Here is a 131,157-nt window from a genome sequence, read left to right on the forward strand (position 1 = left end):
AAGGAAGGGTGATGTGGGCTACCACCTGAAAACCTTTCTTCAAAAACGCATGTTCAGCGCCGGAGAGATGGAACAGCATGTGGGGCACTTGCCTTGCACACAGTCGACCCCCACTCAATCCCCAGCATCCCAGAGGGTCCCCTCAAGCATCACCAGGAGCAATTGCTGAGTGCAGAGTCAGGAGTAACCCCTGAGCATGGCTGGGTGTGGCCCCCAAAACACAAACAAAACCCAACACCCCTCATGTTCAGAAAGGCCAGGCTGGACACTGCAGCCCAGGTCTCTCTGCAGGTGGAATGTCCGGAGTGGAAGTCAGAGAGCAGACAGCTGGTGGCAGGGCCAGGGCAGGGGACTGAGTGATCGTGGGTACAGGGTTTCCTTCGGGGAAAGGAAACAGGAAAATGCTTTGGAACTTGATGGTGACAAATGCATGTCCTAAGTGCCACTGAGTGATTCACTTTACTATAGTTTTTATGTGAACTTCACATCAATTTGAAAAACATGCACAGGGGGCAGAGCAATAATACAGCTGATAGGATGCTTGTCCTATACTCAGTCGACCCGTGTTCGATCCCCGACATCCCCTATGGTCCCCTGAGCACTGCCGGGAGTAATTCCTGAGTGCAGAGCCAGGAGTAACCCCTAAGCATCACCAGGTGTGGCCCAAGAGCCAAAAACAAAGTACTTAGTTTTTTTTTAACTTTAATGACCATGATTTACAATACTGTAACCGGTAGGATTTATTTTTAATTTTTTTTCTTTTTTGGGTCACACCTGGCGATGCACAGGGGTTACTCCTGGCTCTGCACTCAGGAATTAGTCCTGGAGGTGCTTCGGGGACCCTATGGGATGCTGGGAATCGAACCCGGGTCAGCCACGTGCAAGGCAAACGCCCTACCCGTTGTGCTATCGCTCCAGCCCCAATTTTTAATTTTTAATAACTGAACTCTTTTATTTGTATTGGTGGGGAGAGCACTGGGCCACACCCAAGGGTGCTCAGGGGCTATTCCTGGCTCTGTGCTCAGAAGTGACCCCTGGCAGTGCTCAGGGGACCATATGCAGTGCCTGGGATTGAACCTGCTGCATCCAATCCCTCCTGTATCATCTCTCTGATCCAATTTCAAAATTTTTAATTATGCTTTAAAAACACAACCATTGCAGAGTCAGGGAGATCCCCCGGAGGCACACAGGAGCCCCCGGCCTGGCCCTTCCCCCGCCAGTGAGAACAGCCCAAGGGCCAAGACCAACGAAACAAACCTTAACCCTGGCACCGGGACACGCGTGCACAGGCCCCAGGTTCCGTCTCTGGCACCACCCGAGTCCCCACGCTCGGCTAGGGAGGTCTGGGGTGGGGGTCCAGCACTGATGGGCCTGATCAGTGTGGCTAAGTATCACCAGCACTGGACTCCCAGTCCCCGGAGCACTACTTGGGGGGAAACTTGCTTACCCACCTCCACCCCGCAAAAAAGGAAAAAATCACAACAGCAACCCTGGGAGACCAAGGGGCAGGACAGCGGTGGGTCTGCGGCAGAGAGCAGCGACGGGCCCCTTGCAGGCCGCTCCGGGGGCTTAGCTGCGTCCCAGTGCTCCTTCCAGACCTGGATGGTCGCTGGGTGTGCCCGCGGAGGGCAGAGCCTGCCGCTGCCCAGAGAGGAAGCAGGGTGAGGCCCAAGGAGGGTGGCCAGGAGAGCCCTGCGGCCCCAAGCTGGGGTGCCAAAGGTCTGTGAGGGCACGGAGAGGAGGAGCGAGGGTTTCATTGGGGAGAGCGCGCAGCCACACGGGCCTCCTCTGGGGACTCGGGAGGCCAGGGGTACTGGCTGGTGGGGAGGGGGCGCTGAGAGGCTGCTGCACAGCTGGGAGAGGAAGAGGGACAGAGGTGAGTACAGCAGGGAGGGTTTGATCCCCGGCATCCCATATGGTCCCCTGATCCTGCCAGGAATCCCCTGACCCATTGAGTGCAAAGCCAGGAATAAGCCCAGCACATCGGCAAGTGCAAAGAAAGAAGGAAGGAAGGAAGGAAGGAAGGAAGGAAGGAAGGAAGGAAGGAAGGAAGGAAGGAAGGAAGGAAGGAAGGAAGGAAGGAAGGAAGGAAGGAAGGAAGGAAGGAGAGAGACAGACAGAGAGAGACAGAGAGACAGATAGAGAGCGAGAGCAAGAGAGAGAGGTAGGGAGAGAAAAAGGGAAAGAGAGGGAGAGAGAGGGAGAGAGAGAAAGAGAGAGGGAGAGAGAAGGGGAGAGGGAGAGAGAGAGGAGAGAGAGGGAGAGAGAGGGGGAGAGAGGAGGGAGGGAGAGAGAGAAGGAGGGAGGGATAGAGAGAAGGAGGGACAGCAGAGTGGGTAGAAGGGAAGAGACTTCAGGGGGCCAGGAGGAGGCATAGGTGGGGTTGAGAGGGGGCACCCTAGCCTTGCAGGGAGCAGCCTGAGAGGTCTGGCCGAGTCAGGAGGCTGAAGGTCCCTGGATCTCCGGAGACAGGCTACACCAGTGCGTCCCGAGGTGGGTGACACGGGCCACCTGGGGTTGGGGATGACAGGACAATGGCAAGGGCAGACAGTGGCCTTCAGTGTGACTGGGGGATACTGTTTGCTCCTAAAGACATGGGACCTTGGGGCTGGAGAGATAGCACAGCGGGTAGGGCGTTTGCCTTGCACGCAGCCGACCCGGGTTCAAATCCCAGCATCCCATATGGTCCCCTGAGCACAGCCAGGGGTAATTCCTGAGTGCAAAGCCAGGAGTAACCCCTGTGCATCGCCAGGAGTGACCCCCCTAAAAAATAAATAAATAAAAGACATGGGACCTAAAACGAGCTAGAGAGATGATACAACAGATGAGGCTCTTACCTCGCATGCACCTGACCCAGGTTCTATTCCCAGCTCCCAACATGGTACCCTGAACCTCACCAGGTGTACGAGCCAGGAGTAAGCCCTGAGCATCGCTGAGGGAGGCCCCCAAATAAACATGATAGATGATAGACGGCGCGGTGGAGGGGGGGGGTGGGGGGAGGAGGGGCACAGAGAGACATTACAGAGGTCAAGGTTTTGGCCGCTGACCATTCAGAATCGCCAGTACCGCATATGGCCCTAGGCCCAGGGAGCTCAGGGGGCTGAGGCATGTTTTGCATGTAGGGGGGCTTAGATTCAATCCCCTGCCTGGGCGTGGCCCCTGAGCACTAAGCTGGGAAGAGCCCCCAGAGCTTGCCAGGTGTGGCTCCAAAACAAAAAAAGAAGATAAATGTCCTGGTTCTGGGGGGATTCGGTGCCTTTTTTTTTTTTCTGACAAGGGATCATAGGCCAAGTAAGCTTGAGACACTGGGAACACGGAAACGGAAGGGGGTGCGCACGCGGACCTTACCCGACACAGCCCCGCAGCCAGGCCCAGCCCAAGGACACACAGACAGGAGCCGGCCAGGTTCCCTCCGGAATCAGGCATCGATGGACACCGGACAGACCCAGCACACAGACCCCCGCCCGGCGGACACACACGCTCGCGCGCGCGCACACACACACACATCCCGGGGGCACCCACGTGTGGACAGGCCCTGAGCCTGATCGCCGGGGAAGGAAGCAGCCCCGGGCAGGTCCCGGCCGAGGAGGCCACTGGACGCTGGAACCCCAGCGGTGGCCCCTGCCTGGGAAAGTGAGACAGAAACCGCGGCCGTTGCCCAATCTGCCCATCCGGCCCGGCCCAGGGTCAGGGAGGAGCCAGCCCGGGCTCGCGTGCCTGCCCCCGCACTCGCTGTCACCGGCAGACACCCAGTCACCCACGCAGACAGCTGGGCGGCCAGCCGGGGAGCTTGCAAAACCCTCCCTCCCGCAGGGGTCAGCGAAAGTGTCCGTCCCTCGGGAAGATTTCCTGTCCCCAGGGCTCGGGGGCCTCTTCACCTTTCTGAATTCGGCTGCTGCCACACCCGGCTCGGGAGCCAGGGGCGAGACCCTTCTCTGCACCCCATTTCCCCTCAGATCCTCTGTGAACGCGTGAAAGAATGCCTGCACCCCCCCTCCCAGCCCCCCAACCCTCAGAAGAGGAAGCGGCTTGCTGGTGCTGAGAACCTGAGCTGCCCTCTGGCCTCGCACTGGCTTCCTCCTCACCAGGTGGATCCTGTCCCCGGGGCCCCCACCCCCGGCTCCCCCAGGGGCCCCCCTGGATGGCCCCACAGTTTACCCCCCTGTCAGGAGACCAAGGAGATGGGAGCAACTGAACGAGCACGGGGAGCACGCACGCAGCTCTGCCTGGGCCGGGCGGGGCTGAGGATTCAGACCTCCGAGTCCCCACTGGGATACCATAGGGACCCCCAAGTCCCCGCTCAGATACTGTAGGGACCCCCAAGTCCCCGCTCAGATACCGTAGGGACCCCCCCAAGTCCCTGCTTGGATACCGTAGGGACCCCAAGTCCCCGCTCGGATACTGTAGGGACCCCCAAGACCCTGCTCAGATACCGTAGGGACCCCCCCAAGTCCCTGCTTGGATACCGTAGGGACCCCCAAGTCCCCGCTCGGATACCATAGGGACCCCCAAGTTCCTGCTCAGATACTGTAGGGACCCCCCTAAGTTCCCATTAGGGTACTGGAAGGACTTCAAGCTGTCACCTCCTCCCTGGACTCGCCCTGCCTGCGTTTTCTTGTCCTGGACCTGGTGCTGGACTTGGCTTCCAGGCCCAGGGGGTACACGGCAGGGCCCTCTTCAACCACAGCCTGTCTTGGAGCACTTAGGAGCAGCTCAGAGATGTGGGTTGGGGAGATGGAGACGTCCCTAGGCTGGGCGGTCAGGGGTGGGGCAGCACATCAGTGAGTGTCCCTGAGCGCCACCCCGGCCTGAGGGGCCCCCATGAGCTTCCTTCGCTGTAAGACCCTCCGGGGTCTGGGGAGAATGGGAAGATGACTCCCACCTAAGCCGGGAGCAGCTCGAGGCCCACCTGTCTGATGCCCCCTCAAACATCCACCCTCACTATAGCCAAAACCCCGTCACAGCTGAGTGTCCCCAAGATGCCTCCCGCACCCTCTGCCCTCAATCCTGGGTTGGGTTCATGACCCGGTGAGGTGGTTTCTAACCAGCTTAAGGACCCCTGCACCCAGACACGCCAGCATGGGCGAGGGGACGGGCAGAGGCGCCAGCCCTCTGGGGCTGGAGATCAGTCCCTTGAGGCACACTGGGGGTCCCTACCCAGGCCAGGTCCAAGGGCAGCCCCCGGAACCAGACTACGCCAGATTACAAGGTGGTCTGAGGACCTGACAGGCCCTTGGGGTCTGGATGATCAGAGCAGCCCGGCAGGGCGGGGGCGGCCAGGAGCACCCCAACTGCAGCCAAGCGACAATGAGCACTGGGGGCTGCAGACCCACCTCAAGCCCAGGGCAGGGTCCCGAGAGTGTCCCCCATGCAAGAAAGCAGAACTCTCACCACCAACCTCCCCCCCGAACTACCTAGCATCGGGCCCTCTGCAGGGCCGCGGTACTGGGCCTGAGAGGAACCGCCTCCCACGGTGCAGGGGAGGGGGCGTCCCAGGACCCCGAGTGCTCACTCACCAGGCTGCGGTGCTGCTCCCCTCAGAGCCGCCCTCGGGAGCCGCGGGCAGGGCGGGCGCACTGCCAGGTGCTGGGCCCCGTTCTGGCTTTTCTGGGGAGCCCGGGAGACCCGAGTACGCCGAAGTCACACCCTTCTGCCCTCCGGAGCGCGGGCGGGGCTGGGCTGAGGGCACCTGATAACCTCTTGGCGCAAGTGTGGGGCCCCATCGGGACCCCAGCGTTCAGGAGCGGGGAGGTGGCCCCCTTGCCCCAGGAAAAGTCCTTCTGACTGGAGTCTGCGCTCCTCTGAGAGCTGGTGGCCAGACCTGGCCCATGGCTTGGCCAGCAGGGCCCTGTGTGAGGGACAGGCACGCACAGGCAAGACCCACAGGAAAGCCAGCAACAGGGCTGGGGAAACGGTGCAGCAGGCTGGGCACTTGCCTTGCATGCCGCAGACCTGAGTTTGATCCCCAGCACCACAGAGGGTCCCCAGAGCACTGCCAAGCGAGCCCTGAGCACGTCTGGGTGTGGCCCTCCCCAGCAAAAACAAAGAAACCAGGAAACAGCTTGGAAGGATGATGCCTGGGGCTCCCTCTGAGAGGGTTTCTACGGAGCCGGCCTTGGCCCAGGTGGCAGGGGAGGCCCGCCCAGCCAGGAGGGTCTGGACTCTGCACCTCCAGTCCCTTCTGGGATATTCTAGAAATCTGGAGAAGGTAGGAGCCTCGACTCTAGAGCTCAGCAGCCTGGGATGGCTTCCTGGGCCAGCTCATCACTTTTATTTATTTATTTATTTATTTTGCTTTTTGGGTCACACCCAGCGATGCTCAGGGGTTACTCCTGGTTCTGCACTCAGGAATTACTCCTGGCAGTGCTTGGGGGACCATATGGGATGCCGGGGATCGAACCCAGGTCGGCCGCGTGCAAGGCAAACGCCCTACCCGCTGTGCTATCGCTCCGGCCCCATCACTTTTATTCTTTTTTTTTTTTTTTTTCAGTTTTAGGGTCTCATCCGGCAGTGCTCAGTTACTCCTAGCTCTGCACTCAGGAATCACTCCTGACGGTGCTTGGGGGATCCTATGGGGTGACCCAGGGATCAAGCCTGGGTCAGCCACGTGCAAGACAAACACCCTTCCTGCTGTACTAGTGCTCTGGCCCCACCATCATTTTATTTTTTTGCTTTTTGGGTCACACCTGGCAATGCACAGGGGTTACTCCTGGCTCTGCACTCACGCATTACTCCTGGCAGTGCTCGAGGGACCATATGGGATGCTGGGAATCGAACCCGGGTCGGCCGTGTGCAAGACAAACACCCTACCTGCTGTGTGCTATCGCTCCAGACCCCCATCCCCGCACCATCACTTTAACTCTCCGAGCTTTGCTTTCCCATCTGCAAACTGGAGCCCTTACGAGCACCCCCCGGCAGCACCCCAAGAACCACAGGCGAATCATAATAAGCCCTTTATTACCAGTTGATAAAAAAGACAGATGTACAAACACTTCTGCTGGGTGCCCCGCAAGGGGGCAGGCACTGTCAGAACTCACTGGCCAGGGAAGGTCCCCCAGCCAGGGGCAGAAGGGAGGTCAGGGCCCTGTCCTGAGCAGCTGGCCCGGGGCTGAGACAGGAGGGGAGGGCAGTGGCTCAGGCCTCAGGCAGGGAATGTGCAAATGCCGAGGCCTCGGGGAGTGATGGGTGGGGGCCTTCACGCAGGCGCCCTGGAGCACCAAGTTCCCCTGTGTGGGCAGACACACGTGTCCCCACGTGAGAACTGGTGCCTGCACGCAGCTTACATACGAGAGAGCAGATCAAAAGGGGCCCCTGGTGGGAACCGGGGGGCCAAGTGGAGGCTTTCGTCCCAGAGCTTGAGGAAATAGCTTAGAGAAGTCTCTGGAAGCCAGGGGGCGAGGGGCGGGCACGGCACGGCCTCGGCCTCAGGAGCCCAGGCCCTCCTGTCGCCTCTGCAGCACCTCGATGACGCTGCCAATGCCGTCCTCGGGCACCTGCGGACGCGTGGGCAGAGAGGGCAGGGCTGAAGCCACTCCCCCATTCCCTGATCCTGATCCCCCCCCAACACACACCCCATCAGTGTCCCTCCGGGAGCCCCCACCCCCCGCCTCCCGCCCAGTCCACGGCCCTCACCAGGGCATGGTCGAAGTTGAAGGTGCTAATGTAGTAGGCAGAGATGTCAGCGGCGGCCAGGGGCCCCGCAATCTGGGCCACGATCCCACATTCATCTGAGGAATGAGGGACACGGGTTATTTTTAGGAGGGGTGTTATTTTGGGGCCACAACTGGCAGTGCAGAGGGGTTACTCCTGGAGGGGCTCGGGGGACCACATGGGGTGCCCGGGATCGAACCTGGGCAGGCTGCATGCAAAGGCAAGCTCCCTCCCCCCTGTATTATCGTTCTGGCCCTGAGAAGGGAGCCCATGAAGTTTGCCCTGCACCCCACAACACGCGCACCCCCAGCCCCCTGACGCACAAGGCGCCGTCCTCACCGAAGCCCAGGGGCTGGCCGCCGATGCGTACCATCCGCCACAGCTCACCCGAGGAGCTGGTCAGCAGGAGGTCACTGGGGAACCTGCGGAGAGAGGCCGGGGTAGGGCTCTCCCGGACCCTCCCTGCCCCACCACGCACCCGGGAACCGGTCCAGCCTGGCAGCCCCAAGGCCTGGCACGCGTCCCTCCCTCCTGGGAATGGCTGCGGGTCACCGCCTGCCCCAGGCTCCCAAGGGTGCCCGTACTTCTTCTGCGTCTCGGCATCCATGACGATGGAGATGTAACCCTCGATGAGGGAGAAGGCGAAGAAGGTGATGGAGCTGGGCCCGGGCCCACCCGCAGCTGCCTCTTTGGGGGTACTAGGAAGAGATGAGAGGGTGCTGCCAGGACCAGCCCAGCCTCCTCCCGCCAGCCCCCACCCATTCTTGGTCAGCCCCGGGAGCATCTCTGAGCTACTTCTCTTAGCTGTCCAAGACCCGGGATCTCTCACGGGGACGGGTGGGTACAGCAGGCAAGCCCAGACTGTGCCAAAGATGTAGAGCCCCAAAACCAAGGGCACGGGGGGGGGGGGCGGAGTGGGCGTGGCTTAGGGGTGGCTTTGATCACAGGAGGGGATCTGGACCGCCAGTCCAGAACCTCAGTAGAGCTCAGAACCCCAAGAGACAGAAGAGGTAAGAGCTGCAGAAGCAGGGGACAGGCTGAGGGGAGGGGAGGAGGGCTCACCTGTGCGAGTAGAAGAGGACATCGATGAGGGTGGTGGCAATGGCTGGCAGCGTCTCGGGGTCCAGTGTGAGGACACAAAAGCGGTTCTGTGGGCTCTGGATGGGGTGCACCGTGGGGCTGGGGCCTGCTGGGGAGGGAAGGGGCAGTGAAGACCGGGCGTGGCTGGGGCTTGGGTGCCCTCTGGTGGCCGGCCTGGGAGAAGCCTGGACTTGGTTTAGGACTCGGTCCTGCTTCCTGCAACCAACCAACCTCCCAGACGTGTCCCTTCTTTCTCCCTGGAAAGGGTCATTGGTCTTCCCAGGAAACAGGACCCACACACACCAGGCAAGGGCCCTGGTGGGACAAGGCGGCCCTGCTCAGGTTTGGACGTCGAGGTGAAGGGGGCCCTCACCGTGCTGTGCCCGGGGAAAGCCATTGCTGGAATCGTCTCTGGTGATGGCCACGGGCTCTCCACCCACTTCTCGGTAAATGTCGAACTCCCCGGCCAGGGTGTGGATGACCACAGACAGGTCCTGCTCGCGCACCTGCACCACAGCGAGAGGGTCGGGGACACGCACCCACGCCCGGCCCCGGCCCTTCTGCCAGTGCCCCCGGGAAACGCACCAGGATGAAGTCCGTCTGGTACGTGGACAGCATCAGCACGGACACGTGGTGCTCGGCCAGCGGCGCGATGACGGAGCGGGCAATCTTGGTGACCCCAGCAGCCTGCACGGCCGCGCCACTGTGGGACGACACGTTCAGCACCAGCCACGTGGCCTCGGCCACTTGCAGGAACTCAGACGCGGGCAGCTCTGCAGGCAGGGCAGGGGCGCAGCGCCCATCAGGCACTGCAGGGCTGGTCCCCGCCTGGCTGCTGTGCAGGGCTCGGCCCAGGGCAGGTCTGGAAATGGGGGCTTGTCTCCCCCCAAGCACTGATGGCTTACCAGGGACTCCAACTCCCCTGTTAAGACAGGACCTTGAGAGTCGGAGTTATAGCCCTGGGCCCAAACCCCAGCCTCGCCTATTTCCTCGTGGAGCACCTGGCTGGAGCCCAGCACGGGGCACTTAAGTGCCCGCTTATCATTCACAGGAGGGGATGCGGGTTCAGACATCGCCCGCCAGGGGGCGCCGGCACACCGGCTTGGCAGGGGACCCTTAGCAGACCTAGACTCGCCTGCTGTACAAACAGGGAAACTAAGGCTTCACTCAAGCCGCCTCAAGGGGGTAGGCCCAGCTCGTATTGCAGGGTGGGGAGGATATGTCAGTTCCAGCATCTAGTCCAGAACAGGGGGCTGGGCCAGGGTGGCTGCTGCTGGCCCCCCAGAACCCGCCCCAGGCTGGCCGCCGGCGTCTGCATTCCTTCTGCAACCCTCAGCCTCCTGGAGTTTGCAGACCGGTCGCCAGGGTGTGACCCACGCTGGGCGGGGAAAGAATGGCCCGCGGGTTATAATGGCCACAGGAACTCGGGTCCTGACACCGCTGCTGGGCCCTTCACACACACACAGCCCTGTTTATAAGGCCGTGGGGGAGGGCGGGATCCGGGGAGATCAGAACCAGAACTGGATCCACTTTACATAAGAGGAAACAAACAGTTCAAAGGGGGGAAGTGAGTTGGTTAAGGGCACAGCCAGAGGGTGCAGCTGAATTGGAACCCAGGTCCATCTGCTTTCGAGGCGGGAGCTCTTGGGACCCAGGGTCCCAGCGCCTGCTGAGAACCCCAAAGAAGGGCGTACGGGGCTCCTCCCTTACGCCCCCTCCCCAGCCCAGCCCCCACCTTTGAAGCCCTCCTCGTCCACCATGAGCGTGTAATCCTCGGGGGTCTCCGTCAGGCTGAAGAACTTGCACCTGGTTAGGGGTGGGGGCGCACTTCAGCCTGGGATGGGCGGGGGGGGAGGGGGCGGTGGACGTTGCTCCTTTCCCCTCCCCTCGGGAAGCCCTGCCCGGCAGGGACTTCTGTCCCCCTCTACCCTCGGTTTTCTCCCCGGGCAGCTGGGTGTGGGCTCCACCTCTGCTTTCCGCCTTCTGACCCCCGCGGGCGCCCCCCGCCCCTCCGTCCCAGGAGGGAGGAGCGGCTGGCACACGGGGACAACCCAAGGGGCGTCGGACCCCGCGCCCCCCGACACCAGACGTCGGAGCCCGAGCGCAGCGCGCAGAAAGCCCCCCGCGGTGTCCGGGAGGAAGGCCCGCAGCTGCGGGCACCGCTCGGGGTTAAGCACGGGCCACGCCGAGCTGTCTGCGCCCTCGCCAGCCCCGGGAAGGGGCCTGCCGGGGCCGGATAGGCGGCGGTCCCGGGGAGGGTAGGCCGAGGCCGGATGGCGGCCGGAGACGCAGGGCCCTCCCCACCCGCTCCCGCTCGGCCCGCGGCGGACTCGATCCCCCCCGAACCTGTCCCGGAGCCCCCGCCGAGCCCACCCCCAGCTGCGCACCCCCGAACCCGAGCGCGCACCGGCTGCGGCGGGGCAGGAAGAGCAGCTTGATGAGCGGGTGGGTGTAGAGCCAGAGACCCGGGCGGGCGAGACTCAGAACCCGCACCCGGTGCTCTAGGATGTGCAGCTCCATCGCGGCGCGCGCCTCCCGGACCCCGCGGCCAGCCGGACCCAGGCCGCGCCGGGGGCGGGACGGTGGGGGCGGCGCCGGGGGGGCGCGAGGGAGACGCGGCGCGCGCGGCTGCAAACCCACGCCGCCCGCTACGCCGCCGACCCGCTCCCCGGGCACGCCCTGCGGGCCGCGGCCTATCCGGGCCGGCCACGCCCCCTTCTGGCGCCCCGGGCCGCCCTCGGGTCCTTTCGGTCCGCCGAGCCCCGCCCGGCCGGCTCCGCCCCTTTTTGGGGGCTCCGGAATCGCAGGCTCGCGGCGCTCCCCAAGCCTCCGAACCCCGCCTCTGCCGCGCCCCCTCACCAGACCCCGCCCTTTCCGTCTGCCGCGGCGCTGGGGTGTGGGGCTCGCGGGGATTTGGGGTGGCTTCAGCGCTTGCAGCTCTCCGGTGGGCTTTTTTTTTTTTTTTAAAGATTTCTCATCACTAAAGCATGGAAGGGCCGGTGGGGTGAGGGTGCAGCGTGCAGAACGCGCGAGCCGGTGGTGGTCCCAGCCAAGTGCCCTGGCATCTTCCTCCCTCCTTCCTCTCAGCCTAGAGCACGGCCGGCCGTGAGGACGGGCAATCGCGATGGTGACAAAATTCCTAGTCCTGGGGCCGGAGCAATAGCACAGCGGGTAGGGCACTAGCCTCGCATGAGGCCGACCTGGGTTCGTTCCCCAGCACCTCATCCCACATGGTCCCCCTCCCTCCCCAGAGCGCAGAGCCAGGAGTAAGCCCTGAGCAGGGCCATAGCCAGATTTTAGGCCTGACCCTTCAAGAATAACCAAGCCCCAAAGTGCTTGTGCCCGGAGTGCCCAGAGCGCAGACTTTTGGGGATAGGCCCGTGCATCTGGTGCTCACTGGATACTCTGACCGGAGACTTGAGCCCTACTCAGGTCCCCCTAAACGTGCAGCCATTAGCAGAACCCAGTTTTTCTGAGCACATCCAAATTTGCGTCAGGCCTGGGGGTTGGAAAAATTGTACAACGGGGTAGGGTACTTGCCTTGCACATGGCTGGCCTGGGTTTGATCCCTGGCACTGTATATGGTCCCCTGAGCTCACCAGGAGTGAACCCTTAGCACAGCGTTCACCCTGAGCACTGGTGGGTGTGGCCTCAAAAAAACCCCAATAATTTTGAAGAACAATAATTTTTTTTTTCTTCTTGGGTCACACCCAGCGATGCTCAGGGGTTATTCCTGGCTCTGCACTCAGGAATTACTCCTGGCAGTGCTTGGACCATATGGGATGCAGGGGATCGAACCCGGGTCGGCCACGTGCAAGGCAAATGCCTTACCCGCTGTGCTATCGCTCCAGCCCCAAGAATAATAAAATTTTAAAAGACAAATTTGCTTCAGGCCAAAGAAGGCCCCTCGTACTGGCAGGCACCCCAGATAGGAGGTTTATTAGGATTACTAGAACCCTCGGACATTTCCGTGTCAGGACTGGATTCAGATCAGGCCTCCTCTGGCCTAGACCTCATGGTGGAGCAGGCATCAGTACACAAGGCTGGTCCACTAACAGGACTGAGCATGCTTGGGGGCGGGGCGGGGGCTTATTTGTCCCCTGCATCCTCGGGCCTCAACCTCTGCAGCTCTGAACCCTGCAGGTTAAAGCATGGGAGCCAGCAGGCCCACACAGGGCTCCAGCCGCCTGGGGAGCCTCACTGTAAACAGATGGAAGCCAGACCAAGTTTGTTCCTGGTCTCATGGGCTCCCAGGGGACACCACACATCTCGGCCTGTCCCCTGCAGGGCCACAAGGGGAATGTCCTCCAAGACGGTTACTCAGATGGCACTGAGGGCGAGCACAGACAGGATGGAAAACCACAGGGATGAGGGATAGGAGGCAGGAAGTGGGTGGCCTGCCCTGAAAGGCTTAGGTGACCCCTGACCCTCCCAGGTCTCAGCATCCCTGGCTGAACCAGGACAAGATGTTCTAGGCTGAGGCCCTGGGATGCCTGAAAGCTCCCTGGGAGGCGCTCAGCCTCCCCCTCCCGCTCCCCCCATGGCCCAGCCCCAGCTTGGTGGCCTGCCAGGAACAGCCGCTATTGTTTGACTGGAAAAGCTGCTTCCTCAGCAGAGGGGGGCCTCCCTCAGGGACACCCTGTCCTCGCCCCTGCCAGTCGTCAGGTTATGACCACAGCACTGGCCTGGGTCCTGGTCCCCCATAGTAGAGTTGGGTCACCTGGCACCCTGCTCAGGAGAGAGAGATAAAGTGCTCTGGGTATAAATCTGGACCAGTTTCTGCTTTTTTTCACTTACCACTCTGTTTGCTCATCTGTAAAATGGGAATAACAGATTCTATCTGACCAGGCACCAGCCAGCCTGGCACAGTGTTCAGTCAGTAGCAAGAGGCCGTTTGTCAGAGATCAGAGTTCTGGGTCTCAGAGATAGTGCAATGCAGGGAGCACAAGCTTTGCACACAGGAGGCCTGCATTGGATCCCCAGCACCACATGGTCCTCCAAGCAGCACTGGGAGTGGGCTCCCGAGCACAGAGCTAGGAGTGGAACACTTTTGGGTGTGGCCCTAAAATAAAAGGAGAGGGGCACAAACTATACCCCTGACCCCTCTTTGCCTCCAATGGAGATCTGGCCGAGCATGCGAGGTCATTCGTGTCTCCCCACCCTTGGCACCAGGACCTTATCCAGAATGTGCCCTCAGAACCTTACTGAGTAACTAATGATGACAAACCCTTGACCTTGGATTACAAAACTGAGATTACCAAGCATTGGGGGAGGAGGTAGGGAGAAGTAGCCTAAGGACAGTGGTGCCCTGGGCACATCGGTGGTAGTGAGGTGCAGTAACTACATCAAGACTATAATCGGGCTGCAATGATAGTACAGAGGGGAGAGTGTTTGCCTTTCAATCCCCGGCATCCCATATGGTACCCCAAGCACCGCCTGGAGTAAGTTCTGAGTGTAGAGCCAGGAGTAACCCCTGAGCATGCTGGGTGTGACCCAAAAAGCCAACAACAAAAACCCATAAACATTAACACTATTGGGGATGGAGCGATGGTACAGCGGGTAGGGCATTTGTCTTGCACACTGCCAATCCGGGTCCAATCCCTATCATCCCATATGGTCCCCTAAGCACCACCAGGAGTAATTCCTGAGTACAGAGCCAGGAGTAACCCCTGAGCATCGCTGGGTGTGACCCAAAAAGGAAGAAAAAGAATCAAATTATAGAACATGTCATCTTAACTACAATAATGATAGTAAAATTAATTTTACAGCAGATAAGGTACTTGCTTTGCACACAGCTGACCAAGATTCAATCCTCAGCATCCCATATGGTCTCCTGAGCACTCCAGGAATAACCCCTGAGCATCGCTGAGTGTGGCCCCAAACCAAACCAAACCAAACCAAACCAAATAAAAACTGAAACTTACTGAAACCCTAAATGACATCTAGGCCAGGCCTTAGAGAAGAAAAACCTCATGAGACATTGAAACATTGTTAAGGGACCAGTTGCTCTTAGTGATCAGTGGGTAGTGATCAAGGCACGGGGCATACATCCACGCAGCCCCTCCCTGGGCTCCAGCCTCCGGACCCTCAATCCACAGAGGGCAGAGATGAGGCAGAGGGAGGTGAGGTAAGGAACAATGGGGCCATAAACAGGAGCTGGCCCTGGGCTTGGATTCCTATCTGACTAGGTCCTCTTCAGAAGGTCCTGGAACTGAGCTGGGGGCAGGAGGTGTGTGTGTGTGGGGGGGGGTCTATCAGGCATGGAGATGAGATGCTGAGCCCCCAGGTGGCAACCCTTTCCAGTTCCCAGCTGCACACCAGTTCTCTACACAAGCCTGTTTATTTCTGTACAAAACCATGTTTCTATTTTACACAAAGACAACCCCACCCTTCTCCCCGCCCTCCCCTCACATTAGTGCCCTGGCTCTAGGGAGCGTCTCCCTAGAAGACGGGGCTGAGTGAGGCCCCACCCATTGGCCTGCACTTCTGCCATTCCTAACTGGGCCCGGCCTGAGCTCCACTCTGGAGAAAATAAATAAGGAGTCTCAGGCAGCATCTGTGCTGGGCCAGCCAGACCCTCTGGTCCCGCAGGCGCTGGAGTGTCAGTTCATGAATGGTGTTGGTGTGAGGGACCCTGCGCAGAGGCCGGACCTGCCGAGGTTACAAGTAGGTGTCCTCACTCTCCTGGGAGGTCAGGCTTTCTTGGGAGCGGTGATGGGCTGGGTCCTGGGGCGCTGAGTCCTGGGGGACTGGGTCCTGAGAGGCTGGGTCCCGGCAGACAGGGTGGTCCGAGGACATGTTCTGTGGGGGATGTGCATCTCCTGCAGCAGCTGCCACTTTGACCTGACTTGGGGTGAGGGTCTTGTCTGCCCCCTCACTTGCTTTCGCCGGCGTCCGCTGCTCCTTCAGTACCTGCTCGCGCTGCTTGGACTTGCTTTTGGAGCCAGGCGGGGAGGCATCAGGGGACAGGCGGATGGACGGCGAAGGCTGCAGGGAGGGCCGGGGGCCTGGCTCTGCCTCCAGGATGGCCTTGGCCCCGTGCAGCCTGGGCGGCGAGTGGCACTGCAGCTCCCCCCGGGTCTCCTGCCAGCGGCGCAGCTGGATGAGGTGCTCACGCTCGATCTGGCGCTCGGTCACTGGCAACTCTACCACCTGTGGGGATGGGGAGAGGCAGGTGGGCACCAGGAACAAGCTTCCCTTTTGCCGGGCAGCCCCGGTTCCTGCTGTCACTCAGCACCCCAGCCCTGGTACTCAAGGCTGACCCTAGGAAGGATTGGGAGGGAGCCCCAGTCCCACCTCCCCAGATTCTCCACAGCTCTCACAGCCCACGCGCCTCACCCCTCTCCCCGAGACCCCGACATTCCACCAAGAAAAAGGGAAAATAAAGCCGCAATCATGGGCACGGTGGCAGGACAGAGTCGGGGTGAGGGGCTCAAGCTCCAAAACGGATCAAACAATCCCGGGCTTCTCTGTGACCTCCTTTTCTCATTCTGACAGAGGATGGGTCTTCCCCTCACCAGTGCGGGTAGCTGAGTGCTGAGACCGGTGTGCGTGACCCACCCTCCTCCAGCGGACCCCCATAACTGTGCCCTCCCCCTGGCCTGACCTCCTGGACCAGGAAGGCTTCCTGCATGATCTTTGGGCTGAGGCTCCGCAGCCGCTCGATGGTCTCGTACTGGCCCTGGCAGGCTTTGAGCTTCTCGGGAGAGCCGAGCGCGTGCTTGAGCAGCACCAGCCCCACGCGGAAGATGATCTTGACTCCTGCGTGGCGGGGGCAGGCGCTGAGTGCAAGGGGACCGCTGGGAAGGCTCCCTGGAAACCAAGCCCCGCCCCCCCACTGTGGGATGGGCCGGGGGCAGGGGTGCTCCCCTGAGCCCACCCCAGTACCTTCACAGAAGAACATGTCCCAGACGCGCAGCACAGAGCTCCAGGGCAGGGTGCGGGCAAAGGCACACATGAACCACTCCGTCATGTAGAGCAGCGGGTCGATCTTCTGCCGGCTCAGGTGCTTGTGGGCCACGGGCGACACCTTCTGCAGCAGCGAGAAGAGGATCTCCCCGTCCAGCTGGATCGCCTCCTGCGGGGCAGCGAGACCCGGGGCCATGATGACGCGGCTGCGGCCAGGGCGGTGACTCTGCCCGAGCCCCGGCCACTCCTCACCCAGCACACGGCTACTGTGGACAGTGCTGGGAGGCCACACAAGCAAACCAGAGCCAGCGGGAGCCCCTCTGGAGTGGACAGCACAAAGGGGCTGAGTGGGAGAGGGGAGGACCCAGGGCTGAGAGCCCAGAGCAGGGGCTGGGGCGGGGCAGGGATGCTGGGCAGGTGTGTGCCAGAGGCCCTGCTTGTCAGGGTGAAGAAATGCTCCCCGGGGGCTCAAAGCGGGTGGAAAAGGAGGAATCACGAGGGGAAGGAGGGGCAGGAGGAGGCAGGCAGAAGCAGGGGAAACTTGGTGAAATTATTTCCAGGAACTGAATCCCACCCAGCAGATGAGCCGGCTGGAAGCATGGGCTGAACCTCTCATGTGGGAGGCCCGGGAGCCCTTCCCCCGCCTCCTCTCCCCTGCCCACCCCACCCCCAGCCCCAAGGACTTCGTCTGAAAGTAACAAAAGGCTGAGACAGTTCTGGAGGGTAGAGGGTGGGGCAGGAGAGTCTCAGCCAGCGAGAAAGGCCTGCAGGGCCACGGAGGGCGGGCAGACAGCTGGCGCAGGGCCCAGGCCAGGCGAGCACTCACCAGTTTCTCACTGTAGTAGCCGGGCAGGTACTTCTCACAGATCTGCACCAGGCACCAGAAGGCTTGCTACGGGCAAGAGAGATGTGAGGCCTTGCTGCGGGGGGTGCCCAGCCGGCTCCCCCCTACCCTGCCCGCCGCCGGGGCCTCGGGCTACCTCCGCAGGCATGTGCATGAGCAGGACGGCAGCTATGGGGGCCTGGGCCTGGCAGTAGCCCTCCTCGGGCCGGTACAGCGTGTAGGCCTTCAGCACACGGAACAGGTCCTGCTGCCTGTGGAGAGGCGGGGAAGGGCAAGGACGGCAGGTCACAGGGCCAGCAGGGACAGAGAGGCCGTGACCACCTCCTGCCCTCAAGGGTGCCCCCGGCTCCGCATCCGCATGTTCTCAGACAGGGGCTCTGACTGTGGCCATCAAGGCCAGTCAGTCTCGCTCTGGAGCACTCGGACTTTCACATGGCTAAGGGAGGTGGGAGGGGCGTTCCCGATGGCACTAGAGAGCAAGAGTTCAGCGAGAAAGCACAGGGCAGGCCTGAGAGGTGGTGTAAAGAGCGAGAGTGCATGCTTTACACGCAGAAACATGAGGTTCAAGCTCTAGCATTGTGTGAATGTGGTCCCTCAACAACTTGAGGAACAATCTGCAGTGCTGGGTGTGGGAGAGAGAGAAAGGGGGGAGAGAGAGAGAAGAAAAAGAAAGGGAGGGAGGGAGGAGGAAGGAAGGAAGGAAAGAAGGAAGAAAGGAAGGAAGGAAGGAAGGAAGGAAGGAAGGAAGGAAGGAAGGAAGGAAGGAAGGAAGGGAGGGAGGGAGGGAGGGAGGGAGGGAGGGAGGAAGGAAGGAAGGAAGGAAGGAAGGAAGGAAGGAAGGAAGGAAGGAAGGAAGGAAGGAAGGAAGGAAGGAAGGAAGGAAGGGAAGGAGGGAGGGAGGGAGGGAGGGAGGGAGGGAGGGAGGGAGGGAGGGAGGGAGGAAAGAGGGAAGGAAGGAGAGAAGGAGGGAGGGAAGGAAGAAGGGAGGGAAGGAAGAAGGAGGGAAGGAAGGAGTTGAAGAGACAGCATAGCGGAAAGGGTGCTTGCCTTGCACCAGCCAGCCCAAGTTTGTCCCTGACACCCCAATCACCCCAAGAAAGAAACCAGGTCAAGAGCAAGCCAAGATGTGCTCCTGATACAGAGAAGAATGTATCTAGGGGCCGGTGTGATGACACAGCAGGAAAGCGCCTGCCTTGCATGCGGCCAACTGGGTTCAATTCCCAGCACCACATACGGTGCTCCAAGCTCTCAGAAATGGTCTGGGCAGAAGTGGTCTATTCTAGACAATTCAATGCACAGAGCCAGGATTAAACCCTGAGCACTGCCAGATGCAGCCCCAAAACAAAACAAAAGAATATATCAGGGACTGGTCCAGAGAGATCGTTAAAAGGGCTGAGCGTGTGCAGTTTGATCCTTGGCATTGTATGGTCCCCTGAGCACCTCCAGGTATGGCCCAAAATTGGAAAAAAAAAAAAAGTATCAGAGACTAGACATGAGGGTCTCCTCCTCCACAGCTACTGCCCCTCAGCCACACCAATCTGCCTCGGTGTCTCTTCTGGTCCTCAGGCCCACCGCATTGCTCCCCCCAACGTCCTCTCCGCCTACACAACGCTCTCTAACCCTCTCTTTCACCACACCGAAACCTGTTCCTGAAAAAGGGCCAGTCCAGGCAGGCTCTGACTCTATGGAGTAAGTGATGGATGTACTGGGAAGGTAAGAAGACACGAGGGGAGCTATCAGGCTCGAGCCAAAGGAGGGAAACTCAAACTCTCAAGTTTACCACCCCACCCCAGTAGTCGTGAGGCCCCTAAGACACCCACAAACTAATCTGACTTCCTCTGCTCCTCAAGTCCCCATCAGTCCCTTAAAGCCTAGCCTGCTCACCCGTGACCTCCCCGGGACACAAACATCTCGTGGAAAGGAAACTGCCGGTGCAGGTCACGCTCAATCACGTCCAGCCACTTGGGATCGCCTGGTGACATGTCCAGCTCCTGGAAGCAAAGTCAAGGACACATGTAAGAAGGTAGGGACTGCTAGGAAGACGTAATGGCACTGGGAAGCCCCACCCCCCATCACAGACAGGGGTTCTTTAGGAAGGATCAAAAGCCCAAAGGGCGGGGGAAGTAGGAGCAATAGTACCGTGATGGGCATTTGCCTTGCACACAGCTGACCAGGGTTTGACCCCTGGCATTGCATATGGACCCCAAGTTGCCAGGAGTAATAATTTTTGAGTGCAGAGAGCCAGGTGTAACCCTGAGCACCACCGGATGTGGCTCAAAAACAAACAAAACCCCAGAAAGCCCAAGCCAGGAAGCCCTGTCAGGAACAAAGAACCAAGTGGGAAGGACCCTGGAGCCTGAGGGGTGATCCTGGCTCCAGGAAGACCTGTGTGGGCAGGAATATTCATTACAGCTATGGCTGGAACTAATGTCTAGACGGTTCCCCAAGTGGGCAATACTGCCCCCTGGGGAGCACAGGACCACACTGGGGGGTGGGTAGCAAGTAATCTTGGGGGCAACTGGGCAGGAGGGGGGCTCTTTCTCTTTGCTATCTAGAAGGTAGACTGAAGAGGTGGGTGTGGGGGGAGTGGGGGAGGTGGGGAGGTGGGGAGGTGGGGAGGTGGGGGTAGGATTTCCTGATTGATCACACACACACCCCCCAAAAAAAGAGGATGGCAGATTAAATAAATTTGGTAAGTTTGGAAACCTCTGTTCTAGACAATTCACTGGGGCTCAAACACCTGATGTCACATCCTTCAGAAGAAAGGCTACTCTCAAAGCAGTAGTGACAAACAGTTAGCCGTCCCTGGAACTAGGTGTGAAGATGACATCTGTGGGCCGCACTAAGTCTTCTCAAGCCCCAGGGATAGGTTCTGTCATTAATTATTACTGTTCACAGATGAGGAAACCAAGGGTCAAAAAAAAAAAAATCACTTGCTAAAGATCATTAGCTAGAAAAAAAAAAAGAGCCAGGCCTGGAAATCAAGTTCACTCAGAGCCATCAATCCCACCTCCTCTGCCACCTGTCCCCCCTTACACACAGGGTGCTTGCTGCCTTTTAAGTTCGGGGTATGTGTGTGAGAGAGCGAGAAAGACAGAGAGAGATCTACACAACCCTGACTGGAAGGATATGACGTCTTTGAAACCATTAACCTCAAACCATTAATTGTCAAACCACTGAGCTATTTCTCAGTGCTGGGGTTTCAAACCAAATTTTACTCTTGAAACATCTGTGAGCATTTTAGCATGAGTACTATTTATAAAAAAACAAGGCTATTATAGAGGCTGGAGCAATAGTACAGCGTGTAGGGGCTTGCCTTGCACGCAGCTGACCTGGGTTTGATCCCAGCATCCCATATGGTCCTCTAAGCATCACCAGGAGTAACTCCTGACAGCATTGCTGGGTGTGACCAAAACAACAAAACAAACAAACAAAGGCTATTACGAAAAGAAAAATCATCTCTTAATGCTCTGAAATGTTCTTTATCTTGATTTACCTGTTGGTTACATCAGTGTGTATCATTTGTCAAAACTCACCTCAATATATATTATTTGTCAAAACTGCACACTTAAAATCTATGCATTTAACCTATATAAATTCCTACCTCAACTTTAAAAAGAAGAAAGAAATTGACAGCAAGGAAATGCAGAGAGCTGAGCAGGTGATGAGATGAAGGTTGTGGAAGGAATGAGGGAAGTGCCAGGGCAGGCACTGAGAGAAGGCTGCATCCTCGGCCAGCTCACAAGTATGCAGGCCCAGTCCTGACTGACAGATGACTTCACCCTCTCTGTCTTGTGCCCCCTTAATGGGAGTGTCCCCGAATTAAACAGAAGACTGGGGGGTGCCAGGTATCTTGACCCAAGTACTCAGAGAAAAAGGTGACCCAATATTCAAGACAACAATATTCATTCAGGGTGTAAGAAAGGTCAGGCCTCTGCAGCAGTCCTTGAGTAGGGGCATGGCCCACAGTTAAGTGCACCTCTCTAAGTCCCATGCATTCCTCAAGCTGGGGGTCTGTGTGTCCCATGTACCCCTTTAGGTTAGCAGAGGGCTGCATACTCTCTGAATGCAATACAGATTTGTACATACTGAGGAGGGGAGAATCCTGTGAATTCTCCCATGGATTTCCGTATGGTAGAGATGCTAGACCCCCAAGTTCACTGTATCACTGTCACTATCATCCCGCTGCTCATCGATTTGCTCAATCGGGCACCAGTAACGTCTCCATTATGAGACTTGGTACTGTTTTTTGGCATATCCAATACACCACAGGTAGCTTGCCAGGCTCTGCCGTGCGGGTGAGATACTCTCGGTAGCTTGCCAGGCTCTCCGAGAGGGGTGGAGGAATCGAACCCGGGTCAGCTGCATGCAAGGCAAACGCCCTACCCGCTGTGCTATCGCTCCAGCCCAGACCCCCAAGTTAATTCCTAGAATGTGCTTGCTTAGAACCTCAGCTGCCAAAGGCACTGGGCTATGGTGAGTTACGATCAGCGAGAAAGGAAGAGGTAGCTAAAGGGTCTGCGGGGATCAGATCCCTGAGAAAAAAAGGCAGGTATGGGCTCCTTGGAGATGAAGCAGCTGCCACAGCCCCCACAAGGGCCTAAAGGTGCCGTGCCATCATGAAATGGAGATAGAAGAGAAAACCAGGTAAGGAAAGGACAATAAGTCCTGTCTTGCCTGAGGAACAAATAAGAAACTGTAAGTACAGGGACAGAGCAAAAGTTTAGTGGGTAGGGTGCTTGCTTGCCCTGCACAAGGTCAGCTGGGGTTCAATCCCTGGTATCCCATAGGGTCCCTGGAGCACAGTCAGGAGTAATTCCTGAGTGCAGAGCCAGGAGTAACAGCTGAGCATCACTGGATGTGACAAGAAAGACAGCAACACAGGGGATCCAGACGGAGGAGGTACAGCCAGCACACCTTCTCCAGATGGAGCCCCGGCGACACTGAGCAGCAACTAACATGGCTCCGGGATTCGGGACTGGGACAGCTCCAAACTGTGCGGCTGCTAATGCGGCCGTGCGACCTTTTCTAAAAACTGAAAACATACAATCTTTTAATGGAAAACTAATTATCAAATGCTTCCGTGGTAGTAGGGCTGTCTTTCTTTGGGGAAAACTCCAACAACAATAGTGAGTTTTGTGTTGAATTATGGAACATAATCAAGGTAAAGAGAAAATGAAGTGAAATTCATCAGTTATACAGTTGGGGGTAGGGGGGCAGGGGCGGGGGGTATACTGGGGGTTTTGGTGGTGGAATATGGGCACTGGTGAAGGGATGGGTGTTTGAATATTGTATAACTGAGACATAAACCTGAGAACTTTGTAACTTTCCACATGGTGATTCGATAAAATTTTTTTAAAAAAATTAAAAAAAAGAAAGGAAAGAAAGAAAGAGAGAGAGAGAAAGAGAGGAAGAAAGAAAGAAAGAAAGAAAGAAAGAAAGAAAGAAAGAAAGAAAGAAAGAAAGAAAGAAAGAAAGAAAGAAAGAAAGAAAGAAAGAAAGAAAGAAGGAAAGAAGGAAAGAAAGAAAGAAAGAGAGAAAGAGAGAGAGAAAGAGAGAAAGAGAGAAAGAGAGAGGAAGAGAAAGAGAGAGGAAGGGAGGGGAGGGGAGGGGAGGGGAGGGGAGAGGAGGGGAGCGGAGGGGAGGGGAGGGGAGGGGAGGGGAGGGGAGGGGAGGGGAGAGGAGAGGAGAGGAGAGGAGAGGAGAGGAGAGGAGAGGAGAGGAGAGGAGAGGAGGGGAGGGGAGGGGAGGGGAGGGGAGGGGAGAGGAGAGGAGATGCCACCCCTGTCCCCATGCCTCTCGGCTCATACACAGCCAAGCAGCCAGAGGGAGATCTCATCCCTGCTGCTGCTTCTGTGTCACCCCCAAGCAGAGATTTTTTTCCTGGGGTATTCACTGACTACTGTCTGGTCCCAGAACTGCCCCGGAGCCACCACTGCAGAGCATCCTTACTAGAAAATCTACCTCCACCCAAAAGCCACCGACAAGACTCCACAGGGGTGGCCAATTCCTCTCCAGATGTACCGCTCGGTACCCGCACCAAAGCTCTGCACTCTGTTCACATAGCATGCACACCCCCCTGACTATAGGATCAGGAGGTGGGCAGGGCCGCTCAAGCTCCTGAAGCTGGAGGTTAACTCTGGACTTGGGATGGGGCTTCCACCCCTTTACACCCTCCACTGCACAAACTGCTGCCCCTGAAACAGAAGCGAGGTTGTCACTGCAAGACTCTGGAATCTAGAAGCCACTTGAGTGGCGTCCTGACACTGGTGCTCTGGGGGACAGATTGCTCTCATTCAGAGCTCCCCCCAAGTCAGACACTCCACCAATCCCTGCCCTGCCCCGGTACCCCGCCTCCACACCCCATTGTCAAGTACTGCCAGCAAACAGTTCTCATCCTCTTCAGGTCAACATCAGACACTCGGCTCCCCTGCCCCACCCACCCTTCTCGGAGAAGGGATTTGGCAGGACAGGAGTGTTTGCTGAAGTGTGAAGTATGTCAACAAAAAGGTGCTGGCAGGCAGCAGCATCTCACTGTCTGTCACCAGACCTGAGAGTCTGGGTGAAACCCTGATGCCCAGAGCCAGGTAAGATCTGGCAGATAAGCTGGGGCAACCCCAGGGAAGCCAATTACCTCCCAGAATTCCCTAAGGGAACAGGCTAGAGAAGCTGCCAAGCCCAGGAAGCCCCCAAATAGAGGGTGAAGTATTCAAACCCTGACAGCCATGGGACAGGAGACTCTGGAGGGGTGCTGGGTGGGGACCTAGCTCCAGAGGATACCCTCTCTGGCTACTGACTTACTTCTGTCTTCTAAGAATACCACTTGGCTCTGCCACCCCCAGAACTGACAGCCTCACGTCATACAGGCTAAATGATTAGGCAGGGGGAAAAAATAGTTGAGGGTGGGAGGCCAGAAAGGATTAAGGGCCCCGTGGTCCTGCTGTGAAGTCCCCAAAGGTCCAGAGCAAAAAAAAAAAAAAGGTCCTAGTGTGCCCCTCTTATGATAAAAAGCTGGGCTGTAGTCTGCTGAGTCCAGGAAAGAAAACCTGAGTGGCTGTGAAGAGAAAGAGCTGGAATTGGCATTCAGGCATTTGATGAATGGTTCGAGCTTCTCCAGGTGAGGATATGAAGGATCGCTGCCATGGCCAAGATGCTAAGAGACCCGGAAGGAAGGACAGGAGGAGGAAGTCAACTCACATCAAACTTTCCAGGGTTCTGCTGAAGCTTCACTTTGCCTCCTGACAGGTACTGCCAAGCACGGCCCCGCAGGGAAGGTGGAATGCCCTTCTGGCACCGCAAACGGATCTGAAAGTCAAAAGAAAAGGCTGTGAGTAAGGAAAGCAGCTCAATGATAAAACATGAGCCTCATATGCCCGAGGCTCCGGGTTTGATGCTCACTGCCACCAGAGGTGGAGGCTGGGGGGTGGGAAAGGAAGTTTATGCCCACTAGGCAGTTTCCCCAGAAAATGTATGCCAACTCTGCCAGTTCTTAGAGGCCTTTGGTGAATGTATCAGTGAGAGAACAGAGAGGGAGAAAAGAGAGTCTCCTGCTGTTGCTACAAAGCAGACCCTAGGATTGGGGGGCAGGCGGAGACATTGCAATTAGACCAGCTGCCACCAGGTGATGGCAGAGTCCACAGGTCTTTGGGTTCTGTGACAGGACAGATATCCCTAAGGCCTACCACATAAATCTGAATGCTCTTCAACCTTCTCTCAATCAAAATGGAGCCAATCTACTGAAGGAGCCCCACAGGATATAATCTGGGCATTTGGGGGCATTTTTAGGGAAGAATTTAAGAAATCATGTGGCAGAACACAGTTAACCTTGAGAAGAACTCTGAAGAAAGATGGGAACTGATCAGAATTAGCTAGGGGTCAAGGATCCCTATTAGGAGGCCAGAGGGATAGTACAGTGGGTAGGGCACTTGCCTTGCACACAGTCAACCCAGTTTATATATCCGGTATCCCATATGGCCCCCCAAGCACAAACAGGAGTGATTCCTGAGTGCAAAGCCACGAAGCAAGCCCTGAGCATTGCTGGGTGTGGCCCCCAAGTAAAAACAAACAAAAAAAGAATCCCTACTAAGTCTGGGGAATAGCTTAAAGGACTACAGTGCATGCCCAAATTTTCAATCTCCAGCACTGCATGGCCCTCCTGAGCTCTGCTAGCTATGGCCCTGGTGGTTCCGGAGCACCACTGGGGTGGCCCTGATGGTCCCCAGCATGACGGGCTCAGCAGTGTTACACTGCCAGCCTAAGCATTGAACCATCTAAGCTGGTCCCACAGAGCACTGCCAAAATAAAAGAGGACTCGTGGAGATGACTGAGTGGGAGCACATGCTTTGCATGCAAAAATAGGGATTTGATTCCTGGCACTGCAGGCTCCCCCAAACATTCCCAGAAGCACTCCTGGTCCTGTTCAGGGGCTACTCCCAGATCAATGCTCAGGGTCACTCTTGACATGTAAATTGGATTCATTAGAAAAAGTCTCCCACTACCCAAATGGAAAACCATCACATGTTTTACACACAGAAAAACCAAAGCCCGGAGTAGAAAACCTTAAGGTCTTCCCACTGAGGACCCAACTATCTACCAGCTACCCTACACAGATGAGAAGTTCAGCCTTGAGCAGACCCCTGGTCAGATAGAGGGGAGGAATGAGAGTCTCATCTCACCATCCAAGCAGCTAACCTATGTTGTCCTCCTTCCCCTCAAGACCAAAGGTTAAGAAAGGTGAGGGCAAATGCAGAGAATGATATAGAAGAGGGGTGGAGGTGAGCAACAGACAGTACAGTGGGCAAAGTGCTCACCTTGCATGCCACAGCCCCTAGTTCAATCATTAGCACCACATGTGGTTCCTGGAGCACCACTGGAAGCAACATCCGAGCACAGTGCTGGGAGTAGGCCCTGATCACCTTCAGGTGTGGCCCCAAACCCCGCTTCCTCCAAAAAAAGGAATAGAGGAGGGGAACTTGAATAAAGACATCCCTCTCTGGCATGAAGGAGCTAGGAGTTCAAGGCTGTGGGAAGAGCACCTGGATATGAGTTTGAACCCAGCACTGACCTTGAGCCAATCACTTCTCAGCAGAATACCTGAGATTTTGTTGGGGGTAGCGGGGGCATGTGCCCAGCATGGGACCTAAGATCACATGCTTGCAGTAACCAGTGGCTTCCTCTCCACCTTGAGAGAAGGCCTTCTCTCAAGGCCCCCTTGGCCTCACACCTAACTTCCCCTCACCTGGAAATCCCCTCAAACAGTATAGATGGAAGCTCTCAGAGGAGGGAGCAGAGGGCCAGGCCTTCCTGATGACTAGCACAAACAAGAGAAAATTTTCCAAGGGTCAGAGAAAGTCAAGAACCAGGAAAGAGACCGGCAGAGAGCTAAGGGCATGGGGGAAGAGCAGAGTGGCCATTCACAGGAACCATGCTCCAGTTTCTGGGACTGCCAGCAAAGCAGGGAGAGGAAGGGAACGGAAGGGAACTGCCCCAGATTCTGGGAACAATTTCCTGCTTCTTTGGAACAAGGGTCTCCTTAAGGGAACCACTTAATCTGGGCAGGTTTTGGCAAAAGAACAAGTAGGGCCCAGATCCATTCAACCTTTAGACACCCCCCCACCCCGCCCCTACAACCCATGCCAGGCCAAGCTCAGGTTGAGCCAACCCCCACATCATCACTGTCTCCTTTCATACGAGGGAACGCCTTGGATCCTGCCCTCACTTGGTGCAGGCTGACGTGTGAGGTGGAGATGGACAGCGAGGAGCAGGGTTTGTTTTGATTTACAGTCCTAAAGCTTGAAGCCCTGTCTCACACATGTAAAGCGGGCATGCTCCACCGCTGAGCTATCTCCCTGGTCCTGGAGAAGCAGGAATAGGTTTTGCTTTTCCCCCTCTGGCCTCTAGAATCCTCTTTGGCACAGGGGTGCTAGAAACCGCAATCTAAAGCCTGTTTTAGGGAGGAGACAATGGCGAGGATCTGTAAGGATAAAGGGAGAGAAAGTGCTCCTGCCCACAGAAAGCAGGAGGAGCTGGCACTCTGGGCTGCAAGGCCTTGGGAAAGGAGGTCTCAAAACGGTTGAGTGGCCACACCTGGCTGAACTTGGAAGTGCAAGACCACAAGTTGGAGCCCTGCAGGGGAAGGCAGCCTATCAGTGAGCCTCTCTGCAGGGACTGGCTCTCTTGGGTGACAGTCGTCCCCGAGAAGTGCTGGGTTGAGGCTCACTTCCTGAAACAGGTATTTTCCTTCCTGTGCCAGGACTTCCTGACCACAGGGAGAGCCCAAGCCTACATGACCAGGCAGGAAGAGCTCTCAGGGAGTGTGTGGCCCCAGCTGAGAAGCAAAGTAGAGAGCCAGGGACTCAGGGTCAAGTGGGGTGAAGAACTCCTGGGGTGGCCCCTGCTAGGCAGGATTAAACCTTGGCCTTTAACCACAGTACAGAGAAGCAAAGAGGAAGAGGAAGTGGGGTCAGCTGTCTTGCTGACAGGACCTCCCCAAGGTTCTCTTCTGGAATCCCCACTTGTGAAGGGAGGCAGGGGCAAAAAAAAAAAACCATCTCTGTTGTCACTGCAAGTTACCAGTTGCCACAACACACAGTAGAGAGGAAATGGAAGCTCAGTGTGAGCTGAAGAGCGAGGAGGCAGGAAGACAGATCGCAGAGTTGGGCAGGAAATCACTGAGGAATGGGTACCTTTAAAAAAAAAGGGGGTTTAAGAGATTTTCTGATAAACAAAATATTAGTACTATAAAGTCCACATAGAATAGCAAGAAAGTACCCAACTGGGTGGCAAAGGACTTGGACTTGACAGTCAGACCTCATGGGAACTTCACAACAGGTCTGTCAGGCCCACACACCCAGGGACTTTGAAATCTAGAGGGTAAAGTGAATCATCCAGAGTTTGGAGAGACACATGGAGAATGCAAAACAGTGAGGTCAGGTACAAGTCCTTACCTGCCCTTTGGGCCCGAGCTTTCTGCTAGTGTCAGCCTGGACCAGTGTGTCAACTGACCGCAGAAGGCTAGGGGTTCACGGGGCTGGAGCCATAGTACAATGGATAGGGTGTTTGCCTTGCATGAGGCCAACCTGGGTTAGATCCCCAGCATCCCATATGGTCCTCCGAGCACCACCAGGAGTAATTCCTGAGTGCAGAGTCAGGAATAACACCTGTGCATTGCCGGGTGTGACCCAAAAAGAAAAAAAAAAAAGAAGACTAGGAGTTAGTGCTCAAAAACAGTCCAACTTGGAAAGGGCTATTGGCATCTTCTTTTTCATGAGACCATTAAACTTAGGTCACTCTGGGCAGGAGGCAAAAGAGAAATCATTAAGTTAATCTAGATGGTGGTGAAGGTTCTTAGTGAGGTAAAGAGTATAGGCAGTATGCACAATGGAATACTATGCAGCTGTTAGAAAAGATGAAGTCATGAAATTTGCATATAAGTGGATCAACATGGAGAGTATCATGCTAAGTGAAATGAATCAGAAAGAGAGAGACAGACTCCTTACGGTGACTCACTTATTGAAAAATAAATTTTAAAAAAAAGAGAGAGACAGACAGACATAGAAGGACTGCACTCATTTGTGGAATATAAAGCAACAGAATGGGAGACTAGCACCTAAGGATAGTAGAAATAAGGACCAGGAGGATTGCTCCACGGCTTGGAAGCTGGCCTCACATGCTGGGGAAAAAGCAGTTCAGATAGAGAAACGGTCACCAAGTAAAGGATGCTTGGAGGGCCCGCTATGGAGGGAGATGTATGCTGAAAGTAGACTATCAGCCGAGCATGGTGGCCACTTAATACCTGTATTGCAAACCACAACACCTAAAAGGAGAGAGAGAGTAAAAGGGAATACACCTGCCACAGAGGTGGGGGAGGGGATAGGGTGGTGGTGGAAGTGATACTGGGAACATTGGTGGTGGAGAATGGGCATTGGTGGAGGGATGGGTACTCGATTATTGTATGACTGAAATGTAAGCACAGAAGTTTGTAAGTCTGTAACTGTATCTCAAGGTGATTCACTAAAAAAAAAAATTAAAAAAAGTATAGGCAGTAAAATGAGACAATTGGTATTCCCTTTATTTTGTATTTTATTGCGGGAGGGTGGATATCCAGCAATGCTCAGAGCTTTACTCCTAGTTATGTGCTCAGGAATCATTTCTAGCAGTCCTCAGAGGACCACCGGCAGTGCCAGGGATGGAACTGAGGTCAGTGAACATAAGGCAAGCACCTTACCCCCTACACCTCCTCCCTCATTTTATATTTTATAGGTCAATTATAACAATAAACCTCCTCCTCCCAACCTCACTGGGGTTTTCCAGTATCATCTGAGTCAAGTGTCCAGCACACTGCAAATATCCAACACCCATTTACTTCAAGCTGTTATATAGTCCTTCCTCAGAGACAGTGAGCAGCAAGAACTTTCCTCCTAGCAGGGCTGGAGGAAAGCCATCCAGACAGGCTTTGGCCAAAGAATACTTTTGAAGCTGGTCAAAGTTCATAGGCATCTGAAATCATTTGAGAAGCCTAAGTGAAGGCTGCGCTCTAAACCCCAGCTCTCTAGCTGCTGGTAAATGGTGAAGCTCCCACTCCTTCAAACTGATGCACTTCCTCCTTCTTTCTCATCCTTCCTCAGCTGCCATATCTCAGCCCAAGTTGCAAGGCAGTCCCTTACCTTTTTGTGTTTCTTGGCCATCCATTTGTCCCAGTTGTTGAGCATGTCCAGCCACTTAGATTCCCTCTGACGCAGCACCTCCAGGGGGACTTCCTCCAGCCTGTGGAGCAGAGAGCAGAGTCCGTCAGAGGAGCCAAAGGAAGCAAAGGTCCTGGCTTGGGCTCCAGCTCCGAGCCTGGTCAGGTCTCCTCCTTTCCTCTCCTTGCCCTCCATCTTTGTGGCTCCCTTCAGGACCACTAATACAGCAAACACAGATAGGATAGAAGACATAGACCAGACACCAGGGTCAAGTGTGTCCAGGGGCTAGGGTTCAGCTGTGTCTCTCTGGGGCAGAGGCCTGTCTGTATGCATGATTATTATGTGTTGACTAGAAAATAAGCCTCTTCAGAGAGCCTACATGCAAGGGACAGTACTGGAAAAAGAAACTTGCAGAACAAGTACAGAAAGAACATGCTCACCTCTTTACTCCAGCAAAACTAGTTACTCATAGTTTCCCCATTCAAGTCCTGGCTTCTCAACTTTTACTCATGCTACCCTTAGCTGGAATGCTCTCCACGTTGTCTCTACCTATCACAATCCTATACACTTTCAAAGTGCCATCAAACAACACCCCTTGTATTTGGACATCTATGAACTGAGCAGCCGTCACAGCTGTGCCGGCTCTATTCAAGGGTCAGGACCCCTGGCAGGCTGTGGGAAAACATTCCAGTGATTAGAAATAAGCCTGGTGGGGCTGGAGTGATAGCACAGCGGGTAGGGCATTTGCCTTGCATGCGGCCGACCCAGGTTTGAATCCCAGCATCCCATATGGTCCCCTGAGCACCGCCAGGGGTGGTTCCTGAGTGCATAGCCAGGAGTAATCCCTGTGCATCGCCAGGTGCGACCCAAAAAAAGCAAAAAAAAAGCCCTGGTCCTAGTGCCATGGATATTCTATGAATGCCCACTAGAGACTAGAGCTGTTGAAGAAAACGCCTCAGCTTGGAGACCCACACAGGCAGTAAATCTCTGGGAACCCGTAAGCTCATGGAACTCTGAGATGTCAAGAGCAGCAGATTAATATCTATAGGCTGGGTGTCCTATACCCTACATAAGCTTTATTTTTTTTTTGAGGGGTGGGGTGTTGGGCCATACGAGGTGGTCCTCAGGCTTATTTCTGGTTCTACACTCTAGGGTTGCCCTTTGTGGTGCTCAGGGAACCAAATGTGGTACATGGGATAGAACCATGGTTGGCCACATGCCAGGCAATAGCCTTAAATATCTGTACTGCTCTGTACTATCTCTCCAGTCCCAACATATGCTTTATTTCTTGTGCAGTCAAAAAAGCAATATTACTTTGAGAAAAAAAATAATGTACAGATTCAAGTGGTAAAACACATTCCCTGAATGTGTGAGGTTCTGGGTACTGCCAGCCCCCATCCCCAAATGCTGCTGGGTGTGGTCTCCCCGCAAAATAAATAATTAATATGTGAGCATCTCTCTATACACATATACACTCTTCTTCTTTTTTTTTTGCGGGGGGATGGAGGGTGAGCTGGCAGTTCTCAGGGCTTCCTTCTGACTCTGCTCAGAGACCCCTCCTAGTGGTGTTTAGGAGACCATATGAAGTGCCAGGGATTGAAGCTGAGTAAGGTACATGCAAGATAAGGGTCTTAACCCCTTTGCTTCTCTCTGGCCCTATATAAACTCTGAAAATATTGGTTTTTTGTTTTTGGGCCACACCCAGTGATGCTCAGGGGTTATTTCTGGATCTACATTCTGCTTTGGGGACCATATGGGATGTCAGGTATTGAACCCGGGTCAGCTACCTGTAAGGCATATGCCCTACCCATTGTAGTATCTCTCCAACCCCATTTTAAAATAATTTTTTAGGAGTCAGAGAGACAGTAAGATGGATAAAGTGCTTGTCCTGCATGAGGCTAACCTGGGCTTGATCCCCAGCACCCCATATAGTTCCTCTCCTTCTGCTTCCCAGCTCTCCAGGAAGACTGAGCACAGAGCCAGAAGTAAACCCTGAGCACAGCTGGATATGGCCACCCCTTTCAAAAAAAAAAAAATCAGTTTTTAAATGGTGGGTTATAGATTTTCAAAAACTCCTTTTTCTGCCTTCTATGGTTTCTTTCTTTCTTTTTTTCTTTCAATTAAAAAAATAATTGACAGCATTGAAAGGTAAGATATCCAGGAAGGAATTCTTCCTCAGAGGCAAACAGCAAATCAGTGGAAAAACCCAGACTCGGATCCAAGTCAGACTGTAGCCAAGAGGCTGCATTCAGTCCTGCATGACCTCCCAAAAGGAGCTTCGAGTTGGAGGCGCTTGGCGGCGGGGAGAAGGCTCTCAGAAACAGGACATGGGAGGGCTGAGGCTTGGCGCAGGACTCTCTGATTTTCTCTCTGCCGGAAGGAAATGAGCTGCTGTGACTTTTACTGGTTGGAAAATCAGAGGGAGGGGCCCTGGCAGTGTGGAGGCCTCCAGATGCAGAAAGGCAGATAGATCCTCTTCTGCAGTGCATTTGAACTTCGAAGGCCTGAATGCAGCCTTGAAACTGAACTTCTGAGGAGGGACAGTGACCTGGGGCAAACTAGGTCCCCTCCAGACAGTGACACACGTCACCCCCTCTTAAACTGCTCACCCACTCACCACGGAGAGGCAGAACCAGGGCACTCAGACACACCCTTCCTTTCCCTCCTCTTGAGGAGAGAAGCAGAGACCACACCTCTATATCAGGTAATTTACAGGCTTGGGTCTCCAGGCAACCCCCAAACACCTAGGGAACGGAAACCAAAAGCCCACGCATGATAGGCCACGCTGTTTCCGACCACCTACAAAGCACTTGCTTCTACAAGTCTGTGGATGAGCTTCTATGTGAACTAAACGAAAGGCAAAGGCAGTGCCCACACAGAGACAACAGGAAATTCTGGCAGTTGAAGATGTGTATATCTGATCCAATCCCCCCACTGAGCAGATGTGAAAACTAAGGCTCAAAGAAAGCAAAGTTGACAAGGCAGAGTATCAATTTCCAAGAACTTCCATGTGATTAAATACAAATCCACCTGACATCTTAACCCTCTATCTCTCTGTTGATAAGATCTGACTTCAGGATCTCAAAGGCACCTATACGGGCCAGAGCAATAATGCAATGGCTAGGGCATTAAGGCAATGCAGCTTACCCAAGTTCAATCCCTAGCATCCCATATGGTTTCCCGAGCACTTCCAGGAGTAATTCCTGAGTGTAGAGCCAGGAGTAACTCCTGAGCATCGCCGGGCATGACTCCCCCCAAAAAAGAAATCAAAGGCATTCATTCCTCCTGCTGCAGAGACACGAGTGAACAAGTTCAAGATGGAGTACTATTTGATTGTACTATATTGAATTTAGTTTTAGGGCCAGACCTGGTTGTTGCTCAGGGGTCACTCTGCTGGTATTCAGGGAGTAGATGGTACCACGGATCAAATCCGGGAATCTCTGATGCACTATCTCTCCAGCCCTTAAAAAACTGGCTATACTCAGGGCTTACTCCTGGCTCTGCTCCTGATGGGCTCGGGGGACCATATGGGTGCTGGGGATCAAACCCAGGTCACCCAGCCCTGTGTAAGGCAAGTACCTTACCCACTGTACTATCTCTCCAGCCCCAACTGGCACATTTATTGTAGTCTGAGTCCCTTGCTCAGAGTATTGTTGGCTTTGTGGTTTAAATATATACACAGGGGCTGGCGTGATAGCACATCGGGTAGGACATTTGCCTTGCACATGGCCAACCTGAGTTCGATCCCCAGCATCCCATATAATGCCCGAAGCTCCACCAGGAGTAATTCCTGAGTGCAAAGCCAGGAGTATCCCCTGTGCATCGCCGGGTGTGACCCAAAATAAATAAAAATAAATAAATAAATATATACATATATCATAGCATACCTCTACATCACTGATGTGTCCACAGCTTTTGATCCTTGAGACTGTTACCTCCTATTCACTTTTTCTTACTTCCCCCCACCTCCACTTCTCTCCTTTCCTGGCCTTTCCATTTCTAAACTCTAGGGTCAAGGGCTTGTCCACCTTTGATACCTTCCATTCCCTTTTCATATTATTCTATAAAGAACAGATAAATGAGAACATCCCTGGAGGACTTTTAAGTGGAAATCCCCAATATCAAATCTTAAATCAACTGTGAATTGTGCTTCAAAGGATATCTAGAGGGGCTGGAGATGTGGTTCAGTGGTAGAGAACATGCCTTATATGGGTGAGGTCATGGACTGTATTTTCACCACTAAAGGGAGGTGGGGAGGTTAGATTTAGATTCTCATCACTAAAAAATGTGGGAAGGGCCCAGAGAGATAGTACGTGGGTAGGGCACTTGTCTTGCATGCAACCAACCTGGTTCTATCCCTATAATCCCATAAGGTCCCCTGAACACCTCCAGGAGTGATTCCTGAGTGCAGAACCAGTAGTAACCCCTGAACATTGCAGGTGGGGTGCAAAAACCAAAATAAAGAAAAAGAAAAAATTTTAAAAGGGGGAAGCAGGGTTGGAACTCAGTGGCAGAGTCCCCTATCTTCCAGGCAATGACACCCTGCTGGGTATGCCTCGTGTGATCCTGGAGGCACTGACACTGTGTGATCCCTGGAGCCACAGTAAAGGATACAATCTCTGGCACATTTGGCAAAGTGTGTGAGAGCACCACGACTAGGTATGCACTCCCCACAAGGCAACAAAACTAAAGCATGTTAGTGTGCACCACAACCAAGGGTAAACAATGAAGAGAAGGGAAGGGGAGAGGATGCTGAGAGAGGAGCCACGAGATAAGGCTGCGGTCTGGTCCATTCCTGCAAATACAGTGGGGGAAAGGCTCTGCTGTGATTGTCATCAGACAAGAAAAAGAGCAGAGAGCAGAAGGACCAAATGGTCCAGGGGATGCTTTACACTGAGAGGACAATTCCTATCCGTCCCCAACCCCCCCTTTCCCTGAGGTAGCTCATGAGAACAGACTAGTGAGAGAGCTAGTATAAATCTCCTGGGCTGGATTATAAGAAGCAACAGGAATATATTTTATGTAATAATTCACTTACAATGCACTGATGCATTCCTACGTGCATTCTGATATTTCAGGTACAAAATATCCATACTAGGTTTTGTTTTATTTTCTGCAGTATCATAAATTGAGCCTAGGACCTCATATATAAGGCAAGTTTTCTAACATCGAATCATATTTCTGGCACTCTATTTTAGAAAAAAAAAAACATTAAAAAAATTACACTAGAACTGCTCAGGGTCTACTGCTCAGGTGCTTGGGGACCATGTGGTGCTGAGGATCAAGCCTGAGCCTCCTACATATAAGTATGTATTCCAGTCCTACCTTTGAGCCATGCTCCCAGTTCTTCTTTTTTTTTTTTTCATGTTAGGGAGGGAGTGTTTTGGGGTTTTTTCCTTTTCTTTTAGTGCTGAATATAATTCTTTTGGGAAGGAGGAGGGCAGGGGGCACACCCAGCAGTGTTCAGAATTACTCTTGGCTCTATGCTCAGGAATCACTCCTGGCAGTGCTTGGAACCATATGGGGTGCAAGGGATCAAACTCAGGTTGATCACATGCAAGGCAAGTACCTCACCTGCTGTGCTATCGCTTTGGCCCCTGGATACAATTCTCCAGCCGCTGAAAGTGACTTTGCTTGTTTTTGTTTGGGTACACCTAGCAGCCCTTGGAGGCCACTCCCAGTGTCTTGCTCATGGGACCATGAGGTGCAAGGTATGAAACCCAGGCCTCTCACATGTAAAGTTCTATCCCTGTGAGCCATCTCCCCATCTCCCAAATTTTATTTTAGCACAAATTCATCAATGAGTGAAGACATGATGTGTGATATGAGCACTTCATTGTAACTAGCTCAGTACTGTCCTTATTTAACTGAACTTCTGTAACTCCCAACTATGCACTGCAGAGAAAATCAAGTGCCTACTTGGTTTTCTCCATAATGTCTTTCATTCCATTACATTGCATTCAGGGCTATCACCACTAATGCCTAAAGCAATTTTACCTGTGCCCCTAATAGCCTAGTGTCACCTCGGATCATCCTTCATAGATTTTCATTTGGCCCAGGAGAAACTTGACACATTCAGAGAGGTTGTGTGACCTGGGCAAAGTCACAAAGTTAATAAGGAAATGGAAGAAGCGGGTCTTTATTGCTGTCACAGTGATATGCGCTGCTTCTAACTCCTCTGAGAAGGCTGTAAGAAAATCAGACCCTGCTCCAGATGTCACCATGCTTTTCTGTCTCTGTCTGACTCTCTCTCTCTTTCTCCCTCCGTCCCTCCATCCATCCCTCTCTCTCTCTTGCTCTCTGTTTGTCTGTCTCTCTCTCTTCAGTTTGTGTGACAATCCAAAGAGGCAATGATACTCCACTGACCCCATGAACTGTAGGCTCTCAGTTCCCTTAGCCTTCTCCCAAAATCAGAAGCTGAAGGCTACTAAGATCTGAGAGGGACAAACTTGGTTGCCTAGGCTACTAAGACCACAGGCTGAGGCCTTATATAGAGTTATTCCTTGTTGCTCTATAAAATATGATGTATATGATTATAGTCCCATATAAAAATGAATATTTTTTTCATTTTTATGCGGCAAGGCTCTCTCTCCCCTTGTCCTTCTAGTCATCTGATTCCTGGATAAGAACACCCTGGCCTCTCTGCAAGAGTCAGTCAGGTGTGGTGTCCATGCCTGTGAACTTTTTATCAGATAGATAGTGATTCTATCTGAGTTCCCAGCAACCAGTCCAACTAGGCCTCTCCTCTGAATCTCACTTTCCAAACCGGTCCAAACAAAGAGAAACTCCAAGAGAAAATCCAGGGTCACAAAACACAAGATTGATCCACTGTATCTCAACCATTAAGAAGGCAAATGGGAAAGTAGATGAAAGAGAGTGAGAACCAACCTCCACCTGGGAGACCACGTGACAATACTTTGGTAAGTCTCAAAAATTTCATTTTTATTGGGATCATAACCATATACATTATATTTTGTAGGGCAATAAGGAGTAAGTGTATATAAAGGTCCAGACTAAGGCTAGAGAGATAGTATAGCAGGCAGGGTTTTTGCCTTGTACATGACTGACCCAGATTCAATCCTTGGAACCCTATATAGTCCCAGATCCTGCCAGAAGTGCAGAGCCAGGAGTAAGCCCTGTGGAGCCAGAGTGATAGTACAACAGGTAAGGTGCTTGCCTTGCACGCAGCCAACCTGGGTTCAATGTCTGGCATCCCATATGCTCTCCCAGGCACTGCCAGGAATGACTCCTGAGTGCAGAGCCAGAGTAACCCCTGAGCATTTCCAGGTGTGACCCAAAAAGAAACAAGCAAACAAAAACAGAAGTAAGCCCAGAACACCAAGTGTGCCTCTCTGAATCCCCCCCACCACCCCACACACACACCAAAAAAAAAAAAAAAAAAAAAAAGGCCCAAACTAATGGGTTGCCAGCAAATGGTAGCTACTGGTAACTGGTATTTGCACCCTCCCTAATACTTTCACATCCCTTTTTTCAATTTGACTGATCTTTACACAGACAGGCAACAAAGAAGGAATATCTCCATTTTACCCATAAAGCAACTGAGTCCCCTAGAGATTAAGAAAGTTACCGAATGACACAGTCTAACTTTTGGCTTCTGATCCTATTTTGATCACTTTATGACTATATGGAATGGGACAGGCTGTTCCATTCTTCATTCTTCTTTTTTTTTTTTTTTCTTTTTGGGTCCCACCCGGCGATGCACAGGGGTTACTCCTGGCTCTGCACTCAGGAATTACTCCTGGCGGTGCTCAGGGGACCATATGGGATGCTGGGATTTGAACCCGGGTGGGCCGAGTGCAAGGCAAACGCCCTACCCGCTGTGCTATCCTCCAGCCCCCAGGCTGTTCCATTCTTTGAGCATCTGGTTTTCCAGAATAGGGGGCAATATAATATGCAATGCAGCATGTAACATGTGGGCAATGCCACCTTTTCAGAGGGTAGCGGTGAAGATCATATGAGGCTGTAAAGCTAAAATATTTCTTTCACTAGCTGTGTACTAGCTATGCCAAACATGGGCATACAATACCCCAAAGAAGTGGCTTTTAGAGAAAGTACAGTGGGGGATAGGGTGCCTTGCCTTGCATGTACTTAGCCCAGGTTTGATGCCCAGCACCCCACATGGTCCCAAGAACACCACTAGGAGTGATCCCTGAATGAAGAGTTAGGGGAAAGCCCCAGGCAGCTGAGTGTACCTAAGACAAACAAACAAACAAAGGTAAGTAGCATGATCTCCATTTAACAGACAAGAAAACTAAAGGCCAATAAACAATCTTTCTGAGGTTAAAAAGCCTGGGAGAAAAAGCTGCCACTTGAGCAGTAAGTCATAATAAATATAAAGTGCCTTGCATGTTAATAGTACTGCAATACATGCCACCTTCCCTTTCCTCTTCTTTCCCACCCAGTAGTGAATCACCACTCTTTATGCTGAGCAGAGCAGAAATAAGCAATACACAAGTAGATACGCAAAGATCACAGATCCATGGACAGGGATGCAGGGGAGCTCTCTCCCCAACCCAGAGCTGGAAAAAGGGGGGATAAACAAAATGATGATCTACTTTGCACTCTGGTAACAACCTCTAGAGTTCATTAACCTAAAAGATGACAGTGGCTAAAAGTAAAAATAGCTTTTATGCTAGCTCCATAATAGCTAATGAAAGGAAATTGGAATGTGAGAGAGGGTGGCTGGTGGTGTGCTAATGGTCAGAATGGCCAGGGTCAGGGCTGGGAGGCTGTGAGATCACCCAGTGAATTTATTTCCAGCCCAGACAGCCAAAATAAAAATGATCTTGGGGCTGGAGCAATAGTAAAATGGTAGGGCACTTGCCTAGCACACGTTCAACCTGGATTCAATGCCCGGCATCCCATATGGTCCCCTGAGCTTGCCAGGAGTGACTGCCGAGTGCAGAGTCAGGAGTAACCCCTGAGCACCACTGGGTGTGGCCCCAAAACCAAAAGGAAAAAAGAAAACAGATCTTCCCCAAGCCACACTGTATGTCAGCAGCTTGGGGTTACCTCCTTCTCGCCTGAAAGCTCCCCAGTTGGAAGGTAAGGTAGAGTCCTGGCTCCCTATTAGGGGGAGACAGTCTGGCTTGTTTCACTCTCAGCCCTCCCCATGCGAGCTAGTTCAGGGCTTGCCTCCTGGTCCCATAAGGAATTCCCCAGCTCTGCCTGCTCCTTCCAGCCCTTGTCAGCACACAATGGTAAACAGGTTCTCTCCACCCTTCACCAACCTCAGTGTCCTGGGCCTCTGCCCAGCTCTCCATTCTACGCAACTCCACCCCATCCACGTCAGAAGGAGGAAATGTTTCTTGGAGGACCAGTCTTGCTAGCTTCAAAAAGCAAAAAAATGCCCCCTTCTCTCAGCTAAAAGGGGGTACAGACCACAGCAGAAACTCCCAGGGCAGCTCTCATGACCACTGCAAGAAGTGGGGAGACTATTCCCAGTGGGAGATAAGCCTTCCCCAAGCTCCACTCCAACTAGGCAAAGCAGTGCTGGAAATACTGGGTTCTCAGATCCTAATCTCACTGTGGGTACCGTGATTCATGTATGGTCCCTTCACGTGTCCATACCAAACTGCTATATCTTATTGCTGGATCTTATCAAATTAGTCTTGACTCACTGCTAAGTAAAGCCCCTCCTCTTCCCTGGAAGGAGGGGCTTTACTAAGATTCCCTACTGCCCTACTTGTCTAACAATCTCAGGTCCTGGGCCAAAGGGAGAATGGGAGGTAAGGTGTTTGCCTTGCATGCAGCCAACCCTGTCAGGGTTCCTCACATCACATGTGCTTCCCCCATGCGCCACCAGAGGTCATTTCTGAACACAGAGCCAGGAATAGTCCCTGAGCACTGCTGGGTGCTGCCCCACCAACCCTCCAGCTCAGGTTGTGACTCTTACATCTTCTTCTTCTTCCTCCTCCTCCTCCTTCCCCTCCTTCCCCCCTTCCCCCCTCTCTTCCCTTCCCTTTTTTCCCTCCCCCTGCTTTTGTGGCCACACCTGGTGGTAATCAGGTCCTGCTCCTGGCTCTATGTTCAGGTATTACTCTGGCAGGGCTCAGGGAACCATAAGGGTCTGACTTGGGGATTAAACCCAAGTTAGCTGCATGTGCTCTACCCACTGTACTATCTCTGCAGCCCCTTAGGGCCTCTTATTCCCTGTAAATATGCTTCCTTTGTCTTCTTCTCTAGGTGTCCCATCCCTTGACTCACCCTCCCTTCCCTTTATTCTTATTCTAATGCGGTTCCACTCATTCCTGCCACATTTGGAATTCCTCCTCACCTCTACAAAGCCTTTCCTAACTACTCCAGGACCAGAACAAAATCGATCACTCACTACATTTTAAACACATTTCTCTAGAACTCACATTCCAGGCCATGAATCTACAAAGATGATCAGAGGCTGGAGAGAAAATACAGCAGGCAGGACACTTGCCTTGCACACTACTGACCTGGGTTCAGATCCCCAGCACCCCATGTGGTTCCCTGAATTCTCCAGGAATGACCCCTGAGAGCGGAGAGAGCAATAAGCCCTGAGCACTGCTGGGTGTGGCCCCAAAACAAAACAACCTCCACACCCCATGAATAAAATACGTTTCCTAGCCTTCAGCAAGTCAATCTGACAGAAGAGACAGATGAACTAGCACACAACAGCCAGGGGGAGAGTGCCTGTCCTGCATATATGGGGCTGCCACTTAACATTCCAAGGACCTCCCATAAACTAAGAGTGGCACAGCTTTTTAGAGTCCCTGACACTGCCACCAAGCAGGTACTCTGGCTCACTGCAACGAAGCATGTATGCGAGCAATACAACTAACCTGGTACGGTGCCCATGAGCACCATAACCAAATGTGTGACCCCTGGTTACTACACCAATAAGTACAACAAAAGGAAACGAAGGACAAAAAAAACATTTTTAATAATAATTAGCACATATCGAAGTGCTACCACAGAGCATATAGAAGGTGCTAGGTACAAGAAGCCTCCCATGTTGGGGAGGTGGAGGGAAGCAGGTGTTCAGGGAAAGTTTTAATGGGGAGCTGACTTTTTTATTGTTGTTACTGGGCCATACCTGGTGGACCCTGGCAGTGCTCAGGGGTTCATGAAGTGTTGGGGATGAAACTTGGGGCTCCTATTAAAAAATGCATGTATTCTAGCCCCTTAAGCCATATCCCCTAGCCCAGCCAGCTGACTTTGGAGATGGTCTTCAAAGGGATAAAGGAAGTGGCCAGACTGTCCAGGAGTAATTACTGAATGGCGAGCCAGGAGTAATCCCTGAGCATCACTGGGTGTGACCCAAAAAGGAAGAAAAAAGAAAAGGAAGTGACCAGGGAAAGAAAGGCACCAGATGAGTTATGAGCATGAACGAGTTAAAAGCAATAGGCCTGGCTTCCTTGGGGAATGTGATCCATCCAGTGGAGCCGGTACAGCTTCCCCACCCAACTCTCCACTCTGCTGAGGCGGCATTCCACTAGCAGCTTTCTTCTGGAGGGCAGGGGCTCTGCAGGTGTCTTTTTCTGAAGTGTGTCCTGGCCCTAGGACAAAACCCCTGTCTAGTGGGTGCTCAATAAACATGTGTTCACAGATTAGTTTTGTGACCTCAGCCACTTTGAGCTTTAGTTTTCTTTGCAGTGAAATGGGAATACTATCCTTTATCTTGAGATCGGTTGGATAAGGCAAAGAGAAAGCTTGACAAAGGGACATTCCTTCTCCATCCTGATACTAGTTGTTATTTAAATTTTTGTTGTTGTTGGTAGAGCTGGGAATCAACCCAGGGCTACAACACTTATGCAAGCTACTGCAGAGTTGTGTCCCTAGCCTCCTGATGCAAACTCTATCCTCCTCAAAATCCATGGGGCTGAGCACAGATGTACTCGATGATGGGCTTTTAACAACATTATAATTCAAGTATTCAATTAACATAACCGAATGCCAATTACAACACTTACCGGGCACTTGCCATGTTCCAGGCGTAGTGCTCGGTACTTAACTGGCATGATTTCATTTAGTGCTGACAACTAGCTCATGAGAAACATCCTTTAATTATTTACCCCCTTCTGCAGATGAAGAAACTCAGATTTTCAGCAAGTTAATCACTCTCTAAGGAGAGCAGAGGACCAACCTGGGAGTTGAATCCCAGCTGTGTCTTACTCTTGTGCTGTCACTCAACTCTAGTATGTCATGCTGTCTACTAGGCTGGACACACACATGCCTGATTCCCGGGGAAGCTTGCAGCTTAGTGGCCTCAGAGACACCAAATGCATTTCACCTCACTGGGAGCTGGTATCTACTTCTACAAAATGGAGTTTATGCCGATAACTATATTTTATAGGATTAAGTGAGGTAGTATAGGTGCCCTGTGACTATGCTGGAAGACTGAGGAGCTCACTCAGAGGAGAAGAGGGAGCCCAAATGAAAGTACATAAGAAACACAGAACAATGGTGAGATTTTTTTTTTTTTTTGGCTTTTTGGGTCACACCCAGTGATGCTCAGGGCTGACTCCTGGCTCTGCACTCAGGAAGCACTCCTGGCGGTGCTCAGGATATAGGATGCTGGGAATCAAACCTGGGTCAGCCGTATGCAAGGCAAAAGGCCTACCAGCTGTACTATCGCTCCAGCCCCAAGAATGGTGAGAATTTAAAGCAAATTCTCACTCCTTCCCCAAATGACTACCACTACCCAGGAAGAAAGCGGTCTCAGGAGACCTATGGTTGCACGCTGTATGCTTTAAGTCGAATATTTCAGAAGATCTAACACTGCTCTCACTTCTGCTTTATCCCCACAGACTAAAGCAAAATATCAGGTTTTTAAATATGTATCCTCAGAGTCAGGGTCACCTAATGGCTCTGCTCCCAAATGACTCAATGAGAAACAGGGGTGGGGGGAATTTCTAATCTGCCCTGGCAGACTTGAAAACTCCAGACCACACAAGTTGAGTGAGACTGGCTCCTGCCTTACCCTTAAAGACCAAAGGTGGTAGACATGAGAACTGGGTGAAACTGAAGCTTCAAAACCAGACTGCCTTATTCTCTCATCATTATGTCAAACATCTGAAGTGAGGATAGTTAATATAAAACCTATCAGATGCCATGGAGCCCTTACTTTGTGGCAGACCCTGTACTGGCTGCTTTATCAACATCACTGCCCTTAACTTCATAATATCCCCCCCTTCCCAAAGAGCACCATCTGACCCACATAGACATAAGGCTACAAAGTAAGTCAGGGACCAGAGAGAAAGTAGAGTTACCTTGCACACAGCAGATTTGAATTCAGTCCCTGGAACCACATCTGGCCCCCGAGCCCTGCCAGGATCCTGAGCACAGAGCCAGGAGTAAGACCTAAGCACTGCCAGGTATGGCCCAAAACAATCCAAAAAAAGTGAGTCAGACTTGCAGCCAGGACTGCTAGTGTCCTGAACCCAATCTCACCCAGGCCCAAGTTTAGAGTCTTCCTATTTTTTTTTTTTTCCTGTGAAACCAAAACAAGGGAAAGGAAAGAAGCAGCAGCACCCTTAAAAGTGGCTGGCTGCAAAGAACCACACTGGACATACAGTCGGGGCCAGAAGGAGAAGGAAAACTCCACATTATGTTCCTTGGCAACCTCACAACTCTGCTGCTCCTTGTCTCATCTTGGGGGTACCTATTAGAGATACGTGTGTGGAGACCCAGGACAGGAAGTATGCATCCATCATAACAATTCTACATCAAAAGCAACTCAAGAAGCCTACTATGAATGTAAATATTTGGAGCTTGGCTGAAGTTCTATGGCTGAGAAAGGGAGGGAAGACAGGCCTCACAGTGGCTAACAGTTTTGGTAAAATGTAAAATTGGGAAGGAGGAATCCTGTGTTCCAGATCCAATATGATCATTTGCTTGGCTTTAATTTTCTTGTCTGTAAACAGGGTTAAATAAAGCACATCCTATTGTTTCTATAAGGATTACTACAGGGCAAGGAGGAGAAAAGCATTTTGCAGACTAAAGAGCAGACAGATCAGAGGGTCCTTTGATTTGATTACACTCCCAAGTCAGGCAGGCCACAAAGCAAAGGCCTACATCCAGAGAAAGGTCCTCTCACAAGAAGGAGCAGAGCATGCTGGAGGCAGTGGCTTCTTTCCGCTCTGACCTGAACAATCCCTTGCAATTGTGTAGTTTCTCAAGAAAAACTTCTCAAAGCACTTTGCATATATACCAAGTCAGAGAATTTAAAAGTAGAAAAGATCTTCAACATCACCCTATTAAAACTGCCTTAGTTGTTTGTGAGGGGAAACTGAGGTAGAAAGATTCAGCAATGTTTTGAGGTCACAGAGTCAGTTTGTGGCTTAGAACTCAGATTTCCGGCCTGGTACAGCAGTCTTGTTTACATAATGCTTCTAATCTAGTTATTTGGACTATCCTCATGATCTGTTTGTACACACACCACACCTTTAGCTTCTAGCTTAGTAGTTAACCACTTAAGGACTGACTTCAGTGGCAAGTCCTACAAGGAGTGTGTGTGTGTGTGTGTGTGCCCCTTGGGCTAACACACAGAGTAAAGGCCTGGGAGAAACCGGACTATCAACTCTAAGGTCAGGTGAGACAATGAGCCAAGCCCCAACCACAAGGGTAAGGAATAGAGCTGGCAGCAGCACCTGACTCCTGTGCCCTTTCCACATACTTGATAAAATCCCTATCTGCACCCAGGATCTCTTCTGAGAAATGAGTGGGTTCCCCTAAATTCTAAGGGTTTGGCTTCTCATCAGCATCAAATCTGCTTCTAACTGTCCCATCTACAGCTGAATCAGGGATGGGATGAACAGAAATCTCGAACAGAAATCTCCAGATAAGGTTAACCCAGCCCTCTGCCTGCCTCAGCTTCCTCTGAGCCCAAAGGCTTAAACCTTCCCCTTCCCACCATCACATTCTAAGAGAGGGGTTTTATGGCCTTACACTCACTCCTCTTCTGGCTCTCCCTGAGGCCTTCCTTGCCAATAGTATTTACCAGGCAGACCACAGCGCTCAGTACCTCTCTCCCTGACACCCTCCCAACCAGGTCAGCTAGCCCTCTCTCCTACTGGAGAGACAAAGAACCCCTTGATGTACTCTGGGTGTGCCAGTCTATGCCAGGCAGCTTGGGGAGTCCAGAACTGTGGGAAAGCACAGTCAGCAGCAGCCTATGTCCATAGCAGACAAAAGGTCACAGCTGGCCTCCCCTCCCTGTGGCCAGAATGCTCTTGGACAGGTTCTGCGAGAAGTCAGGGCCCCTTTAACCTGTTCTAAACTTTCCTTCCTCCCCACTAGTCCACATAGCCAGGCAGTTAAAGAACAAAATCGTAACTATTTATTGTTGAGTTTTGGTTTTTTGGGGTTTTTTTGTGTTTTTTTTAGGGATGGGGGCACACCTGGTGGTGCTCAGGGCTTACTCCTGGCCCTGTGCTCAAGGATCACTTCTGATGGGGCTCAAGGGACCATATTCTACCCACTATACTATCTCACCGGCCCCTATTGGCCATTTCATCTTCACAGTTCACAGCTCCAGACCTCTCCCAGGTCCCACCACAATCTTCTGGAGCTGTCCTAGGATCTCCCAACTGGTCTCACCATAAAGAGGGCCTGCTCCTCTTGAGGCCATCTTCCACGCCAGCACAAGCCTGACTTTGATGAAAAACACATTCAAGATTAGGCCAACAATGCCCAACATTTTTTCCTTTCCTCTCCTTCACTCACATTTTCCTCATGCCCCCCGCTCTTCCTGTAATTTCTGCTCTTGCCATACCACATTTCTCAGAGAGCTGACTTTTGAGTGGACTTTGCACATGGAAGGGGCTCTTCAATAGAATGAAACCTCAATCAACTGCCACTGCTTGCTAGGCTTCTATAGGTGAAGCTGGCTACTGCTTCCTTCATATATATTCCTAAAGTAACAACACACCTCAATTATAGCCTTTACTGGCTATAATTACTGTTCAACACTGTGATGATTTACTTGTGATTCTATTTTTCAACCAGTCTTTCAACACCCCTTGAGAGCAACAAGACACAGATGTCTTGTTCAATTCTGAATCTCCTATTCTAGTCTCAGGGCTGGCAGAGTAGGTGCTCCATAAACGTTGGGTAGAGAAACTCACTGCTAAGACAGATAAGCTAGCAAAAGTAAATCAAGGCTTTCTCTTAGAGGTTTCTGAGACCACTGCCTAATTCTCTACCTAACGACCTGAATAACAATAAAGAGGAAACAATGAGGGTCTTGGGCTGAAGAGGCCTGGAATGTTGGAGGAAGGAAGAAGAGAAAGTGAAAGGTGAGAAAATAAAAGTCAAAGCTGGCAGCTGCCCTGAAATCCTGCATAAGCAGTTTCTAAGCAGGTGAAACAACAGGAGTCAATCCTTTGCCAGTGGCTCAGCCAGGAAAGTTTTCTCCTTGATAGGGAGGGTAACTAGGTCCAAGAGAAGAGCAGAATTACCAGGGACCGATAAATAAGATAAATAAGGTGTCCTCCTCCTTCTGGTGTGCTGCTGCAGGAAAAAAAGTGATCAGTAAGAGTTGCTAGAGAGACAGTAGCAACAGTAACAGGTAGGGTACATGCCTTGCACAAGGTGGACCCTGGTTTGGTTCCCAGCAGTGGTTCCCTGCCACCCTCTGCCCCCCTCCCCCCACACACACTCACACACAAGAAACCACTAGGAATAATCCCTGAGCACAGAGCCAGAAGTAAGCCCTGTGTATAGCTGGATGTGGATCAACAAAAGGTCATTAGTTGGATACTGACAATGGGTGGGAGACTGTGCTAGTGGGTAATGAATGCATCCCAGCCTGGAGGCTCAATTAGCTCAAAGAGAGAAGAGAATGAGCAAGGCCATATAGCTGCAGTGGCTATATAGCTGCAGTGTCATATAGACTGAGTGTCAAAAATTCTGGAACTCTTTCCTAATATGACTGCACTGTTATTTAACTGTGAGGCTTCTCCAAACCTTCAATTCTTGCACAGGGAACATAATCTCCATCTTACATAAAGAAACAGTTCTTGTAAGCTGGTGATAATACAGTAGGTAAGGCACTTGACTTGTATGCAGCTGACCCACACTCAATCTTGGGCATATGGTGCCCAACCTTATGGTGCCCCGAGTCCACGAGGAGTGATCCCTGAATAGGAAGGAAGGAAGGAAGGAAGGAAGGAAGGAAGGAAGGAAAGAAGGAAGGAAGGAAGGAAGGAAGGAAGGAAGGAAGGAAGGAAGGAAGGAAGGAAGGACCAAAAGGCAGAAATTGGATATCAAAGTCAAATGAGCATTACATAGTATTTTGAGTCAAGAGCAATAAAGTATGAACTCTGCTATGGGCAGGCTAGACCTGGTCATGCTACCAGGGCTTCCCCAGGATCCTTCTCACTGGGTCCGCCTTTTTCTGACTTGGCTAGTCATGGACTAGACTTAGTACTGGGACTTGCCTTGTCTTACATGCTGAAATAGGAAGGTGACAGTTTCTGCTAACTCCTGTGCTGGGTGTGGGAGTCTCAGGGACTGGTAAGCATCTGATATTCTGCCAGCTGCCACCTTAGCAAGGTTTAGTGACTGGATTTATCATCAAAACACAAGTTCTAGTCCAATTCTTCCATTTACCAGCATTGAACCTGGGACGTTTTCTTCTCAGATCTTCAGTCTACTAGTCTACAGAATGAAGATAGCCACTTCTCTGAGAGGAAAGTGAAGGTTCATCATTGGTAATAGTTCAACCCTGCCCATGGGGTTGGACCACCCTGGCACTCATTATCAGAGATAGAGATGGAAAACAGAAAATGAAGAGGCCCCAAAGCACCACCAGGAGCTTCCACTGAATGAAAAGGCAGGAATGGCCCCTGAGCAACGCTGGGAGTGGTGGGGTGGGGTGGGACAGGGGAGTGGCAGGGGAGGGGAGAAGGCCTAGAGAGATAATAGAGGAATTTAAGCACTTGCTTTCCATGCAATAGACTCAGTCTCAGCCCAACTTATGAACCCTCTAAGTACCACCAGGAGTGATTCCTGAGTAGAGGGCCAGAAATAAGTCCTGAGGGGCTGGAGTGATAGCACAGCAGGTAGGGCATTTGCCTTGCACGTGGCTGACCTAGGTTCGATTACCCAGCATCTCATATGGTCCCCCGAGCACCGCCAGGAGTAATTCGTGAGTGCAGAGCCAGGAGTAACCCCTGAGCATCGCCGGGTGTGACCCAAAAAGCAAAAAAAAAAAAGAAAGAAAGAAGTCCTGAGCATTTTAGAGTGGCCCAACAACCATCTGCCACTCGCTCCTCCCCACACACACACACCTCACACACACAAAAGAGAGGTGAAAAATAAAAGAAAAAAATATCAGCTACTACTACATGCTTTAAGGGGTGGGGTACATTCAATGAATGCCTACTATACCATGCTCTATTAAAATATCAGTTCAGGGGCAGGAGGCATAGTATAGAGGGTAGGGTACTGCCTTGCACACAGCAATCTAGGACCAATCCCTGGCATCCCTTATGGCCCTCAAAACACTGACAGTAGCAATTTCTGAGTACAAAACCAGGAATAATCCACTGCTGGGTGTGGCCCCAAACACTACCCCCACCCCCACCCCCATCCCCGTCCCCCCCAAAAAAAATATTTTTAAATAAAACATCAGTCTAGGAGCCTTAAAAGATAGCACAAGAGATAAAGCACTCGCCTTGCATGCTGCTGACCCAGTTCAATCCTTCACATGACATATGTCCCCAAGCATTAACAAAGGTCACTCTAGTATGGAATCTGGGATAGCTCCCAATCAATATAGGGTGTGGTCCCTACCCTCCTACCTCACAAAGACAAAAGATTGGTTCATTTAAACTTCACAACCACCTGCGAAGTCACTATAATTATAACCAGTTCACAATGGGAAACTGAGACTCAGAAAAGTGAAGCAGTAGGTCCAAGGTCACACAGTCAACCAGACTCCAGAATTTGTGTAAGGAGGGAGCCTACAGCACTGCCTTTCTTCCACCTCCATGTAAACAGACTGGTTGGCTGGACCATTGCCAGGCCTCACTGGCCTTCTGGAGGTTCTGTTTCAGACCCAGAGACTGGCAGGACAAAACATCCAGCAGGCCCCATGGCCTTATCTCTTTCCCACAGCTTAGGATTTCCTAGCAGACGGACACACAGGCACCTTCCCAGGGCAGCAGCTGGTATGCTGCCCACCTGCCCCCCTCACCAAGTTGAGTCTTGTCTGAAGCCCTAGAACACCAAAAGGCCACTAAGCCTGATTTCCCTTTGAGACTAGAGGACGTAGAGGAGACAAAATGGAAGGACTATGATCTAAAGTTAAAAACCTATGTGTAACTGCCTCCTTCCAGATGGGCCACCCAGGGAATACTCCACAACCAGCAACAGGTTCTCTGTGGCACTATAACAGCAAAAGAACAGAGGATGTTCTGAATTCACGAAGAGGAGAAGGTAATGAGAAGGCAGGGAGGCAGGCTCTGGCCTGTCAGAGTGCCCTGGCTCTACCCCAACAAAAACTGGCAAACTATAGGGATGCCAATTAAGCCAGTTCTACAATTTCCAAAATCACAGGGGCTACATTGTTGGCCAGAAGTAGTGGAGGACTTAGGAGACAGGGAAACTGAATCAGCAGAAGACACAACTATTATTCCAGATGTTTCTCCACGGGCCCAGCTCAGATCCTTCACTCCCTTAACAGGAAGTCAACACCCACGGGATCTCAGAGAGCATAGCTCCTCACCTCATCTGGCCTACAGCACCAAACAGACTGACGCTGGGTGGAGAGTTGCAGGAGGCCAGTTCTGACAATCACATGGGAAAAGTGGAGGGAGGTCAGGGTCACGGCTCTCTCAAGCATCTCCCTTAGACCAGGAGACCTCTATCCAGCTGGTACCCTTCATTCCCTTCCTGACTTCCTCCTCTTGCTGCAGAAGGAACTCAAACACATCTACTCAGGAACATTAGCCATCACTTCTTCCTAAGGACACTTCTTTCTTTTCCTCTGGTCTTTCTTAGCCTTCAACAACCAGCTCAGTCCCCAGCCAAGCCAAAATAATAGTGTCGCCAGTATCACTGTCTGTGCCCATGCCTTTCACAGGGCCCTTCCCTGACTGGCTCTCTTGTCTCCCTTACTGGCAGGCAGGCCCACCCAAGATTCCCTGCAGAATAGACTCAAAAGACAAATAAGAACTGAGAGATAGAGGGTAAGGCATTTGCACTGCCTGCAGCCACTATAGGGTAGATTCTGGTAATATATATACCCACCCCCAAACACCAGCACCACCAAGAGTGACTCCAAAGCATAAAGCTAGGAGTAGCCCCTGAGCACTGCTGGGTATAATCCAAAACCGAAAAATAGAAGACAAATAAAGTGAAGAAATGGAAAAGAGCCTAGGGCTGGGAATCAGGAATTCTGGAGTTTAATTCCTGGCTTTGCTCCTAGTAGACTAAAGAGATATGGCTAATCACTCCTCTCTGAGCTCAATTTATATACAGATATAAATATATAGATAAAATGAAGGGCTTCTCTAAGTGAAGCATGTCACTTTCATCAGCTTTCTCACTTGAAATGTCTATCAGTAAATGGTATTTATTAAATAAATAATGAGCATTTACTTCTCTAAGGTCCTAAGGAGAAACGATGATTAAAGCTGGCCTCAACCCTAAAGCTTGTCAATCTAATAAACTGGTATAACAACACACACTTCCCCTTGCTAACTGGGCCATCCCAGTTAGCCTCCTACACAACTCATGAATGAAGAATGCTGAGCCAGGAAAAGTAAGAGCAGGCAGGTTCCAGCTAGGCACTTTGTTTTACCTGTCCAACACCTGATTTCCTACTAGAACCATAGGTCATATGAATGAATCAGTGAAAACTACCCAACTGGGTTCAAGTCCTGATTCTGCCAGTAATATGCCATGTGATTTACTTTTGGGTGGGAGAGAGGGTCTTGGGCCACATCCAGCTGAACTTCTGGCTCTGAGCTCAGGGATCGCTTTTGGTGAGCCTAGGGGACCATACGCGGTGCCAGGAATCAAGCCCAAGGGTCTTACCACTGTATTATCTTTCAGGCCTGTGCTATGTGATCTTTACATGAGCTATCTTATCTGGGCCTCAGTTCCTTATCTTTATAATAAATAAAGGTTAAATGGATCAATTTCTTAAAATCCCCTCCAGTCACAATCTATTTTTCGGAGACACCTAAAAGTCAGTCATCTATGCAAGGTAACCTCTGATCTGCTTTCTTTTCCACCCCCAAGTCCCTGGCAACTGCCAAAATTGACCTTCCTGAGACAACCTTTGGCCCACGGTGGCTGAAAGAGACCTTTAGTCTGAAGTCAGAGTCCCCCACCATCTCCACTGCTGCCATCTGTGGTAATGTTTCACTTCTCTGGGATAGCACATGGACTCTTAGCCCTCAACCACGAGACTGGGTTAAGGGCGGTCACCCTGAAACTTCCCATAACTTCCCCTCTTAGGGCCTTGGGCAGGGACTTAACTTTTGATGTTTTTTAGAACCACAATATAAACAGGGGGCATCTAAGCTTTCAGACACCAGAGATTTTGGGTTGGCTGACAGTGAAGAAAATGAGGCAGGAACAGGCTGGGACCTGGGATCTGACCCTGGTCTGACAGACACCAGTTCTGCAGAGGGTGTCTACAGAAACCGGGTTTGTGGTTGGAGGGCGGGGAAGACAGATGTCTGCCTGGTTAGGAACTACAGCCAAAGGGAGGTGCTCCCACTCGGGCCTCTTTCTGTCCACAAGTGCCAGAGGTACGCCCTAGTTTTTCTCAATTCTCAGACTCTTAGAAAGTAAAGAAAGGGAAGCCGCAGTTTTCTTGGCACTGCTGTGTCAGGCAGTGTGCTAGGCTAACCTTCACATACCTGATCTCAGTTAATGTCCATAGTAATCTTCGGAGTAGGTATTACTGTTGTCCTTTACAGTGAGTAAACAGACCCAGAGATTCAGGATCTTGCCCAAGGTCACACAGCTAGTGAGTATGATTTCCTGAGTCAGGCCTTCTCCCACTTTATCACACTGCTCAGATTTAGTAGCTGCCCAACAAGCATGCAGTAACAGTTCCTATGTCCCAAAATGCACCATCCCATCTGAGCTCTTCTGAGATCCAAATGCAACTTGGAATTCCTTCCTCACTTAAGACCTCTCTCCTTCCAGGGCTGATTCTTTGCATCTGTTCCTCAATTCAAAAAACACCCTAAGTCCCCATTTATTCCTCCAAGCTAGTCCCTGGAGTTCTGCGACAAGGTATTACGGTGAGGGACCTGAATGAGGGGTGCTCTCTGAGTCCTGAAAAAGAGCAAGTCAGTGGAGGCTGAGGAAAGATCTCCTGGGTAGGTAGGAAGGGGCTCTCTCCCTGAGGGAGGAGCCTACATTTCTCCCCAGGAGGAGATGTGGTGAATGTGAGATCTGGGGTGAGGGCAATCCTGGAAGTGACTTTTCTGAAGCTGCTTATGTCCGGTGGGTTTTGAAACACAGTCAAAGCCTTTCCATAAGTCCTGCGAAGCTGGGGGGGCGAAGACAGGTAGGCATGACGGCAGAGAAGGGGAGCACAAATTGACTTGTGGCTCTTAGTAAGGACCCGGCCAGGGGCGGGGGGAGGGGTGAAGGGGTGTTGGGAGGGAGTGTCTCAGTGGACAGTGGGACTGCCCAAATCTGCCCATTCCGGAGACAAGGCGCTGCCCAGCTGCCTCCCAGTTCTCGGCCTGTGCTCGGTGTCTGGGGAGCCCTGGGAAGAAGATCTGGATTGCTCCGAGCACAGACCCCCAGATCTCCCTGCCAGCCCACTGCCCATCCCTGGTTCCTCAGCTTCCACAAGGGACAGCTGACAGTCCTCTCAGTGAGGGGCTGTCCCCCCAGCCCCCCGCCCCCCGCGCTGGGAACTGGGAAGGGGGAGTGTCCACCCACCTGTTGCCCGTGTCAGCGAGCAATCTGCTACCCAGGGGGCAAGGGAGAGGCAGGATTGGGGCGGGGTGGGGGCGGGGGGGGGGCTGCTGAATCCCAGCTGGGACTGGCTGCCCCAATTTCTGTCCATCCCTAGGAAAGGGTCCACGGGCCCCTGCGTGGGATGGGGCAGAGAGGCGTGTTCTGACGTCCAGGTGGGGAGGGATGTGGGGGGTACTGCGGCAGATCTGTCTGTCCGGAGAGGGGCAGCCACCTAGGAGCCGCCTGGGGGGCCTTTCGCTCCCACAGCAAGAGGACACTCCCTCTGGGGGGGGACGGGTCAGCGGAGGGGGGCCAGGGAGGAGGGGCTGGCCCGTCGGGGCCCAGGTCGGAAGCGGACTCGCGGGTGAGGGGGCGGGTCCGGCGGCCCGAGGGGGAGGCGGGGAGGCGGAGGGGAGAGAAGGGCGGGTGGTCCCCGGCCGGGAGCGGGGCTCGTCAGTCGGTCTGTCCGGCAGGCGGCGGCGACCCTCCCGAGGGCCCCCGCACGTCCCGCGCCCGGCCCCGGCCCCCGGCCCCCGCCCCGCCGCCCCCAGCGCCGGCCCCCCCGCGAACCCCGGAGCCACTCACGAGCCTTCGGCGCCCTGCGAGCCCACGATGAAGCCGAACTTGTCGATGCGGCGCTCGGCGAAGCCGTTGGCCTCCGAGTCGGAGCCCAGGGAGCTGAGCTCGTCGGCAGTGGCGGCGTCGGGGCCCGGGGCCAGGCTCTCCCGGGTTCCCGACAGGCTCTCGCCGGCCGCGGGCACGCGCGGCCCGTTCTCCCCGCGGCTCTTCGCCATCCCGGCCGCACCCGCCGCCTCAGCCTCCGCGGCCACCTCAGCCACCTCAGCCGCCCCGCCGCCGCCGACGCCGCCGACGCCCCGCCCCCGCCCCGGATCCATTGGCCGCCGCAAAGACGGGGGCGGACCCTAAACCCAGAAGGGAGCTTCCCCCCACACCCAATGGGAGCCGCGGACCCCGGGGCCCGCCCACCTTCCCCAGGCTGGCGCCAAGAGGCCCGACGTGAGGGGGCGGGGCAGCCGTCACCGGAGCCCCGCCCACCGTGCTGCCAATCAAGACGGAGCACCTGAACCGGCTCCTCTGGCCTTTCCCGGCAGCCGCCCGATCACCTGCAAACCTGCACGGGCAGAGGCGGAGCGCATTGGTGGGAGTTGCACAGCTGCCTCTTGAGCCCCGATTCCTCGTGAGACCTCAGGGACCTCTGGATTGTTCCAGCTATTTGTGTTTACGAACTTTGAGGAGCCTCAAATGGCTCGCGGTCGGGAGTTTCACAGCTTCTTCAGCTGTTCCCTGTTTCTGGAATTTTAGCTCTTGGGAAACCCGATTAATATGAATAACGACCAACGCTTATTGATCATAGCCCTACCGATTTTCTCTTTATAAAAAACAGCCTCGGGGCCGGAGTGATAGTACAGCGGATGAAAGGTTTGTCTTGCATGCGGTGTATCTGAGTTCAATCACCGGCATCCCATCTGGTCCCCCAAGCACCGTCAGCAGTAATTCCTGAGTGCAGAGCCAGGACTAACCCCTGAGCATTGCTGGATGTGACACAAAGAGAAAAAAAATAAACAGCCTCAAAGAGGGGCCAGAGAGATAAGTACCGCTAGTAGGATAGTAGGATGCTTGCCTTGAATGCAGCTGATTCGGGTTCCACCCCCTGCCCCCATGTGGTCTCCCCCACCAACCAGCCCGTCAGAAGTGAACCCTGAGCACAAAACCCTGAGCACAGAGCCCTGAGCACCACCTGGTGTGGCTTAAAAAAAATTCCCAAAATGGCTTTATTGAGATGAAATGAACATGCCATAAAAACCAAACATTTAAAGTGTACAGTTCATTGTTTTTGAAGCATATTTATAGAGTTGTGCAACCATCACCATAATCTAATTTAGAACACTTTCATCACCCGGAAAGGAAACTCCTACCCATTAGCTGTCACTCCTCTTCCTCCCTCCCCCAGCCCCTAGCAACCTCCAGGGTTCTCCTGTCTTTATAGGTCTTTTTTTCCGGACATTCCATATAAATGGAATGAATCATATACTACATGACCTTTTGTGTCTGACTTTGTTTACTTGGTATAATGCTCTCAAGATTAATCCATAGTGTGGCATGCATCAGTACTTTATTCAATTTATTTGTCAAGGTTTGGCGGGGGGACATACCCAGAAATACTCAGATGCTACTCTTTTACAATTTGCAATGGCAATTGATTAGGAGTAGCAAATGGCTAGGAATAGTTGTTGTGTGATAAGTCAGTTGTTCCCCATGGTGCTGAAAGACTGTGAGTTGCTGGGAGTTGAATCTGGGCCTCCCACAGGCAACGTGTGCATGTTCCAGACCGTTCAACCATCACTCTGGCACTCTTATGGTTTATAAGTCACATTCATCTTGTCACAAAACATTTTTCTGCAGACCTGTGTGGGAGACAGGCACAGAGTGGGGAATGGACTGGAAGAACCAGGACTAAGCTGAGTGGCTGGCTATAAAATGGGCCATGGAGGGGCCCAGTGCAAGCCCAGATAGTAGGGAAGCTTTGAGCCTTGAATGATTTCCCTCACCAAGGCCTTGATGCCATGTGGCTCAGACATTCTTGAGTTCACTGTGTAATCTTCACATTCCATAGGCTTCCAGTTTTCCATAAACAGAGCAACAGCAGACATGGGAGTGGGCACGGGCTATTTTGGTCTTAAATCCTCCATCTGGAAGAACATTCCTTCCAGACAGAGTGGTGGGCTTAGTCACAGCTTCCAGGACGGACTGGGGTTCTCATGGGGGGTGGGGGGATGGGTCTAGCCCAGGGAAGTGGGAGGAGAGTCCGAGCTGGAGCAGACATGAAGCTCTAAGTCTGATAAAGTCTTCACAGCCCTTTGACTCAATCATTTGTTTAGTTTGTTTTTGGTTTTGGTCGTACCCAGAGATGCTCAGGGGTTACTCCTGGCTGTGCACTCAGGAATCACTCCTGGCAGTGCTAGGGGGCCCATAGGGAATTCTGGGGATTGAAGCCTGGTCAGCCATGTGCAAGGCAAGTGGCTTACCTGCTGTACTATCGCTCAGATCCCTGACTCGACCATTTATGTGTGATGGTCTTACCAGACATGATCAGAGGAAACTCGTACCCATTAGCTGTCACTCCCCTTTCTCCCTCCCCCAGTCCCTAGCAATCTCCAAAATCTGGAAGGACATACTTTCAGTGATGTTCACCTCTTGGGTATTTGTGGTTGGAGGGTAGGGGAGAAAGCAGACACCCGTTTCCACCTTTGATAGATTAAACAGATGCTTCTCAAATTAAGGCTTCAAACAGGAGAGAGCTCAACGGGCTGAACATACACTTTGCACACAAGAGGCCCAGGTTCAATCCCCTGTAGCACATCCTCCAGCAACACTGGGAGTAACCTCCTGAGCACTGCTAGGTGTGGTACCAAAACAAAAACACACTCATGTTAAGGTCCTGATGTCTGAGTTTCCAATTTTCCTACCTAATATTATCTAGGCTCCATATCTATGTGAGTAAATCACTTGAATAAATAACTTCTCTGAGTTCATCTGCAAAATGGAAATACTGAAAAAGGTTATAGAGACTTTATTGTGCTTAAGACATGCTAAGCATCTGGCACATGGAGATAGCCAGTACATGGCAGTCAGTAGTGATGGCATTTGTAGTTTGCAGAGCACATGCAAGATCTTTATTGTCTTAAATATTTTCCACCACAGTCTGTAACAGGAGGGTTAGCTTGATTGAATCCATGACATATGGCTTGGGATTCTTCATGGTTGTGTCCTTTATCCAGAATAACTGGACATTTCTGTGCAAATTTGCTGAATTTCTCAGACATGTTTCTTTTCAGGAAATTAAAAACAATAATTAGTGAGAAGTCAGTGAGCACTCTCTCAAATCTCCTGTACATTGTAGGTAGACAGTAAATGTTACATTTCTTTTATTTTTTCATTGATTTTTATTTTTATTTATTTATTTTTTTCCTTTCTGGGTCACACCTGGAGATACACAGGGGTTACTCCTGGTTCTGCACTCAGGAATCACTCCTGGCGGTGCTCAGACGACCATATGGGATGCTGGGAATCGAACCCGGGTCGGCTGTGTGCTAGGCAAATACCCTACCCACTGTGCTATTGCTCCAGCCCCAAATGTTACCTTTCTTTAGTTTCTCAAATTCCAAAGCTCCTTATTTGCTACATTACAATGGGGCCAAATATTATTCTTGATCAAGAGATTGATCAAGAGATAAATTCCCAGCCCATTAGTTAATATTCCAATGGAGGCCGGTGAACAGGAACAGACTATTTGTTACGTATATTTAGAATAAAATGGGGGCTTGGAAAGAGCACAGAGGTTAAGGTGCTTGCCCTGCACACAGATGACTCTGGTTCAATCCCTGGCACTGCACTGTATGGTCCCCAGCACCACCAAGAATGACCCCCAAGTTCAGAGGCAGGAGTAGCTCCAAAGTACCACCGGGTATGCCCCCCAAGTCCCCGAATCCATAAAGGAGGCATCGAGAAAACTGGAGGCAAAGTAAAATGGGGTGGAGGGTAGATGGAAATGAGGAAGCTTCTTCGTGGGGATCTGAGAAAACAGTGCAGAGGAAGCAGGGCAGCAGGTACAAAGTCCTTGAAAGAGAAGCAGGCCCAGAAGATAGTGTGGTTGGAATGGAGAAATAAAGGGAAGGAGAAGTGAGTAAATGGCCCATTGGAATGTCCTGCAGAGTCAGATGGTTCACTGGAGTGCAAACTAAAGAAGGCCACTGGAGCAGAGATATAGTACAAGGGTTAAGGTGTTTGCCTTTGCATGCAAATTCCCAGACCACATATGGTTCCCTGAGCACAGAGCCAGTAATAATAGCCCCCAAGCATCACTGGGTGTGCCCTCAATAAACAAGAAAAAAAAGCAAAGTAGGAGGCCTTCAGTAACAGTGTGAAACATCCGGGTTGTCAGGATGCTGTCGTTTAAGATGAGATGCTTGGCCAGACCAATAGGAATGCAAGTACTATGACATGTGCTTTGCACACGTTTTCTTTTTCTTTCTTTTTTTTTCCGGGGGTGGGGGGCGGGGTCAGGGCATGGAGGGAGGAAGAGGCCATACCTAGCAGTGCTGGGGGGCTATATCAGTGCCAGAGTCCACACCAGGAACACAGCTACACCTTAGCCTTTGTACTATCTCTCTGACCACCACATTGTTTCATCTTTGTACCATGTGGCAGGGACACATAATTCAGCCTTTCTGAACCTGTTTGCTTGAGTGTAAAATAGGAACATGCCCTGACTGTGAATTGAAATGGGCAAAGTGCTTAAAACATTAGAAAATGAGGGGGCCGGAGCAATGTACAGCAGATAGGGTGTTTGTTTTGGATGCAGCTGAGCCAGGTTCAATCCTCCGTATCCCATATGGTCCCCCTGAGCACCTCCAGGAGTGATTCCTGAATGTAGAACCAGGAGAAAGCCCTGAGCATCGCCAGGTGTGGTTCCAACCCCACCCCTTCAAAAAAAAAAAAAAAAAAAGAAAGAAAAGAAAACCAAAACCATTAGGGGGATGAGGTTTCTCATCTTACTACTGGGGTCATTCGTGGATGCTAGGTTAAGATGTTCCTTTAGGCCCCAGCGTAGTCCCCCCTCCTAAGTCCCCAGAGTGCAGCTTCTGTGTGCTCAGCAGTCTGGCCATGAAAGGACGTCTAATGTCAGCGTCTTTATTTGTAATGGGATAGGGCTGAAGTTGGGAAAGTAGAAAACGGGTGTGCAGCAGAATAAAGAACGGATGGAGTCTTTCAAGCTTCTTCTGTCCAAGCACTAAGGACAACAGTTTAGAAGCTATTCAGAAGCTCCAGTTTAGAAGCTCCAGAGGGCTGGAGCAATAGTACATTTGGTAGGACACTTGTCTTGCATGCAGTCAACCTGGGTTCAATCTCCCTTGAACCCCACCAGGAGTAATCCCTGAGCTCAGAGTCAGAAGTAAGTCCTGAAAAACAGTGCGTATGACCCCAAAACCAAAACAAGCAAACTAACAAAAGTATAGAAACTGTTAGTCCAGAGGTTAGAGAGCTAGTACAGGGGTTAAATACTTGCCTTGTACATGGCCAACAAAAGTTTGATCCCCAGCACCACATGTGATCTCGAATAACGCCAGGAATATCCCTTGGAACAGTTGGGAAAGACCCAAAGCCCCACTCCAACAAAAAATTAATTTGTTGATCCCAATGGTAAGAACCAAAACCCAAATGAACAAAAATCCATACAATATTTTGTGAATCCTGTAGTTTAAACTCAAAGATTTTAGTTTAAACTTAAAGCTTCAGGATGTTTGGCCCAAAAGCTATCATCAGATTCAGAGCTATCATCAGAGTTACTGGTTTCATTTTCCTTTCCTTTGTCTTCCTTTTATGGCTGCTTCATCCTAAAGATAGAGCCCCTATGGCAACAGCTTCAAGCTGACATCCTTCTCCCATCCATATGTGGGCTTTCTGGTGGCTTCTATTCAATGGTGTGGCAGCTGATTCCCTTGTGTATCATCCCTTTATAACAGAACACATGCCCATTCTGATCTTATCACAACTCAGGGATAGGGAACATTGATTGGCCTAATTGAATGCCACTTAGTGTAATAGTATCTTCTCAGTAATGGGTAATGATATGATAAGGAACTGGAGTGTATTTTGTCCAGCTTCAGGGATTATATGGCTCAAAGCGACCTGAATTTGCTTACACTTTTCTGGGTAAATAACCAAGGAGAATAGATAAGAAAAAAATTCCCAACTAGGGAAACAATCTTAATTTTAAGATCTTACATTTGACTTTTTTTTCTTTGTTGGGTCACACTCAGTGATGCTCATGGGTTACTCCTGGCAGTGCTTGTTGGAATGAAATGCCAGGGATTGAACTCAGGTTGGCTGTGTGCAAGGCAAATGCCCTACCCGCTGTATACTATTGCTCTGGCTCCACATTTGATTTTTGTATTTTTCTTTAATGCAAAACTAGGACCTGAGAGACAGTTCAGAGCTGGAGTACATGCTTTGCAAGCAAAGAGGCTCAGGTTGGATCCCTAGAACCATAGGTATTCCAGCACCTCTGGGTGTAGTCCCAAAATATAAAGGCTAGTGAGATAGTACAGGAAATAAGGCACCTGCTTCACATGTGGCTAACCTCTGGCATCACATATGGTCCCCTGAGCACTGCCAAGAGTGAGCCCTGAGTACACAGGGTGTGGTTCTTCAAAAACATAAAAATTGTAAACTAGTTTGTTTTGGAGTAACACCTGGCATTGTTACTCCCAGTAGTGCTTTTGTATATGTAACATCATATTACTGTTATGCATTCCCTTGATAAGTCATCTTTCTGCTTTACTACAGAAATAAGTAAAAATTACTTAAGAATTGTTCTAATTACTATATACATAGATTTCCATTGAAGCTTATAACCTAAAAGAACCTAATATAACCTTTAGATAAATTCTATAACAGTGGCATATTCGATATGCCAAAAACAGCAACAAATCTCACAATGGAGACGTTACTGGTGCCCACTCGAGCAAATTGATGAACAAGATGACAGTGCTACAGTGCTACAAAGGATCTGTTGCTTAGTGAGAGTGCCTGCCTTGGGTGTGTGAGACACAGAGCTTGATCCTCAGCACCACAGGAATCTAACAATAAAGGAAAAAAAAAGTCAAATGGTTCTAATAATTAGTGGCTTTCTCTGAGTTACAGGGCCAAGTGCTCATTTCAAGCCACTGGTGGAACTGAAACTAAAATTCCTTACTGTCTAGACTCCCAGAATCCTTTGTTCAGGTAATTTGCATTTAGCAACTCTGAGCATCCAGCTGTTGTGTTTTCCCAACAATACCACAACCAACGGGATCATTTTATCCTGTTTGTTCTGGTGAAGAGGCGAGGACAGAGTGGTCTGCAAGCATGGAAGACGATGAGCTGCGTGGGCCTTCCAGAGCGCTGGCTGCCTGGGTCTTTCTCCTCGTTTGAAATAAGGGCCCTGTTAAATCCCAACAGATCAAAGCGAGTCGGAAGAGCTATGTCACTGGCAAGCTGCTGCCTACATGCTGCTGCTGGCTCCAACAAGGAGGCTGAGCGCCGGGCTACAGACTGGGTTTGTGACCAGAGTGGTCACAAGGTCGCCCGGTCAATGGGCCTTGGAGAGTGGCATGAGCCAACACAGATGTTCATTCAGGGGCTCCGGGAAACTGGGCTTGTGCCCTAGAGCATGGCTCAAAGGCCCCATTCACTCCCTTTCCGCCCAGCTGCATTCCTGGTGTCAGATCACTGGCTTCTTCAGGGAGAGCCTGAGAGAGAGTGACCTGACACCAGGCCCTGGGTCCCGAAGTCCCAAAGCTAATCCCAGGGGGGAAGGAGAGCTTGCAGCGGGGGACTCCCTCATGTCTCTTCATTCTCTTCCCTCTCGGAGTGCTACCCAGCACGGGGGGAGGCGGGAGAGGAGAGGGTGTGACTGGCTCTGAAGGAACAGCCAGGAGCAGGCAGACTCTAGGCCCCCAGAACATGAAGCCCACCCACTTCCTAAAGCCCAGTTTCAGCCCCAGCAAGCCGACAAGAAACAAATGTCAAACTTGTATCAGGCAAACATAAAACAAATGTTAAACAAGGAGGAATAAAATCACAAATACATAGTTTTGTGCTAGAGACATACAATTGTGTAAGAGCTTATTGGGCTTCTGGAATTGGGGGGAAAAAATCAAGGGTTTCTTTTTTTTTTTTTTTCTTTTTGGGTCACACCTGGCGATGCACAGGGGTTACTCCTGGCTCTGCACTCAGGAATTATTCCTGGCAATGCTCAGGGGACCATATGGGATGCTGGGAATCGAACCTGGGTCGGCCGCGTGCAAGGCAAACGCCCTAACCACTGTGCTATCACTCCAGCCCCCAAAATCAAGTTTTTTGGTGCTCCCAGCCAGGACTTCCTCATGGCTCCAAGTTCAGGGATCACTCCTGGTGTGGCTCGGGGGACCATCTGGGGCACCAGAGACTGAACTCGAGTTAGCCTCATGCAAGGCAAACACCCTACCTGCTATACTATGGCTCAGGCAGCAGTGATTGAAAATTGAGTTTGGCTGAGGACAGGAGGCAGAGGGTAGTGTAACGGCTAGAATAATGGTTCTATGACTTTGGCAACGACCCTCTGAATCCTGCAGGTCCCCATGGGATAGTTTCAAAAATTAAATGGAAGGAACAGGAAACTCTCAGGAGCTAATTACATGTAAGATATTGAGAACGTAACCAGCTTTAGATTTGAAACAGGAAAAGCTATCAACAGGCTCTCACATTCCCACTCCAAACACCCATAGTACGCCTATTTCCCTGTGAAGGCACAGGGCCGGAGAGACAGAGCTCAAAGGACACGCTTGGCATGCGGGATTGATTCTGGGAACCACATGGTCCCTTGAGTACTGTTAGGAGCTGAGCATAGGGCCAGGAGTAGTCCCTGTGCGTTGCTGGTAACAAAACAAGCCTGATTCTTTCTGTGGGTAGGGCTTGGAACACACCATTGATGCCCAGAAACTATTCCTGGTCTTGTGCTCAGGAGTGATCCCTGGTAGTCATCTTTGGGTGAATAAGCAAGATAAGAGCCTTACCTCCTAGACTGTCTTTTCAGAACCCAGTCTGCGTTTTGCCCACCAGGATTGCTTCTGGCTTTCATTTATAGGACAGCACTTAGGTTGGGGAAATCAAATGATGCTGGGGATTGAACCCAGACCTCTCTGAGCCATCTCCCTAGCTCCACTCTTAAGAAAGCCACATGCCCAATTTCAGCAATGACTGGGGGATGGATGGTTCCAGACCTACAGGGAACTTCTGAGTCTCATGTGTACGTGTCTCTCGACTGCCCAGTACTCCAGCAAGCACTCTCCATCCTTCCTTGGTCTTCCCTAGTTTAGGCAGTGAAAGCATTCTTTTAAAAGAGGTCATGCCTTTGAAGGATCTAAATGCTTTAAAAGATCAGCAAAAAACACATTTCACTGCATAATTGCCACAGATTTTATGACAAATGTTTCTGCAAAAGTGAGATGTGCAAAGCTTTAAAAAAAAGTGCTGATATTACTTTATTTAAAATAGAGTCTAATGATTGTGCGGTGATGAGATTACAAGGTAAAACACAGCAATCCTTTCAAGCCCAGCACTGCTCAGTCAGGACTATGTGCAAGCACTGGAGGCTGAACCAGGGCTGGCTGTGTGAGCAAGTGCCTTACCCCTGCACTGTCTCATCAGTCTTTCAACTTTGTTTTGTTTTGGGTTACACCTAACAATCCTCAGGGGTTACTCCTGGCTCTGTGCTCAGAAATTACCCATGGCGATCAGATGAAATGCCAGGGATCAAACCCAGGTTGGCCACATGCAAGTAAGTACCCTACCTGCTATACTATAGCTCTGGTCCCTCTTTAAATTTATTATTATTTTGGTTTCGGGCTACATCCAGTGGTACTCAGAGCTTACTCCTGGCTCTGTGCTCAGAGACGACTCCTTGACAGACTTATGGGACCATACGTGGAGCTGAGGACCAAATTCAAGTGGGCCACGTACAACACCCTACCCACTCTTACTCCAGCCCCTCAACGTGTTTTTTTTTTTTTTCTTCTGGGTCACAGTGGCAGTGCACAGGGGTTACTCCTGGCGTTGAATTCAGGAATTACTCCTGGCAGTGCTGGGGGGACCATATGGGATGCTGGGAATTGAACCCAGTTTGGCCATATGTAAGGCAAATACCCTATCCACTGTATTCCAGCCCCTTAACGTTAAATCCTTTTAAAGAAAAAGATTCTAAGAAAAATTCCAGATCTGACAGCAAGAACTTCGCTAGAGCCACAGTAGTCTTCATAAGATCCTGGGGTCCAACAGGCTGCTGCGGTCTGGTCAAGGGGCGGCGGGAGGGCAATGGTCAAGTCTTAGCATACCAATGAATTTCAAGAGAAAGGTCCAAGAAGTTTATTAGACAGCACAGGGTAAGATACAAAATGATTAACGACAAAGGTCTACGACATACTATCACCCAAGCACCACCTGGCACTACGGTGCTATCCTGCGTGTCTTTCTACCTTCTAAAAGGCTGCCTGAAGAAATGGCGCCCCTCCAGATTGAGGCTTACACAGCGGGATTGCAGAGCTCAATGGGAAGGCTCGGAAAGCTCTGCTGCTCATCACGGGAGGGACGGTGAGCTCAGGCAAGGAATCACTGTAGGTCAGTGTCAACTTCCAAACTTGGTAGAAGGGAGAAAAAATGTGCAAGCAGAGTTTCCGGGGTGCAGAACAGGAGATGGGAGGAGAGGAGGGACCCAGTGGCAGCAGCTGGGACCTGACAGGTCTCGCTTCTACTTCTTCCTCCCGCCTCTCTCCTTGAGGGCCAGGTGGATGACAGCGCCATTAGCCATGTTGTAGTAGGCTAGTGAGTTGGAATCCTTGATGAATATGCCCTGGAAAACAGAGTGCCTGGGTGAGGGGCGACCTGGCCCTCACACGGGGCGCCAGCCCCCCAAGCCCCGATGTTTGGCAAATAGAGGGGTTTACGGAGAAGTGGCGGAGTGGGGCCTGGGAGGATTAGATTGAAGGGCTCCAACTTCTCCCCAAATGCTTTACTCCAAGTTACACTCTTCTCCAGAAGCTGGCCAGGCCCAACCCCATGGAACTAAGACTTCCAAATCATAGGCCTGTAACAGGCATCTCATCTGACAGCAGGAACCTACAGCCGGAGCGGGGAACCATCAGTGTTCAGGAGAGAAAGCACATGGCAGCTGGTCAACAGGCTAAGCTGGATTAGCACTTGTGTCCCTCCTGGAGCCGGGCTCCCCAAGAGGCTAACGACTCTTCAGAACATTCCCAACCCTTCTCTCCAGATCTCCACCCCTACTGTGGACACAGGGCCGGACATGTGGCTGAACAGGGCACCTGCCCCAGCCCCTCCAGTCAGCTGCCTCGCCTCTCAGAGAAGGGCCACATCCCGGAGTCGCCCCTTTTGTTCCCATGAGGGAGTTGAGCTCCTTGGACAAGAGGGTGGGAACCCCAAGTCCAGGACACAGCTGCTCTGACTTACCTCATACTGCAGCTTCTGTTTCCCGGCAGGCATGCCAGTGGCTTCGTGAATCTTGACCTTGATGACAGAAACCTGTGAGATCAGAGAGAAATCAATCACTCATCCTCTCAATTAACTGTCCCCCTGGCCCCAAGGGGCCCCTGCACCTGAGACCCGCTGGCAAATGCCATGCATACCTGGTCCGTGAGAGGGAGAGTGAAGACCAGCACCTGCCCATTCAGTTTCCATTCCGTCTTATCCTGCATGTTGGGCACCTGGACTTTGATGGACACTGGACCCTGAAAAACAGGTGTTGGCCAGTAGAATAGGGAACTTGGAAGTCAAGCAAGCACTATGCTCCCCTATCGCTGGGCCAGTCTAGCCAAGGTCATGCTCCTGGCCTCTGGACCCCTGCTCACAATCTCTGTCTCCTTGAAAATGGTTACTTGCCTGGCCGTGGGATGCAGTAACTTTGCCTATCAAAGCCGTGGACATAAACACTACTGTAACAGGGATTAAAAAGGCAGATAAAACAGAGAGAGCCCTCCCTGGGGGCGGGGGGCTGAAGTGCCGGCACAGAAATATTGGGCCAAACCCAAGATAGACCACAGAGGGATGCACATGAGCTGGGAGGTCAGCCTGGGTGTCCACTTTGGCCCCAGGGACTAGCCTGACACAGTGCTGGCATGAGCACTCTGCGGACAAAACATAAAGCCATGTTTGGGCAGCTCTGCCTTGGCACCTGAGCAAAGGAAGCCAATCATTCAAGAGGATGGAAATGGAGATTTGATGGAATGCACCAGAGGTATGGACCCGGAACTGTACCTACCCTATTTCCTGAGGTACTAAGTAAGCAGCACCAAGATTCCTGCCCCCTTATTCCTAGTACCCTAACAGAAACCTCACAACAGAAAGGCCTCCTAAAGACAGCAGATGGGGGGCAGAAAAAATGAAGAGTAGGCCCAGAACTTGGCCTAGGTGAGGACCTCCACCCCCGCCCCTGGTCTCAATGTCTGCAGCTGACAGTTCACAGCTGTTTACCCATGTGGTTCACCCCCCGCCCAACTGCTGACCCCACATCTAGTGGGTGCTTAGAACCTATCACAGACTTCCCACACCAACCTTAGGCTCCAACAGCCAAAACCATGGGGAAAGAACAGTGGGTCAGGGATGCATGACTTGGACAAGAGAGGATCCCCGACACTCCCATCTCCCCAACCAGATAACCCAGGCCCCACCTTATTTCTGCGCAGGAACTCTTCCTCGGGCATGAGGCTGTCCTCTGTCTTCAGCTTCTTGGAGGTTGGTTCATCTTCCATGGGCGGTGGAGGGTGGACGGGAGGCATTGGGGCTGGGGCAGGGACAGGAGCCACGGGTGGAGCAGGCACAAAGGCTGCAAGGACAGGAACAAGCAGAGGTTTGTGGGCTGAAGAAGGGGCCAGTACCCAGGACTGGCGAGGAGTGTGAGGGAAAGCGCCAAGGTTTCCTGTTTCTTGGCCAGAGGTGTGAAGTGTTGCTCTAGGCTGAGCCTGGCAGCCAGCAGGTTCCCTGAGCCTGGCAGCCAGTAGGTTCCCTGGCAAGGACACCTGGGAGGCTGCCCACACTGCTGACTGGAGGAGGGATAGGATTGGACTAAAAGTCATTTGTAAGGGTACAGAGACCCTGGCTCTGCCATAAAGGCCTCCCATCTCATCCCAGAACTGTGCCCCCCAGCCCCCTAGCCCCTTCTGTTCTCAATTCTCACATGGGGACACTAAGGCTCTCCTGAGTTGACCCCTTCCCTGCTGCAACAGGCAGCACTGCCATCAGCCACTGCTCAGCCTAGACCACCTGAACCAAGCAGCATGGACTGACCTGTTGGTACGATCATGGGAGGTGGGCGAGGTGCCATGATGGGAGGTGCCGAGGGCGGCATGGGTACCACATTGATCCTGGGTGCATGGATGATGGGCGGCATGGGGGCAATCACCGAGCCTGGGGGCAATCGGACCACAGAGGCCATCGGGGGCCGAGGCATGACAGGCACTGCAGACACGACTGTGGTACGAACGGGGGGCGGCATCTGCAAGGGAGAGACCTGCAGAGTAGAGAAAACCAAAGTCAGATCCCAAAAGCACATGCTGCTGCCAGCTGCTCCCATTCACCAGAGTAGGGTGCCCCAACTCACACCCTGGGGCAGCAAGTCTGTCCCACAGATAGCTGCCCTAAGCAACGCTCCTAGGACTCAGCCGGTGGCTAGTGGCAGACGCCAAGAACCACTGAGGAGCTTGGCCAGCGGTTCTCACAAACTCTGAGTTCTATCCCCCTTTCTGTCCCAAGCCTGCTTCTCACAGCTGTCAACTGCCCCTGACCAGTTCTAATCCTCCCAGGCAGCCAGAGGATGTGGCGAGGTCCCCACTTTCAGTGGAGGGCTCTTTCTCACTCAACTTCTAAAGAATGGGCAAGGGGCTCTGGCTTACTGCAGGCGGCCGGGGCACCGAGGTGATGGGTGGGGCCGAGCTGGGGATGTTGGTAGCAGAAGACGGCGGGGGAGGCTGCTGGGGGATTTCGTTGGGCTTGCTGGGGCCGATCTTCTCTTTGGTGTCATCTTCTGGCACCAGGCCTTTGGCCTTATGGATGGCCTCGATCTGCTCCTGGAGGGTAATATTGGCCTGGGCAGCCTGCTGGGTACGGGCCATGCTGCCTGAGTGGCCATCCCAGGTCACCTGCAAAATGGAAAGCCAAGCTGACATTTGTCACAGGTCCTGGAACTGAGGTATCAGGGCGGGGAGGCAATAGGCTCCAATCAGCACTTCACCTTTTCTTCGGGCTTCTGGATCTCCTCCTCGCCAATCTTCTTACCGATGGCAGTTTCTTCCACACCGAAGATGTCGGTACGACGCTCAGCCAACTGCTTCAAGCTACTCTCAATATCCAGACCTGGAGAGGGTCAGAGGACAGAGGCAGGGTGCAGATGGGGAAACTAAGCAAGTGCCAGAGTCTTTTCTGATGCACAGGAGGCCATGTCCATGGCACCAGGCTGACCGCAGGTCCCAGGAGGTCACCCAATTAGCACCTAGCCTGGGTATGGGAGCATGTCCCACCTCTCCACTTAGAACTGTGAGTCAGAAAGGCAACAGGAAGCCAAGGCCACACAACCCAAGTGGCAGTGCTGGGACCATCTCTTGTCCAGCATTTTCCTCTCCTGCTACTTCTCACCTGGCCAGCACAGGCACAGGCAGCCAGTGTCTGAAACAAGCACCCCTTGGGCCAGAACCAGATTTGTGAGAGGCCCGCGGGCTTGTGACCAGCCTATGAGACTGCTCAGAGCTTACCTCGGCTCTATGCTCACAGCACCACAGGTGGTGTCAGAGATGAAATTAAATCCAGGTCAGCCTCGTGCAAGACTCTGTACCATCTCTCTGCCTTAATTGTCTTTTTAGGGAGTCCTTGTGAGAAGTGGGGAGCTCTCTTGCAGGATCACGGGCTATACCTATTTTCAGCAGCTTCTGTGAAGCTCAACTCTTGCTTCCTACATTTGCTTCAACACAGTGCCTGTTTCTAGGCAAGTCCCAGAGTTGGGGTGGGGGGATGCAGGGGTGAGGGAGTCCTGCCTCACCTGGTGCATACACCTCATCATCACTCTGCTTTTCTCGGATGGAACGATCTCGCTGCTCCAGCCAGCGGGGGTCAAGAAGCCCAATGCGCATGTGTTCCTGCATTTTGCTGGCAGGGATCTTCTCCCCCGTGATAGGGGACACCAGATACTCATCTGGAGCTGGGGCTGGAGGCAGGGGCTTGGAGGCTAAAATGAAACAGATGTTTGAGTGAGAACACCAGGTGGCAGTCTGGTTAAAAGAAGGCTATTTCACACATCATTTGTCCAACAAATCTTTTTTGCGGGATGGTCGTGCTGGTGAAGTGAGATGCACACCCGGCAGTGCTCAGGACCTATTCCTGGCTCGGGTGTGACCCCTAGTGGTGCTCAGGGGACCATAAGCAATGGTGGGAACTGGAATTGGGGTAGGCCGCGGGCAAGGCAAGCACCTTTTCCCCGTATTATCCTTTGGCCCTCACCACCCATCTTTCAGGGCCATGTAGTCCCTGACAAAATACAAGGCACCAAGGTAACAGAGAAAGCTGAGTCCCATTCCTCACCGAGGGCTGTGACATAGGGGCCACAGGTGCCCTCCTAGGCACCTGTTAGAAGCCACTGGAGAAGCAAACCGGAGAGAAGGGAGGAAGGCATGCCTTACCTTTGGGGTCATAGTCCTTCCTGACAATGACCTGGTCTGGAGTTGGGGGCAGAGGCGGAGGCATGGGTGTGTCTGGGGGTGGGGGCACTTTCTGCCCTTCGTCTTCATCATCTGAACCCTGAAAAGCAACAGCAGTGGCAGGACTCAGAGAACTCAGAGAGGCAAGGAGTCCAGGCCTCTGCCAGCCAGAGTCCATGTGCTAAGCCTCCCAGGGCGGCCGAGGCCAGCCGGCAGCTGGCCAAGCCGTTTCCTCACAGCATGAATGGGAGCTCCGGGGGCCGTGGCGCGAACACTCTGCCCAGGCATTTCCAGCAGCTGGCACCAGGCAGTCCCAGGAGGCCAAGGGCGCTGACCACACTGGGGAATGGGGTATGGGGCAAGGCGGCACTCAATGGAAGCTGCTCACCAGTGCTGCTGGGAGGAAGAGAAAAAGTCAATTCCCACAGACACAGGGGCCCTTTCTTCTTGGGCGGTACACAAATTCTTTCCAAGGGGAGGAAAGCAACTTGGCTCTGGAGACGCTGGGCCGGCGTGGAGGGCATGGAAGGAAGTGGGTAAGAGGTGGCCCAAGGGAAGCACAGGCTGCCCTCAGGAAAGCTCTGGGAAGTGCCAAAGGATCCTTCGAGGTGAAGATGAAACGCACCCAAGCCTGTCTGTGGTGCAGGGGATCCCGCGCTGAGAGCTGGTGCGGAGGCGGTGGGGGCAGGGCCTCTGGGCAAAGGGGAAGGCCAGAGGACGGGGAGTGCCCAGCCCTTAGGGCCTCATCTATGAATGCATCTTTGTTGCCAGAGCTGGACAGAGGCTCTGTGCCCCAGGGGCTTGGGCAGCGGCTCGGCCAGAAAAGCCTTGTCTGGGGCCCATACCACCTCGCCAGGCTCCATCTCCGGAGGCCTGCTCCTGCGGAAATGGTCCTCCCAGCTCGTCTCCCAACAGCATACCTCATCCATGTCTTGGACTTGGGTGTCCTGGTCCAGCTGAGAAGGCGGCTCCTCAGTCTTCTCCTGTTTCTCATCTTCCTCATCAGATTCAACCTCCATCTCGACCTCCTCACTCTCCCCAAACTTCTCGTAACGCTCCTGAATGAGGATTCGTGCTCCAAGCTCCTCTGGGGTGGTGGGGGGAGGGAAGTTCCCTGGCAGAAGGGGAGCCAGAGTCAGAGGGATGCTTCTGGCCAGGATCCTTATCCAAGGTCCAGACACCTGGCCCTGGGCCACCTGCCCTCCGCAATGATGAGTCCCCAAGGCCGCAGCTGGCTGACTGCATGCCTTGTCCTGGGTTCTGCACAACACATACTGGTCGAATTGGGTTTAAGCGAGCAGTATGGTAAGAGCTGGCAGCAGAGAGGGCCAAGACCCTGACAGAGTCCTCTGGGGGGTGCTGCTGCTCCCTCCAACATCTGTATGAAGGCTCCCGAGATGGCCCCAAGATCCTCTTCCCCATCCAGAGTCACTTCTCCTCGCTGACCTACCTTGCTCGTTGGGTTGGAAATCCACCGTTTCAACCACCACAAAATCGTGCCAGTCAATCTGTGCATAGGCCACCCGTTCCTTCTCCTTTTCCTCCTCTTCCTTCTTCCGCTCACGCTCCTGGAACTTGGCCCACTCCACTCGGTAGCACACCTGCAGTGATGGAGAGCAGCAGGGTACCACACCCAGTTGCACTCAGCTCCCAGGGAGGCGTGTCCCTCCAGGGCCAGCTCTGACACTAGCGCCGCTGGCAGACCAGGAGGTGGCTCTGCACACATGAACCGTGATGGGTGCATCCAGTTCCAGCCAGGCCCAGAGTTTGGACAGTAAGAAAACTGTAGACCAGACACCTCCATCTGGGCCCCAAGGGCAGCCATCTGTTCTAACCACAGCGCTCTCTGCTAGAGCTGGAAGGAGCCATGTTCCCTCCAGGAAGCCGGCTGAAGAGCCAAGTGCCGCAGACTGAGAGGAGCCTCAAAGAGCCACCCCGGCAAACTGAAAACGTGGCGCTTCAAAGGGCAGCGCTCTGCAGGGACTGGCTTGCAGTGAGGGTGGGGGAGAGCTCACAAAGCCAAAAGCAAAATCAAAGGATGATGTGTTGGGGAGCAGAGACAGCAGATTCCTTTGGTCTAGCCACAAGGCTCTGTTCCCATCATTTCTCCTCTGCCTGTGACTTAGCCAGGCAAGGCTATCTCCAAACTTGAAACAAAACTCACGGAATGGGGGCTGGAGCAAAAGTACAGTGGGTAGGGCATTTGCTGTGCACATGGGATCCCCAGCATCCCATGTGGTCCTGAGTTTGCCAGGACTGATTTCTGAGTGCAGAGTCAGGAGCGACCCAGAGCACCGCTGGCTGTGGCCCCAAAGCAAAAGCAAAACAGAACAAACAAAAAACCCCACCAAAAACCAGCTCACATAATTTGTACCATCAAGAACTGGTTGGAGAAATTTAGCTTACCTGATCCAGAACTTCTCGGGGGTTCTCTGCCTCTTTCTTGAGCTTTGTAAATAAACCCTTGGGTGGGATCAAGATCTGAAACACAGGTGAGTCAAAGATGTGGTCAGTGCAGTTCAAGAGCTATCAGGGACTGTGAGAAGTCACGAGCTCTAGGTGTCAATCCTAGTCCAGCTGGCTGGGACATGGGGGAGTTCCTTAACCTCTCTAACCTGGCTTCTTTATATCAACGGTGACACACGACTTAAAGTTGGTATCACACAACTTTAAGGCTTCTGCAAGGATCAGGAGAAAAGTGCACAAAACCAAGGACAGAGAATGAGAGAAAGAGCGCTGGCCACACTCAGTAGTACACAGGGCTGATCCTGGCTCTGTGCCTTGGGGTCACCTGGAGCTGCTCACAGGGATTGTAAGTGGTGCTGGGGATTAAACTCGGTTTGGCCGTGTGCAAGGTAAGCGCCCTACCTGCTGTATTCTCTCTCCAGCCCTGATGGGTCTGTTTAGAGGGCACAGCAGCCGTGCGTGTGTCTGGGAAGCATATGGTTCTGGGGATCAAACCTGGGGCTTCTTCCATTGAGCTATCTCCCATGCCCTGTGCCGGGTGTTCAACGCTATCAGGAATCATGTGGGTTCAATCCTTAGAATACCAAAAAATCAACCACCAGTTTATTACCAAAACCAGTGATAGACTGTCCCTACATGACACTGTCTCAGGGGACGGATGTGCCCTATCCTTTGGTATGCATTACTAGGCATTCCCTGATCATCTATTAAGGCCACAGTTCACTGATCCCACCTCCCTAGATTACTGATCTCTGCTTTTAACGCAGTCTGCATTTTCTGCTATGCTGGAGATCAAATACCGGGCATTACAGACACAAGTCACACAAGCAAACGTCACACCAGCTGTACTATCGCTCTGGCCCTGTCTCATTCTCTTTGTACCCCTTCCCAGGAATCTACCCATTCTAAGATTTTCTTTATGACCAGAGACAGTCACCAGAATCTTTAAGTTAAGAGTACGACCTGTTACTCAAGGGGGGAAAAGGAACATAACAAGAAAAAGAGGTTGGGGTAGTTTTAGCCTCAAAGCAGTTCCTCGAGGAGCATGCACTCAAAAGTCCACATAAAATTAATAATGTGAGGGACCAGAGCAATAGTAGAGCAGGTAGGGCGTTCTCCTTGCACAAGGCCTGTGCCCAACCTGGGCGTGACACCCAGCTCTCTATATGGTCCCCAAAGCCCCACCTGGAGATCCCTGAGTGCACAGCCAGTTGTAAGCCCTAAGCATAGCTCCGTGTGTGTGGGATGGGGGGAGGGGAATTGTGTGTGGGGGGGTGGGGGGGTGGGTAGAGAGAGAGGGAAAAGACAAGAATAATAGGAATCTTCACCTCTCTGTCTGTTTTTGCTCCTACAAAGTGAGGCAAAATCACCTCTTTCCTGGGTTCTTGTGAGAATAAATTAAGTTGCAGGAGGCAATAAATATTAAAGACTTGCTTATTCTCACATTCAACTGGAACTTTTTTTGGTGCTGTGTGTGGGGGTGGGGTAAGCAGGGGTTTGAGGCCACACCTAGTGGGACTCAATGTAAAGCATATATTCCAGTTCTTTGAGCTATTTTCTAGCCCTGAACTGGAATATTGTTTGTTTGGGGGGGGGGGGGGAGAGGGTATACATGGGTGCTCTGTGCTTTTTCCTGTCTCTGTGCTCAGGGATCACTCCTGAGAGGGCTCATAGGAACCACATGTGGTGCTGGCATCAAATCCAGGTTGGCCACATGCAAGGCAAGTGCCTTATGCCCTCTGTTTTTGAGCCACACTCCGTAGTGCTCGAGGTCACTCCTGGGTCTGCACGCAGGGATCACTGTTGGTATATTCGGGGAACCATATGGGGTACCAGGGATTGAACCTGGGTTGGATGCATGCAAGGCAAGAGCCCTACCCACTGTACTATGGCTCCGGCCTCAGCACCTTAAGCCCTCTGGTATCTCTCTGGCCCGAAATGGAAATGCTTAACATCTGTGGTATCCTTGTAGACACGAGGTGGATGGAGTATACATGGTTAAGAAGCCTCCCTTCCCTGGGCCTGCCCCACAAGCCCAGGTACCTTGGTATACTGTTCTACCAGCTTGGTGAAGTAGTTGAAAAGGCTGTGCTGGGGGCGGAGGAAGTCGAACTGGTAGTTGCGCTGCTCTTTCTGCATCAGCTGGGTCAGGAACTGACGCCCATTCCGGGCCACGAACTGAGCTGTGAGCTTGACCACATCCAGGTCGAAGGCAGAGATGGACGGGGGATCTGCAATGAACTCGAACTCCGGAGGGGGCTCTTTGGGCACGATGGTCTCTTGGATCACCTGGGCCTGGACCTAAGAAGACACAGAGGGAGTGAGGAGAGTGGCGAAGGGCTAGGTGGGTTAAGAGGAGGATGCATCCCGGGCAGGACGGCGCCTACTGTTCTGCTCAGCATGTGAACCCCACATGCATCTTGTAGGAGAGAATCCTAATATGCGGCAGTGCCAGTTTCCTGGCCAACAGAGGCCTCAGCAACCTGAATGGCTCTGGGACTCCTGCCCTTTGTGCTTGTTCTTGTGCTGAGACTGGGCCAGAAGTGGCTGGCAGAAGATCGAACAGGAACATGGCCTATTAAATCCCATCCAAAGGGGACAAAGGATACAGTAACTCCCACAAATGCAGAAGGGTCCCGTGGACAGTGCAGCGCCACATTTACTCCCTCACTGGCCCCCCTGAGGACCACTGCTGTGGCCAGAACAGATAATGTGAATCCTTTCCACAAGGCAAGGTCTACTCCAACCTTGCCCTCCCATCTGACCTCCCAGCAAAGGTCCCATAGGGGAGTGGAGCAAAATAAAATGAACGGACTGGTTTAGGTCTTGACAGAAGGCAACGTGTGCTGGCCTTTCTGCTGTCAATGACAATCCTAGCACTGGGCCACGAAGCTTCTGACCCAACCTAACGGTGGGGAAGTGAAGGCAAGCAACAGAGACCAGGGATGGGTGGAACAAGGGCCCACAGCATATCTTGGAACTGTCCCCGCCCAGTGGTCAGGGCAAGTTACAGCTCCCTTTGCTGTAGGCTCCATCACTCCTGCCAGACCTTCAGACTCCTCATTAGTGAACTGGTTACTCTGTGGGCCTGCTCGGGCAGCCCCTAGGGGGCGTCACTGAAGCAAGGCACTAAAGCATCAAGCACGGTCAATGGACAGTGCAGTCTGAGCTTCGGGCTCCACAGTGCTCCTGGAGAAGCGATGTGATTTGCCCTGTGGCCCTGCACTTCCCTGACCCCGTGAGCGCTGCTGCTCACCTTCTGGGGGAGCTGCTGCTGTGCGGCCTGCTGCTGCTGCTGCATGACCTTCGGGATGGCGGCCGAGGGCTCCTGAGCCTTCCCCTCCTTGAACTCGCTGACCTTGTGGCGGTAGTAGGCATGGTAAGGATCATTGGGGTTCAGGAAGTTGAATTTGGGGTTGTTGATCTCGTTCTGTCGAATCCGGGCTTCAAATTCAGGTCCATTTCTGGAAAGAGGAAAAGGGTGGCAGTGAATAGCTGCTAATTTCAATTCCCACCTACCCGATACCACCTCAAAGGACTACCCATCTACTCCTCAAAATGGCAAGGTCTCCTGCAGTCCAGGAGCACTGGTACCCAGGGTCACCTGCTTCACTCAAGCTTGCACAGATGTGCTCAATCCCTCCAGCTCCCAGACCTGTCCTTCTTTCTTCAGTCTGTTTTTTGGAGAACACCCAGCAGTGCTCGGACACTATGCACTGAGTGCCAGAGATCAAACCTAGGACTCCAAGAAGCAAACCATGTACTCCCACCCTGAGCATCTCCCCAGCCTCAGGCCTGTCAATCTAACAGCAGGGTGTAAATTTTGCTGGGTTTACATTGCCTTATGGTTTGTTCTTTCCAAAACCATCTGCACTGGGGGGCTGGAGCAACAGCACAGCGGGTAGGGCATTTGCCTTGCACACAGCCGACCCGGGTTCGATTCCCAGCATCCCATATGGTCCCCTGAGCACCGCCAGGAGTGACTCCTGAGTGCAAAGCCAGGAGGTAACCCCTGTGCATTGCCAGGTGTGACCCAAAAAGCAAAAAAAAAAAAAAAAAAGGAAAACCATCTGCACTGGCTGGAAGGAGAGTGCAGTGGACAGGACACTTAGCTTGCAAGCAGCAGAGCGGGGTTTGATGCCTGGCACTCCATATGGTCCCCAAGCACTGCCAGGATTAATCTCTGCAGAGCCAGGAGTAAGACTTGAGCATTGCCAGGTACGGCCTCCAAACAAAACCAAAACCCAATCTGCATTAGCCACCTCCCCCACCATGGTTCTTTCCTCCTCCCTTATGTCAGGGCTTACTCCTTCCTGGTTCTGTGCTCAGGGATTACTCTTGGTAGTGCAGGTGATCGACCCGAGGTTGACTGCATGCAAGGCAAGCACCTTAACCCTTGGACAGCCTCTCCGGTCCAAGTTTTAAAGGAAAAACAGTGGAATAAGACAGCCATTAGACAGAGTAATACTGTTAAAAGTTTAATTCAAGGGGCCTGAGAGATAGTATAGTGGGTAGGGCCCTTGTCTAGCATGTGGCCTGCCTGGAATCAAATTTTGAGTGCAGAGGTTGGAGCAATAATATAGCAGGTAGGGTGTTTGCCTTGCATGTGGCCGACCCGGGTTCAATTCCCAGCATCCCATCTAGTCCCCTGAGCATCACCAGGAGTAATTCCTCGTAGTGCAAAGCCAGGAGTAACCCCTATGCATCGCCGGGTGTGACCCAAAAAGAAAAAAAAAATTGAGTGAAGAGCCAGGAATAACCCCTGAGAACCACTAGATATAAACCAACTCCAGCCCCCCGCCCCACCCCAATAAGTATTCTGGTTCAAGATTGACGCCAGTTCCCTTAGTCAAAAGAGGGGGAGACCAAATACTGGAGCAGTGGTAAAGGCATCCCCAAGACCTGTGAAAGCAGAGGGGCCATCCTGTAAACGTGAGATCCACTCCAAGTGGGTGCTGGGGGCTGGGGGGTGCTGTATCTCCTCTAACCAGATCCCTGCCCTCAGAGCTGCCTCGACACCCGCAATGAGCACCTCAGGGTTGACACCTGACTTCTGTGCTCACTCGGCTTTCACACTCTGGCATCATCAGCTTAAGGGGTGCAGGAAGTGCTGCATCCCAGATTAGCACCTCCACCAATATGTGACCTACTGATACCAGGCAAGCTCCTCAGCAAGTTCTGGTCACACTCCCGTCATGTGACTAACACCAAGAGGCCTCAGTCTGCCTGCTCCTGAAGCTGCCTACTCCACCCCAGGCTCGGAGTGGCAGCCCCGTGCCCCCCCCTGCCTCGCCTTCCAGAAGGCGAGGGAATGCATGCTTTCACACTGCTAAACTAGGCCGCCACACACACATATGCCCAGAACTGACACACAGTGCTGGGAAAGGGGACTCTGGTGGTCTCCTCTACCACTGCCTACCACGCCACAACCTCCCCCGACATCTGGGAACAATCTGAAAGTTAAAACACAGCAAGAAGGCAGGCGGGTTCATTCCGAATGACATCACTGCACTAAATCAGCTTTGTGTTAATTTTAGAATTATATGCTCAAACACAAGGAGTAGATTTTCAGCAGGAAAAAGACATGATTCTGACTCAACCCAGCTGCTGGAACATTTTAACAGTAATTTCTACTTCAGTTCCCTGTCAGGAAAATAGAAGACAAGACCTAATCTAGAGAAAATAGTCTCCTTTAGGAAATCCACTTGGTCGCAGATTTTTACTATCTACTCTATCAAAGTGTGAACTGGAGAGAAGTGAAGCAGAGGGTCCTTCCTCATCCCTCACCTCATCCTAGAGAGATGCTAGCCCAAGCCTTCATTGCAACATAAAGCTTGCGGGGGTCAGAGAGATAGTGTAGGAGGTAGGGTGCATGCCTTGCACATGGCCAACCTGCATCCAATTCCTGGAGCCCCACATGGCCCAGGGGCCAGGAGTAAGCCCTGAACACCATATAGTGTGGCCCCTCCACTTTAAACAAGCTAGTTCAGATTCTACACGTGTCCACAAAGGCGATCATCGCAGTCACAAATATATCTAGAGAGGCTCGAGCAATAGTACAGCAGATAAAGTGCTTGCTCTGTATGTAATCAACCCAGGTTCGCCATCCCATATGGTCCCCTGAGCCCTACCAGCAGTGATCCCTGAGCAGAGCCAGAAATACGCCCTGAGCACCACTGGGTGTAACCCGAAAATTTCAAAAAAAGAGAAGGAAAAAGAAAAAACAAAAATAAAATCTAGAAATGTAGACATATAAACCTGTTTTTTTTTTTTCATCCCCACTCACAGTGCTCAGGGAATTTCTCTGGCTCTATGCTCAAAAATGATGTTTGGCAATGCTCAGAGGGACCATATGCAGTGCCAGGGATCAAAGTGGATGGAGTCAGCAGACGGAAGTCAAATACATTATCTCCTACCCCATCTCTCCAGCCCCTACAAATATAGGCCACACTCAGCAGTGCTCAGGGGACCATATGTGGTGCTAGGGATTGCCTAGAGTCAGCCATGTGCAAGGCAAACACCCTACCCGTTGTACTATCTCTCCAGCCCTACAAACTTTTCTTTCTTTTCTCTCTCTTTTATTTTGGGTCACATCCAACAATGTTCAGGGTGTACACCTAGCTCCGCACTCAGGAATTACTCATGGTGGTGCATCGGGGACCATATGGGATGCCGGGATCAAACCTGGGTTGGCTGCGTGCAAGACAAACGTCCTACCTGCTGTACTACTGCTCTGGCCCCCAAATTTATCTTCAAGCGTTTGGATAAACTCTTATTTCAGTGGCAGCAGAAGCTGGCATAAAATCATTGGAAAAGTACTTGGCTCCTCAGCTAGTAAAATACCACAGAGAATTTTCTTCTGAGGCAATCATCTCAAATGCAAAGAACATACTCAGAGACTCGCCCATGGCTTCATTTGCCAAACTGAAGTGGCAGGAACAACCTCAAAGGAAAGTCCAGCAGAGATATCTGGGGGAAGGAAGAAGGCCCTTCACCTCCTCCGGACACATCCTCTCTCGGGAGGAGGGCTAAGCACTAGGGAACAGGGGAAAACGCTTACCACATGGCGCCAAAGAGGAAAGCAGGATGTGAAAGCATCCCTGCTAGTATTACATGGCTCTAAAATAGGATGCCAAGGGTCCGAAGAAAACAGGAAAAAGTGAAAACAGCTGGTAGGATCTATTCTGGTTGTCAGACTGTGATGCTACTTCCCCCCAACACCCTTTTCCCATTTTTTTGCTTTTTATACTAGGGTGGGGAGAGGGGAAGGAAGAACACTTCTATAAGACAACAAACATGTATGGTAAGCACAACCTGGGACCCTCAAACAACATGGTTGGATAACCTTTAAACAGGCCAGAGCCACAGTTAGTATAGTGGGTAGAGAGCTTGTTTTACACATAACTGGCTTGGGTTCAATACCTGGCACAGCATATGGTCCCGAGCTAGGAGTGATCTCTGAGCAGAGCTAGGAGTCTGAGCACTGCCAGGTATGATTCAAAAACTCCAATCAAAAAGCCCAGAGGGGGCTGGAGTGATAGCACAGCGGGTAGGGCGTTTGCCCTGCATGCAGCTGACCCGGGTTTGAATCCCAGCATCCCATATGGTCCCCTGAGCACTGCCAGGGGTGGTTCCTGAGTGCACAGCCAGGAGTAATCCCTGTGCATCGCCAGATGCAACCCAAAAAGCAAAAAAAAAAAAAAAAAAAAGCCCAGAGGTGGGGCTGGAGTAATAGCACAGCGGGTAGGGCGTTTGTTGTGCACGTGGCCGACCCAGGTTTGATTCGAAGCATCCCATATGGTCCCCTGAGCACCGCCAGGAGTAATTCCTGAGTGCAGAGCCAGGAATAACCTCTGTACATCGCCAGGTGTGACCCAAAAAGCAAAAAAAAAAAAAAAAAAAAAAAAAGCCCAGAGGTGAAGAGAAGGGGACAGTGGTGGTGGGATTGCTGTTGGAATATTAAATGTCTGTAACAAATTATTGTTACAACTTTGTAAACCATGGTGTTTAAATAAAATGTGTTTGGGGGGAAGGAAGGGGCGGGAGGGGGGGGAAAGCAGGGGCAGAAGCCTAGAGGTGGGACTGGAGAGGTAGTATAGCAGATAGAGCGCCTGACTTACATAGAGATGACCTGGCATTCCATATGGTCCCTCAAGCCTGCCAGGAGTAACCTTGAGCAATCCCAGGTGTGGCCCCAAAATAATCAAACAACAAACAAAAGCCCGGAGGAGTAAAATCAATACCAAGGTGCGCGAGACTCTAAATCAGATGAAGGAGTCTGGAATCGGCAGAGCGTGACACCAACCAGAGTAACCACTTCCTAAGTTTTGTTTTATGAGATGACAGGGAAGGAAGGAAGCAACTGTAAGTGGATTACGAGGGAAAGCTGCCTCAGGGAGTTGGTGTGGCCTGGGGGAAGCCTAGGGTGAGGGCAACTCCTGCTTCATGGAGGAAATTGTTCAGTTCGTCAAGAGAAGTCAGAAACCCAGATTTATTGTGCAAGCTCATTTTTTAAAATGTTAACCACTAGTTCAACTTGTTAAAAAAAAAATTACAGTGCCAGAGAGACAGTACAGGTGTTAAGGCACTTGCCTTGCACGTGGCCAACCCTGGTTCAATTCCTTGCATTGCCCTTGGTCCCCAGAGCATCACCAGGACGATCTAAGAACTCAGAACTGGGAGTAGCCCCCAAACTCGCCACCACCCAAATAAAATTTACAAATATTGTGAGGACAAAGGCTGGAGAGAATAGTACAGCAGGTAGGGTGTTTGCCTTGCACGCAGCCAACCCAGGTTTGATCCCAAGCACCCGATATGGTCCTCTAAACCCACCAGGAGTGATCCTTGAATAACCCCTGAGGACCACTTGGTATGTTCTCCCCACTCTCCCAAAAACTCTAAGGACATACAAAAGATCTATAGGCCAGATGGAAATGCTAGATGCAAAAAGAACACTTTATATACCCTAACCTAGGGGATATGTTTGCCTTTTGTTTTATTTTGTTTTGAGGCCACACCACGTGATGCTCAGGGTTACTCCTGGCTCTGTGCTCAGGAATTACTCTTAGTGGTGCTCAGGGGACATATAGGAAGCTGGAGATCAAACCCAGGTTGGCTGCGTGCAAAGCAAATGCCCTACCCACTGTACTACCGCTTTGGCCCCTAGTCTTTGGATGAAATGTGATCACTGTCACTGTCATTGTCATCCCTTGCTCATCGATTTGCTTGAGCGGCACCAGTAACGTCTCCATTGTGAGACTTCTTGTTACTGTTTTTGGTATATCGAATACACCAAAGGTAGCTTGCCAGGCTCTGCCGTGAGGGCGAGATACTCTCGGTAGCTTGCCGGGCTCTCCGAGAGGGGCGGAAGAATCAAACCTGGGTTGGCCGAGTGCAAGGCAAACGTCCTGCCACGTGTGCTATCACTCCAGCCTATGAAGATTAATCCATCTGCAGGGCCAGAGATATAGCTCAGTGACAGAGGACAAGCCAAAAGGAATGAGGTCCTGGGTTTGATCCTGGCACCATCAAAACAAATGAAAGAAGATCCTGCCCAAAGAAGTGAATGTGTTAGGACTGATTTTCTAGTCAGCTGAAAAGCACCTGCATGGTGGCCCTGGCTGCAGCTGGGTCGGCTCCTGTCCCAGAGCTCCTGCACTGGCACCTCACTCCTAGTGAAGATGGGGTATCTGAGGCTTTGAGGAACACAGTTGCACAATAATATGACCAACCCCCCTTCTGTCTTACTCAGGCATGAGCTCAGACACAGACACACATATTACCTGTGACCAAGCTGCCTTCCAAGACTTTTCCCCAGTCCAATCTAGAAGCAGGTTCCTGAGAACCCTGGGACTGGATGTAAGTCATCATCTGCCACTACCAAGATGATGATGCAGGAGAGGGTAGTCCTGCCCACTGTCTATGTCACTGCCATGTTGCATTCTAGATGAGCTTATAGGCCCAAGCTTATAACTCCTCTCTAAAAACCCCAGTGCAGGCAAGGGGTGCAGGGAGGGTGAGAGGGGGAGAGGGAGGGGGAGAGGAGGAAAGGGAGAAAGGGGGAGAGGTGGAGAGGGAGTGGGGGACGGAGGGAGGGAGAGAGAGAGAGAGAGAGAGAGGAGAGAGACACAGAGAGAGAGAGAGAGAGAGAGAGAGAGAGAGAGAGAGAGAGAGAGAGAGAGCGCACAGCAGAGAGGGCACTTGCTTTGCAGCCCCAGGTTTGATACCTGAGCACAACCAGCTGTGGCCCACCCCCCTCCCTTTCAAATAATAAAACAAAACAAAAATAAAAAACCCAGTAGCGGGGCCGGAGTGATAGCACATCGGGTAGGGCGTTCGCCTTGCACGCGGCCGACCCGGGTTCGATCCCCGGCATCCCATATGGTCCCCCAAGCACCGCCAGGAGTAATTCCTGAGTGCAAAGCCAGGAGTGACCACTGAGCATTGCTGGGTGTGACCCAAAAAGCAAAAAAAAAAAAAAAAAAACAAAAAATAAAACCCAGTAGCGACCCTGTGCAGACTCATGTTTTTCAGAACTAAAACCCACCCACTATTTATCCCCATGACAAAAGTTGCAGTTACCTGGCAACAAAGCTGGCGGTTTTGTCCACAATATTCCTGACCTCCGGAGGAGGGTAAATAATCCCCACCACTGGCTTGGAAGGGGTAGAATCCTCCTTTGAAGAGGCATCTTCTTCGGTGGGCTGTGAAAACAGGAAAAGCAAAAGGGCCTGAAGTTGCTAGTTTGGGCTGCAGGCGCACAGCTAAAACTCCTCGAGGACTATAGACATTCTTCCACAGACGCCCTTCAGGGTCAGACCCTCGCAGTCGGAAGAGGGGTTCTCTTACCAGTGCTAAGCCTACATGAGACTCTCTTGGGAAGCCACGAATAGAGCAGCCTTGGGGCAAAGATGAAGTATATGCTTTGCGTTTGGGAGTCTGGGGTTCGATCCTGAGCATCACCCTGTTTGGCAGTCCCTGTCCCCCAAAAGATAGTCTCCTTGGCTCCCCCCAGCTAGAAAAAGACCTGAATTTTTATCAAGTGCCCAGGTGCTTGAGATGGAAAGGTGCTGACAGAATCATGTCCAGGAGCTGAAGAGATGGTATTGGAAGGATGGTGCAGGGCAAAGGAGCGTGTATGCATGCAGCTGAGTGTGACTGAATCCCTGGCACTACATATGGTTCCCCAAGCCCCACCAGGGGGCAATCTTGACTGAGCACGGAGCCAGGAACAGACCCCGAGTACCACTGGGTATGGTTCTGCACCCCACCCCCCTACCAATCCAAAACAAAATAACCCGTGTGCTGGAATCCAGAAGAACATGTTTGTATCCTACATCCCAACCAGGTATGTCCTGGCACAGACTTCTGAGAACTTATCAAACAAACAGGCTCTCAATGCCCTTTCCCAGTGTGAACTCCAGGAGCAATGCTGCAAAGCGTTCTGAAATTCCAGGGAATACACAGTAGCAACTGTTATTTAAGTATCAACTTCAGGGTTACCTGGCTGTGTGGACACTCCTGAAACAACCCTCTGCTCTGGGCTGGACCAATGGTACATTGCCTTGCACACAATTGACTAGCTTTTTTTGGGGAAGGATCACACCCAGTGGTGCTCAGGGGTTACTCCTGGCTCTACACTCAGGAATGACCCGTCGGTGCTTGGGGGACCATATGGGATGCTGGGGATCGAACCTGAGTTGGTCCTGTACAAGTCAAAGTCCTACCCACTGTACTACTGCTCCGGCCTAGCTGACCTGGTTTTGATCCCCTGGCACCCTTGTACGGTCTCCAAGCCCTGCCAGGAGTGATCCCTGAGCACAGAGCCAGTTTACCCTTGACCAGAGGCCACTAAATTTCTCAGCTTCTTGGCATTTATCTCCGGTAGGACGTGACCTTCCCCTGGTGACTAAAGATGTCAGGAGAACTGACAGCTACTTCATTATTTGTGGAGGGGGCTGGGACAACCAAGTGACAAAAGCACCTGCTATGTGAGCATGTGATTGAGAACTCAGTCCCTGGGGCCACCCTACATGCACTGACACTGAGAGGTGGTCCTGGGGCCTCATTCTATGTGCCAGTACAACTAAAGTGTGCAAAACTGGTGACCCCTGGCCAGCACAGCAACATGGAGGAAAAATAAATACATACTTATGCACACATATGCATATATCTAAGGAAAGGACAGGAACCTTATCTGTCATGTTCCCTTCCCAAATCACCTTCCCAAAAATTCTTATTCATCCTTCTAGAGCAGCGGGTGAGATGGCACTGGGGCAATGCTAGAGGGATCCAGGCAGCAGAAGGGGCCTCAGAAACAACCCGGGGATGGGGCCAGAGAGGTAGTACAGTAGGTAGGACGCTTGCTTTACACACAGGCGACCTGGGTTTGAGCCACATGGTCCCTGGAGTACCACCTCGAGTGCAGAGCCAGGTGTAACCCCTAAACATCACTGGGTGTGGCCCCAAAACAAAAACAAACGAAACAACTGGTGGACACTTTTAGTTTGCTCCTTGAAAGTAGATAAGATTGCTATGAGGGTGATGGAGACATGGACATGGATGGACGGAAATGGACACACACACACACACACACGCATGCACACGCGCTTTTTAACCAAAATGTGCCAAAGAACTTGGAGAATCTCTGTTCTAAGGCAAATTAATTACTTCTCCCGTGAATCTCACCGTCCTTAATCTCCCTTCTACCCATCAAAGCTACCCATTAATTACTGCTTCTTTTGCATTTGACTTTTCCGGGTTTTTTTTTTTTTGCGGGGGTCGGGGCACAGCCGAAGGTGCTTGGGGAAATCACTTCTGGTGGGGCTTGTTGGGGAACCGATATGGGGTGCCAGGGATGGAACCCGGGTCGGCCGCGAGCAAGGCATGCGCCTTCCCCGCGGTTCTCTCCGGCCACTGGCCGTTCTAATAATACCGGGCCTACCACACCTGCAACGTCTGCATATTTCCCTACTCTGCTGCTTGAGGCCCGTTCACAGGCTGTCTGGCCCGTAGCAATAAACTTCAGGGCGCAATTAGCAGGAGGTGGAACGCGCACAAGGCGGTGTCCCGGCCGGGCTCCTTCAAGGCGGGGCTTGCGGCCCATTCATTCCGGTAACGGTGCCGCCGGCCCACGGCTGGCTGGGCCCGAGCCCCGAGTCGACGCTGAGCATTCACAAAGCCGACGGGCCTAGGGGCGGGGAAACTGGGGGGGCGCGGTGCACCGCGGGCCGGTGGCGGGGCCGGACCAACGGTCCTCCACCTCGAACGATGCATCCTCCCGCGACCTCGCTCACAAGGCGGAGTCCGACTGAGAAGATCTGGCGGGGGCGGGGGGCGGTTCGAGACCCCACGTTTCTGACCGATTCCCCAGAGCGGCGACCGGCCCTCTCCGGACGCGAGCCGGTCCCGCCCGCGCGCGGCCTCCTGGGACTTGCAGTCCCGCCGGAGCTGAGGAGCGAGGCCGGCCGCCGGGCGGGAGGCACGCCGGGCCGCAAGGGGCAGGGGCGCAGTACCTGTTTGGGCTCGGCGGCCGCGGGCGGCGGCGGGGGCACCGCCTGCACGGGTCCGGCCGGCATGACCGCGACGCTTAGGGCTGCCAGTCCGCCTTCGGGTCGGGCAACGGTGCTGCGTCAAGGAAGCGTCCGGCAGCGACCGGACGACAGGCAAGCAAGATGGCGGCAGCTGAGCACGTCGCCGCCGCGGCGGGGATGACGCACTTCCGGGTCCGCCCCCTCTGCCGTGACGTGTTCCGGTCCTCGTGGAGGGCGGGGCTGAGGACGACGCCGTTGCCATGGCAGCGACCAGGGCGCCAGGCTAGGGTTTGCTGGGGATTCCAGCGGCGGCCAGCGAGCCAGCCGGCGTCAGTTCGATGAGCCGACCAGACCCAGGGGCTGAAGCTGCGACGCCTGAGACTGGTGAGACGTTCTCCACCCGCCGAACGCCTCCCGCACCCTCCCTTTTGCCTTGCTCCCTTTACTCCACCGGTCACTTTCTTGCTCCCTCGGACCCAGCCTTCCAGGGTCCCCGCTTCCACCAAATTGGACGCTCACTTTGGAGAGCGCACCTCAGTGTCCTGAAGCTTCAGGCTCAGCTTCTCCGGAGCCCCCTTCCAAGTGCCAGCCCTCATTCCCTTGAGTCTGTCTCCAGCCCTCGGGAGCATCTCCAACTAGCTGCTTCTGTAGACTTCACTGCTCACTACCCCGGTACCTCCCGGCATATGTTTCACATCTCGCCTTCCTCTCGCGGATACTCTTCTCCCTGGCCCCTCTCCCCTCCTACCGAGCTCCAGAAAATGGGAGTTTTCTCATCTGCGAAATGAAAGAGTAATTGGAAGAACTACTTTTCCAAGTTCTCCCCATGGCTCTTCCACGCAAATATCTATAGCATTTTATGGCACTATTATTAATGCAAAGTAATAATACTAGGATTTACTTGTTGAACAATCACATTACCCAACGGTGTGAAATACTCACTGCTTTACACCATTTGTTTCTGGTAAGAAGTTGTTTACAGGGCCTGGAGCGGTAGTAGAGCATGTGGGGCGCTTGCCTTGCACATGGCAGATCTGGGTTCCATCCCCAGAACCCCATATGGTCCACTGAACCTACCAGGAGTGATCCTTGAACCTAGAGCCAGGAGTTAGCCCTGAGCACCTCTGGGTGTGGCTCAAAAAAAAGAGAGAAAAAGAAGAAGTTACTTGCAAATGAGGAAGGTGAGGTTCAGAGTTGGTGGGGTAAGATACCACACCAGAATCCCTACATTTCTCTACATTTATACTTTGTCTTCCTCAGCTCCCTCAGTAGCCCAGTGATCTCACAGTGAGCTGAGAGACTGACAGCTGCCACTACATAAAATTTTAGTGTTCTAAAAACGTTTTCTCAGTGGTGATCTTGAACTTCACAGCAAGCACACTGGCCAGAATTAGGCATCATCTTGACCAGATCGGCAGGGTCCTAGGACCCAGAGAGAGAAAGGACTTGTATGCTGAGCATGAAGAACAGTCTCTTGCCCTTATTTTATTTATTTATTTTTTTTTGCTTTTTGGGTCACACCCGGCGATGCACAGGAGTTACTCCTGGCTTTGCACTCAGGAATTACTCCTGGCGGTGCTCAGGGGACCATATGGGATGCTGGGATTTGAACCCGGGTTGGCCGCGTGCAAGGCAAACGCCCTATCCGCTATGCTATCACTCCAGCCCCTCTTGCCCTTCTTGTGAGTCAGAATCCACATTGAGCTCATTGGAGCCAAGGAGAGGCAGTTTTCTTTGCTTTGTCTTCTTCGGGGCATGGTGGCTCAGTGCTGTTATCTGGGTGATGTCAGGAAAGTGGCAGGAGGGACAGATGCAGGCTGAGGACTCTGCTCATACCAGCTTCTGCAGAGAAAGCCCTTGTCAGCTTCTCCTTCTCTTGACACATACTTAGTGGTTCTCAGACCTTGACTACTTTTGTGTGTGTGTGTGTGTGTGGTTGTAGGTGGGAGAGTTATCCTGCAGTACTCAGAGAGTGCAGGAAAGTTCTTGGTAGATCAGACAGTGCTAGGACTGAACCTGGAGTTCCTGTATGCAGAATATGCTCTCCTGCCCTGTGAGCTGTCTCCCCTGCCCTTCATGCTATGCTTCAGTGTGCTAGAACGCCTACGTTCAGAAGAAATAACTTTGTTATTTCAAAACAAAGGAAAACCGGGGCTGGGGCGATAGCACAGCAGGTAAGGCATTTGCCTTGCACGTGGCCAACCCGGGTTCGAATCCCAGCATCCCATATGGTCCCCTGAGCACCGCCAAGGGTAATTTCTGAGTGCAGAGCCAGGAGTAACCCCTGTGCATCGCTGGGTGTGACCCAAAAAGCAAATAATAATAATAATAAAAACTAAGGAAAACCTTTGTTTTGAGCCAGACCAGCGATGCTTAGGGCCTACTCCTGGATCTATGCTCAGGGATCACTCCTAGTAGCTCACAAGGCACCATATGGGATGCTGGGGATCAAACCCCGGTCTGCCACATGTAAGACATACAAGTTCCCTACCCAGTGTACTATTGCTCTGGCCCCTTAAGCTGACTTTTGACTTTTAAAACATTATTTTGTTTTTATTCACTGTGCTTTACAAAGCTATTAGTAACAGAGTTTCAGGCTGTCAGTGAGCCAACTCCAGACCTGCACCAGGGTCAGTGTCGTCCACCAGTGACTCAAGGTTCCTCCCGTCTCCCTGCCCCAAACTTTGGTGCTTGGGGGTGCCTTCTCGGTCATTCTTGGGAGTTGCTCCTGGAAGTTCTCAAGGAACTATGTAGTGTCAAGGTCAGAACCCAGGCCTCCCACGTGCAAAGCCTGTGTTCTTTTGAACTATCTCCCTACCCCTTCTTTTATATGTTTTAGGTTTCTTGTTTGTTTGGGGGCCATACCTGGCAATGCTGAGGGCTTACTCCTGGCCCTGCATTCAGGGATCACACCTTGTAAGCCATACGGAGTGCTGGGAATTGAACCAAGATTGGCCATGTGCTAGGCAAACACCATATGTTGATTACAGCCATATCTGTTGCTCCTGTTTTGAATTGGTTATTTTTTGCGGTTTTGTGGTCATATCTGGCTATGCTCAGGGATTACTTCTGGCGAGCTTAGGGAACCATATAGGATGCTGGAGATTGGACTTGAGTTGGCTGAGTGCAAGGCAAATGCCCTTCCCTCTGTACTATCACTCCAGACCCTATTTTGGATTTTGGGGAGCCTCCTCAAAGTGGTGCTCTGGGAGCCCAGAGGCAGGGGCCACCTCCTGGCAGTCCTCAGCCAATGGGGCTTGCCGTTCACTGCAAAGGCCTAAGGATGCAGTGCTGCTCAGGCCCTGCAGTGCCAGGGATTACCTGGGCCATCCCAGTAGCATTCAGGGCATCAAGGGCAGCAGCAGGTGATGCTCAGGTATCCAACTGGTATCAGGGATCAAACTGAGGTTGGCTGTGTGCAAGGCAAATGCCTTAAGCTCTATAGCATATCTCTGGCTATATATAGTTTGTCGTTATTGTTTTTTGGTTTTGGGTCACACCTAGTGGTGCTCAAGGTTTACTCCTGGCTCTGCATTCAGGGATAGCTCCCAGTGGTGCTCCAGGGACCATATGTGGCACTGGGGATCAAACCTACACAGGCTGCACGCAAGGCAAGTGCCTTACCTGCTCTTCTGTCCCTCTGGCCCCCATTTCTGGTTTTGATCCTTTGACATTGCCTTTGTTTATCAGAATGGGAAACTAGCAGAAATTGGTATCAGTGTGGCCTCGGGGGCAGCGGTATTCTTTGCAGTGGCCATGTCAGTGTTTCTTGATGTCACAAGCAAGCTCCAGGTGCTTTACCCCCTGCAGATGCCTCGGTCCAGGGTGGGCTTGCTTGCTTGATTTCCTTCCTCCCAATGCAGGAAGCAAACCCATGTTTGGTTCTTTTTTTTCCCCCTGTTTGTTTCTGCCTCAAGCCCCAGGAGACATGAAATCTCGTGGGCCCTGTTATTTCATGAGAGGCGGTTGCCCAGACAACACGGGTGCAGGATATGGGTCTCTGTGTGTCAGGGGGCAAACCCCACATGGGGAGGGCACTGAGAGCTGGCACAGCTGAGAACCCTGCTTGCAGCGAGCCCTCAGGCTGGTGGTTCCCGGAGGTCAGAGCCCTCTCTACCCTCCGTGTTCCCATGCTTTTTTGGGGGGTCGGAGTAAAGGCAGCTAGGCCATACCTGGCAGTGCGTAGGGGTCACTCCTGGCTCTGTGCTTGAGGAATCAAGTGGTTCTGGGGATCACACCCAGGCCTCCTACATACAGAGCAAACATTCAGCCCATAGAGCTCTCTCTCCAGCTCAGCGGCTCTATTATCGACAGTGTCCATCATTTGGCAGATACGCATTTGTTGCGCGAATAACCCACAGCAGCTGACCCTCTATGCCTGTACTGTCCACTCAACTGCTGCCAGCCCATCTAGTGGTACATTGCCAAGTGGCTGCCAGTACAGATCGAGATGTGCTATAAATATCAAATAGACACTATATATAGTTTGTTGTTGTTGTTTTTTGGTTTTGGGTCACACCTAGTGGTGCTCAAGGAGGGCCAGAGAGATGGCTCAGTGTGCTGACCACATACTTGCCTGCAGGAGCACTAGGCTCAGCCCTCAGCACCACACTCTGAGCACTGCCAGGGGATGCACTGAGCTCTGAGCTGGAAGTAGCCCCTGAGCACTACTAGGGGTGCCTCCCCCCCAAAAAAAAAAAAAACCCAGCTAGACACTGGATTCTGAGACTTACTGTTAAAAAGAAAATCTCCTGGGACCAGAAGTTAGTAGAAAGGGTAGAGTATTGGCCTTCCTGTGGCTGATCTCTGGCACCCCTTATGGTCCCCTAAGCACTGCCAGGAATTAGTGACCCCTGAGTGCAGAGCCAGGGGTAAGTCCTATACCCCTCCAGGTGTGGCTCCCCTAAAAAATAATGATAATTTTATATTGACTTCAGGTGAAATTGATACTATTTGGGGTATATTAAACTTCTTTTTTTTTTCAGTTTTAGGACCACCCATGCAGTTTCAGGGATTGAAATTAGGTCTCTCACATAGAATGCTTATGTTCAACTATTAGCACTGAGCTGTCTTTCTGGCCTAACACACTTTTTTTGATAAGCTCAATCCCACACACATCCCCTAACATACATACACTCACACACATGAGTTTGAGGGATTGCACATGCAAGATGAGTGGTCTGCTGCTGAGCTATAGCCCCAGCTAAACAAAATGCTTCGTTCATTTCAACTTAATTATTTCTTTGTTGGGGAGAGATTTGGAACAGCACCCAGAGATCGCAAGGCAAGTGCCTTAATCCCTGTACATTCACCCTCGCTCTCTCCCCTTTCCCTCCCTCCCTCTCTCCTCTCTCTCTAGCCCCTACAGGTTTCTTTTTTTGTTTTAAAGTATGCCTAGCAGAAAATGTTAAATGCCATATGTGGCTCACATGTTATATTTGTGTTTTAGACAATCTCCTCTAGAGGCAAGTTGGCATGAGGATAGAGCTGTGATGCTGGACTCAAGAATCACAGCTCGGGGGGAGAAGGCAGCTGGGGTAGAGAAGGGGTCACTAAGTCAGTGGTGGTTGGAGGGATCGCTCAGGAGGGGAGATGTGTGCTGAAAGTAGATGAAGGACTAAACATGATGGCCTCTCAGTTTCTGTATCACAAACCGTAATGCCCCAAAGTAGAGAGAGTAAGAGGCAAATTGTCTGACATAGAGGCGGGGGGGGGGGGGTGGGAGTGGGAGCGAGGGGTACTGGGGACATTGGTGGTGGAAAATGTACACTGGTGGAGGGATGGGTGTTCGATCATTTTATGACTGAAAGTCAAACATGGAAGCTGTATAACTGTAGTGCATGGTGATTAAATTAAAAAATAATAAAATTAAAAAAAGAATCGCAGATCTCTGAGTGGCCTTGACCTCCCTAACTTCCCAGGCTGGGGTTCCTTGTCTGTAAAGGGGTGCAGCTTTGGGGTACCTAGCAGGTCCTATAGTCAGAACTAGACTATTAGGCTGAAGAAATAATGCAGGGGCTAGGTGCTTTCCTCCCAAGCAGCTAACCCTGGTTCCATCCCTGGCACTATATATGGTCCCCAGCACTGCCAGGGCTGGCTCCTGAGCACAGAGCCAGGAGTCTTAGTACCACAGGATATGGCCCAACACAGAGAACTAGAATAGTGAAGCAGGGACAACCGTCCTGCCCTTCCCTTCCTGCCCTGCCCTGTCCCCCAGGAAGCCCATCCTGAGCGCCTGCCCACCTCCTCTCTCTCTCCCCTTTGTCCATCCCCAGGACTAAAGAGCTGCTGGGTGTCAGGCCCGCACAGACAAGAAGCCGGGCCCCTGGATGATGAGCCTTTGACCCTGAGCCCTGGACACACTAGGATACGCAGCTCTGCCATTCAACATCTGCACTGAGGTGAGACCAGGGCTCAGCTTGGCCCTGGCCTTGGAGTTTGGTTGCCCACCTCTGAGCAAAGAGGCCTCTGAACACTGAGGCTGGTGGCTCAGACCCCCCCACCCGCACCCCATGGCACACGCCAAGACGTAGTAGAGTCCGGGATTTGCTTCTCCACCTCTGCGCCAGGGACCAAGGCCCAAGTTGGGTTGGATACCCAACACCAACACACAAAAATATGAATAATAATAATAATAATAATGAAATAAAACCTTCACAGCTACCACACCTACTTGGGGACTGTTTTATAGCTGGGCTCAGAGGGATCCAGAGCTTTGCCAAAGGCCACAGAGCCAGGAATGCATAGAACTAGGACCCTCTGTATCAAGAGTGAGTACGCCCTGATCACCATAATGCCAAGATTCAGTTTCGAAATAAATTTTTAATTTGTCCTTTCTTTTTTCTTTTTTTTTCTTTTTGTGTCACACCTGGCGATGCACAGGGGTTACTCCTGGCTCTGCACTCAGGAATCACCCCTGGCAGTGCTCAGGGGACCATATGGGATGCTGGGAATTGAACCCGGGTCGGCCGCGTGCAAGGCAAACGCCCTACCCACTGTGCTATTGCTCCAGCCCCATTTTTTTTTAATTTTTTTATTGAGTCACCATGTGGAAAGTTACAAAGTTTTTAGGTTTAAGTCTCAGTTATACAATGCTCGAACACCCATCCCTTCACCAGTGCACATATTCCACCACCAAGAATCACAGTATAGCTCCACCCCGTCCCCCCACACCCCTAGCCCTCCCCACCACCCCTAGCCCCCCCTTGCCTATGTAACTGATAAATTTCACTTTACTTTCACTTTGATTGCATTCAGTATTTCAACAAAACTCACTATTATTGTTTGGAGAGTCTCCCCCCTAAAGTCAGACCTGCTGAAAAGGAAGCATTTGACAATTTGTTTTCCATTTCTGAGAATGAAGAGGTATGAGGTCGAGTGACCGCACCTAGTGGCCTCACGGTTTTGGGTTTCTGTGCTCCAGCCCCATTAACTTGTCCTTTCTTATACCTTAGGACTTGCTTTCCCCCAAAGGCAAAGCACTTCTATTAATCCTTTGGGGGTTCTCTTTATTTTCTGCATTCAGCCACTAAACATTTAAGGACCTTTGAGTCCGTGCAGGTGTCTGAGCAGGGCTGCGACTTAGCCAGGAAAGGAAAGGCCATGTCAACCAAATTCAGCTGGGATGGAGATGGAGAGTTGATGTCAACCCAACCTAGAGGGGGATCCCAGGAAGACTTCCTGAAGGAGATGGTACCCAGGAAGTCTGAGGATGTGAGGAGGTATCCAGGTGATGGGAGTTGGACAGGAGAAGCTTGAGGGAGGGACAGGGGCAGGTGGGCTCAGATACGGACATGATACAGCAGCTCGTGGCCTGGCCTACGAGCTGCTGCTTGTAGCTGATGGTGGTCAGAGGGCAGTGCGTGGGCCAGAGAGGGGAGCCCAGAGCTGGAGGGGTGAGGGGCTGTCTAACCAGAGGCAGACCGCAGGGAGCCCTGGTCAAATAGGGTTTGAGTCGGACCTGTGGAGCGGAAGCAGATCAACTTGGAGCAGGCAGGCCCGCAGCCCAGCTGGAGCTGCTGCAGTTTCCAGCTGGGAGCTGACAGTGGCCTGGCACAGCCCAGTATACCCTATCCTGCAGGGACAGCTGGTTTTTATTTTATCTACTTACGTCTTTGTGTGTGTGTGTGTGTGTGTGTGTGTGTGTTGGGGGGGGGGAGTGCCAAGCCTAGCTGTCCTCAGCACTTACTCCTGGTTCAGCACTTACTCTCAGTGAGCACTCCTGGCAGGACTTGGGGGGTTCTGGGAATATGCAGTTCTGGGAATCAAATCAGGGTTGACCGCATGCCAGGCAAGCGCCCCACCCGCTGTACTCTCTCTCTGACCCTAGCCACCTCTTTTTGGTCGTTACGTTCTGGTGCACAGGTTCATTTGGGAGGGAAAGACAGGAGGTGCTCCCTGTTCATGGCTCTATCCACCCTGCGTTTAGCAGAGGCCTGGCACACACAGGCACTGTGGGCTTGGGGCCAGTGGGCTGTTGTGGGTACCCACTGCCAAGTTTCAAAGGGCCTGATGACCCGGGAGGCCCTGGAACAGACCTGTGCCGAGCACCTCAGGCAGGTGTTGGGCCTAGGAGCCAGCGGACGGACTCACAGTTTAGGCTCGATCCTCCACTGGAGGCCGCTGGCCCACATGGCTGCTCTCTGCCTGCCCCAGGGGCCGGAGCATGGCACACCTGCTGGGCAGCCAGGCCTGCATGGACAGCCTGCGGAAGGACCTCACCGACCTGCAGGGCGCCATCGTGGACGTCTTCTCTCGGGCTGGGCCCGTGCGCTTCCCCTCCTGGAAGTTCCCGGATCGTGTGTCCTGTGACCTGGACATGGTGGCCCTGCTAGAGCACTATGACCACGTGCCCGGGGACCCCGAGTTCACGCAGCTGTCCCACGCTGTGCTGCTGGAGCTGGTTATTGACAGGTGAGGGCCCGCCCCCAAGCCCAGTCTCCTTGAGGGGGGTTTTCTCTCCAAGGGCTCCGGGGCTCCCGCAGGCTTTGCATGCGCTCCCATGCTTTGCATAGTGTCCGCTTCGCCCCCGGCCCTGTCACCCTGGGCTGCTGGCTCCCACCTCTGAAACTAGCAGCAGCTGCAGAAGGCCCCTAAGTTGATGACTGTGGCTTTGTTCTTTTAAGTTTTGGGTCTTTGGGTTTGTTTGCTTTTTGCCTCCCAAGAAGGGCTCAGGAAACACGTGAAAAAAGGTGATTTTCAGCCGACAAGGTCCGCAGTTCAGTACAAGGGCCCAGGGATGCTGTGCTTCTCTGCCCTGCTGGGAACCCTGGGAAGACTCTGGCAAGGGCTGGGGTCTCCAGGGCTGCGCCCGGCTGTCGCGGTCATGGTACCAGTGATCACGTCAGTTGTATGGTGAGCATGCACCCTAGCCACTATGCTCTCTCCGGGCCCCTAAGAAGATGAACTTGACGGGCCTGTGCACCTTGGGCCAGAGAGAGCATAAAGGTCACAGCACCCGCCTTGCACTAGTACAAAGGTTACAGCAGGGATCACAGTGACAGTGCAGCAGGGAGGGCATTTGCCTTGCACAACAGCCGACCCAGGTCTGATCCCTGACCTCCCATATGGCCCCCTGAGCACCCCAGGAGTAATTCCTGAGTGCAGAGCCTGGAGTAACCCCTGAGCATCACCAGGTGTGGCCCCAAAACCAACCCCAAATGAGCAAGCAAGCAAACAAACAAAACAAAAGGTTACAGCCCTTGTCTTGCACTTGGCAGATTCTGGTTGAAATCCCCAGCACCATATATGGTCCCATGAACACGCCGGGATGAGCACTGAGTAAGCCCCGAGCACCACCAGGAGCCAGGTGTCACCCAATCCCCTTCTCTCCTTCATCCCCCAAAGAGAAAACACATGGATCGCCAGTGTTCCCACGGGGTCCCAGCCCTCCCGGTGACCTGTGCTGGGCTCTGTTGTGCTAGCCTGGCCGCCCTCAGGGAGGCGCTGGCGGCCCGGCTGCTCCCAGCTCTGATTGCTTCCTCTCTGGCCTCTGCCAGCTGCGTCCAGGGTTTCTGGGCGGTGGGAACCCACAGCTGCAGATCAGAGTTTCCATCCCAGGCTCTTTCCTGGCGGCCCAAGGGCTGCCGCGTCCCCACGCCAGGCACAGGATGTTTTTCCGAGCCATGGCCCTGCCAGGAAGAGGCCACAGCCCCACCAAGGTCCCAAGCCTTCTGCAGGGAGACAAAGAAGGCAGGGTAACCACGTGGAGAGTCCAGCTGTGCCCTCTGCGGGGCCGGGTGTGGCAAGGCCCAGAACACCCCTGCCGTCCAGGCTGTGAGGAGTGCCCGGGCATGGAAAGCCTGCCCCCTGCTCCCCAGCCTGCCAGGCCCCCCGTTTCCTTCACCCCACCCCTTGAAACTTTCATTTCTTAATTGTTTTATTTTTATTTATTTATTTATTTTTTGCTTTTTGGGTCACACCCGGCGATGCACAGGGATTACTCCTGGCTCTGCACTCAGGAATTACTCCTGGCGCTACTTGGGGGATCATATGGGATGCTGGGAATCGAACCTGGGTTGGCTGTGTGCAGGAAAACGCCCTACCTGCTTTGCTATCGATCCAGCCCCTCTTAATTGGTTTATCTTTTTTTTTTTTTTTTTGGTCACAACCCAGCGATGCTCAGGGGTTACTCCTGGCTTTACACTCAGGAATTACTCCTGGCAGTGCTTGGGGCACCATATGTGATGCCGGGGATCGAACCCGGGTCGGCCGCGTGCAAGGCAAATGCCCTACCCGCTATGCTATCGCTCCAGCCCCTTAATTGGTTTATCTTTTTAAAAATTCTTTTTAAATTTTTGTTTGGGGGGAGATTTGGGCCCAAAACCCAGGCCATGTCCAGGGGTCCCATGTGTGGTGCTGGGGATTAGAAATGGGGTTGGCAGGATCTTAGGAAAGTGCTCCAATCCCTGTATCAGTGCTCTAGGCCTGGACTCATTTGTGGGGAGGGAAAGGCTTGGGCCCCACCCATCAGTGCACAGGGCTTACTCTTGACTCTGCTCAACGGTCACTCCTTTTTTTTTTTTTTTTGCTTTTTGGGTCACACCCGGTGATGCTCAGGGGTTACTCCTGGCTCTGCACTCAGGAATTACTCCTGGCGGTGCTTGGGGGACCATATGGGATGCCGGGGATCGAACCCGGGTCGGCCGCATGCAAGGCAAACGCCCTCCCCACTGTGCTATCCTCCAGCCCCTCAACGGTCACTCCTGGTGGTCCTGGGGGGGCCATATGAGGTACCAAGGATTTGAACCAAGGTTGGCAGCAAGCTCTGCAAGTGCTTTAACTTCTGTACCCATCTCTCTGGCCCCAGCCTATAAGTACATTTAATTCTCCTTTTTTGGGGTAGGGGTCTTTTGTGCCACACCTCGCAGGGCACAGGGCTTTCTCTTGGCCCTGTGGTCAGGAATCATTCCAGTGGGACTTGGGGGGACCTTATGTGGTGTCAAGGATCAGGCATGCAAGACAAGAACCTTACCCGCTGTACTATCTCTCCAGCCCCAATATTTCCTTTATTACTTTTCCCCCACCTTTTTGGGACCATTCCCTGTGGTACTTGAGGGCTGCCTCCCTTGGAGACAACTCCTCACTCCCTTCTCTTTCTGCTGTCATTGAGATGCTGAGAGGTGACAAACCCCAGGGCTTGGTTGAGATTCTATCTCTCGTGTGTGTGTGTGTGTGTGTGTGTGTGTGTGTGTGTGTGTGTTGGAGGTCACCTTCTTTAGAGGTGTTCATGCACATTTTGGTTACAGGGGGTACACACTTCATTATGGCACTGGGGAGCCCAGAGTCATGCTCGTGTGTGTGTGTGTGTGTGTGTGTGTGTGTGTGTGTGTGTACGCGCTCACATGTGCCAGGGATCAGATTTCAAGCCTCACACCTACAGGGGCAGGCACTTTGCCATTGAGCTATTCCTGAACCGCTATTAAATTTTTTTGGTTCATTTTTCTTTTCTAATATGTATTTAATTTCAGTAACATTAGTTTACATGACTCGATTTATTTAATTTTTTTACTTTTTTGGGTCATACCTGTGATGCTCAGGAGTTACTCCTGGCTCTGCACTCAGGAATTACTATTGGCAGTGCTCGGAGACCATGTGGGATGCTGGGAATTGAACCCGGGTTGGCTGAATGAAAGGCAAATGCCATACGCTGTACTATAGCTGCAGCCAGACTCAACATCTATATTTTTTCTTTTGGGGCCACAGCCGACAATACTCAGGGGTTACTCCTGGCTCTGCACTCAGGTATTACTCCTGGTGGTACTCAGGGGGGGGTTGAGCACCACCAGGGATTGAACCCAGGTTGGCCGAATGCAAGACATTGTACTTTTACTCTGACCCCTTGATATAGTTTAGGGGTACAAGTCACACCTCTTTAAAGTGTTTCAGCACACTTCAACCACCACCAAAGTAGTAGTCACTTCCCTCTTCCATCCCCTCCTCCCGTGCACCTGGGAGACTGTGGGGACACATTTGCCCGCTGCACAGGAACCCAGGCTACAGCTGGTGTCTGGTGTGGCACTTGGAGGTGCTCAGCTTATGTCAGGTAGGATCAGGTCTGAGGATGAGGGGACAGGACAGTCGGCCCACATGGCACTCTGTGTTTCCAGGCTAACGATGGCCCTGTGAAGGCCCATGCTCTAGACCTCTGGTCTCTCTCCAGACCCTTTCCCAGCCTGCTGCTGTTTAGGGTTGCCGCGGGCATGATGTGCTGGTCCCCACGCACAGCAGATACCTGCAGTCTCTGGGCCCAGAGGCCACTGGTACATGCTCTCATCAGCTCTCTCCAGCCCCTGACATCCCCCCAACGAGGCCAGTGGGTTTGGGACACACCTCTTGTACCTGCCACAGGGTTAGGCCTCTTATCTGCCTGGCACTTTTTGTGAATGTGGCACCTTTCCTTTCACCGGACTGGGCTTGTGTGAAAATCCACGCTTATCTTCCCTGCAGCTCGAGATTAGCACCTGGCTCCAGGGTTGTGTTCCCAGGTTAGCTGGGGCCCTAACTGGGTTCGCGCATAAGCAGCTCAGCCTGGCTGGATTCGGGGGAGTGAGGCTCCCCTGCCATGAATGCTCACCCCGAGACTGGGTGCTCTGCTCTGCCCACTGTGTGCAGGGGCACCCAGCCATACACTGGAAAGCGTCCACTGGCCCAGCATGTCCAGAGCATGTGGGAGCCAGCGGTGGGGGAGGAAGGCCTGGGACTCCAGAGTGTCCTGAGCAAATGGGGAACAGCAGGACAGAAGTCACCAGAAGGCCCAGCAGATGCCCCCGAGTGGAGCCTGAGGGCCAAGGGAGGGCCTCCTGGAGGAAGTAGCCTTGGGCTTGGGTTTGAGGCTGGGCAGGCAGCATGCATCCTGAGAGGCACCCAAGTCCCTGGTGCCTGCGCCAGTTTCACAGAACCAGAAACTGTTGCTTATGGGGCATGCGGGTGCCCCTGTGCCCAATTCGGCCCCAGATGACCCCTGGCCTCTCTGCCCGCAGGCTCCTGCTGCTGCTGCAGAGCTGTGCCAGCTACTTGGAGAACCTGGGCTCTGAGCAGGTGATGCCCCCTGCCCGGGCCGTGGGACCCTGCATGTCCGTGGGGCTCACCGTGCGGCGCTTCTGGAGCAGCCTGCTGAGACTGGGCATGCTCTACCAGCCCATGGCCCCCCAGGTGGGTCTGCCGCACCCCCTCCCCCTCAGTGCCCACCCCCCACCCCGCCATTCTACCCGGGGCCAGATTCCTAGCACGTCATGTGGGTCCTTCGCCCGCCATCCCAGGGACAGAATGGCCTCTGGAACCTCTGATCAAGGCCCTCACGACCCCCCAGTTAGTATCACCGGCCACAGGGGGCAAGGCTGGGCTCCCTGGTTCGGGCCCTTGGCAGGGCTCCTGCCTTTCTGAGCTTCCGTCTGCTGTCTATCCCCTGGCAGTGGTCACACTGCCCATCTCAGCGCATGGCTGGGTGGCCACTCTGTAACGGGTTACCCGGTAACCTTCACAGCCACTCGGCGGGAAAGACCTCTCTCAACAAGATGGCAAGGAAAAGACCGGGAGCAGCTTCGGTGACATGAGAGTGAGTGCAGTAAGCACGAGGTGACTTGTTGGGGCTGTTCCTGTCACGCACACACGCGAGCGCACACACACACACACACACATACACACACACACACACACACACTGTGCATGTGACTGCATCATGCTGGGGTGGTGTGGGTTGATAAATTGAGGCTGAGGCAGGAAGAAGTTGCTTCTCCCCTTCCTGCTGGCGTCAGACATCCTGGGAGGCCACACGGCAGTTCCCAGGGGAGCAGTCACCTCCTGGCTGGTCACCCTCACCTCTTTTCCCCTTCTTTTCCTGACCACAGAAAAGGGCAAGCCCAGGGGACACCCCCACGTCCAAGCCCACAGCCAAAGGGGAGCCAGCCAGGAGCCCTGAATTGGTGACTGCCAAGTTCCTCAAGGCCGCCGCCGACCCCGGGCCTGGCCTGTCCCCATCCGGCCAGGAGCCCGAAAGCCTCCCTGGGCAAGTGTCCCCATACTCTGCGGCCAGGGCCACCACGGAAGAGCCCCAGAGTGTCCACTGCCAGACCGTGGAAACAGCCCTGGTGCCCTGCGATGCGTGCGCCCGCGTGCAGGGCAGCCTGCAGGAGGTGGGCAAGGTGCTCATCGGCCTGTGCCAGAGCCAGAACCTGCCGTCGGCCCTCAGCCAGTTCCAGCCGCTCGTTCAGGACAGCATGGGGCTCAGGCCCCTGCCGGCCTCCACCATGGCCCAGTGGGCCACCGAGCAGAGCAAAGACCTGACGCACCTCAGCAAGCACGTGGGGGCGCTCACACAGCTGGTGGGTCCCCTCCGGGCCCAGCTGGAGGAGGCCGAGGCCCAGAAGGAGGAACTGAGGGAGCGGGTGGGCCAGCTGGAGCAGGCGCTGCGGCAGGAGCAGGGCGAGCGGCAGAAGCAGGCAGACGAGGCGGAGCGGCACCAGGTCGCCTGCAAGGCCGAGCAGCAGCGGCTGCTCACAGGTCAGTGTCCTTGTGCTGCGCCGTGTGCGGGCCACGCTGGCGGGAGAGGGGGCTGAGCCACAGGGAAGGGGCAGCGGGAAGGTGGGCGCTGCTCAAGCTGGTTCCGAGGCTGCTCATTAGCACTCGATCCCACAGGTGTCCCTGGAACCAAACCAATGCCTGGAATATATGCGCCTACAAAAAAAAAGCAGACAACAAATGACAAAGTGGCCAGAGCCATAGCACAGTGGGAGGGCATTTGCCTTGCTTGCAGCCGACCAGGGTTCGAGCCCCAGTATCCGATATGATCCCCTGAGCCCCAGCAGGAGTGATCCCTGTGTGCTGAGCCAGGAGTAATCCCTGAGCACTGTCAGGTGTGGCCCCTACCACCCCCCAAAAAACATATGCTGCAAGTTGACCCATTAGAGAGATCAGGGACTCTGTTGGGGGGCCTGGGTGACTCTCAGGGTGTCCGTCCTGTATCCCTGAACTGAGTAGAGAGGCCTCCTTGGCTTTATGAAAGCCGCTGTGTAGACTCTGCCCAGCGCCCTGGGATTCAGGCAGGTCACAGGCTCCCAGGACTTCCTGGAGGCCACTGAGACCTGAGGAGCAGGGACATGCAGCTGGTCAGGGCAAGCTGGGCACATGGGGTTCCCCAGAACTGCCCTGCCAAGCCCAGTGGCCACTCTACGCAATTCCCTGGGCACGAGAATCCCTACCAGTGCCCCAGGCGCCTCTGAAGGGCCCCACTCCTGGCTCCCACAGAAACAAGTGACCTGAAGATGAAGGTGACCACGCTGGAGGGGGAGCTGAAGCAGCAGCGGGAGACCACGCAGGACGTGGGTGAGGACCCCCTCATGGCCCTGTGCCCAGCGGTCCTCTTGGACGGGCGCCCTCCAGCTGGGTTCCCTGAGCTTCAAGGGAGCCGCAGAGAAGGGCCCAGCCTGGAGGCCACGGCCTGTGTGAAGCCACTGGGTGAACTGAGACCCTGAAGCCTAGAAATGGGCTGTGGACACGCCTCCACCCCCCACCCCGGCTGCCCTCTCCCGTGCCCGGGCTCCCCTGGCCTCCCCTCGCGAGACTGCTTGACTCCTGCAGAGACCAAGGCCCAGCAGCTGCTGGAGGAGGAGGCACGCAGGGCAGAGGCCGAGAGGCAGGTGCGGCAGCTGGAGGAGCAGGTGCAGCTGCTGTCCGGGCGGCTGGACGGGGCCAGCCAGCAGATCCTCTGGGCCAGCACGGAGCTGGACAAAGAGAAGGCCCGTGTCGACAGCATGGTCCGCCACCAGGAGGTGAGGCCGGGGAGAGGGCTGCCCAGAGGGGTGGCGGGGGGCATGCACCTGGGTCAAGCACCTGGTCCCCTGCATGCCCAGGTGTCCGTTTGGTGCCATCTCTCTGGAGTTAGGCACTGGAGGCCAGTGACACAGGGACGCCGCCTGCAGCCCAGGGCTTTGCTCTGGAGTAGCCCCCCACCTGGCAGGGGTGAGCAGACGGGCCACGGTAACGCTCCTGCCAGGTGGCGAAGAGAGCACACACTCCAGGGACCCCCAGGGGACAGTCGCCTCTGCTTACGGGACTCCAGACAAGGCTTCAGGGAGGAGGTGGCTTTTGAAGTGGAGGCCTGTGGCTGGCCTTGGTCCACCTGCCCGAGGAGAGCAGAGGTCCAGCCCAGGACACAGCTGTGCCTCAGGCGGTGAGAGCTTGCGGGAGGCCCTGGAGGCCGGCGCGTGGCTGATGCCCTGTCCTTAGGGCAGGTTTCCCAAGGTGGCAATGATGGAACATCCTGGGGGCCAGCAGTGACCTGAAGTGCATTTGTGGGAGCAGTTTCTCTCAGTTTGCTTTAAAAAGGTAGATTTCCAGGGAGACACTGAAAAAAAAAATTTTTTTTTTCATAAAGGGGGTGATGGGCCAGAGACATCTGGTAATATCTGACCTGGAAGAAGGGGCTACTCACGGAGGCTGGAGCAATAGCACAGCGGGTAGGGCCTTGCACACGGCAGACCCGGGTTTGATTCCCAGCATCCCATATCATCCCCTGAGCACTGCCAGGAGTAATTCCTGAGTGCAGAGGCAGGAGTAACCCCTGTGCATCGCCAGGTGTGACCCAAAAAGAAAAAAAAATAAATAAAAACTTGGCTGAGAAAATTTGTTTAAAAAAAAAAAGGGGCTACTCTGCCTTATCCCCAGAGGCTCAGAGGGGAGACCCCAGACCAAGCCTGACTCAGGACGGGGAAGCCTTTCTCTTTTTGTTTTGTCGGGGGGACCCTGGGGTACCAGGAATCGAACCCAGGTCTCTGGTTTGCAAAGCCTGTGCTGTAGCCCCTTGAGTTATTGCCCTGACCTTTCAGCCCAAGGGGGTGCTTTCCTCGGTTCCCAGCAAACAGTCACAGTCACAGGGGCCTTGGGTGCCTGCTGTGAGCAGGCCTTGGATCCCCATGGCCACCCCGCCCCCTCCCCACCCATGGCAGGTCGGAGCATCTCTAGCCCTCCCCGTTTGCTGGCAGAGGCAGCTGGGGCTTGGCGAAGTCAAGTCCCCGAGGCGTTGGGGACGAGCACCAGCTCTCCCTGCAGTGCCTGACTCGTGGGTGTGAGGAAACGTGGGCTCCAAGTGACGAGGGCTGATGGGACACTGGAGCTCTAGGGAGAAGATAAGACCTTCCCGGAATCCTGGAGTGGAGACTGGGTGGTGGGAAGGTGTGGGAGGGGACGGCAGGAGAACCGGCCGACTGCCACTTGCTCTCTGCCTTCCTCTCCACAAGGACACTCAGCCTCGCCCAGACACGGGCAAGTGCTGCACCAGGGCACGGGGGCTGGGTGGGGGGGAGGGGCTGGGGGGGATCATTCTGGCAGTCTCCTTTGTCCCACGTGCTAGACCTCACATTCTCCTGACCTGCCCATCCCACCTAGTCCCTGCAGGCCAAACAGCGGGCTCTGCTGCAGCAGCTGGACAGCCTGGACCAGGAGCGGGAGGAGCTGCAGGGCAGCCTGGCTGAGGCCGAGGCCGAGAGGGCCCATGTGGACGGGCAGCTGCAGAACCTGCAGAGTGAGAGGGAGCAGGGGCGCTGCCAGCTCCAGGCCCAGCAGGTGGGCACCTTCAACCAGCCCTGGGAGGCCTGCAGCGGGCCAGGGGCCAGGAGGAGGGGGAGGACCCCCCCCAGGGAAGCGGGGAGCTGTTCCCGCAGGCCCGGCCTGAGCTGCCCTGTGCCCCAGGAGCTGCTGCAGAGCCTGCAGCGGGAGAAGCAGGACCTGGAGCGCACCACCACGGACCTGCGGCTGACCATCTCGGAGCTGGAGCGGGAGCTGGGGGAGCGGAGCGAGCGAGAGCGGCTGCTGGTGGCCTTCCCAGACCTGCACAGGCCCAGCGAGGCCCAGATCCAAAGTAGGGGCCCAGGGCTGGAGGAGGGGGCACCAAGGGGCCCGGTTAGGGTGGGGCCTGCAGCCAGTGAGGCAGAGTGAGAGCGGCTGGCGGGACCAACCCTCCAGAGCCCCTGCCACATACAGATGCTTCCTGTGTTCCCCGCTCCTCAGTGTAGACGGGGCTGTGGCCGTGCCAGAGGTGAAGACCCTTCCCCACCCTCGGGGGCCGGTGCTTTTCACCCAGCCACACCCATCCTTGCTGTCTTCCCTGTCACCCATCCTGGCATCTCCCCAGATGGCACCACAGGGCCAACCATAGGGACATCGTGCCACCGCTTCCCAGATGGCATGGCACAGCTGTGCCCAGCGCCTGCCTCAGTGGAGGGTTGGGCGCCAGGCTACCTGGTCTTTTCCGGTCTGGGGCCATCCATGCGTGGGACCTGGCTTGATGTCACCCAGCTGCCCTGCCAGGGAGGTAGTAGCAGCTCCTTCTCACAGACCAGCGGGTGGCCGTGTGCCCGGTTCATAGAGCCATGGAGGTGTCGCCCTGAAGTATGAGAAAGGTTGTTCTGGGGGCCCTAAGGACCTCCGAGCCGGCAGGCTGTGACAGCCCTCTGGAGCAAGGCACTGGAGGCCTCTTTGTTAAGTCTTTCTATTTTGTTTTGGGGGCATATCTCATGGTCTGGGGGGTGCTTCTACTTCTGTGCTTGGGGGTCACTGGTTCTTAGGGGATCATGTGGTTTTGGAGGGTCCATCCTGGATAGATGTGAAGCAGGCGCTCAGCCCCTCTCCCCAGCCCTGCTCCCTATGTCTAGAGTGCTTGGTGCTGCCCCAAATCTGCTGCATGGTCACCTCCCAGCAGGTGAGGCTATGGCAGGGGTCACAAGGCTTCAGGGAAATGGGATGGGAGGCCACAGGGCCACTGGCCAAGGGCACTCAGCTGCCAGCCTGGCTGCCCTGAGTGATTCACTGACCCCGCAGCACAAGTTTGGCAGGGCGAGATCCCAGATGTCGTATTCCCACAGGCTCCGGCGATGTCACCGACGACATGGAGAGGCAAGTACAGGCCAACAGCATCCGCATCCGGGTCCTCCAGGAGGAGAACTGGCGGCTTGAGTCCATGCTGTCCAAAATCCGGGAGGTGGCCCAGCAGGGGGGCCTCAAGGTGGGCAGTCTGGCCCCTACACCTGTGAGAGAGGGCGCTGGGGGCGTGGAAGAAGCCCCCTCATTCAGAGGCAGTCTTTAGAAATTCCCATCAGGGACCTATGACAAGCCTGCCACCTGATCTCTGTGTGTGTGTGTGTGTGTGTGTGTGTGTGTGCGAGCGCGCGCACGCAAGCATGTGTGTGTATGTGTGTAGGGGGTTCCTCTGCCCAAGGCTTTAGGTGTAAGGACAGGGACTAAAGTGATAGCACAGCAGGTAGGGCACTTGCTTTGTACTTGGCCAACCTAAGTCCAAACTCGGCACCTTATATGGTCCCCTAAACGCCACTGGGAGTGATCCCTGAGCACAGAGCCAAGAGTAACCCCTGAGCACAGCTGAGTGTGACCGCAAAACAAAACTAAATGGGTCTGGGGGCAGTGTGGCTCCCTTCCCGTGCTCCCTGCAGTGTGGTGGCCCTCAGAGGTGGCATCCAGCCCCTCGACACCCGCCCTGCCAAGCAGGACACCCCATCTATGTGGGGGGCAGGGCTTCCCCTTTCTGAGCTGGCCTTTCTTTGCAGATGGTCTCACAGGACCAGCTCTGGCCATCCCCCAACAAGGGGGCCCGGGGAGCGTCGCCCTCCACCCAGGCCACGAGGGCCTCCCCAGGGTGAGTGAGGTTTTCCCTGAGGTGGGGCCACCTGGGCGGGGCGGGTCTCCCGATTGGTGGCCTCATCTCCTCTTCCTCCCTCAGGCCCCCAAGCAGGAGGGTCTCCCCTGGAAGCCGGACAAGCAGCTCGTCGGGCCGCACCCTGCCGGGCCAGCCCCGCTTCGGGTCTCCCCCGCTGCCTCCCCGCAGCTACCAGCCCAGCAGGGCCTCCCTTGAAGATGTGGCCCCCTCGGCTACGCCCTCCACCACCTGCGCCCACAACCCCATCCGGGCCCTGGCCAGGCTGCGGAGGAGACTCTCGCCCAACAGGGGCCAGGTGGGCTCCACCCACCCGCCCTAGGAGCACTGGAGCCAGGGGCCTAGCGGGGCAGGAGGCTGGCAACTCATCAGTGCAATAAAACCCAGACTGTCAACGCCCCCTCGACTTCGGCCTCAACACTGGCTGCGTTTGGGGGGTTGGGGTGGGGGGTAAGGTCTTTCCCGCCCTGGCTTGGCAGGATCCAGCATGTCTCTAGCCCTGGGGGTCACTGGCGGGCAGAGACCTGGCCAACAGAGGGGGCTTCCTGTCTTCCTGCCGGCAGGGGCAGCAGGAGAAGGGGCAGAAATATCTAGAACCCTGGGTCCAGTGAAGGGTGGTCTATCATCCCCATAGCAATGGCCAAGGGCTGACATGGACTCAGTGATGCTCAGCAGTGAAGCAGAGGTTCAGCAGCCGCCAAGGGGGACCCCACCAGGCCCGTCTGAGGCGACCAGGGAGGCAGACTGGGCTCCTGGCTCTGGGCTTGGGAGGAAGGCGGAAGGCGACTAGCCCAGCTCCCGCCTGGGGCCTCCAACGGCCGGCTTTCCCCGAGGAGCCCCTTCCCTCCAGGGAACCTGAGTCTCAGCGTCTGACAAAACCCCAGTCACCCAATGGGGCTCACTCAGAGTGGGACAGACACCCCACCAGCCCCAGCACTCTCAGGCCTGGCCCCGGGGTGTCACCCAGCGCCCGGCCAGGCCTGCCTCCTCCTGCATCTCTGCTGACTGAGAAGGGCCCAGGCGGGCCGCGTGGGGCAGAAACGACACGTGCGGGACATGTGTGGATCTGCCCCCTGAGGGCTTCCTGAGGGAGGCTGAGGAGAGCCAGGACCCGAGGGGGCGCTCCCTGAAGCGGAGTCCGGACCCAGGGCGGCCAGTCGCCCCCTCCCAAGTCAGCTCCTTCAGTATGGGCACAGTTTGGGGGGGGTCACAGCCCCCGGGGCCTGGGAGGCTGCCACGCCAGGCTCTGGCAGGTGGCTGGTCTTCCTGGCTGCCCTGGAACACAGCTGCTTGCTAGCACGGTCTGTGCTGGGCGGAGGCCCATCCCTCAGCTCTCAGGGGCCACCTCCAGCTTCCGGTCAGCGAGAGTCCCTCTGCCCCGCACCCCCTCGCGCTTCCCACTCCCCCTTCCCAGGTGCGTGAGGCTCACACAGGCCCGATCACCTGCGCAGCTGTGCTGTGGGACAGACTTTGCCGAGGCAGTGAAGTCCATGAGGGCCCCCAGGACTGCGGGGGCAGGCTCCCGGGGATGGGGGGCCCCTCCCCCCCGCCATTTGAGAATTCACCTCCCACAGGCAGTAGAGCCCATGGGCACTTGCTTATCTTGAAGCATTTCACATATTTCACATCTTCTGTTAAAATATATCTGTATTTATTTCATATTAAACCTCCCCATCTTACCACAAGTCTTCTAAAAAAAAAAAAATACACCAAAACAAAGATGCCCCTGGAAGATGCACCACGTTTCCTGTGGCTTCAAGTATCCTGGTTAGCGGCCTGGGTACTGCGGAGAGGCCAGGGAGGAGCTCAGGCCTGTGGTCCCCAGACCCAACACCTGCAGACAGGGCTACAGGCAGCGGAGGACCCCTCAGGTTTAATGTCGCTGTCTTGACCGACTGTGTCCTGAAAGATGGGTCAGGCCAGGGGCCTCCGAGCCAGAGAGCTCCTTCCAACCCAGCCTCCAATAAATACGCACAAAACCTGGGCCCCAGGGCCACAGAGCTTGGGAAGGAGCAGCCCTGGCCATGCTCTCCCCCCCCGCAGGGGGACAGACAGACACCCCAGGGTCACAGAGGAGGTGCCCTCTCTTCCTTGACTGGCAGGTCTGGGCCCTGCATCTTAGCATGTGGCCCCTCTGTCTCTGAATGGACACAAGGGAACACCTCGGTCCTCAGCAGGGGAGGGTTCCCTCCTCCCACCCATGTGCTTCCTCTTCTGACCGTCCCACTTGTCAGGGGCCCCCCTGATGCCCTGGCCAGGGGGGCCGGGGTGCCGTCGGGAGAGGTCCCCATGGGCAGAGATGTAGCCGGGGCACCTAGTCGTCCGAGTAGCGGTTCCCTGCAGGGGTGGGATAGAACAGGGGGAGAGGGGAAGAAGAGAGAGGGGGACAGGGTGAGTCGGGGTGGCAGGGAGAGGTGGAGCTGGCCCGGGCGCCCCCTCGGTGCTCACCCAGGACTCACCCAGGACGTTGAACTTGCACAGTGGGCAAGTCTGCTGCAGCATCAGCCAGGGGTCCACGCAGTCTCGGTGGAACTCGTGTTTACAGGGCAGCACCCGGAGCCACTGGGGAGAGGGGTGGGCTCAGTGGGGAGCCAGGAACCAACCCCCTCACCGGGACCGACCTGAGAGCTCTCGGGAGTGGAAGAAGGGCTGACCGAGTGTCCCAGGCTGGCCGCTGCCCAGACACGAACCTGCTTGTTGCAGAAATAGTCCAGACACACAGCGCACGTCTCAGCGCCCGGCTCCAGGGGCCCGGTGGCGGCCCTGCCCAGGCGGCAGCGCCGGGTCTTCAGAGAGGCCAGTCTCTGCACCACGCGGTGCTTGAGCAGGTCCACCTGGTGTGGGGGGGGGAGGGAGGCAGGTCTAGTTGAGAGGCTGGTGGGCGGGGGAGCGGGGGCTTCCCCAGGGCTGGCTCCCACCTGGCCGCTGGGCTCCCTCTGGCTGTGTCGTGACGCCTGGCGCTGGGCCTGGACCACGAGGCCGGTGCACAGGAGCATGGCGACCAGCAGGATGGCATTCCACAGCTGCTGCAGGGGCTTCTGGGGAGAGGAGGCGGGTCAGGGGCACACCACCCCCCTCCCCCAACAGGCTCCAGGGAGTGGATCCCAGCTCCTGCTGGAGTGCTCCCCAATCCACACACAGGCGGCCCATAGGGGTCCTCTGCCCCAACGTCAAGTAGGTCCCCACATGGATGTACACAGACACAGACAGACACAGACAGACAGACAGACAGACAGACAGACACACACACACACACACACACACACACACACACACACACAGAAGCTTCTACTTGGTAGCTGCCAGGCTCCACAGCCCAGAGACCTCGCAGACAGACAGTCCCTTTGAAGCCTCTTGACTCCGGGGACAGAGAGATAGTGCAGCAGACCTGGGTTCAATCTCCAGCACCCCATATGGTCTCCTAAGCCCCGCCAGCAGTGATCCCTAAGCGAGAGCCAGGAATAAGCCCTGAGCACCACTGGGTATGCCCCCCATGCACCCCCCTAAGGAAAGAAAACCTCCTGATTCTGGGATGGGAACTTTCATGACAAAGACACAGCCTGGGCCTAGAGGTGACAGTCCCTCTCCTCAACATTCATTCAGAAGGGGCTGTCCTAAGAGCCCGGGGAAGGCTGGCTGTCCCTGAGGACGGAGAGAGGGGCTGAGGGAGCCTTTCCGAAGCAGGCAGGCCAGAGGGGTTGGGAGGCTCTGACAAGACAGACACACAGGAAAAGGCTGTCGACATCCATGGCCAAGCATGGACAAGGCCCGGGGCAAGACAGGGTGTGTGCCGCATCAGTGAATGGCAGAGTGGCCAGTGTAGAAGGCTTAAGAAAGGAAACAGAGGAGCAGTGTGAAGAGGCGAGAACGACCTCTGGACTGACCAAAGCCTGCGCGCTGCTGCACACGGTGTCCAGCGCCCACATCCCGCCGCTGTGGCCAACATGCCCATGAGAAAGGCTGAAGGGGATGCTAAAGGAGATAAAGCCAAGGTGAAGGGTGAACCACAGAGAAGATCCGCAAGGTTATCAGCTAACCCTGCTCCTCCAAAGCCAGCCCAAGCCTAAAAAGGTCCCTGCAAAGAAGGGAGAGAAGGTACCCAGAGGGAATCGGGGAAAAACTGATGCCGGCAAGGATGGAAACAACCCTGCAGAAAATGGAGATGCCAAAACAGACCGGGCACAGAAAGCTGAAGGTGCTGGAGATGCCAAGTGAAGTGTGCATTTTTGAAAACTGTGTACTTCTGGTGACTGTACAGTTTGGAATACTATTTTTTATCAAGTTTTATAAAAATGCAGAATTTTGTTTTACTTTTTTTATTTAAAGCTATGCTGTTAGCACACAGAACACTTCATTGTTGTTTTGGGGGAAGGGCATAAGTCACTAATAGATGGTCTCCAAAACTGGATCGCCCTGGGAAAAACAATTTTTCCTCACTAGTTTTGAGAGACGCCCTCTTGATTTCCAAGAGGAGGGATTCCTTGACTTGACACAGTTGCCACCCTGGCACCCAGCGGCTTGTGGTGGGGAAAAACTAAAATGTGTTTCCGTGTCCCGTCTCCCTCTCCGCCTTCAGCATAGACTTGACTCCCTTAACCCCAGAGAGACCTATTGAGCCTGGACTCCCAAAAAGTGGTTACCAGGATGTCAGGCCATCTGGATTTTGCAATGCCCCAACTGAGATGGCAGCCCTCAAAAGAACAGTTCCTTTTTTAGATTGTGGATCTTCAGATTGATCATTCTGCCATTTTTCTTTCATTTCTTGAAAGTCAGGGTCGGCTTGTGAAAAGTTGTTAAACAACATACTAAATGTGAAATGTCAACCCTCACTCTAAACTTTCGCTGTTCAGAGCATCAAATGAAGATGTCATTGGGTTTTATATTGGCTCTCTGATTTTGGCAGTCCATTGAAGAAGGGAGTTTGAAAGTTATTCTATGCTGTTTCCGATTATCTACCCATGTCCTGCCTGAAATACCATGATTGTTTATGAAAAGTATCTTTAATAAAGCTGGATATAATTTGAAAAAAAAAAAAAAGGAAACAGAGGGGCCGGAGCAACAGTATAGCAGTAGGGTGCGTGCCATGCAACAGACCTGGGTTCAACCCCGGCACCCCATATGGGCCCTCGAACCTACCGAGAGGGACATCTGAGCACAAAGCCCAGAGTAAATGCTGAGTACCGTAAGTGTAGTCTGAAAACTACAAACTTTCTTTAAAAAAAAAAAGAAAAAAGAAAAAACAACCAGGGATGAGGGTGGAGACATAGTACAGTGGGTAAAGAACTTGCCTTGCATGCAGCTGACTGGAGTTCAACCCCCAGCACCCCAGATGGTCCCCCAGAACCCGAGCACAGAGCCAGGAGTAACCCCTGAGGGTTGCCAGGGGTAGCCCTAAAACAAAAAAAGTGGGTACGGTGCTGTCAGCAGGTCAACCTGTACCTGTGGGGTGAGTGCATTAGCAGCCTGATTTCAGGCTTCCTGATACTCCCAAATTTCCACTGTGCTTCTGGCTGGACCCCAACAACTCGCATGGCTCCCACAAACCACCTCTGGCTTAGCTATACAAGCTCATTTATCAGCCTTGCTTCAGAGACCCATAGATAAACCGAAAAAGAGATAAAAAAAAAAAAACACAGTTAATCTTGGACTCATGCAAGGCTGAACAGACCGGAGTAAACCGGCGGGGGGTGGGTGGTTTAACCTGGAGCCTGCCCAAGCAGAGCTCGAGGCAGCCGCTTGTTCCCACAATCCAAAATCGCCACTGGGCCCCCAGCCAGACTCCACCATCTCAGGACAGACTTCACTGAGATATTAACCTGCTGAAAATTTGGGTATGTGGTTTTTGTGACTGAATTCTCAAGACTTCCTCAGAGTTGGAATGGGCTACCTCCCCCGGCCCATACTCCTGGAAGCACCATCAGCCACCCCCATGAACCAACTCCAGCGCCACCATGTAAGCTCTACTACCAGCCTTGCTTTAGAGACTCATAAGTCAATCTCAAAAGTGATCAAAAGCCGCAGTTAATCTCAGACCCGTGCAAGGGTGAGTAAGGGTAAATTGGAGGAGGGTGGGTGACCACCCAAACAGAGCCCCCGGCAGCCGCTCGCTTCCACAATGCAAAAGCACTGTGGAACAACATACTAAATGTGAAATGTACCCATACCCCCGGCCTGACTCCACTGTCTCAGAACAGACCTCACAGAGACATTATTTGCTAAAAATTCGGGTGTGCGGGTTTTGTGACTGAAATCTCCAGGCTTTCTCGGGGTCAGGATGGGCTATCTCTCCCCACCCCCCAGTACTTTTAAAGACCTCAGCAGTCACATTCACATTCCAAGGCTGCCACCCAGTTAAAAGGCTACCCGAGGCTTACTATACTGATAAAAATAATGAATGCCTTGAACATATACTTCTTAGTACCTGCACTGCAAACCATAATGCACGAAAGGAAAAGGAGAGAGAAAGAAAGAAGAAAAGTAACTGCCGTAGAGGGAGGCTGGGGGTGGGGGATGATGGGAAGGAAACGGGGGACAATGGAGGTGGGAAATGTACACTGGAGAGATGGGTATTGGATCATAGTATAACTGAAACCCAATCATGAACAGCTTTGTAATGGTTTATCTCACAGGTATTCAATAAAACATCAAAAAAGAAAAGTAATGTGGAATTCATGCCCTTTTCAGTCAGCCTAATCAGTGGCTGAATAAACAGCAGCCTGGCAAGCTACCCAGGACATATTCAATATGCCAAAAACAGTAACAAGTCTCACAATGGAGACGTTACTGGTGCCCACTTGAGCAAATCGATGAACAATGGGACGACAGTGCTACTTCTACATTAAAAAAAAAAAAGGAAACATAGGGGACAGATAGTATAATATAGGGCCAAAGTGATAGTACAGTGGGTAAGGCACTTGGACACAGCCAATCCAGGTTCAATCCCCAGCATCCCACAGTCCCCCTGAGCACCTTCAAGAGTGATCCCTGAGCTCAAAGACAGGAGTAAGCCCTGAGCACTGCCAGGTGTGGCCCCCAAACCCAAAAACTCAGTACTGCAGGCAGGGTGCTTGCCTTACACATATTCCACCTGGGTTGGATGCCCAGGTAGTCCCCAGTGGTACTCTGCCAGGATAAAATAAAACAGAAAGAACGGAAAACCAGGCAGACTGGGGAGAGCTCAAAGGGTTAAAGTGCGTGCTTTGCACACCAGAAGCCTGGGTATGATCCCCAGCATTTCATGGTTTCCCTGAGCACAAAGTCAAGAGTAGAGGGACCAGTGAGGTTAAACAGGAGGTAAAGACAATTGCTTGCATGCACTGTAGTGGCCACATCCCTGGTTCAAATCCCATGTGCCAGATACAGTGCCCAGAGCACTCTCAGGGATCACTCTTGAGCTCAGAGCTCAGAACAGCCCCCGAGCACTGCCAGGCATGGCCCTCCCAAGCCCTCCTAGCCTCCCCACCTCAGAAAAAGCCGGAGTAGAACCCTGAGTACTATTGGGTGTGGCCCCCAAACAAGGAAAAATAGACTGAGGATCCAGGAGTCAAGTTTCTACAGCCAAAGGAAGCTTCTAGACAGGACTGGGCAGTAGCAGCAATGCTGACTTCATGTGCCTCGAGGAGGTGGACGAGGCTGTCCTCGGCGCCAAGGCTCGGGTGCGGCCCTGCCCAAGCTGCTGGCCCTGGCACCCACCTGCTCCTGGGCACGGCTGCCTCCCAGGCACACCAGGTCCTGCCAGCCCCCGGAGCCGTCCTTGGAGCGGCCGCACGTGGTCCACAGCGTCAGCTTCCACTCGATGTTGGCAGACAGGGACTCTCCGCTGGTGATCTCAGCGGTGGCCTGCGTCCTCCTGCATCAGAGGCACAGGGGAGCCGGTGACCCCCCATCAGCACCCCACAGCCCTTCCCCCGGCCCCCCCAGGTCTTTCCCAGCTGCTGTTCTGTCTCTCTTTCCTTCCTAGTCTCACACTTCCGAGCTGAACCATGCAGGGAAGGCCCATCGCTCAGGAGGCTAGCTCTCTTTGGACTGAAGCCATCCTCTCCTTCTTTTCTGAAAGGTGACCCATCTTTCCATACAGGGACCCTCCCGGATCCCAAGGCTTTTAACTCACTGCAGCAAGGCCTCCAAGAGCTTGGTGACGTTGGAGGAATAGTGGAGGACGATCACGGGCCGGAGCAGCTGCGAGATGTCGAGCTGGAGAGGGACAGCGTGGTTAGCAGAGGCCCACACATTCCGTCCTCCCTACCAGCTGGACCCAGCTTACCTCTCGGACCACATTGTGGTTCAAGATGAGGAGGAGCAGGGCAGAGGCGCCCAGGAAGAGCGCCCTCCGCATCTGCAAGGCAGAAAAGGAAATTAGGGTACCTCTGCTCACACCCCATCTGCCCTGCTGTGGCCTGCTCCGGGGGTCTGCCCTCCGCACAGACTGGGATCCACTGCCGGGTCAAGGGCACAAACTGTTTTGGCTTGCTCTGGTTTGGGGGACACACCCAGCAGTGCTCAGGGGCCACTCCTGGCTCTGTGCTCAGGGATCCATACGCGGAGCTGTAGATCCAACCAGAGTGGACGCATGTAAGGCAGCTAGGCACCTGACTCCTCTACCATCTCAATGGCCCAACAGCAGGAACTACCTCCTCCTGCCTTCACCCAGTCACTCTGTGGGATCTCAACAGCGTGCATCTACTTGAGTCCCAGCCTCAAGCCAGAGAACACAGCTCAGCTTGGTCCACCTTCCGGACCCTCTGACCCCTTTTTTTCCACTCTCTACTACAACTGACTTGATTCTCCAAGCCAGGGTCCCCTCCCTTCCCGTCCCAAGTTTGGGGCGTCTCTGGAAGGTGCAGGGGCCCATCTCAGGATCTGATCCTAATGGAACCCCTTCTTCCGGCCTCCTCCCCAATAGACATCGCTGGCACCTGCTGGACCAGGGCCTTGGGATAGGCCTGAGGGCCGCCGCCCTGGCTCTCCTGGTGGAAGGGGGCCTCCTGCTCCTTGCCCACGTAGGCCACTGCAATCCAGTCGTCGGCGGGCACCTTCTCCTCGCCGTCCACTGCATCCACGACGTCCATCTGGGGACGAGAGAATGTGGGGCGAGCGGGTTCCGGCATACCGGAGATGCAAGACCCAGGTCCGAGACCCAGTCTGGAAGGTTGTCGGGTGTGGGGAGCTGGAGTGCTGGGGACACGGGCAGCCTGCGGGGGTGGGGGGCGCGCCCGGGCTCGGTCCGGGCGATGGGCGCGGGGCCATATGGCGCTCACCAGCAGCAGGCGGCCGCCCAGCGGGGGCGCCGCGTCGGCCTCGGGGCCGATCCTCACGCCCTCCAGGACCAGGGCGTCCTGTCGCGGCAGCTTCACGTCCACTCTGACCGCGCGGGCCGCGCCCCGCCCCAGCCCGGTGGCCGGCTCGCTGCCGTCGGCCGCGGCCCCGGGCCCCGCCAGGCCCAGCCACAGCGGCATCAGGGGCAGCAGCAGCAGCAGCGGCGACGGCGGCGGCGGCGGCGGCGGCGGCGGCGCGGGCGAGCTCAGCGCGGGGCGAGCGGCGGGACCCATGGCAGGACCCGGCGAACAGACGGGACCGGGGCGTCAGGGGTCCCGGGTGCGAGGCTGTGGAGCGCGTCTGCGTCTGCGGCGGCGGTGGCGGCGGCGGAGGCCGCCGGACGGGGCGGGGCGCTCGGAGGGGCGGGGCCGGGGCCGGACGGGGCGGGGTGGGGCCAGGCGGGGCGGAGCCGAGGCCGGACGGGGCGGGGCGCCGGGAGGGATGGGCGGGGCCTCTCGGCGGCGCGCTCGGGTCGGGCCACGTGCGCCCCCTGGCGGCTGCAGAGAGCCCTGGTGTCATCAGCCGGGGTTCAGGATGGGGCGGGGTGGGGCCGAGCAGGAGTTCAGGAGGGCGGGTGCTCACAGCCCTTGGGATGTCTACGGGGAGACACAGAGATGGGTTTGGTTTTGTTCTTAGACCATTATTTTTATGGTTTTGTTTTTGGGCCACACCCGGCGGTGCTCAGGGCTGAGGCCTGGCTCTGGTCGGGTTCCGGGAACTATGTGGGGGTACTGGGGATCGCACCCCAGTCAGCTTCGTGGAAAGCAAACGCCTTGCCCTCTGTATATTCCCCCACCCCGTTCTCTCACCACCCCACCCCCCCAGATCATGGGAAATGGCGTCTTGGAGAGATGCAGACAAGATAAGAGCCCTAGAAGAACAGGAATGGAAATGTTGTGGGGAACAGGGTTCTCTGGACCAGCCCTTGATTCGCAACTAACCAGTATTCCCATAGAAGGTCTAGGTCACTTTGCATTCCTTCTTCCCTGGGCTCCCCCAGTCACACCTGGTGGTGCTCAGGGGTTACTCCTGGCTCTGTACTCAGGAATCACTTCTGGCAGGCTCGAGGGATCATATGGGGATCCAACTTGCGTTGGCTGGGTGGAATGCAAACACCCTACCCTCTGTACTATTACTCCAGCCCTTCCTTATCTACCAAACCAAATTCAAGGAGTTAGAAAACCAGACATGAAAGGAAAAAGGGTGGGGGGAGGAAGAAAGAAAACCAGAGACTAGAGTGGGGAGACAAACGGGGAGGTGGAGGCAAGATTCCCGAAGGAGCTGAGGGGACCAGGCTGCATCGCTTGGCTAGACTGAGAATACAGGTACAGTTCCTCTATGGAACCACAGGCTGGGGCTTCGGGCTAGTCTTTCCCAGGCTGTGAAATAGGTATGATAGGATGGTACTGTCTCACCATACTCCCACACACCATACTGTCTCACCATACCAGAGTAATTGCTGGTGTCACCCAGAAGGATGGTTTCACCCCTTGTCCTAATTTTAAAATTTTTTTTCTGTTTGGGTCACACCCAGCGATGCTCAGGGGTTATTCTTGGCTCTGCACTCAGGAATTACTCCTGGCGGTGCTTGGGGGACCATATAGGATGCCAGGGATTGAACCCGGGTCAACTGTGTGCAAAGCAAGCGCCCTACCTGCTGTACTATCACTCCAGCCCTCGCCCCTTGTCCTAAAACCCCTCCTCCTCTCCAAGGTGGAAGCTGCTGGGAACTGGCTCATCTGAAACTTGAGCCTTTGAAAAACTATCCCCTGCTTAAACAGCCAAGGCCCTGTGAGCCCCGGGCACTCTTTGCCTTAATATTTTATTATGAGAAGTTAGAAAAGCATAGACAACAAGGGATTGTACAGTGAACACCGCATAACCACCTCAGTTGCACCCTGATGCACCAAGATGCTCCTGAAGCCGAGAGGGCAAGGGGCATATCTCAATACTTCCACAATGAGAGGCTCTGGGTGTAATCTCAGGCCACACAGTGGGATGAGTGTATGCCTTGCAGGCAGAACCCTGACAGCTCAGACCATGCCATCCTGCATCATCAGCACATACCAACATTATCAAAAATGAGGGAGAAGAACAAGACAGACTCATATCAGGACAAATAGTACATCAAAGAGACCAGACAAGACAGAAGCCAACCACCACACCATAAACATGGTGGTGAGGACTAGACTGAGGAAGGCGTTTGCACATGACTGACCCAGGTTCGATCCCCAGGGCTCCATACGGTTCCTTTGAGCCCAGCTAGGAGTAAGCCCTGCGCATCACCAGGTGTGTCCCAAAACAATGTAAAATAAAACATAGGGGAGAAAGCATCGCCCTAGGAAGAGGGAAGGAGATGGTAAAATGGATCATTTGGTCAAAAATGCTAAGAACATAGGTCAACCAGGAAAAAAAAAGCGATGTAAAATTAAACCCCTCCTGCAGATAATACACAAAAAAATCAAATCCATGTGAATTAAAAATCTAAATATGGGGGCTGGAGTGATAGCACAGCGGGTAGGGCATTTGCCTTGCATGCGGCCGACCCAGGTTCGATTCCCAGCATCCCATATGGTCCCCTGAGCAGTGCCACAGGTAATTCCTGAGTGCAGAGCCAGGAGTGACCCCTGTGCATCGCCGGGTGTGACCCAAAAAGCAAAAAAAAAAAAAATCTAAATATGATGGGGCTAGGGAGAAAGCTCAAAGAGATGGAGGCGTGGTCCGCATGCAGGAACCCTGGATTCAATCCTCAACACCACAGGGTCCCCCAAACACCCCCTGGAGTGGCCCCTGCCTGAGCATCCAGCTCACTGAAAAGTATTACAGAAGGTAAGAGCACCAGTCCTACAGAAAGATAATACTTTAAATATGTTAGGAGACAGAATATTTTGGTTGCTTGAAAGTCTGGAGAGATTTCTTAATAAAACAGGCAGAATGAAAGCAGATTGTAAAGGAAAAGATTGAAAAAAGTCACCCACAATAAAATGAAAAACATCTGTGAGTCAAAACACTGGCATAGAGTGGCAGGAAAAGCCACAGACTAGGAGAAGGTATTTGCAATCAAATGATGCATATGTAAAGTATTCAGATACGGAGGTCAGGGTACAGAATAGAAGTGGGAATTTGACAAAGAAACAAGAATGGAGCTAGAGGCCGGAGAGAGGGCTAAAGAGCTAGAACACAGGCTCTGTATGCAGGAGGCCTGGGTTCAATCTGTAGCACCACATGGTCCCCTGAGCACTACCGGGAGTTACCCCAGAGTCAAGGCTATCCCCAAATGTGACCCCCACCAAACAAGAAAAGTTAGTAAATATGAAAAAAATAGCATAATCTTTTAGAGAGATATAAATTTAGGTCATCTGATAAAGTAGCTGTCAAAAGTGGAAAATGTCAAGTGTTGGCAGGAATATGAAACAAGAGATTATATATTATGATGGGTACCAGAGGGCTGGAGCAATAGCACAGAGGGTAAGGCGTTTGCCTTTCACGTGGCTGACCCGGGTTCGATTCCTCCATCCCTCTCGGAGAGCCTGGCAAGCTACCAAGAGTATCTCACCCACATGGCAGAGGCTGGCAAGCTTCCCATGGCATATTCGATATGCCAAAAACAGTAACAACAAGTCTCACGACGGAGACGTTACTGGTGTCCGCTTGAGCAAATTGATAAACAACAAGATGACAGTGATATAGAGAATAGTTGATGAGGCTGGGGCGATAGTACAGTGGGTAGGGTGTTTGTCTTACACGGACAACTGAGATTCAATGCTCTGCATCCCAGAGACCCCGCTGGGGAGTTTGGTCCCCTGAGCACCACCAGGAGTCATTCCTGAGTGCAGCTCTAGGAATATGCCCTGAGCATGGCTGGGTGTGACCCAAAAACCCAAATAAGTAAGTAAATAAATGATACAAAATGCACTCCAGAGGTAGGCCCCATGGGAATGTGGAGTCTTGCTTCCCGCTCAGTGACTGTCTCAGTGTCCCAACCCATCTGCTGGCCCCGTGAACAGACCACAAGGACACACCCTTGCATCAGCCAGGGCATTGACTCAGGCTTCTACCTGTCCCTGTTCCCATAATCTGCCCTCTTCCTCCACCTCACTGACCTGGAACGACGGGCCTTGCTGAACTCCCAACACACAGTCTCTAGCCCCAGATCCTTGCTCACACCCGTTATGGCATCTAGAATGAACTTGTACTTCTTGCTGCAAATACCCATTCCTGTTCCCCCAGGAGCGATAGTGTAGGGCTGGAGCGATAGCACAGTGGGTAGGGTGTTTGCCTTGCACGAGGCCGACCGGGGTTCGATTCCTCCGCCCCTCTCGGAGAGCCCGGCAAGCTACCAAGAGTATCTTGCCCACAGAGCAGAGCCTGGCAAGCTACCCGTGGCATATTCGATATGCCAAAAACAGTAACAACAAATCTGACAATGGAGCCCGCTCAAGCAAATCGATGAGCAATGGGATGACAGTGACAGTGACAGTTTCCCCAGAAACTGGGTGAGGAAACAGGATTCTGCTGGGGCTGTCCTCCCCCAGGACCCTTGGGGACCCTGGAATAGAGCAGCGAGCACCAGGAGATGTTTCAGGGAGAGAGAGAAGCTGGTGCAAGCCCTGCTGACCCTTCTTCGGTAGGGTGTGGCGGTGAGGATTCAGAGCTGCCGCTGGAGGGAGTGTCAGCCCAAGAGCTGAATGGCTGAGGCCCAGAGGTGACACCAGGGTGCCTGGAGAGATCCCGCTGGGGACTTTGGGGGCCAAGATTCTGAAGACGAGTCCAGTTAAAGGATTCCAAGGGGCCAGAGCCATAGTGCAGCAGGTAGGTTGCTTGTCTTGCACGTGGGCTGATCCAAGTTGAACCCCTGTCACCACATATGGTCCCTGATCCCACCAGGAGTGATCCCTGAGTGTTGAGCCAAGAGTAAGCCCTGAGCACCACGGGACATGGCCCCCAAACAAACACTGTAGCACTGTCACTCCGTTGTTCATCGATTTGCTTGAGCGGGCACTAGTAACGGCTCCATGGTGAGACTTGCTGTTACTGTTTTTGGCATATCGAATACGCCACAGGTAGCTTGCCAGGCTCTGCCATGTGGGTGGGATACTCTCGGTAGCTTGCCGGGCTCTCCGAGAGGAATGGAGGAATCGAACCCGGGTCGGCCGTGTACAAACAAACAAAAACCCAAAAACTAATTGGAGAATCCCCCTGGAAAGGAAGGGGTCCCCACTGGGGCCGGAAGTAGTCTGTCGGGCTTGCTAATCCATCCCTTGTCCAAGGATGCACAGATAAGACACACAGTACCAGGGGTCAATCCAGAAGAAAAAATACCCCCCCTCCCAGTCCCCCAGTCTCCAGCTAGCTTGGGGAGTTGGCAGGCACAGGGTGTCTGTCACTTCATCATCGTGCACCTCGAGGCAAGACACTCCCTTCCCTTGGCCCCTGTCCCTAAGTGTCAGATGGGATTTGGATGAAACGATCTTGGAGAGGCGTCCTGAATTTCAAGTGACTCATTTCTTAGAAGACAGGCTCTTGGGTCCAGGACTGGCCCGGGGAAGTGTGCAGGGCTCTCTAATGCCCTCCCTGGTTCCACCTGTACCCCAGCACCATCTCTTCTTACCTCCTGAAGGCACAGGGGAACCACAGAAGTTGTTAGACCAAGCAGAAATGGGGTGGGAGGGTGGGGGGGAGCGAAAGTGCTTTAGAACCTGGAAAAGGATGGGAGTGGGGGTGGGACGGAGTGGCAAGATGGGTGAATGCCGCGGGGAGTTCTTCCTTCACTCTGAAGTGAGTTTCTCTGATGGGGTGCCAGGCCGTGCTTAAAAATGGACCAGGCATTCCATGAGCCTCCGGGGTGGCGGGGAACTGGCAGGAGGATGAAGGGCAGCAGCAAAGCAATCAGCATTCAGGAAAAAGTCTCAGTCTAAAATCTAGTTGCCACTAGGCGGCAGACGAAGCCCTGAGGAATTGAGGCCACTTTGGGAGCCTGAGTTGGTCTCTGCTGTTTTTACTAAGGGACCTGGAGGCAATGCTCAGAGGTATGCAGTACCCACGGGGCCCCGGGGCCAGTGGCAACACCTTGCTCTACGGAGCTCTGCTTTCCAAGTTCAGAGGCCCCGAGATCTCTCTACTTTATAGGCATGAATAATTATCTTACAAAAAAAAGGGGGGAGGGAGGAGAGATGTTGCACTTGCCTTGCATCACAAAGATCAGGGTTTGAATCCCGGGCATCACATGTTATCCCCTTTAACGTCCCCACCCCAAGATTGCCAAGAGTTATTTCTGTGTACAGAGCCAGGAATAGCCCTTGAGCACCACTGAATGTGGTGCAAACCTTCATCCTCAAGAAAGGTCAGAGAGTGGGGCCGGAGCGATAGCAGAGCGGAGCGGGCATCTGCCTTGCACGCAGCTAACCTGGGTTCGATCCCCTGCAACCCATATGGTCCCCTGAGCACCTCCAGAAATGATTCCTGAGTGTGGAGCCAGGAGTAACCCCTGAGTGTCACTGGGTGTGACCCAAAAAGCAAAACAAAAACCAAAAAACAAAAAGAGAAAGGTCAGAGAGATATAGCCCAGTTGGTCTGCATGCAGGATTTGGCCCCCAACACTGTGTGATGCCTTGAGACTATTAAGAGTGACCTTTAAGTAGAGTACCAGGAGTAACCCTGAACACCACTGGGTCTGCCCCCCACCCTAGTGTATACACACACACACACACACACACACACACACACACACGAGACGAGAGACCGGATGAGAGATGCAAGATAGGAAGTGCCAGTAAAAACAGCTGATCCTTTCCCAGGCACTGTCCAAGGTCCTTTGCTTGGATTAGGATTCAGCACAATTGACCATGTCCACACGATGACCAAGCTCATTGAGGTTTCACGAGAGTTCAAGATGCCACTCTGTCTAATGTTCATCGATTTAAAGAAGACCTTTAATTCTGTTGAGACTGAAGAGGTCATCAAAGCCCTAGCCAAACAGGGCATTCAAACTCAGTACATCAAGATACTCCGAGAGCGGTATTACGGATCACCACCAGGATTTCACCATTCTACAAGGAAGTGATCATTGACGTAAAGAGAGGGGTTTGGTAGGGTAATACCATCTCACCAAAACTCTTCAGTGCCACCCTTGAGAACGTTATGCGACAACTGGAATGGGAAGGAATGGGAGTGAAGATAGGCGGTCGGCAACTGCACCACCTCCGCTTCGCTGATGATGTCCTTCTAATAACACTAAACATTAGCCAAGCAGCATGAATGCTGACCAATTTCAACCATAAGTGTGGAAAGGTTGGACTGCAGCTAACTCTCTTGAAGACAAGTTTCATGAGAAATGGACTAGTTCCTGACGTTCCATTTGCTCTCAACGGAATGAACATCTCCAAATGCAGCAGTTATGTGTAGCTAGGTCGAGAACTCAACGTGACGAACAACCTGGCACCTGAGCTGTGCAGGAGGAAGAGAGAGGAGTGGAACGCTTTCAAGAGCATCAAAGAAGTTGTTAAAAGGACGAAGAAACTCTGGCACTGGGCACATCTTTTCGACTCCACCGTTCTTCCTGCACTAATATACACCTTAGAGACCTGGGCCCTACAAAAACAGGATAATAACATTATTCGGGTCTCCAAAGAGGAATTGAAGAGCTATGCTTGGAGTATCACGTTTCACTGAAGTGAGAGAAGGAATCAGGAGTTCTGACCTCCACCGACAATCGAGAATCAGGGATGCTGTCTTGTTTGCCAAGGCGATAAAAATCAGATGGGCTGGACATGTAATGCAATTTGGAGATGACCACTGGACTAGAGCTGTTACCTACTGGATTCCACAGGACGTCAAAAGAACGCCTGGCCGCCCACCTACGAGGTGGTCAGACTTCTTCGTCAAGACCCCGAATGAACGATTTGAGGCTCTTTGTGTTCATGGAGTGAACAGATGCTATTGGGCTACACTAGCACGCAACAGGGACAAATGGAGATGTTACTGGTGCCATTAGAGCAAATCGATGAGCAATGGGATGACAAGTGATACAAGTGTGTTGGAGCTCATGGACATAGTAATATTAGCATTGTCATTGGTGTGCACAGAAGGGAAATGGAGGCACAGAGGTCAATTCTGACTTGATCTGGGTGATCTGAGTTTAAACCAGGCCTTTCTGCTGCTCAGAGACACAAGATCTTGTGCCAGCTATGACCAGAGCCACGGCAGGGGCTATAGAATCCACATCCACCCACCCTGCAGCCTGGTGCGGGTGGGGGCGTCTTGCAGTATGCCTGCTTTCTGCCCCCACCCCCGCCCCTGGTTCACAACTAACTGGGCCACCTTGTTCTAAAGGGATTTGACTCCTGGAGACAACAGGAGACGGGTGAGAAAGCGCTTAGGGATTAGATCGCGATTCCCAGCAAGGTGAGGGACTTAATTAGGGGGGCTCGGGTGTGGGAAGGGGGGCGGAGAGAGGATTTGCGTCTTCACAAAGCCCAGGTGGACTGCGGAAATGAGGAGGAAGTGGGGCTGCTGGGAGGAGCCAGATGCGCTCAATTTCTCACGTTTTGTTGTGCCTGCAGAGACGGCACATAATAGTCCGCATAATCCCCCGCATCTGCGCACCCCTCGCTTCTTTGTGTCGCACTTGGAACTCTCCCAGCAGTCTGGGTGAGAGGTAAGGATTATTTCTGTCCCCAGGCTCTGGGCACCTCGAGGAGACAGGTGTCTGTTGGGGAGGGTGCTGGCACTTGGTTCTGGGCTACCTGCCTCTTGCTCCAGCTTTAGTTTCTTCGGGGTGGAGCTGTGACCAACAAGTGAGCAAGGCCAGAAAGCTATGGCAGCAGTCCCTGGAACGGGGGGGGGGGGGGCGGCTGGACAGACAGTACAGTGGTGAGGATGCTGATCTTGCATGCCCCTGACCGAGGTTTGATCCCCAACACCCCACTGTGGCCCCTCCCAAGCCTGCTGGGAGTGATCCCTGAGTACAGATCCAGTAGTAAGCCCTGAGCCCCTCCAGGTGTGTTCCCCCAAACAAAAGCCAAACAAACAAAAGAAGTCACTGGAACACCCCCAAAGGGTCAGGCTCTAGGTGGGCTGCTTTTCTGTGTAGCTGGGCAGGGCGGTCAAGGGGGTTCTCTGCCTGCCCTGTAGATCATCTTCTCAGGGAGGAGCCCTGAGTGGCCCTCAGCCCGCAGAGACACTATCTGGGCCTGGAAGATGATACGAGGAGCTGGAGCACCTGCTTTCGGGTGGGTCCCTGGCACTGCCTGGTGCCCTGAGCACTGAGTCAAGAATAGCCCCTGAGCCCAGCAGGCTGGTCACACAAAACAAACCAATGGAAAAAAGACAGGAACTTTAGGCCCACATGAGTTCAGTCTGGCTGCTGTTCCAGTTTGGTTCCACACTGAGGATGCAAAGGCTTCCAGAGGACAGAGATGTCCCCCAAATGGAGCACCCCAACTCGAGAATCTCAGAAAAGCTCCTCTGCCCCCCATTCAGAGATCCTTCCCGACACCCACCTCCTCTACTGCCTGCACCCTCAAGCCTTCTCCTGTTTTGGTGGGGGCCAGACCCAAGCATGCTTGGGGGCTAATCCCAGCTAGGGGCTTAAAGGACTATGGGGTGTAGGGTGGTCCATGCCAAGCCCTCCCTCCAGAGCTTTGAGCAACCTTCCTAAATCTTATAGGGGCTCCCAGGCAGTGCTCAGGAAGCCCCCCCAGTGGTTTTCAGCTGGGCTACGGTTAATGCAGGGGGCCAGAAAAGTGTCTGCTCGGGCCTTGCAGGGATCAGCCAAGCCCCCTCACGGGTGACCTGGGACACATTGAAGGCTTTTTGTCTGTTCGCTTGCTTGGGGGCCATACCTGGTAATGCTCAGGGGTTATTCCAAACTCTGCACTCAAGAATTCCTCCTGGTGGTGCTCAGGGGACCATAAGGGATGCTAGGACTTGAACCCGTGCCAGCTGAATGCAAGGCAAATGCCTTACCAGCTGTAATATTGCCCCAGCCCCTGAAGACATTAAATCTCACACCTGAAATGAGGGGAGGGGTTTGGGGGTTGCACCTGGTATTACTTGGGGGATGATATGATGCCAGGCATGCAGCAGGGCTTAGTTGTATGCAAGACATGTGCCTTAACTACGGCGCGATCTCTCTAGCCCCCTAAATCCTTTTCTTTACCTGCTCTGTATTCCCCCCACCACACAGACAGACAGACAGACAGACAGACAGACAGACAGACAGACAGACACACACACACACACACTCACACTTCTCGACAGCCCTTCCTTAGTCCGGGCACCCCGCTTCCTGCTCTGGCCAGGGAGTGAGGTGCTCAGGCCACTGGGCACACCCGGCTTTGCAGGGGTGCAGGGGGCGGGAATCAGGTCCTTTCTTTTGGGTCACCTGCAAACAAACACAAGAGCTTTCCAGAGAGTTCCTGCTGTCCCGGCTCCGTGGAAGTCTAGTGTTTTACAAATATTTGTTGAAGGGTTTAAAAGACTGCTCTTGGACTCTCGAATCACCATGCCAATCTCTGCGCCACCCCCTTCCCACCAGCACCATGGCATTGGAGAGCAGGGCACCCAGAGCCTCTGATCTTGGGGTCAGTGCCCTTATCAAACAAGAAGGAACATCCAAGGGGCAGAGGTCAAGGGCGAGCCACCAAGAAGTCCTCCAGTGCTCATTAATGCCTCAACCCTGTAGTGCATTTGCTCTACACATGGTTGAGGGTCCAGGGAAAGGACAACGGGCAGGGCACTGGCCTTGCACGCAGCCCACTCTAGTTCAATTCAGAGGACACATACGGTCCTCTGAACCCTGCCAGGACTGATCTCTGAGCCCAGATCAGGAGAAAACTATGAGCACAGTCACGTATGCCCTCACCTCCGACACCACACAAATGAGCATGGCTGAGGGCCAGGGGGGTGGTGCAATGGGGGTGAGTGCAGACTTTGTTTACAGAGACTTCTGGGTTCAATCCCTGGCACTACATGGTCTCCCAAGCACCACTGGGTGGTTCTCTGAGAATTGAGACAGGAGTAACTGCTGAGCACTTCTGGGTATGTCCAGCACCCGCCCCAAAAACTAACATGGTGGAAGTCCAGTCTTGGGTTCCCAGTTTAGTTCCCAGTTCCAGAGCAACCTAAACTCTAACCCAGAAGCTAACCCCTGACATTGCATCATGCCCCTGTTGCTTCTCATGGATCTTTGCTCTCTGTTTTTTTTTTTTGTTGTTGTTGTTGTTGGGTTTTTTTTTGCTTTTTTGGGTCACACCTGGTGATGCACAGGGGTCACTCCTGGCTCTGCACTCAGGAATTACCCCTGGCGGTGCTCAGGGGACCATATGGGATGCTGGGAATTGAACCCGGGTTGTCCGTGTGCAAGGCAAACGCCCTACCCGCTATGCTATCACTCCAGCCCCGGATCTTTGCTCTCTGATCACTTTCCTTCAGCTCTGCCTGCTTCCCATGAACCTTCCACCACAGTTCTAGGGGACACCTAGAACCAGGAAGCCTGGCATGGAGCTGGCAGGAGACGAGAGACCTGGGTGTTACCTTGCCCCTCCTGGCCTGGAGGGGTAGTTCCTTCCTTTATTTTAATTTGTTGTTTTGGTTTTTGGACTACACCCAGTGGTGCTCAGGGTTTACTCCTGGCTCTGTGTTCAGGGATCACTCCTTACAGTGCTCTGGGGACCATTTGCAGGCATCTAACTCGGGTCATTGGACTTGGGACCGTTGTACACCAAGCAAATGTCCTACCTGCTGTACTTACTCTCTCTGCATCTGGACTCTTCCTTTTGGGCCTGGCTGTCCCCTGACACTCACAACTCTAAGTAATCAGTGTCAAAGTTGAGATAAAGGGGCTGTGGGTGCGGTGGGTGGGGAGAGATTCCCGGAAATGGCATCAGGTTAGGACTTTGCATCCTGGGACAGATAAGGCTGGAGGTAAAAGGAGAGCATCTCTGATGAAGGCAGGAGGGCAGAGATGCATCTGAGGGACAGTGGGGGTCTTCTCTGATGGAAAGGAAGGTGTGTGGAGGGGAGAAGGGATGAGACAGGACACAGGTCACCCTGCAACCGTAGATTGTGCTATCCAGGGGCTGGAGTGATAGCACAGCGGGTAGGGCGTTTGCCTTGCACGCAGCCGACCCGGGTTTTATTCCCGGCATCCTATATGGTCCCCCAGCACTGCCAGGAGTAACCCCTATGTATCGCTGGGTGTGATCCAAAAAAGATCGTGCTATCTAGGGACCCACAGAGGAATCTTGGGGAGGGAAGCAACATCCCTAGACAGGGGCAGGTGGGAAGAAAATTTGGGATGAGGGGCTGTGATTGATGTAGGTTTTAGATTAACAGGCTGTTCTATAGCGGCTTGAATTTGGCATCTTTTGGCAAGTTTGGTAAGTGGAGGAGGGAGAAGTAGGCAGGTACTGGACCAGAAGAGGACAGACTAGAGGAAATTTTCTTTTTCTGTGGGGAGGTATTTGGGCCACACGTAGTGGTGCTCAGAGATGACTCCTGACTCTGGACTCAGGGATCACTCCTGTCAGAGCCTGGTGGAGCGGGGGTGGGAGGGTCATATGTCATACTGGGGATTCAAATCCTGATCGGCTGTATGCAAGGCAAGTGCTTTAACCTCTGTACTATCTCTCTGGCCCTGTTAGTTTGTTTCTGGTGGGGGTGGGGGTGGTCATATTCGCAATGCTCAGTATTACTCCTGACTCTGTGCTCGGAGGTGGATCCATGAAGTGCTGTATCTCCTGCATGCAAAACATACATGCAGCCCCTTGGGCTATCTCTCTGGCCCAAGCCAATGAGGTTTTTTAAATTTATTTTTTACATTTAAAAAACTTTTAACCTTTTATTTTTATAAAGTTGTTCACAATGATTTCTTACACTCAGTATTCCAACACCAATCCCGCCACCATTACACCTTCCCACCACTATTATTTCCAATTTTCCCAACCACAACCCAAGCTTGCCCCAATAGCAGGCTCTCAATGATTTATTCTGTATTTCTTGTTATAACTAACTAGCTAAAAATGATCAAAAAGGGCTTCCTTAGAAGGAAGTGTGCAGGGGCTGGAGCAATAGCACAGCGGGTAGGGCGTTTGCCTTGCACGCGGCCAACCCGGGTTCAAATCCCAGCATCCCATATGGTCCCCCAAGCACCGCCGGGAGTAATTCCTGAGTGCATGAGCCAGGAGTAACCCCTGTTCATTGCTGGGTGTGACCCAAAAAGAGAGAAAAAAAAGAAGGAAGTGTGTGAAGATTGTTGTACCAAGCCAATGAGTCTTTAATGAGGACAGAGCTCCTGGGAACTGCCAAAAATTGCTCCCGAGGAGGGAGAGTGGGGGTCACTCAGTCAAGGGGCTGGGCAGAGACCCCTCACTCTGACCTAGTGGGCCTCTCTTCGGCGCACATCAGGGGCAGAGCCAAGTTGCCCCCCTGAATAGGCCTTCTCTCCTGTCCCCAGAGGAGCCAGCACCGTTCTGTTTTCTTCTTCCCCAGAGCCCCGAGTGGGGAAGTGGCCTGGGCACGGCTCCAGGAGGTGGATGCCCAGAGACTCCTGGGCAGGAAGGGTGGGTGCCACGAAGCACTCCCGCCAGCCCCACACCGGACTATGCTTTCATGCCACTAGCACTGTGGGGCAAGCCATGCCCTCTGTGGCCTGTTTCTCTGTTTCCTAAATGATCTCTTTGTTTCTCTCTCTCCTTCCCAGGGCTCCCCCAGCTCCTGGCTCTGTCCCTAGCAGAGCATTCCTTGCATTCATTCATTCATTCATTCGCTTGCTGAGAATACATCTATTGATAGCTCATGTAGGAGACTTCTGCTGTGGGGCAGGGCGTTGCGGGGAACCAAAGGTGAGAAAAACAGGCTCCTGTGTCCAAGGGCCTCTAGCAGGACAGGTGCTAGTAAGCAGGGTGGCAACAGGGCTCCGTAGTGCTCCCTGCCAACTCTGCCCCCAATGCTAGAACTGCTCATGTTATGGTGCCGGCTGGAATGACTCTCCTTTCCATTTCTTTCCATCTCCCATTTTAAGACTGGCCACGATACTACTTCTTTCATGAAGCCTTCCAGGATTTCCCCTAGAAACAAAATTTCCTTCTTTCTGCTCCCCAGCCCTTGTCTCTCCTGGGGACCTTTGTCTTGGGTTTATATTCTACTTGGTGGTACTACTTATCTCTGGGAGGGCGGTCTGCTGTTCGACTCATTTCAGGAACCCCTAGAATAGTGCTTTAGGGGTCTACCACACAGTGGGAAGGCTGGCCTGAGAGGTGGGGGCCGATGCCTCCTGGGACTAGAGCTGGGGCCAGCCGGGTCCAGGGGGCGCTGTGAAGCTCTGAAAGGGGAGGAGGATGGACCTGGGCTGAGAGTCAAGGGCAGCCTGGAGAGGCCCCCCTCCCGAGTGCCCTCCCCCCAGCTCCACCCATGTCCTCCAAGTCAGAGGGACCCCACAGGGCCGGCAGGGAGTGGAATCCCTCACTCTGGGCCTTAAATGTGAGAGGAGGGAGGAAGGGGAGAACTTGCTGGCTTGTTTTTCACCGGGTTATGGCAATGGCTCTGGCTTTGTCCATGCACCCCCAACCCAGATACTGAGGCTGGGTCAGATGGGCAGCAAAGGGGGCTGCGAGGGGCAGGATGAGGTGTGTTCTCAAGAGGGAAAGCCCTCATCAGACCCTGCTCTGAGCGTAATGTACATCTTAACCCCTTTATTTTCTTTTTATTCATTCATTCATTTGGTTGTTTTGTTTGTTTGTTTGTTTTTTTGCTTTTTGGGTCACACCCGGCGATGCACAGGGGTTACTCCTGGCTTTGCACTCAGGAATTACTCCTGGCGGTGCTCAGGGGACCATATGGGATGCTGGGAGTAGAACCCGGGTCGGCTGCATGCAAGGCAAATGCCCAACCCGCTGTACTACCGCGCCAGCCCCTCATTTGGTTGTTTTGTAGGGGCCACAACCAGCACTGCTCAGGGCTTAGTCCTGTCTCTATGCTTAGGGATCACTCCTGACAATGCTCGGGGCTATGGGGTGCTAGGGATCAAACCCCGGGCAGCTGTGTGTCAGGCGAGTGCAATTTTTTTTCTTACTTTTTGGGTCACACTCGGTGATGCTCAGGGATGACTCCTCGCTCTGCACTCAGTAATTACTCCCGGCGGTGTCTGGGGAACCATATGGGATGCTGGGATTTGAACCTAGGTTGGCTGAAGGCAAGGTAAATGCCCAATCCTCTGCACTATTGTTCCTGCCCAAGGTGAGTGCCTTAGCCCCTGTACTATGGCTCCCGTCCACTCCTTGATCCTCACCTGTTGTCTCCACCATGCAGTGAAGGAGGAAGCCTGCGTGCAGAGAGGCAAAGACACAGAGAAAGAAGTTGGGGGTTTAGGGGGCCAGGGAGATACAGTGGGTAGGGGGCTGCCTTGTACATGGTTAAGCTACGTTTGAGCCCAGGCATCCCATACGGTCCCCCAAGTACTGCCAGGAATAAGTCCTGAGTGCAGAACCAGGAGTAACTCTGGAGTACTGCTGGGTGTGCCCCCCTACTCTCACCCTGCAAAACGAGTGGGGGATTTAGGATTCAAATCCCAATTTTTGGGCTTGGGCATTTGGGCTGCACTCTGCAGTGCTCAGGGTTCACTCCTGGCCGTACTGAGGGGATCATATGGGGTACCGGTACCTAAGCCGGCACTGCGCGGTGCTAGGCAAGTGCCTAGACCCCTGTATTATTGCTCTGAGTAAACCGGGATCTTCTGTCACTCAAATGGGAAGCGTCCCTTTATGCCAAGGGAGGAGTGATAGTACAGTGGGTTGGGCCCTGTCCTACATGCACACCACCCTGGCACCCCGTATAGTCCCTGAGCCCTGCCAGGAGTGATTCCTGATTGCAGAGCCAGGAGCGGCCCCTGAGCATTGAGGAAAAAACAAAACAAAACAAAACAACCCCAAACAACCACAACCTCCCCTCCCCACCAAAAAAAGAAATTAAAAAAAGAAGAAATAGAAGAAACAGCAGAGGACCCGCCTGGTGGGAGGTGGAGATACGGGCTTCCTTGCCCCTTCTGTCGGCCTGGCCCACTGCGTGGAAAGGCTCCCGGCTAGGACTGGGCGGTGTGGCGGCCTCAAACCCCCAGCTGGACAGGAGGGCGGGGGCGGGGACCCCGGCAGAGAAACGCCAACGCCTCGGACCCCCGAGACTGGCGATGACTCCGCCTGAGGCACCTGGCCCCCCGCTCCCGCCCCCACCCCCAGCGGCATCCAGCTCAGAGGAACAGAGCGTAGAAGGACCCTGAGCTCCGAAGCACCTG

At 53.5% G+C, this 131,157-nt stretch overlaps 5 protein-coding genes and 1 pseudogene across 10 annotated transcripts; 2 read left to right on the forward strand and 4 right to left on the reverse strand.

The window, feature by feature from the left end:
* Nucleotides 1–6,940: 6,940 nt before the first annotated feature.
* Nucleotides 6,941–11,399, reverse strand: CASTOR1 (cytosolic arginine sensor for mTORC1 subunit 1). Of its 3 annotated transcripts, none has more exons than XM_055146967.1 (9): nucleotides 11,138–11,396; nucleotides 10,466–10,536; nucleotides 9,316–9,503; nucleotides 9,104–9,236; nucleotides 8,713–8,839; nucleotides 8,235–8,348; nucleotides 7,990–8,072; nucleotides 7,633–7,727; nucleotides 6,941–7,493 (listed from the first exon to the last, which is right to left on the reverse strand). In XM_055146967.1, the coding sequence occupies exons 1-9, from the start codon at nucleotides 11,248–11,250 to the stop codon at nucleotides 7,425–7,427; spliced, it is 993 nt and encodes a 330-aa protein (XP_055002942.1). In that variant the 5' UTR covers nucleotides 11,251–11,396; the 3' UTR covers nucleotides 6,941–7,424. The 3 variants fall into 3 exon arrangements, with proteins under 3 accessions (XP_055002942.1, XP_004615601.1, XP_055002944.1); XM_004615544.2 differs by having other exon boundaries at nucleotides 8,713–8,836; nucleotides 11,138–11,392; XM_055146969.1 differs by lacking the exon at nucleotides 10,466–10,536 and having other exon boundaries at nucleotides 9,316–9,433; nucleotides 11,138–11,399.
* A 3,718-nt stretch (nucleotides 11,400–15,117) lies between these two features.
* Nucleotides 15,118–53,979, reverse strand: TBC1D10A (TBC1 domain family member 10A). Its single transcript, XM_055147484.1, has 9 exons — nucleotides 53,680–53,979; nucleotides 30,148–30,247; nucleotides 24,680–24,787; nucleotides 19,367–19,473; nucleotides 17,619–17,733; nucleotides 17,465–17,530; nucleotides 16,618–16,807; nucleotides 16,337–16,491; nucleotides 15,118–15,882 (listed from the first exon to the last, which is right to left on the reverse strand). Exons 1-9 carry the CDS (start codon nucleotides 53,886–53,888, stop codon nucleotides 15,391–15,393), a joined length of 1,542 nt encoding a protein of 513 aa, XP_055003459.1. The 5' UTR covers nucleotides 53,889–53,979; the 3' UTR covers nucleotides 15,118–15,390.
* Nucleotides 53,980–64,044: 10,065 nt separating this feature from the next.
* On the reverse strand, nucleotides 64,045–85,575 carry SF3A1 (splicing factor 3a subunit 1). Its single transcript, XM_055147279.1, has 16 exons — nucleotides 85,373–85,575; nucleotides 82,440–82,561; nucleotides 75,115–75,322; nucleotides 73,902–74,159; nucleotides 71,799–71,873; nucleotides 70,843–70,993; nucleotides 70,313–70,506; nucleotides 69,375–69,492; nucleotides 68,738–68,923; nucleotides 67,937–68,058; nucleotides 67,599–67,844; nucleotides 66,994–67,216; nucleotides 66,378–66,532; nucleotides 65,337–65,438; nucleotides 65,161–65,232; nucleotides 64,045–64,543 (listed from the first exon to the last, which is right to left on the reverse strand). The coding sequence occupies exons 1-16, from the start codon at nucleotides 85,433–85,435 to the stop codon at nucleotides 64,442–64,444; spliced, it is 2,397 nt and encodes a 798-aa protein (XP_055003254.1). The 5' UTR covers nucleotides 85,436–85,575; the 3' UTR covers nucleotides 64,045–64,441.
* Nucleotides 85,576–85,634: 59 nt separating this feature from the next.
* CCDC157 (coiled-coil domain containing 157) lies at nucleotides 85,635–105,943 on the forward strand. 3 transcript variants are annotated; one of them, XM_055147280.1, is made up of 13 exons: nucleotides 85,635–85,774; nucleotides 91,666–91,791; nucleotides 94,046–94,303; nucleotides 98,872–99,043; nucleotides 99,375–99,446; nucleotides 99,739–100,390; nucleotides 101,135–101,212; nucleotides 101,468–101,658; nucleotides 103,274–103,450; nucleotides 103,577–103,745; nucleotides 104,749–104,888; nucleotides 105,448–105,536; nucleotides 105,621–105,943. In XM_055147280.1, the coding sequence occupies exons 3-13, from the start codon at nucleotides 94,056–94,058 to the stop codon at nucleotides 105,874–105,876; spliced, it is 2,244 nt and encodes a 747-aa protein (XP_055003255.1). In that variant the 5' UTR covers nucleotides 85,635–85,774; nucleotides 91,666–91,791; nucleotides 94,046–94,055; the 3' UTR covers nucleotides 105,877–105,943. The 3 variants fall into 3 exon arrangements, with proteins under 3 accessions (XP_055003255.1, XP_055003256.1, XP_055003257.1); XM_055147281.1 differs by lacking the exon at nucleotides 91,666–91,791 and having other exon boundaries at nucleotides 85,639–85,774; XM_055147282.1 differs by lacking the exons at nucleotides 91,666–91,791; nucleotides 94,046–94,303 and having other exon boundaries at nucleotides 85,642–85,774.
* Nucleotides 105,944–107,183: 1,240 nt separating this feature from the next.
* RNF215 (ring finger protein 215) lies at nucleotides 107,184–115,199 on the reverse strand. 2 transcript variants are annotated; one of them, XM_055147564.1, is made up of 9 exons: nucleotides 114,812–115,199; nucleotides 114,470–114,622; nucleotides 113,818–113,889; nucleotides 113,665–113,747; nucleotides 113,247–113,403; nucleotides 108,473–108,589; nucleotides 108,245–108,388; nucleotides 108,014–108,116; nucleotides 107,184–107,891 (listed from the first exon to the last, which is right to left on the reverse strand). In XM_055147564.1, exons 1-9 carry the CDS (start codon nucleotides 115,100–115,102, stop codon nucleotides 107,869–107,871), a joined length of 1,143 nt encoding a protein of 380 aa, XP_055003539.1. In that variant the 5' UTR covers nucleotides 115,103–115,199; the 3' UTR covers nucleotides 107,184–107,868. The 2 variants fall into 2 exon arrangements, with proteins under 2 accessions (XP_055003539.1, XP_055003538.1); XM_055147563.1 differs by having other exon boundaries at nucleotides 108,473–108,592; nucleotides 114,812–115,197.
* LOC129407139 (non-histone chromosomal protein HMG-17-like) lies at nucleotides 108,608–113,234 on the forward strand (annotated as a pseudogene).
* Nucleotides 115,200–131,157: the final 15,958 nt, after the last annotated feature.

Source organism: Sorex araneus, chromosome 9 (assembly GCF_027595985.1).
Source record: "Sorex araneus isolate mSorAra2 chromosome 9, mSorAra2.pri, whole genome shotgun sequence".
In the NCBI taxonomy this organism is placed as follows: domain Eukaryota; kingdom Metazoa; phylum Chordata; class Mammalia; order Eulipotyphla; family Soricidae; genus Sorex; species Sorex araneus.

Bases quoted from the DNA above. Each gene is read 5' to 3' on its own strand.
- CASTOR1 (XM_055146967.1), bottom strand. From the start codon at position 11,250: ATGGAGCTGCACATCCTAGAGCACCGGGTGCGGGTTCTGAGTCTCGCC. The intron at 8,073-8,234 runs GTACGGGCACCC...CTCTCTCCGCAG, and splicing joins GATGCCGAGACGCAGAAGAA to GTTCCCCAGTGACCTCCTGC. The intron at 7,728-7,989 runs GTGAGGACGGCG...CTCATTCCTCAG, and splicing joins CGGCCAGCCCCTGGGCTTCG to ATGAATGTGGGATCGTGGCC.
- TBC1D10A (XM_055147484.1), bottom strand. From the start codon at position 53,888: ATGGCGAAGAGCCGCGGGGAGAACGGGCCGCGCGTGCCCGCGGCCGGC. The intron at 24,788-30,147 runs GTAAGGGACTGC...TTTGACTTTCAG, and splicing joins TGGCCAAGAAACACAAAAAG to ATCCGTTTGCGGTGCCAGAA. The intron at 15,883-16,336 runs GTCAGGCCAGGG...CCATCCCCACAG, and splicing joins AAGCCTTCCTGGTCCAGGAG to GTGGTAGAGTTGCCAGTGAC.
- CCDC157 (XM_055147280.1), top strand. From the start codon at position 94,056: ATGGCACACCTGCTGGGCAGCCAGGCCTGCATGGACAGCCTGCGGAAG. The intron at 101,659-103,273 runs GTGAGGCCGGGG...CATCCCACCTAG, and splicing joins GCATGGTCCGCCACCAGGAG to TCCCTGCAGGCCAAACAGCG. The intron at 105,537-105,620 runs GTGAGTGAGGTT...TTCCTCCCTCAG, and splicing joins GCCACGAGGGCCTCCCCAGG to GCCCCCAAGCAGGAGGGTCT.
- RNF215 (XM_055147563.1), bottom strand. From the start codon at position 115,102: ATGGGTCCCGCCGCTCGCCCCGCGCTGAGCTCGCCCGCGCCGCCGCCG. The intron at 113,748-113,817 runs GTAAGCTGGGTC...GTCCCTCTCCAG, and splicing joins ACCACAATGTGGTCCGAGAG to CTCGACATCTCGCAGCTGCT. The intron at 108,389-108,472 runs GTGGGAGCCAGC...CCCCCACACCAG, and splicing joins AGAGGGAGCCCAGCGGCCAG to GTGGACCTGCTCAAGCACCG.
- SF3A1 (XM_055147279.1), bottom strand. From the start codon at position 85,435: ATGCCGGCCGGACCCGTGCAGGCGGTGCCCCCGCCGCCGCCCGCGGCC. The intron at 82,562-85,372 runs GTACTGCGCCCC...CTGTTTTCACAG, and splicing joins CGGCCGCCGAGCCCAAACAG to CCCACCGAAGAAGATGCCTC. The intron at 68,059-68,737 runs GTGAGGCAGGAC...GACCCTCTCCAG, and splicing joins TGATGAGGTGTATGCACCAG to GTCTGGATATTGAGAGTAGC.